Source organism: Ochotona princeps, chromosome 5 (genome assembly GCF_030435755.1).
Source record: "Ochotona princeps isolate mOchPri1 chromosome 5, mOchPri1.hap1, whole genome shotgun sequence".
In the NCBI taxonomy this organism is placed as follows: domain Eukaryota; kingdom Metazoa; phylum Chordata; class Mammalia; order Lagomorpha; family Ochotonidae; genus Ochotona; species Ochotona princeps.
The window spans coordinates 99,317,573-99,461,751 of record NC_080836.1 but is presented as its reverse complement, the minus strand read 5'-3'; the positions used below and the strand labels follow the sequence as shown (position 1 = coordinate 99,461,751).

Here is a 144,179-nt window from a genome sequence, read left to right as displayed (position 1 = left end):
TCATGGAAAAAGAGCTGGAATGCTGCATGAGCTGATCCAGTAGAGCAGCTGGGACTTGAAAAAGTTACCATGGGATATTGACAACTTCAGACAGCAGCACAACTCAACATACCACAGAAACAGACAGGCACTCTCACTTACAAATAAATATACAAGAACTTTTTAAAAGAAAAACTTTAAAGTATACTTTATTAGAGAACAAATTTAGGAATACCACAGTTACCACTGCCTGGGTACCCATGCCCCATATCACAGTGCTTAGGTTGGAGTCCTGCCTCTGCAGACCGTAGGAGGCAACGGACTTTGTCTTGAGATTTGTGCCTTGAATCCCTGCCAGCCTTGTGGAACTCACCAATGGAGTTTCAGACTCCTGGCTTTGGCACAAACCAGTGCTAACTGTGCCAGTCATTTAGACAAGGGCCAGGATGAAAGAACTCTACCTATCTTTATTCATTTTGGAAAGGCAGATTATACATAGAGGGAGAGACACAGAGAGAAATACCTTCCATGACTTGGTTCACTTCCCAAATGAGTGCAACAACTGGAGCTGAGCCAATCCAAAGCCAGCAGTCAGGAGCTTCTTCCGCGTCTCCCACACAATGCAATATCCCAAAGCTTTAATTCGTTCTCATCTTCATCTGCTTTCCCAGGCAACAGCTAGAGAGCCAGAAGGATACAAACTGGCATTCATATGGGATGCCAATGCTGGCAGGCAGAGAATGAGCCAGTTGAGGCATTTTGGTGGCCAGAGGAAAGAAGAAGCGCACCAGTGCTGCCACAAGGATGCCTCAAGGACAGAGCAGCTGAGAAACCCTACGTTTTGATGGTGAGGACACTAGGCAGAAATGGGAACACACACATTTGATTCTGCACAGACCCATGCGAACTCCCAGACTTCAAGTTGTCATGCACACACAGCTCTGATATTGTGCATGCCCACAACAGCCAGAAAGTCAAGCCAACCACTAGGAATAAGACACTCACTCAAGGAACAATACCCATGGCTATGCACAAGAGGGAAAGCAGAGTAACAAATGAGCATCACAATATTGAAGGCCATACATCAAACACACCCTTGCAAATGAGAAGGCACTCACCATTTCTGAAATACAGCCAACCTATTTGCTCCAAAATAAATCCAGATTTTCCCCCTGAGAGACCATGAAAGCAGAGAACTTCATGCTCACTGCAATTGGAGGACAGTGTGTGTGCACAGGGTACCCCTACTCTCCCACAAACCTGTCAAACCAGATGGACAACACTGGGAGCAAAGCTTCCCAGCAACAACCAAGCACCTGAGGAAGACATGGACACAGTCCTGCATGACCTGAAGGGCTCTCGTGCAACAAATGCCACAGAGGTTGTAGAGGCCAAAGAGATTGCCTGGCTTCCCAGCCTCTTCACCTGCTGACTCAAGGCATCACCTGTGCTCTCGGGCTGAAAGGGAGTGAAAGAGAAAAGTAAGGGTTAATGCTTTTTCTGCTTCTGTATCCTGCTTGGCGAGATCAGATTAAAGGTAGGGGAATGGCCATGCTGGGCTTGACAATGGGAAGAGGGCCTAAGTTTCTATCTCCTGATAAGTAAATTCCTTAGTCCGAGGAAATGAGGCTGGAGGGCCCTGAGCTGGTGCCAGACTAAGGTCATAAAATTTGTACCAAACCCAGCAAGTGTGCTGAGCTCGCAGTATAAAATGCCTGTACCCCTGGACATCGGGGCTTCTTCTCCTTGCAGAGTGGGAGCCCGTTCGCGAACGTCAATAAAATCCCTCTTGCTTTTGCAGCCTCTGACCTGGTTATTGGGAGCTTTCGGGCGGCGACTCCTGGGGCCCGTACCTGTTAAACCCCCGCGGTTTAACATTTGGGGGCTCGCCCGGGATCCGGGGGTCGTCTTTCGACGCTCTGACCAGACAGAGGGAGGTAAGTCCGGCCGGTTCATGTAGTGTGTGTGTTTGTTATATGTTGTGTTGATATTTGTAATTACTTGGTACACCGGTGAATTTGAATTTTGTATTTGAATTTTGTTTGTGCCTGGAGGACGCTCCAGGACTAGTTTGTGCCTGGAGGACGCTCCAGGACTTGTTTGGAACTGGGGAAGAGCGAGTTTATCTCATCCCTGGAGGTCGTGTGGAGGCAGGGTGCCCCTCCGACCATTTGTATTTGGAATTTGTATTTGGAATTTGTATTTGGAAGGAGAATTTGATCGCGCGATAGTCTTGTCTTTCGTTAGTTTGTTGTGTGTTTTTGTGTTGCTGCCCATTGTGTTTAGTGTTTTAAGTTTGATAATGGGACAAGCTTTAGTTACTCCCTTGAACCTCTCGATTGATCATTGGCCAGAAGTCCGGGGATAAGCCCGAAGTCTATCTGTGGAGGTAAGCAGGCGCCTTACGACACCCCTTAGTTTGATTCCTCACCCTTGGACTAAAAGTTAAGGATAGGGTTCACAATCTCTCCCTCCAGGTTAAAAGATCTTGGCAGACTTTCTGCTCTGCAGGATGGCCCACTTTCAATGTGGGCTGGCCAAAGGAAGGCTGTTATAATCCTGATATTATCCAAGCAGTTAAAAAAAGGTGTGTGAGAAGGACCGGTCCGAGTGAGAGCTGGTTTGTCTGGATTGCTTGGTGATTGCTTAGCAGTTTGTGTGACTATTGTTAAGAGTGCTTTGTAGATTATGTTGGTAGTGATGTGTGTATAAATATTCTTTTAATGATGAAATTGATTAAAGTCCACTTTTTCTAATAGCCCTGTCCTCGGCTTGAGTAAATTCTGTTTTTATTCTTAAACTGAATGTATGCGTGAGAAATCTCTCTTCTGAAAGAATATCTAGCAGAACCTGGCTGGACCAGACTCCTCCACCATTCCCTACTGGAGAGAGGTTTGACTTTGTTAACCCTTTCTAGCCGGAAAAATGTTTTCTTTCTTTCCGTTGAATTAAGGCTTGTTTGTTAAACTCAATTGAACCTTTCTTATTTACAAAGAAGTGTTATTTCTGAGATTGCCTTACAGGAAGATAACGAATTCTTAAAGGATGTGTGGTAAAATTGCTTATACTGTGTACATTTTCTGAGTATTTAACCTTTAAAGCAATAGAATTAAAATTGAGCTTTGATCTCTTGTCAAAAAAACCAGCGTTTTAACATCTTCTAAGCTATTTTTCATCTTATTAATGAGTAACCTGCTGACTAGGTTCAATAGATACTTAGGCAGCCTCCTAAGACAATAGCCAAACTGGAGTTCTTCCATTCCCTCGACTTCAACAAAACAGAAGATAAGAAGATGCTCCAGGGCTTGGAAAAGGGAGGGACATGCTTGGAGCCAGGGCTTTGAAAAGTTCGGACTTTGTCCTTGCCATTGGGATTCTCAAAAGGGAAAAGTTCTCAAATTAGCTAAAAGGAGGTAACTGCTTCTGGTTTCCAAGAGGGTTTGCATTTTAAAATGTTTTTATAGATTGGCTATATATGAAAGATGATTGAAGATTGCCTAAAACAATTGTGTTTAAAATTTAACCTGTTTTTATTTAGCAAATGTTTTGGTTTGAAGTTTTAAATGTTTCAGAATGTAGATCCAGAGAATTGGCAGATGAAGGATGGTTGCAAGCCTGAGAATGTGTTTTTGGTGAGAAGGTTATAAAAGGAGAATTATTAAAAAGAACATTGCTGTTAAAATATTTTGTCCTACAGGAGTATGGCTATCATAAGATGCAAAGGAAAAACCCATAACCCCCTTTCTCGGGATCCCCAGGCTTTAACAGGATTAATTGAGTCTATTTTGCCAACCCATCAGCCCACGTAGGATGATTGCCAGCAGCTCCCGTGGACACTACTCACTACAGAGGAGCGGCACCGAGTACTTTTGGAGGCCCGGAAGAACATTCCTGGAGCTGATGAGAACCCGACTCAACTCCCTAATGAAATAGACGCTGTGTTTCCTCTCAGTCGACCGGACTGGGACCACAACACACCTGCCGGTAGGGAGCGTCCCCGTCTTTACCGCCAGACTCTGTTAGCGGGTCTCAAGGGCGCCGGAAGGCGACCCACCAATTTGGCCAAGGTAAGGGCAGTAGTACAGGGGGCAGAGGAAACCCCTGCAGGATTTTTAAAAAGGTTAAGAAAGTTGCAAGAAGAGAGGGAGGACGAGAGAGAGAAACGGCGTGATAGAAAGGTTAAGAAAGTTGCAAGAGGAGAAGGAGGATGAGAGAGAGAAAAAAGGTGTAATCAGGAGTTAAGTTGAATCCTGGCCACCGTAGTGCATGGTAGACCAGAAACAGGGAGGCAGATCAGCAACCAGGGAGATGAAAGGTGCCCCAGTCGAGCCAAGATCAGTGTGCTTACTGCAAAGAAAAAGGACATTGGGTCCGAGAATGTCCCAAGAACTCACGGAACCCCAAGAAGATGACCTCCCCGCTGACCCTTGGAACTTTAACCGTGGGGAGGACAGCCAGTCACCTTCCTGTTAGATACGGAAGCACAGCACTCCGTGTTGACTAACACAAGAGGACCTCTCCGATCAACCCATGCCAGATGCTGAGGTAATGTGGTTCATCGATGGGGGTAGTTATGTGGTGGATGGAAAGCGATGGGCAAGGGCCGCAGTGGTGGACAATGAAAAGACTATTTGGTCAAGTGCCCTGGCACCGGGCACTTTGGCTCAGCAGGCAGAACTGATAGCCCTAACCCAGGCCCTGAAGCTCACAGAAGGGAAAAAGACTAATACACTGGTAGCCGCTATGCCTTTGCTACTGCGCATGTACATAGAGAAAAAATACTGGAGGAGAGGACTACTGACGTCGGGGGAAAAAAAAAAAGAGATAAAGAACAAAGATGAGATTAAAGGACTCTTACAAGCATTGTTTTGCCCCAAGATCCAATAGCAGAGGGGAACCAATTGGCAGACGAGGCCGCTAAACAGGCAGCTGAAGAGACTCAGACTTTAGTCGTGGTAGAGACCATTGTTCACAAGGACTTGGAAGTGCAGAGATAAGGTCGCTCTGCCTCTTAAAAATTCAAAGAAAATAGTAAAGCATCTACATCAACTTATGCATTTGAGTCGCAGAAAAGAGCTTGCCTTACTAACTAAAGGAGAGTGCCCCTTCCACATTCCCCATCTGCCTGGTTTAGTCCAAGAGACTGTAGATCTTTGCAAACCGTGCACACAGGTAAATGCAGGGAGACTCAAGCTCCACCCCCCCCCCCGGGGTGAGAACACGGGGTCATCGTCCAGGAACGTGTTGAGAAGTAGACTTCACTGAAGTTCGTCCAGGTATGTACGGTTATAAGTATCTTCTCGTTTTTGTGGACACCTTCTCTGGGTGGACGGAAGCGTACCCCTCCAAGAAAGAAACGGCACAGGTGGTAGTAAAGAAGATCTTGGAAGAAATATTCCCTCGGTTTGGACTGCCACAGGTACTTGGGTCTGACAACGGGCCGGCCTTTGTCTCCCAGATAAGTCAGATGATGGCCAGGGTTTTGGGGATTGATTGGAAATTGCATTGTGTCTATAGACCCCAGAGTTCAGGACAGGTAGAAAGAATGAATAGAAGCTTAAAAGAGACCTTGACCAAATTAGCTTTGGAGACTGGCGCTAAGGACTGGGTGCAGCTCCTACCTAAGGTGCTTTTTAGGGCCAGAAACACGCCGGCCCATCATGGACTCACTCCCTTTGAAATGCTGTATGGGAGCCCGCCTCCCGCGGCTTCCTTGTGTAGCCTTGACCCGGTCCTGTATCCTAACCCTCCCGCTTTACAGACTCATCACCAGGCGCTCCGTGTGGTGCAAGATCATATCTGGAAGCCCCTTGCGGAGGTCTATCGAGACAAAGAAGTGCCGTCTTGCCCACATCCCTTCAAGGAAGGTGACCTCGTGTATGTGAGGAGACATCAGTCAAAGACCATCCTTCTCACCACTCCCACCGCCTTGAAAGTGGACAGCATTTCCGCCTGGATTCATGCGTCGCATGTAAAGAGGGCACCGCCCCGGGATCCAACTGACTCCCCCTCCGCTGCAGAACCACTGCTTGGAGCCTGGAAAGTGCAACGTTCCCCGAGTCCACTTAAGCTAAGACTTTTAAAAGTTTAAATTTTGTTTTAATATGATGCCTGTTATTATTGTACAAACATTTTTTTATCCTGTGATACTTTGTGATTTTAAATGATAGGGCTCAGGCAGGGCTTGATAATCCCCAGACGGCACACATTCTTCTTCAGAAATACCAACCTTGTGGGTGTGCAGTAGGAGTAGGATAGTTCCGGATGGGTTATCACCAACATATAAACAAGACTGCGGGAGTGAGATAGCCTACCTTCCCATTCACAGGAATGGTGTGGAGAACGGCCAGTGGATTTGTGTTCCAAAACCTAGGCCGAGTTCCCTGGGGCCCAGTGAGGAATGCCCTCGAGAATGCAACCAAACTGCTTATAGCTCTGTACATTCTGCATGCTACTCTAGTTGCAGCATTTGTAAACTAGGGCCCAGACAGCTGCTTTATGTGGCCATTACTGGAGAATGGAAAGGGTCTTTCGGAAGTGAGTTATCACCTTTTGTGCAAATTTTATGGCTGTCTCCACACCCTTATGGACGGCATGGAATGGTCTTTTACCATACCTGTTACCTCTTCTAGGCCCCCTCACCGGACTATTAATAGTGATATCGGTCGGCCCCTGTATTTTTAATCGGCTACAGCAGTTTGTTCGGGACCGACTTTCAGTCACCCAAGCTTTAGTATTAACTCAACATTATCAAGCTTTAAAGCAACAGGAAAAGCCATACCCAATGCCTTAGTAAATTTTAAGATTAAAATTCACAAGAAGAAAATGGGGGAATGAAAGAGAAAAGTAAGGGTTAATGCTTTTTCTGCTTCTGTATCCTGCTTGGCGAGATCAGATTAAAGGTAGGGGAATGGCCATGCTGGGCTTGACAATGGGAAGAGGGCCTAAGTTTCTATCTCCTGATAAGTAAATTCCTTAGTCCGAGGAAATGAGGCTGGAGGGCCCTGAGCTGGTGCCAGACTAAGGTCATAAAATTTGTACCAAACCCAGCAAGTGTGCTGAGCTCGCAGTATAAAATGCCTGTACCCCTGGACATCGGGGCTTCTTCTCCTTGCAGAGTGGGAGCCCGTTCGCGAACGTCAATAAAATCCCTCTTGCTTTTGCAGCCTCTGACCTGGTTATTGGGAGCTTTCGGGCGGCGACTCCTGGGGCCCGTACCTGTTAAACCCCCGCGGTTTAACAGGAGCTGATAGGAACCAAGCAGGTTCTCAGCACACAAGTTCTGATGAAAGGAGGACCTCATCCTTTTTGTCTTGGGCAACGAAGGCAAAGATTATGTGAACAGATCCTGATTAGAGGAAAACCATGAGTCTCCAGTGTGCTAGGCCTGCCCCACCAACTGCTTGATACCAGAGTGTATGCTCCTGTTCTTACCTTGTATCTCTCTTCTTGCCAACAAAACACATGACACAAGGAGACTATGGAAGACAAAGACCATCTCTGGACAAGAAAGAGTCAGAAAGCATGAACACGCAAACCACAGCTGTCATCATGGCTGAACATATCAAACAAATGATTTTTTTTTAAATCTGAAGTGGGATACGAAAGATAAAATGAGATGTTCCCTTTTCATGCTGAAGCAGGTCTTACGAGCTGAGATCTGGGAAAGCTGATTGTGGTGATCTTTCTTGCCATTTTGACATGATATCTCGCCATTGTCCCAGGATCTTATGCATGGGCTCCAGTGTGCTCTGCTGTTTTTTTCTTCCCCTCTGGGGTGAGGAAGAAAGAAGCAATGGGGGAAATCAAAATAGTGCAATAGGGTAAGGACACGTTTAAACAGACAAAGAAGCATTAACCAGTGTGAATTAGAGAGGGCACATTCCACTAAATGGGAGAAGGCAGAACAGCAGCAGAGGGACACCTAGAGAATGACATACACAGGAAAGCAGCAGAGACAATGTATGGTGTTGCAGTGACTGATACCACAGAGGCATTCAGTGAGGAGCAATATGAATTACACTGAGAGCCGGAACTTTGTCAGTAACCAGGTGGGAAGAGAAGTTCACAAGGAGCTCAGGAGGTGAACCCACACAAACAACTGCTCATCCTGCAGATCTGTTTGATTTGACAAGGAGCAGAGAAAGAGCAGCAGATACCAGCAGGTGGAGTAGGTGGTGCAGGTGGATTTCACAGCCCAGTCCACCCCCTGGATTAAAATCATGCTTCATTTTGTTTAGAGAGGCAAAGCTATGGGACAGGACTGAGAATGCACTGGGTTGGGAGTGATTTCATTTCTGGCTCAATGAACTGCAACAAGTGCCATCCAACAGGTTCCACCCAAGACAGGTCTGGGGAGCCCTCAGACCTGACTGCCAGCAGATTAAGAATTCTAGTAGTGGCACATCAGACACCGTTTTGTACAGTGTGGTAAATGTGTTAGCACTGTAGACACAATAGTAAGCTGTGCATGCACTGAGCTCATGAGAACTCACTGAGCTCAGTGGATTGCATTGATTCCACAAGAAAATAATCTCAAATATGGCATTTTGTGGGTCAAAATAGGTCCATGTGGCCCTCAGACATAATGACCAACAGGTTTCGGCAAGATCTGCACTAACAACAACCTACCTATATAGGTTACCTGGTGTCTTCCTAATCCGGGAACCTGCTCCAATTGGAAGTGGGAGAAAAGTTGTGGAGACAACAGTGCAGCCTCAGCCTGGACTCACAGGAGGTGGAGTCTGGTGAGCCAGTAGCTGGAGCTATGCAGACCATGGTGGAAATCTAACATAAGAACCCAGACCTGGAACTCATTGGAGGGAGTGGCACAAGTGATTGCAAACAAAGAGCCATGTACCAACCACAATAAGGAAAATCAAGCTATAGACCTATGGGTGACACAACTTAGAAACCTATTCTAAGCAGAAGAGTCTGCTAACCAGAAGTACAATGCGCAAGACCAAAGCAGACAAAGGCACAATGAAGGCTCCCCTGAGAAAGGAACAAAAGTCTTTGCTAACCTTGGAGTTAACTGAGTAAGACATTGAGAAAAGGGGGGATACGGAATTCAAAACACCTGTTATAAAGATTCAAATCAACAATGAGAAGCACACAATACAGGAGTTTAAAGTTTTAAAGCATATGTCATGCAGAAAATGAATCAAATGAAAGCTGATATATCAGACATGAAGAATACAGTGGAGCAAACTCAAAGTCCAATGGAGAGTCTTCAAAATAGAATGAAGAAGGCAGAAGAAAGAATCTCAGGATTGGAAGATATTTCCAATGGGGAAATATCCCCATGGGGAAACAAACAGAAAACCAGAAGCAGAGCTGATTCAGGCCAAAAAAAGTATTCAGGAATTAAAAGACACTATTTAAAGGGCAAATATAGGAGTTATGGGAGTCCCAGATGGTGCAGAAAGAGAAGCTGGATTTACAAACGCATTTAATGAAATAATAAGGGAAAATTATCCTAAACTAGAGAAAGAATTGGGAAACAACATCCAGGAGGGTCACAGAACTCCCAACAGGCTTGACCAAAAGCAATCTTCACCACGACAAATGATAATCAAGCTCTCTTCAATCCAACATAAGGAAAAGACCCTTAAATGTGCACATGAAAAAAATCAACTGAAATATATAGAGGGATGCCAATTAAACTCACAGGAGACTTCTCACAGAAAACTCTATGGGCCAGAAGAGAATGGAGCAACATAATCCAAATTCTAAAAGCAAAATTTGTTGGCCCAGAATAATGTATCCAGCTAAGCTTTCCTGTGTCTTTTAAAATGAAATAAAACTCTTCCACAGTAAAAAAAAAAAAAGTTGAAAGAATATATTTCTTTCAAACCTGCCCTACAAATGATACTTAAAGATGTTCTCTTGACAGAGAAAAGAAATAGCACCCACCAAAACCAAAGTAAATGTGAAGAACGTCCCAGTAAATTAAAAGCAAAATAAATAAGTTAACAACCCATTGATAAATTGGCAGGACCAAATTACCACTCATTCATATTAACCCTGAATATATGTGGCTTCAACTGATCAATCAAATGTCATAGATTAGTAGACCGGATTGAAAAAATGAAACCCATGTATTTGTTGCCTACAGGAGTCATATCTCACCAACAAAGATCAACCAAAACTATATCTTATGCATTTTGATTTTTTTTGTTAGTTTCATCTCTTCAAAAATACTGTCTCATTGAATTCTTCACTGACTCAGACCATACAGTAGCAACATTTTCTTCAAGCCGGCTCTTGATTTTCTTTTTCATTTCTTCAGCAACACATTAGTCATTCAGTACATGTTATTTAACTTTGATGTCATGTTTAATTCCTTTTTTCCTGCTGTTGTTGATTTTGTTTTGTGGCTTTTCATTTAAAGAGATGTGCAGTAACTGTGCAATGGAAACTATCATATCCAGATATAAGGATATAATGCAGTATGCATCTGTACTTCCACATCAAAAATGGATTCCCAAAGAAACAGTTAATTCTATCTTGACAATAAGATGATGACTCTGCCATTGTTCATGCCCATAAAGATGGATCTATGAATAACATTACTACAGTAATAATACACGGGAACGTGGGGAGTGGGGGGATATAGGAAGAGGTTAAGGGAAAACCCAGGGCCTAAAGAACTGTATCATAGCAATAATTAAACAGGAAGAAGTTAAAACAAAACAAAACAAAACAAAGTAAAATAAGAAAGAAAGGACAATATCCATCCTCAAACTCCCAGGGTTCACGACTCACTCCCCACCAGAAGACAGATGACAAACATTGATGAAATGTGTTCAGTCAAAGTTGTGCATGACCCAAGAATCTCAGGAATGAGGATCCAAAGGAAACATTTTTTAATCTATTCATTAATTACATTGTATTACGTGACACAGTTTCATAGGTACTGGGATTCTCTTCACCCCTCCCCAAACCCTCCCACCATGGTGGATTCCTCCACCTTGTTGCATAACCACAGCTCAAGTTCATTTGGGATTCCCTCATTGCAAGCATATACCAGACATAGAGTTCAGCATCCTATTGTCCAGTCAAGTTCAACAGCTTCTTAGGGAGACCCCCTCTGGTCTGAAGGCAGAGCCAGCAGAGTATCATCCCGATCAATTAAAAGCTCCAACATACCATGAGCAACAATCCAGATACAATGAGGCTGGTGCAGAGTCCACTGATTGACATAGTCCATCATAGAGTCTCCCCTTGTCTAGTATTTCGCCATCAACATATAGCTGAGGTGGTTGGTTGATCTACTCCATCTTCTATCTTTTCTTGGTTAATGTTCTGATTCCTCCATTTTGATTGAAGGGATCCCCAAAGAAACTTTGAAGTGTTCCCAGATCAGGTTCCTATATGTACTAGCAAGCACAGTGCCCGCCTCAGTCCATCACCCCAATCAGCTGGTGGTTGCAACCGCTGGGTTGGTTCTATTCTCAGGCCCAACCTCCACCGGAACCAATGAGTATTGCAGTCCATCCCGGCTCTGCCCATCACACACTCGACCCTCACCTAAACCAGTGGGAAGTGTGCTGGTTGGGTGCTGCATTCCTAATAGGCACAGGCAGCCTCGCCTTGGCATTTTGTGTTGTGTACAGTTTTTATCACAACCGAACCTGGTCCGCCCCCCACCCAGCTCCAGTGCTCGGACTTGCCAGTGGATGATGCAAACTGACTCAGCCTGGTCCGCCCTCAACCCGAGCCAAATGTATGCCAGTGGGACACTTTCCATAGCCTTTTCTGGGTTGTTTACCTCCATGCTTCCTGCGCCTATTTGTAGGGTCAGTGTTCTGTCAGAGGAACTGTTCAGGTTCCTCCATCGGACCCCTCTTGGTGTCAGGTTTTGCGCATACCAGCAGGTCCATGGGCCAGTACCACTCATTCCATCTCTTGCCCCACAGGTATGTGGTAGCAGGCCCATGTGTTTCAGGCTTGAGTCACCGCCATCCCAAGGCCCCCCGGCAGGCAGCAAGGTGGCTGCCTGCTGGAGGTTTAACTCCTTAGGCCCCAGTCCCACCCCTCCGGTCTCCTCCCCCCAGCTCCAGCCACATGGCGAGCATTAGGGCAGGCCCAGACCCGCTACACAAACCTCCGGGACTCACCCAAAAAACGGTAGCTGCCCGGGCTCTGGCAAGTCTGGGAGCCGCTCACCACAGGGAGGTGGTAGCAGGCCAGTGTGTTCCAGGCTTGAGGCGCGGCCATCCCAAGGCCCCCGGCAGGCAGAAAGGTGGCGGCCTGACGGAGGTTTAACTGCTTAGGCCAGGAAACATTCCTTTTATGCAGAGGTTTGTTTAGTAAGAAATGAAAAGTGATGTAGAAATGTGACTGGACAAAAATGGTGCCATTCCTAGGAACAGTCTGTGAAGAAAAGTCTAGAAAGCCCGTCTTTCTAGGTCCTTCTCAGTCTCTGTGCAGGAAGCCTTCCTCATCAGTACTGGACAGGACCCTTCAGGGACAAGTATCCTTAAGGAAGAGAGAGAAGGAGAACATCACATCCATACCTGGCACAGGGGCAAGACCTGGCCTCCTGATCTGCCAGCCAGAAGAGGAATTTGTGCTCATTGTGGCATATGTGAGGGAGGAGTGCTAAATTGGAACGGCCTACAGGGAAGGTTTCCCAGGGGAAACCCTCACTTCTGAGGCCTCTGGTTCCTTAGGTCTAGTCCTCAGAATGCCCAAGCTCCATCCAGGTGAGGTGTTGAATATGGCCCCGGCACCCAGCACGATCACAAAAGTGTGTTCCTATTGTGTCTAAAAAAAAAACCAACATCGGTAACATTGCAAGCTTTCCAGAGTTGCTATCAATTCTTGTGATGCCCTGATGTACTCCCAAGGGAGGTGGGTGTGTACAGGGAAGCCAGGGAGCAATGGTGAACAGAGTGATCATACTCAGAGCACAGCAGCTATCAGGACATCAAGGGGTTCATCAGGCAGAGGCTCCTGAGTGTCATCAACTGCTTAGGCCCAGAGGTCACCACCTAAACACACATGCAGGAGGGCTGGGCCTCCATATGCCTGCCCAAGACACTGTCTCCATCTGCTAGTGTTGCCAGGAAAACACACACACACACTGAGAGAGTTGTAAGTCACCAACATTCTGTGCCCAGAACCCACCTGCCAAGGTGTCAGCAGTTTGGGCATTCTGAGGACTCACTCCCAGGACTCTAGACAGCATCTTTCCATCCTGGGCTGCATCTTCACATGGTCCTCGCTTGATGTAAATCTGCATCCCATCTCTTCTTCTTAGGAGGACTTCAGGCCAGTGGGATCACAGCCCAGCCTACTGACCTCATGCTAACCGAACCACCCTTGGAAGGACCCTATCTACCAAGGTCATCACATTCTGACTTCCTGTAAGTGATCTTGTCCAGATGTCAGTATTTGTGTGGAACAAGATTCAGCCCATCAGAAAAGAGCAGTAAAAGCATGGAGAGCTTAGTTGCCTCATCCTTCATTCATGTGACTTTGCTCATCACCTGTACTCAGCCCTACACACTCTTTGCTTGCTTTCCCAGTAGTCATTGCAGGTTTGCACCTCTGTTCATTTCACATTTCCATCTACTTAAAGGACAGATGAACCCTGGAGTGTGCCTACAAAACTCGGCAGCACACCTGACCCCAGAAGGCACAGTGCATGTCACAGGTGCACTGGGCTGTACATTTGGGACAGCCATCAAAGGGGACCAGGTGTCCCTGCTACAGCATTTCCTTCTTGCCCATGCCAAAATGAGGCCTGGTGACATTTAGTTGCTCCCAGGAGCTCCCCTGCTGCCTTTGGGAGCTGTCCCCCACCCTGTTGCAGGAGCAAGCCATGCCCTTGCCTGCTCTCTCCTCCCTGCCTGGTTGGTGAGGCTGCCCCTTTGGAGCTCCCTCCCTGGCTCTTGCACCTTCAATCACCTCCTCCTCTGAGACACAAGAGCACACTGGGCACTGCTTCCCTGAGCCTCTCCTGGGCCTCTTCCTGAGGACAATCCTGACTCAGCAGCACAGAACCAGGACATCCTTGAACTCTCTCTTTTAGTTCCCCGGTTCATATCCACACTGACTGCCTAGCCCTCATGCCACCCTACCTTTCGTTTCTCATCCCTTCACATGGAAACATCTCCTACAGATCTTGAAGGTGTTTGCTAAAACATCCTTCTCCAGGAGGTGCCAAAGAGCTCAGCTTCCCAACCCCACATGGAGCTCCCCAGGACCTCCACGCTGCCCTCTCCCTTTACACTGAAACACCAACAGAGCTTCATGAACCTGAAAACAACCAGCACAGTATCAGAGAGCACAGTGGGAAAGGCTGTAGAGCGGCCATGTGGTGAGGTAGTTCTCTAGTGTGTGTCAACCATCTCAGTGGTGTTCAGCTGGCTTTCATGCTAATGCTAAGCTTAGAGAACACCCAACACTGATCCTTTGGTTTGTAGTGGCCAAGAGTCCACTTAGGATCATCACCAATGACGAGCCTCAAAGGGACCTCAGCGCTTAAGGACTCAGAGTGCTTTTGGAGTCTGTACAAATAGTCACGCACCAGATTTCTGCTGCTTGGCCCTCTCAAGAGGGCAGTTTGGGGATATCTTACAATCATGGCATAATGGGCCATGTAAGAACCTGTCCCACATCCCACTCTTCTTGACCAAACAGCAGTGACTTGCTCGTCCACTACTCTGTCTGCATCTCTCTAGCTCTACTGTCTGATTCTTTGTTGATTGTCCATGTGCACTCCAGGTCACGTCTTTGAGGATGAAACTCATGTTTGCAGTCGAGACACAGTGTGACACAAGAAAGAGTAAACAAGATGACTTCTGGGGTTGATTTGTGAAATTTATTAGGTAAGCATTGCTTCACATACACAGAGACACCAATGCATGGGTAAGATGCGAGCATGCATGAAGGGAAAGAGACATTTTGAGTCCTGACATGAAGTATCTTGATTGCCTAGGTAGGCATGATTTGAACAGTAACCAACAGAAGGTTGCCCATTCCTTACTTTGAGTGGTTTAATGCAGTGCTGGCAGGATTATGAAATTCCCAGACGCATGAAAGTCCCCTGGGCAGTCATCAGTGTCAGTCATGCTTGTGACCTGCAAGTCAAGAGGAGCAGACACAAAGGAAGCTGACTCTGGAGCAGGGACCTGCCACGGCTGCCCCGGAGTCAGGAGAGCACATCTAGCAGCAGCATTGCTTCTGGCAACCACACTTCTGCTGGCAGCAGCACTTCTGCTGGCAACAGCCCTTCCCGCAGCCCTTGCCGCATGAGCCACACGAGCCACAGCCACACGAGCCACAGCCACAAGAGCTACAGGAGCGGCGGCAGCAGCACACCACGGGGGTGCTGCAGCAGCCCCCACAGCAGCCGCGGCAGCAGGGGCAGCAGTTGGAGCAGCAGCCCACCCGGTAACACCTGCAGGTGGTGCAGCTACCACAGCCACCACAGCCACCACAGCCGCCACAGCCGCCACAGCCCCCACAGCCCCCACAGCTGCCACAGCTGCCACAGCCACTGCTGCAGCCACCACAACCTCCACAACCACAGCAACCCATGGTGTCAGTAGAGAGGACTCAGGTGAAGTGAGGAGAGAGGACTCAGGAGAGGTGAGGAAGGTGTGATGCTCCTCCTGCTGGGAGAGGCCCTTATATACCAGCTCTGGGAGCATTGACCTAAGACTCTGTTACTTCCCCATGGCTGCTGATGCAAACAGCACAGCCACATCTCACATGGCCACGTGTGCACTTCCTGCTGGATCCTCTGACTTCAAGTACTTACTAAATTTAGCCTTTACTTGTCTTTTTGAGCCATCGTTTATGTGGAACTGGTATCGACCCTTTTCCTCCTGTTGCTTTTTTGGTAATTGTGAGACAAAATAGGACTAGAATTTTTACAACTGACTTCAACCATTTTTACTTATATAGCACAAAGATTTTTGTGTTTTTATATCATATGTATAACCACATAATGATGATATGTAGCTACACTAAAGTTCCCTTCATACAAAGGAGAGCATTTTGGGAATTCTATGAAGGATGTTCCTGGCATAAAGTTGCATCCTTTGCTCAGTTCCTTTATCACAAACGAGGAGCTGGAGGTCTGTATGAAGGGTGGCTTCCACATTGTCAGGTGTCACGCCAGGGCACCCTCAGGGCTGCTCAGGGTGTTGCAGCATTCCACTTGTTTGCTTCAACCTTTAAGAGAGGACACATTGGCACTGTTGCTGACTATGCCTGGGTGACACCATAACCTCCACTCCTGAGCCCTCAGGTTCATGTTGCATGGAAGTGTGGCCATCCTCCTTGTGCTTCTGCCATGTGAGAACATCTCGCTTGTCCTTCCTCCATCCGTTAGCTCCCACCAAGTGAGGAAATTGGAAAGATCCCATCGGAAGCTGACTGCTTTTAAGAAATTAAAGATATTTATATGTGTATGTATATATGTATTCATGAGAAAGACAAAGTAACAAAAAGAGAGAGAGGGAGAGACAGAGACATTTTTTTGCTCTTCATTCCCCTTTGCAATGGCCAGAACTGGGTCACATAGAAATCAGGAGCCTGGAATCCCTTCCAGGTTTCCCACATTGGGGCAGGGGACCAACTTTGTGGGCCCTGTTTCTCTGCTTTCCCAGGCCCATTAGCAGGGCCTTGGATCACATGTGGAGTAGCCAGAACTCAAATAAATGATCATCTGGGACGCTGCCACCACAGGCAGCACTTCAGCATGCCACACACCAATCAGAGGCTAGCTCCTTGATCACAGGTTCCGAAGCCTTCAGAGCAGTGGGTGAATGAATTTCTTGTTCTTTCTAAATAACCCAGTCGCAGGAGCTACGTAATAGCAGCACGCCATAAACGGAGATGGACATAATCCAACCTATGGAGTCGCCTGGCTAGAGCAGGAGGATTGGACAATTCTCTCTCCCTTCTGAGTAGGATATCATCTGTTTGTGTCCTTGCACATCGGCACACCCAGGTCTTTGGCCTTTACACTGAATGACATCACCAGCTGTCCTGGTTCTCCAGGTTGCAGTTGGCAGGCAAGAGATTTAGCTTTCACAACTATATGGGACAATTCCCATAACAGAAATCTTTTTATACAAAAACACTTCAAAACATTTGTGGGAAAAGACAATTAAATTATAAGCTTATTTTGGTGCCAAAAAAATTGGAATCCATGTATAGTTTTCTCATAAAATGTCTCTTCCATGGCTTATGAAGTTCCTTGTATCCATATATGTGTTCTGTTGGCATATGTGTATTTGTGTGTGTGTGTGTGTGTGTATAGAAAGAGAGAGAGAGAGATGTTTACATAGTCAATCAGGTTGGAAAGGATCTAGGGTTAGGGAGAAGTGGGTGTGATTATTATTTCCAAGCTTTCTATTTCTTCTTTCCATTTCAGGGAGAAGGCAGAGATAGGAGGATAGGCCATACGCAGCCTCCCAACCATCCCAGTACCCAAGTATAGGGAAGGGCCACCAGATATCAACCCAGGATCACAATAGCACATGTTCCAAAGGTTCTGCCCAAATAGATGTAATAGTTTGGAAATGCTGTTGATCTTGCCGATCTATGAATGAGAAATCCCTTCCAATGACCATTGGCCGGCACAATCAACCTTATAGTCTCCAGTAGCCCAGATATTGGCTGTCGTCGTTTGCCTGGGGTAGTTGTCTATATGTTCTGTTGTTCATTCCCCGCTGTGGTACCAGATATCCTCTTCGGGCCCCTCATGGTAGCACATGAGCTACCATGTGCTGCATGTGCATCATGGTCTGCTGACCAGCACTCCATCCTCTGCACTGAGGAGGACCAGTTTTCACAGGTGGGCTCATGGACCTGAGCCAGGTGACCTTGGCCATGCCAGAGCCCTCCTCCCCATGGATCCAGCACTTGCCACACAAGCAGGTTGTTGGTTCTCTTAATGACACATTCTCACAAACACACCCAGGGGAGTCATGTTTTGATCTGGATTTTTCACATGGATTATGTCAGGTTAATTTCCAGTTCCTACTAAAGAAATATTAAAAATGACTTGGAGTCTAGCACAGTGGCCTAGCAGCTAAAGTCCTTGCCTTGCATGCACCAGGATCCCATATGGGCACCGGCTCTAATCCGGGCAGTCCCACTTTCCATCCAACTCCCTGCCTGTGGCCTGGGAAAGCAATTGAGGACGGCCCAAAGCTTTGGGACCCTGCACCCACGTAAGGGACCTGGAAGAGACACCTGGAGTCTGGCTCCTGGCTCTGGATCGGCACAGCTGTAACTGTTGCAGCCGCTTGGGGAATGAATCATTGGAAGGAAGATTTTCCTCTCTGCCTCTTCTCCTCTCTGTATCAGTTTTTCCAATACAAAAAAAATAAATCTTTAAAAATGACTTGGGAATCCAACTACTCTCCTTTATTTTTTAAAAAATTTTATAAATTTTATTTTTTAATAATGATTACATGGTTGATCAGGGTGGGAAGGATCAAGGTTTAAGGAAAATTGGGTGAACCCATTGCTTCCAAATTTGCTATTTCTTCTATTGTTCCTGGGAGAAGGGAAGAGACAGACGGGGAAACCACTCATGACTTTCCACACATCCCAGTACCAGGGATGAGGAACCGCCACCTCATATCAACCCACAGTCTAAGTGTGTACATATTCCAAGGGTTCTCTCCAGTTGGTTGGATAGTTCTGAAATACTGCTGATTTCACTGATCCAAAGATGATGTCACCCTCCCAATGTTCATTGGCTCCATTCACCGAGATATTTTGCTATCACCGTTTGTTTGGGGTAGTTGTCCAGTTTATTCTGTTCTCCTTCTGCTACAGCACCAAATGTGCTACCATATTCTCCTTTTACAACAGGGCTTGTGTCCACTGCTCCTCCTTTTTCATTAAGTAAGACATATTCTTGCAGGCGAGTCAAAGTACCTGGGCCAGGCACCCCAAGCACTGCCAGATTCCCCATCTCCAGGGCTCACAAACCCAACATCCACCTAGTAGGCAGGCCCCAGGCCCCAGGACAGGAAACCCAAACCCCGTTGAATCCCCCACCCCTGGGGCTCATGAACATGACATCCATTCACAGGTAGCCCAAGGGCCCAGGCCACACAACCTGAGCCCTGTCAAATCCCACACCCCACCTCGAATGTGGACCTCTGGCCCCAGGTCAGGTAACCTGATCCATCCGAATCCCCCACCCTTGGGACTCACAAACACAGCACCCACCTAGTAGGTGAGCCCTGGGACCCAGGTTAGGCTACCCGAGCCCTGCCATATCCTCCTCCTCCGGGGATTCACAAAAGCAAAACCCATCTAGAAGGCAGGCGCCAGGATCTGGGCCAAGCAACCCAAACCCTACCAGTACTCCGCAGCTCAGGAACCGGGACCCCAACTGCGTAAGTGCGCCCCAGGCCTGAGTCAAGCCACTGGAGTCCTGACAGACTCCCGCCCCTGGGACTCATGTATCCGGCCCCTGCTGGGCACAGGCTGGCATGACTAGCCTCACCTCAGCATCTGCAATCTTATTGCACAGCCTGGCCTAGTCTAGTCTACGCCCTTTCCAGCTCCTGCTGGTGGGTACTGCAGCCTATCCCAGCCCAATCTGATTGCTGTCCCGGTCCTAATGTGAACTGACTGGTGTTGCGGCCTGATCTGGCTCCTCCTGCCCCTGCCCTGGTTTTCAGATCTGTCAGTGGGTGGTGTGTGCTGGTGTGTGCTGGCATAGACTGGTCTGTCCCCAGTCCTGATCCACAGGTATGCCTGCCAATACTGTAACCTGACACAGTCTGGGCTGCTCCTTGCCTTGCTTCCTGAACTCACCTGCAGAGACTACGTCCCAGTGAGTTTCCCAAGTTCCTCCATCTTTTTCAAAGCAGAAAGCCAAGAAAGAGGCATGGTGCCATGGCTGTACTGAGCCTCCCACTCTATATCTTGCCTATGCTATCCCAGCTTCAGTCACTACATCTTGAAGATGGGTCTCTGTACAAAATAGTTCACTTCCAGTTGATGCTGTTCTACGCAAAATTCTGGACTATAATCTTTCCTTGTGATTGTATGGTAGTTTTCTTCCTTATTTCAGGGTAAAGCCAGAGCAGTTAACTACATTCACTGTCAAGTGCACCATGAGCAATTCGCAATTCTTTTTCCCACACTATCACCCAATACATATTTCTTCCCAACTCTCTAATCTCCAAGATTTGCCTGTTTGTATTGAAAGGGATTCAGTTACTTCCACCTTGATGTGCCTTAATATTTGCCCATGTGTATTCCATTTGGCATATGTTGCTGAACAGCCCTGTTAGGAGGGACTGACCCAGTAAGTACTGTAAGGTCACAGTGGGGTGAATCTTGAGTGTAGGGTATATTCAGACATGTATGTAAAGAAATGTAGATGTATGCAGCTAGCAAGAGTCAGAGTTACCTACAAACTGATCTTCTTAGAGGGACTGGAAAGAATGTATTAGTTCTTTTTTTTTTTTTTTTTTAATTGTGGACACTGAGACTCATTTTTTCTTGATGTCACGAATCTTAGGTTCAGCACCATCAGATTGTTTAAAGATTTTTTTTTTTTGCATTGGAAAAGTAGGTTTACAGAGAAAAGGAAATTTAGAGAGAGATTGATCTTCTATCCTCTGGCTCACTCTCCAAATGGCTACAATGGCCGGAGCTGAGCTGATCTAAAGCCAAGAGCCAGAAGTTTCCTCTAGGTTTCCTTCACAAGTTACAGGGTCTCAAGGTTTTGAGCCATCCTCCACTGCTTTCTCAGGCCACAAGCAGGGAGCTGGATGGGAAGTAGAGCAGCCAGAACAGCAATCAGCAACCATCTGGTGCCTCTTGTAGTCAGTTTTAGCCAATTGTGTCATTGCACTGGCTAGAAAGTCCTTGCCTTGCATGCACCAGGATCCCATATGGGCACTGGTTCTAATCCCAGCAGTCCCGCTTCCCATCCAACTCTGCCTGTGGCCTGGGAAAGCAGTGGAGGACAGTCCAAAGTCTTGGGACCCTACACCTGTGTGGGAGATCCAGAAGAAGTTCCAGGCTTATAGATCAACTCAGTTCTACCTGGGTAGTTTATCAGCCGACAGAAGATCATTCTGTCTGAATCTCCTTCTCTCTGTATATCTGCCTTTCCAATAAAAATAAATGAATCTTTGTTTGTTTTTAGAATGGAGTTGGAAAAATCTGCAGATTTTTGGCAGCCACTTCTACAACACTCCTTAATGGGACTTCCCAGCACAGGACTGGGAGAGCTTGGGCAGCATGCAGCATCAGAGCTACTCCTGGAAACAGAGTTCACGTGCAGACTTTCATGGGGACCATGCTGATAAAATAGTGGAGGTTTGAGAGCTGGTGATTAGTGTGGACCATGCTTCACGACAGGAAGTAACAACGGAACCAGGACTTGCACGGGAAGGTCCAAAATAGTGATCAGTTAAAAGGTTTTTGTCAATTAACCTGCTATTTGGGATACCCACATTTTGTATCAAAGTGCCAGGGTTCAAGTCCAACTTCCATGTCAATGCAGCTTCTTGGTAATGCACAGAATACCCTGCAAGACAGCTGATGACAGCTACAATACCAGGGACCCTGCTGCCCATGTGAGCTACCCAGGTTGAGTTCCTGTGTTCCAGCTTCAACTGGTCCAACCCTTGGGGAGTGAACCAATAGATGGAAGATCTCTGTGTATGTCTCCATTTCAAATAAAATGGAATAGAGAAAGGTAAAAAGGATCATTGCAACCTCTCAGCCTATTAGAAAATGGTCCTCAATGGGCCAAAAGCAAGGTTGTGAGGCAGAAAAGAACCATGATCTGGGCATGTAATATTCTCTAAGTGAAATCGCCATAGGACAGACATCAGGGTTTTTCCGGTAAGTAGTGTTTTTCTGGATCTGCTACTTAGTAGGTTATAAACACACACCTGTTGAATACTTTGATCATGTGATTGATTCGATTATTCAGTTATGTGCCATCCATGTCTTTTCATTTTCTTGAAATCCTTTTTGTCCCAATCATTAATTGCGAGTGGGGGTATCCCTAAGAGGTGTCAATGTGCTCATAGTCATTGGCTCCCTGCTGCACAGTGTAGTGGCAGTGAATTCTCATGAAGAGGAAGCTCCATGAAAGCACATGGTGGTTCCTACCTCCTGCAGGTTCGTGGTTGAATGTCTTATACCAAAGCTATGCCATGATGGCTGAAGAAATCAGGACTGAGTCCTTCAAGGTCACCAGCAGGTCCCAGAGCACCATACTTAATCTTAATGACACGTTCCCTCAGAAAAGTGCATAGGAATCCCTATAATTACCCAACGACTAAATTAGACTCCTACACAGAGATCAAGCAATGGGATCTTTGCTTTTCTTGGAAAAATAACATCAGGCAATGATCAGTAGTTAGTCAAAGGGCATCTGCTTTTTTATTCACCTACAGATGGGTGCCAGGTTGGTTTGGCTCCATCTGGGTAAACAACAGTCCCAACCCCCCAATCAGCAAACTCATAAAACACAGGTCAGTGGGAACCCCAGGGCAACCAAATGTGTGACCCATTAATCAGCAGCATAAGTTTCTATATAAAACACTGTTTACATGCTGTTACATATAGCCCATACCAAATATGCGGAGGGTGCTGTTTAGTGCATCTATCATTTAACCTTCTGCTTGTTGTTTTAGTGTGAACGATAAACATCTAAGCAAAACCTAACCAAATCAGAAAGTTGTTAAAAGCTGTTGTCATTAGGCACAAGATAATACAGGTGACAGCAAAAAAATGTGCACTTCTGCTAAAAGAGAGGGTGATAACATGATCAGGAAATGCACGTGACAAAGCTATAGTCTAATAAGAGAAGAGTTGTGCTGAAGTAGTGACTGGTGGAGTTTCCTGTGAATATTGAGAGTAAGCAGAGAAGTGACAAGTTAATGTGTGAATGGAAATCTGGGCTTGAGTAGCTTAGAGCAGAAGATTTGAGATCCTCCTCAGCTAGTTGACCCTTAACCAAGACCTCATCTTTTTATGCTTTCATTCCGTAACAGGAACATTCCTACAAGAGCAGTAGTTGTGGAATGCAAATGCAGAAACACAGACAAAACACTAAGATGAGAGCTTCGGATATGGGAAGCACTTCATTAACGTTAGCTACTATCAGCAGTTTAAAGCGGGCACGTGTTATAAGGAAAAATTCTGTTCAGCAGCCAGAAATGAAAGAAAGCAACTTGCCTCTAGTAACAATTTTATCCAGGGGAGTTGGTGGTTAGTCAAGCTGGAAACAAAAATGCAGTCTAGTCCTGGATTTTAGACCTTGGAGAATCGGATGCTTCTTCCGTAAGTCAATAATAATTAACACGGTGACAATGATACTTTAGAGGGATATGTTGAAGTAGCTTGTAGGATACATTAAAATAGGAAACCTGGAGAAAGGCCAGTTAGGAGACTATCAGTGGAGGATTTCTCAAATGCAAGCAATTCTATCGAAAATTTTCTTCATTATTTCTTCATAATTGTTCTCACGCTCATGATCACAAGAAGGGTAATTCTTCTAAGGACGTAGAGGACAGCAGTCACACAAGCTGAATTAATGCCTCGTTACTCTTCATTGATGGGACACGAAATTGCATAGCCTGTTTACCAAACACTGCGCTGGGCACTGGCCTTGGCAGGGGACAGAGAGGTGGTCTGTAAAGGTGGCTAAAAGAGGTCACTTCATAGGCTGATAGGAAACTGAGCAGATTGTCTTAGTCCAATAGCGCAGAGTTTTATGCAAAGGGGTCAGGTAATGAGGTCTGTCACAATGCTCTACCTCTGAGAAAGACAATATCTGAGTAAATCCTGAGGAATGAGAAGGGGCCCCCTACATCAGAGATCTCAGGTGCCTCACCCAGTCACAATCTACCAAGCATCCCAAAGCCCAAAAAATATAGTCCCTTGATTGCCAAGAAAATCAAAGCTGCATTACAAGTGTCTCTTCCGTCATGCTTCAGCTTTCTACTTAGTAACAAATTGTTTGTGCTCTTATGATGTTCTAGGCACAGTTCTATTTCATAGTTCTCATTAGACTAAGTTCTTAAAATCACCTTCCAAAAGCCTTTGAATACACTTCCTTATTCAATGAAATCTCTTTTGTTCCTGCAACCATTGTTAGGATAACTTTCTTGTTTATTTACAACTCCTTAATCTTTTTTTTGAGAGAGAAAGTAAGAGAGATAACTCTCGTCTATTGGTTCACTCCCCCCAAAAAACTACAAGAGCCCAGGCCCAGGATGGAAACTGGCCAAAACAAGGAAACAAACTCCACTCAGGTCTCACGTGGATGACAGCAACCCAATTACTTGAGCTAAACCTGCTGCCTCCAGGGTCTGCATTCGCAGCAAGCTACAGTCAGAAACGGAAGCTGAGACTCAGACCCTGGTACTCAGATATGGAATGTGGGTATCTTAACCACTAGGTCAGACATCCACCCAAAGTCTTCAAGATCACCAGTGCCTATTGATAGGAATAGCAATGGAATAGCCAGTTTGTGCATAACTTCAGGGAGAATATTCATTTAGCTCTGCATAGAAATAACAGCGGTGGACTAGGCAAGGAATATTTGGATGTTTAGTACTCTACCCAGAGCCAAGGCTAAAATGAAGTGAATGAGACACCTGTTTGGAGTAAAAAATTAGGATGACACCAAAAACTCAAATGCAGAAATTCCATAATGATCAAACCATCAAAATCTTATATAAAGACAGAATTGGACTCCACACAGCCTAATTCAGCCTCCCCATCCCACACACTTCTTTCTATTTCACAAGAGTTTGCTACTGACCAGGTATTTAAAGGACACCAGAGTTCCACAAACATAAACATATCCCTCCTGCTATTAAAGATTGTGCCAGGAGAAAGGACACATGGGTGGCCAGGAATTCAAAAATCTAAGGTCTTAATTCCCACCGGTCATATTTCCAATTACATTCCCAATAAGGAATATTTTGGGAGGCTTCTGTCATGAACACTGTGCCAGAGTCTGAAAGACAAGGATGAGCAAGATATTACCCACCAACGCTGCACTCACAGACCACACAGCCTGGAACTGAAAAAGCCAACTCTGACATCAAGCAGACCAAACTGAATCCTGGCACCACCATTCAGTGCCCTTTCAATCGTAATTTCTGCTTTTTTTTTTTTTTTTGGAAACAGCAAGTGGACATACCTGCTATTAGGATTGCTGGTAGGACCAAGTGAGCTGAAGCTTGCTGCTACTGTCATTATCATCTCACTGGGTGATCTGATGGTCCACTCACCCAGCTGCCTCACCATTCTATGTGGGCTCACCCTCCACTTGTGTTGAGTCCACTCACTTAATAATCAGTTCCTTTGTTTAAGCATTGTAGTTTAGGCCCCGGTCACCAGTCACGCCTGTCCCAATCGCTATGTGACTTCTAGTCTGTTTGTCTGCTTCATGGCTCTCTTCTCTCCCATCCATTCTCCCAGGCAACCAGATTGATATTTTCCACAGAACATGGCTCCCCTCCCTCTGAATCCTCCAAAAAAGTTTTTCATGGTGTGGAAACCTATGAGTGAGTATTTCAGTGACCTGCCCTGTGCTCATGTCCCAGCCTCATCTTCCACCACGTTAACCCTCCTTCAGTCCTCCAGTCACACTGAGTTCAGGTGGCTGCAGCAGTCACACTGCCCCTGACTAAAACAGCCCTCCACAACATCTCCTGACACATGGCTTCATCTCTCAGGACTTGGCTCAAATGTCACCTACTGCTTAGAAGTCCAGGCTAGGTACTCCATCTGTACTTCCATAATGTCCTGAATACTCACAACTGTGGCATTTCTTACATCACCTAGCAGCTATTATTGATGGATTTATCTCCCCACTAGACTGTGCACAATGTAGAGCGAGGAGCCAGAGCTTGCTGCCCTCCCTATTCAGCATCTACTACAGTGCATGAACCAACTGTTGAGATTCGTTCTGGAAGCTGAATAGGCAGACATCTCAATGGAACAGAATAGGAATTGTGTGTGTGTGTGTGTGTGTGTGTGTGTGTGTGTGTGTGTGTGTGTGTAAAATATATAGAGAATATCACGCAAAGAAAGACAATCTATGTATAGTTTCTTGTTCATAAGTAATAATAGTAATACATACTATACCCTTTTTTTTTTGATGCCACAGAAACAAAGCAGGCTCTGGGAGCTCAGAGGTAAAGATTGGGGAAGTTTGATGGTAGTGGGATTTAAGCTACATCTAAATGGCCTTGAGAGTATTCAGGAGGTAAAAAATGTCTTCTGTTCAGTCTGTCGTGAGACTCAGAGTGAATAGAGCAACTTCAAGAAGCCTCTTCTGCAGACATGTGTGAAGAGAGTTACCATCCTTCCCATGTTAAGCATCAGAGGACACTTACATCCCATCAGTAACAGGTGGATGAAATACCTGTCACCTGGGCAGCACAGTGGGTGCCCCTGAACATCTTGAATCTGCAAGCTAACTAACTCCACAGGCCATCAGACAGGGGAAGGACAGCCATGTGAGGGCAGTTGTGTGTATGAACTTGGGAAGATGAAGGAAAAGAAGGAATGAAACAGCTTGGTAGCTGTGCCTTGCCACGGGGAGTCCTGAGGAATGCAGGAAGTGTGCAGAGAGCGTGTCAGAAGAACTCACCACCCGCCTCTTCTCTCTTGAATGGGCACACGAGCAGGATGCAAATGTAAAGGGAAGGTAGCCCTGCTGGTGGAGTGGGACTGAAGGGACAGCTGGGTGACCTAGGCTAGCGCACACTGTCCTCAGCTGGGGAACAGCATCCTGAGGGCGCACCTGGGAAGCTACAGCATGAAACAAGAGAGAGAAGACAGGAGCTGTGCGAGGCCAAGCCCGGCAGCAAACCACGGCCACATGGACCCCCGTAGCACTCGAGCCCCAGCCTTGGCTACAGCTTCGTGGTGGCTTCAGCAGTCCCTGGGTACCCTTGCTTTGTCGTGCATAGGAGATGGAGGCCATGCACATTCTTTCTTCCTTTGTGCACATTCCAGAAAAATTCTAGAAGGCAAAGACACTCCACTTTGGACGCACCCGCAAGAGGCCCATGGGTGAGCCCAGGACAGAGGCCCTGCAGGGCAGTACCACAGGCCATGAATCTCCAGGATGCAGGCTCTGGCCACATGGTTGGCTTCAAGAGGACGCAGGAATGTGAGAGCCAGAATTGGCCTCAGTGCAGGGGACAGAACAGGCAACTAAGGGACTGATAGAAAACAGGACGAAGCAAGATTTTAATTGTGCATCAAGTCATTTTATTAGAAAACCACAAAAAGCAAACAAAGCAACAGAAGACACTGCACATGGACAGTGATGCTGAAATCGCCAAATTCAGGCTGAAATCTTTATTACCAACAAATAAACTCTCTGGGTTCTCAATGGCTCTTACATTATCTGGTTCTTGTGTCATCCATTTGCTGGTTACATATTTGTTTCATGCTCTGCGGTTGAGGGGCATTTGTTCAGAACATGAGTAAAGGAATACCAGTCTCAGAAGCACAGATCAATAGGCCTGAGAGGCACTAGGAGGTAAGCTGAGACAGCATAGGAGAAGGGATGGACTGCACAGGACAAGTTCTTACCAGTAGGGGAGAACCTGACCACTAGCCGCTCGTAAGCCAGGCTGGCTCTCCTAGCAGCAGCATTGCTTCTGGCAACCACACTTCTGCTGGCAGCAGCACTTCTGCTGGCAACAGCCCTTCCCGCAGCCCTTGCCGCATGAGCCACACGAGCCACAGCCACAGGAGCCACAGCCACAGGAGCGATAAGAGCGGCGGCAGCAGCACACCACGGGGGTGCTGCAGCAGCCCCCACAGCAGCCGCGGCAGCAGGGGCAGCAGTTGGAGCAGCAGCCCACCCGGTAGCACCTGCAGGTGGTGCAGCTGCCACAGCCGCCACAGCCGCCACAGCCCCCACAGCCCCCACAGCCACTGCTGCAGCCACCACAACCTCCACAACCACAGCAACCCATGGTGTCAGTAGAGAGGACTCAGGTGAGGTGAGGAGAGAGGACTCAGGAGAGGTGAGGAAGGTGTGATGCCTCCTCCTGCTGGGAGAGGGCCTTATATACCAGCTCTGGGGACAGGAAAAGGGCCACATGATCACTTCCTTTTTGTTTGTTTTTTGTTTTTTATAGCAAAGCTTTAGGCTCTTGTTTTTCTTCCACTAGATGCCTTTAGTCTCATTAAGTCACCTATTTTCAGGCTAAATTTATCTCTGTCACACCTAGTAAGAGCAGTAAGCAGAGAAGCTGTAGCTATTTTCAAATACAACAAGTCTTGGAGGCCCTGAATCATACATCTGCCTGCTAAGGTTTTCTCTGCTCCCCAATAGTGTTTCAGGGAACTCACATATTTCTCTCTCTGCCCATCTCCAGGGAGAATTCCTAGCACGTGGGAACTAGAGAAACTAACAGAAAGAAGGTAGTTGCAGGGCAGATGCCTGGCTCACCTGTTCAGTCTGTTCTTGGGATAGTCACATTCCATATGGGGATGCATTGCTTCAGGCCTCAGTTCTGCATCTGCATCCAGCCTCCTCTATGTGCACGTGGAGGCAGCAGAGGAAGGCTCTAATATTTGGGGTCCTGCCACCCACATGGGAGACCCAGATTGAATTCTTGACTTCTAGCTCTTTTGGCCTGGCTCTCGCGCACACGTTTAGAACAAGCGAGCGGAGAAGAGATTTTTGTGTCTCTCTGCTTGCCGAACAAATTGAATCAATGAATGGGTTTCTGAAAGTTAGATTGCAGCACTGTCAATTCCATCATCCCACTTCAAGGCCACCGCAAGCCTCCAGAGGAGTGGCTAAGTCTGGTTGACCACCTGAGAGAACATCAACACGAGCCTCAATGAAGGGAGTGCCCAAAACTGCCCTCATCAGGAGGCCTGCAGTCCACCCAGGCATCTCCAGGACCTTCTCCTCCTCACATTTCTGCCTCATCATTCTTCCTGTATGAGTCACAACTACAGGTCTAATCTTGATGAGAAAGCTGCCCAGAAGGCAAGATCAAGTGAGGTGCCAGAGGCCCTTTTGGAAGCTCCCCCCACAGCGCCCCCCCCCCCCCCGGGGCCTGACTGCAGGGTTAGCTGAGGACCAGAAAGGATGCCAGTCTGCAGAAGGGAGTAGTCATCAGGGGCTTCCCAACATTCATTTGGTAGAACACCAGTTGTGTGGAGAAAAGGTTTAAATATATTTGGGAAATAATCAAGCTACATAAAGCCAAACAGGCTTTTGGAAACTGGGGTCTCCTCAGAGGCTCTCACCTAACACATACTCTGCCACTCCCTGAGGGAAGGGGAGTATGCCGCTCCCACCCAAACATTTGACCACTGAATTTACTTTTGATCAGTGTCCAGGTGAGAGTGCTCCTGGCACTGTCCTGTGTTCACATTTGTCCTTATTATTGTTTATTTCAGAGACACAGAGTAAACAGAGCTCTCCCATCCACTAGCTCACTCCTCCAATGCCTGCAGTGGCCAGCGCTAAGTCAGGTCAAAACCAAGAGCCAGAAACACAGTCCACATCTCACATGTGGCTGGTGGGAATTCAGTTGTTTGACCCATCAACACTGTCTTCCAGGGTCCACGTTAGCAGGAAGCTGAAACCAGGAACCAGAGGGACTAACTCCAAACACCTGGGTACTGCAATGTGGAATACAGGTCTCTTCCTTCTGCTCAGATTTGGATGGTGCTGCAACAGAAGAGAGCAAGGATGCAGCAGGGTTCTCTACTCTTCGGTCTCAGACATAGGTAAAGCCTGTGCCTGCACGACCGTCACTCCAGCTGAGCACTGAGTCAAGTCCCTTTCAAAAATAAATCATCTTTACAAAAAACTAAATTAAAATTTACAGCACTAAAATATTCTACAATAACAATACAAACCATCACCTGCCCACAGGCACATGTATTTTGGATAGAAGCAACTACATTTTCTAAAATATATTTGGTGAATACATGGGCACTATTTTACATTTTTGCACATCTTCAATTCCTAGCTTCATTAAAGGTGGGTGAATTTTATTTCTTATGCATTTAATCTGGTATGCCACACACTGGTTCATTTCCTACAGCCCCACAATAGCCAGGACTGGGTCAGGTAGAAGCCAAGAGCTAAACACAAACCTGGATCTCCCACAGGAGAGACGAGGGCTGACAAATAACCCTTCAACTGTCACCTGCTGCCTCCCAGACCACATGACAGCGTGGGGCTGGAATCCAGAGCCAGATCTGGGACTTTAGTATGGGGTGCTGGCATCCCAAGTGTAAGCTCACATACTGTGCCAAATGCGCATCCCTGTATAAACTTAAAATGCCAAGCCTTGCTTTTCAAGTTAATATCTTACAATTGTTTGCAACTTACCTTGCTTTGAAGAAGGATCCTAGCATTTTTATCCATCTACACAAATATTCATTTGGGTACTAATATAAAGACATTAGATTTTCTTCAGACTTTGGATGCTTCTGCTTTACACCGCATCCCAAAGTCTATGTGATTTTGTGTCAGCTCTATTTTCAACCCATCATTCTCTCCCAACAACATAAGACCAGCCTACCCAACTGATGACAGCCTTAGGGTAAGACCCACTACCTGCTGGACAAAACACTCCATGTCCTTCTCTTTGCTCATCCAAGGCTTTGTCATGGTATTTAGGGGCAAAGGTTCTTAGCCTTAATGGAATTGCAATGAATTTGACTTTGGGAGAGTGACTTCCGCCAATGAAGCTGCTGTATATCTCCATTTGTTTCTTCCTTCATGTTCCTTTAACATCATCTAATAATTATCTTCAGGAAGATTTGCTTGCTATCAGATTTGCACACTTTCGTTGCTTTTCCTTGGACAGGTTTATCTTATCCTTAAATTCTTCCATTTGGTTTGCGAGAAATATTCCTTGCAAAATATTGATTTTTCTTTCAAAGACCTTTATCCTTCCAGGACTTCTTATTACCTCTAATATATTGAAATGATTTCCTCAAACAAGACCTTGCACAGGTTTGATTTTTTTAAGATGTATTTAATTTTTTTATTGGAAAGGCGGATATACAGAGAAGAGAAACAAAGAGGAAGATCTTCTGTCAAATGGTTCACTCCCCAAGTGGCCACAATGGCTGGAGCTGAGCAAATCCGAAGCCATGAGACTCCTCTGGGTCTCCCACATGGGTGCAGGGTACCAAAACCTTGGGCCATCCTCAACTGCATTCCCAGGCCACAGGCAGGGATTTGGATCAGAAGAAGGGCCACCTGGATTAGAACCAGTGCCCATATGGGATCCTGGCGTGTTCAAGGCGAGGACCTTAACCGCTGTGCTACAGCACCGGGTGCAGGTTTGACTTAAAACCCGTTGAATAGACACACTAGATACTGAATTTGATTCTTAGGATGACTAAAATTACCATGCATAAGTGGGACACACACAAAGCAAGAGGCAGATAAAACCAGAATATGGAATCGTTCCACTGGAAACCTCAATGGAACCTCGAAGGAGGATGAAAAGGTTTGATCGCTGAGAGCAAACAAAAGAAATACATGGAAAAGCACAGTGTTTTCACTTCATATTTCATTTAGCTCCACTTCCATTTTTTTTTATATACAGAAATGAACTTGTGTGGAGCTGCAGGAAAAACAAAAGTGAATGCACCCAGCAGGAAGCCAAAAATGGGAAGTATGTGTCCAGCATAGAGAGTAGGCAAAACAACAACAAGGAAGTGACTGTGCCATGTGCCAACCAGAGCTGGTATATAAGGCCCTCCAGGCTAATGCAATCATCACACCTTCTTCACCTCTCCTGCATCCTCTCTCCTCACTTCACCTGAGTCCTCTCTACTGACACCATGGGTTGCTGTGGTTGTGGAGGTTGTGGTGGCTGCAGCAGTGGCTGTGGGGGCTGTGGCGGCTGTGGGGGCTGTGGCGGCTGTGGGGGCTGTGGTGGCTGTGGTAGCTGCACCACCTGCAGGTGCTACCGGGTGGGCTGCTGCTCCAACTGCTGCCCCTGCTGCCGCGGCTGCTGTGGGGGCTGCTGCAGCACCCCCGTGGTGTGCTGCTGCCGCCGCTCCTGTAGCTCCTGTGGCTGTGGCTCGTGTGGCTCATGTGGCAAGGGCTGTGGGAAGGGCTGCTGCCAGCAGAAGTGTAGTTGCCAGAAGCAATGCTGCTGCTAGATGTGCTCTCCTGACTCCGGGGCAGCCGTGGCAGGTCCCTGCTCTAGGTCAGCTTCCTTTGTGTCTGCTCTTCTTGACTTGTAGGTCACAAGCATGACTGGAACTGATGACTGCCCAGGGGACTTTCATGCGTCTGGGAATTTCATAATCCTGCCAGCACTGCATTAAACCACTCAAAGTAAGGAATGGGCAAGCTTCTGTTGGTTACTGTTCAAATCATGCCTACCTAGGCAATCAAGATACTTCATGTCAGGACTCAAAATGTCTCTTTCCCTTCATGTATGCTCGCATCTTACCCATGCATTGGTGTCTCTGTGTATGTGAAGCAATGCTTACCTAATAAATTTCACAAATCAACCCCAGAAGTCATCTTGTTTACTCTTTCTTGTGTCACACTGTGTCTCGACTGCAAACATGAGTTTCATCCTCAAAGACGTGACCTGGAGTGCACATGGACAATCAACAAAGAATCAGACAGTAGAGCTAGAGAGATGCAGACAGAGTAGTGGACGAGCAAGTCACCGCTGCTTGGTCAAGAAGAGTGGGATGTGGGACAGGTTCTTACGTGGCCCATTATGCCATAATTGTAAGATATCCCCAAACTGCCCTCTTGAGCGGGCCAAGCAGCAGAAATCTGGTGCGTGACTATTTGTACAGACTCCAAAAGCACTCTGAGTCCTTAAGCGCTGAGGTCCCTTTGAGGCTCGTCATTGGTGATGATCCTAAGTGGACTCTTGGCCACTACAAACCAAAGGATCAGTGTTGGGTGTTCTCTAAGCTTAGCATTAGCATGAAAGCCAGCTGAACACCACTGAGATGGTTGACACACACTAGAGAACTACCTCACCACATGGCCGCTCTACAGCCTTTCCCACTGTGCTCTCTGATACTGTGCTGGTTGTTTTCAGGTTCATGAAGCTCTGTTGGTGTTTCAGTGTAAAGGGAGAGGGCAGCGTGGAGGTCCTGGGGAGCTCCATGTGGGGAGCTCCATGTGGGAAGCTGAGCTCTTTGGCACCTCCTGGAGAAGGATGTTTTAGCAAACACCTTCAAGATCTGTAGGAGATGTTTCCATGTGAAGGGATGAGAAACGAAAGGTAGGGTGGCATGTGAGCTAAGCAGTCAGTGTGGATATGAACCGGGGAACTAAAAGAGAGAGTTCAAGGATGTCCTGGTCCTGTGCTGCTGAGTCAGGATGGTCCCCAGGAAGAGGCCCAGGAGAGGCTCAGGGAAGCAGTGCCCAGTGTGCTCTTGTGTCTCAGAGGAGGAGGTGATTGAAGGTGCAAGAGCCAGGGAGGGAGCTCCAAAGGGGCAGCCTCACCAACCAGGCAGGGAGGAGAGAGCAGGCAAGGGCATGGCTTGCTCCTGCAACAGGGTGGGGGACAGCTCCCAAAGGCAGCAGGGGAGCTCCTGGGAGCAGCTGAATGTCACCAGGCCTCATTTTGGCATGGGCAAGAAGGAAACCGTGTAGCAGGGACACCTGGTCCCCTTTGATGGCTGTCCCAAATGTACAGCCCAATGCACCTGTGACATGCACTGTGCCTTCTGGGGTCAGGTGTGCTGCCGAGTTGTGTAGGCACACTCCAGGGTTCATCTGTCCTTTAAGTAGATGGAAATGTGAAATGAACAGAGGTGCAAACCTGCAATGACTACTGGGAAAGCAAGCAAAGAGTGTGTAGGGCTGAGTACAGGTGATGAGCAAAGTCACATGAATGAAGGATGAGGCAACTAAGCTCTCCATGCTTTTACTGCTCTTTTCTGATGGGCTGAGTCTTGTTCCACACAAATACTGACATCTGGACAAGATCACTTGCAGGAAGTCAGAATGTGATGACCTTGGTAGATAGGGTCCTTCCAAGGGTGGTTCGGTTAGCATGAGGTCAGTAGGCTGGGCTGTGATCCCACTGGCCTGAAGTCCTCCTAAGAAGAAGAGATGGGATGCAGATATACATCAAGCGAGGACCATGTGAAGATGCAGCCCAGGATGGAAAGATGCTGTCTAGAGTCCTGGGAGTGAGTCCTCAGAATGCCCAAACTGCTGACACCTTGGCAGGTGGGTTCTGGGCACAGAATGTTGGTGACTTACAACTCTCTCAGTGTGTGTGTGTGTGTTTTCCTGGCGACACTAGCAGATGGAGACAGTGTCTTGGGCAGGCATATGGAGGCCCAGCCCTCCTGCATGTGTGTTTAGGTGGTGACCTCTGGGCCTAAGCAGTTGATGACACTCAGGAGCCTCTGCCTGATGAACTCCTTAATGTCCTGATAGCTGCTGTGCTCTGAGTAGGATCACTCTGTTCACCATTGCTCCCTGGCTTCCCTGTACACACCCACCTCCCTTGGGAGTACATCAGGGCATCACAAGAATTGATAGCAACTCTGGAAAGCTTGCAATGTTACCAATGTTGGTTTTTTTTTTAGACACAATAGGAACACACTTTTGTGATCGTGCTGGGTGCCGGGGCCATATTCAACACCTCACCTGGATGGAGCTTGGGCATTCTGAGACTAGACCTAAGGAACCAGAGGCCTCAGAAGTGAGGGTTTCCCCTGGGAAACCTTCCCTGTAGGCCGTTCCAATTTAGCACTCCTCCCTCACATATGCCACAATGAGCACAAATTCCTCTTCTGGCTGGCAGATCAGGAGGCCAGGTCTTGCCCCTGTGCCAGGTATGGATGTGATGTTCTTCTCTCTCTTCCTTAAGGATACTTGTCCCTGAAGGGTCCTATCCAGCACTGATGAGGAAGGCTTCCTGCACAGAGACTGAGAAGGACCTAGAAAGACGGGCTTTCTAGACTTTTCCTCACAGACTGTTCCTAGGAATGGCACCATTTTTGTCCAATCACATTTCTACATCACTTTTTATTTCTTACTAAATAAACCTCTCTGCATAAAAAGATGTTTCCTTTGGCTCCTCATTCCTAAGATGCTTGGGTGATGCACAACTTTGATTGAACACATTTTATCAATGTTTGTCATCTGTCCTCTGTGGTGGGAGTATGAGTCATGAACCACATGAATATGAGGAAGAATATTGTCCTTTTTTGCCTCCCAAGTAAGGGGACGAAAAAACAGCAGAGCACACTGGAGCCCATGCATGAGGTCCTGGGACAATGATGAAAAACTACCCCAGCATGGTAAGAAAGATCACCACAATCAGCTTTCCCAGATCTCAGCTCCTAGGACCTGCTCCAGGGTGAAGAGGGAACATCTCATTTTCTCTTTCGTATCCCACTTCAGATTTAAAAAAAAAAATCATTTGTTTGACATGTTCAACCATGATGACAGCTGTGGTTTGTGTGTTTGTGCTTTCTCTTTCTTGTCCAGAGATGGTCTTTGTCTTCCGTAGTCTCCTTGTGTCATGTGTTTTGTTGACAAGAAGAGAGATACAAGGTAAGAACAGGAGCATACACTCTGGTATCAAGCAGTTGGTGGGGCAGGCCTAACACACTGGAGACTCATGGTTTTCCTCTAATCAGGATTTGTTCACATAATCTTTGCCTTCGTTGTCCAAGACAAAAAGGATGAGGTCCTCCTTTCATCAGAACTTGTGTGCTGAGAACCTGCTTGGTTCCTATCAGCTCCCTTTCAGCCCGAGAGCACAGGTGATGCCTTGAGTCAGCAGGTGAAGAGGCTGGGAAGCCAGGCAATCTCTTTGGCCTCTACAACCTCTGTGGCATTTGTTGCACGAGAGCCCTTCAGGTCATGCAGGACTGTGTCCATGTCTTCCTCAGGTGCTTGGTTGTTGCTGGGAAGCTTTGCTCCCAGTGTTGTCCATCTGGTTTGACAGGTTTGTGGGAGAGTAGGGGTACCCTGTGCACACACACTGTCCTCCAATTGCAGTGAGCATGAAGTTCTCTGCTTTCATGGTCTTTCAGGGGGAAAATCTGGATTTATTTTGGAGCAAATAGGTTGGCTGTATTTCAGAAATGGTGAGTGCCTTCTCATTTGCAAGGGTGTGTTTGATGTTTGGCCTTCAATATTGTGATGCTCATTTGTTACTCTGCTTTCCCTCTTGTGCACAGCCATGGGTATTGTTCCTTGAGTGAGTGTCTTATTCCTAGTGGTTGGCTTGACTTTCTGGCTGTTGTGGGCATGCACAATATCAGAGCTGTGTGTGCATGACAACTTGAAGTCTGGGAGTTCGCATGGGTCTGTGCAGAATCAAATGTGTGTGTTCCCATTTCTGCCTAGTGTCCTCACCATCAAAACGTAGGGTTTCTCAGCTGCTCTGTCCTTGAGGCATCCTTGTGGCAGCACTGGTGCGCTTCTTCTTTCCTCTGGCCACCAAAATGCCTCAACTGGCTCATTCTCTGCCTGCCAGCATTGGCATCCCATATGAATGCCAGTTTGTATCCTTCTGGCTCTCTAGCTGTTGCCTGGGAAAGCAGATGAAGATGAGAATGAATTAAAGCTTTGGGATATTGCATTGTGTGGGAGACGCGTAAGAAGCTCCTGACTGCTGGCTTTGGATTGGCTCAGCTCCAGTTGGTGCACTCATTTGGGAAGTGAACCAAGTCATGGAAGGTATTTCTCTCTGTGTCTCTCCCTCTATCTATAATCTGCCTTTCCAAAATGTAAAGATAGGTAGAGTTCTTTCATCCTGGCCCTTGTCTAAATGACTGGCACAGTTAGCACTGGTTTGTGCCAAAGCCAGGAGTCTGAAACTCCATTGGTGAGTTCCACAAGGCTGGCAGGCAGGACTCCAACCTAAGCACTGTGATATGGGGCATGGGTACCCAGGCAGTGGTAACTGTGGTATTCCTAAATTGTTCTCTAATAAAGTATATTTTAAAGGTTTTCTTTAAAAAAAAAAAAATTCTTGTATACTTATTTGTAAGTGAGAGTGCCTGTCTGTTTCTGTGGTAGTTGAGTTGTACTGCTGTCTGAAGTTGTCAATATCCCATGGTAACTTTTTCAAGTCCCAGCTGCTCTACTGGATCAGCTCATGCAGCATTCCAACTCTTTTTCCATGACAGTTAAGGAACCTGCCTAGGAGAAAATAATTCTATGCCTGGACTCATCCTTCATGAGAAATATAAAATTGCTGTGCCCTGACAGAATGGATATTTTACAAATTCTTTGTCATGGAGAAGAAACATGAGTGAGAATGGTTCACGAAGAGTTGTAAAAATATTAGTTGTTTATTTATCTTGTAATCATCAAAAAAGCAACAGGAGGAAAAGAGTTGCTACCAGTTCCATATAAATGATCGCTGGAAAAGTCAAGTAAAGGCTAAATTTAGTAAGTACTTGAAGTCAGAGGATCCAGCAGGAAGTGCACACGTGGCCATGTGAGATGTGGCTGTGCTGTTTGCATCAGCAGCCATGGGGAAGTAACAGAGTCTAGGTCAATGCTCCCAGAACTGGTATATAAGGCCCTCTCCCAGCAGGAGGAGCATCACACCTTCCTCACCTCTCCTGAGTCCTCTCTCCTCATCTCACCTGAGTCCTCTCTACTGACACCATGGGTTGCTGTGGTTGTGGAGGTTGTGGTGGCTGCAGCAGTGGCTGTGGGGGCTGTGGTGGCTGTGGCAGCTGTGGGGGCTGTGGCAGCTGTGGCTGTGGTGGCTGTGGTAGCTGTACCACCTGCAGGTGCTACCGGGTGGGCTGCTGCTCCAACTGCTGCCCCTGCTGCCGCGGCTGCTGTGGGGGCTGCTGCAGCACCCCCGTGGTGTGCTGCTGCCGCCGCTCCTGTAGCTCCTGTGGCTGTGGCTCGTGTGGCTGTGGCTCGTGTGGCTCATGCGGCAAGGGCTGCGGGAAGGGCTGTTGCCAGCAGAAGTGCTGCTGCCAGCAGAAGTGTGGTTGCCAAAAGCAATGCTGCTGCTAGGAGAGCTGGCCTGACTGTGGTAGTGTTTGCTGCGATGTCATTTGCCCTTCATTAGTAAGCTTTGTCCCCTGACTCCCAGCTGATTTTCCTTTGACCTGCAAGTCACTCACATGCAATCAAGGTCTATGGATTTGACCCTCTCCTCTGTCACAAGTTATACCCGCTAATTCTAAATACTGATCGTGCTTTATGTGAAAAATCAGAACTCTGAAGACAAGGGACCGTGCAGCTATTGGACTATTTTTCTGGGTCTTGCAGCTCCCATAGTTCTTTTTCTGTGCTGTACCTTGTGTGTCATTTCCACTGTCTTCTTATATCTAGCACTTCTCCTGGCTTAAAATTAAATGTACAAAAGAATGTGCCATCAGTTTGTGAATGAAGAACTGTTTTTGTTGCTGCAGTGGTTGATTCTAGTTTTATTTACTGTCTTTTGTCTTGCTATGAAAAGACCATTTGTACTCAACAAATTCATTTAAACTAAATAAACTGTTGTTGGGTAAAATTGCTCCTATTGTTGGATTGGTTTATTTTTTTATTATTAATTATTTTGCATTATGTGACAGTTTCATAGGCTCTGGGAATCTCCCCACACCTCCCCCTTCCCCTCCCCTCCCCCCTGGTAGATTCCTCCACCTTGATGTAGTATTACAGTTCAAATTCAATCAAGATTCTTTCCTTGCAAACATATACCAAGCATAGAGTCCAGCTACTTATTGTCCAGATGGGTTGAACGGTTTCTTGGGGAGACCATTTCTGGTCTGAAGTTAGAGCTGGTAGAATATCATCACAGTCAATTAAGAGTCCCAATATAACATCAACAGCAATTTGCAATATTATGGAATTGACATGGTTTTGAGTAACCAGTATGTTAAAAAAAAAAAAAAAAAGCAAGTCCTAACCACAACCTATGATTAGCTCATTGACATTTCAATTTTAGTTTATATACAGGACCGGCTGCTATATACCTTAAAATGGCTATAAGGTACCATTCAGCTGTCTCGTGTCTATTTCCTTTTAGTATTTAGCCATTTGTTGTGTTGAAGTATAATTTTGTTTATTTTTACAGCCAAGGTCAGGTTGCAATGTATCATAAACCTAATGCCCAGGGCAGAAACAGTGCTTCCATTGGAGCAGGTTTCCCATGGCTCCTCACTTATCAAAGTTCAATTTTGTCCTGTGATGACACTGATTTCTTTGGAGTCAATGGAGGTGACAGTCTTCACTCCAAAAATGCCTACATCTTACTTGCACTTTATAGATGACTGCAGGAAAATTGGCAGGCGTTTTACCCCAAATCAGTACACACTTGAAAAGGACAATTTTAACACAGATATAATATTGTATCCAACCTGCCAACAATCTTTCCTTTAATTCCAATTGGAAATATATGGGCTTGCTCATTAAAAAAATTAAAAACTTTATCCCAGAGGTGGGTTTTCAAGATGTCGTGGCCAGGTCAAGCTAGCAGATGCTTGTTCTTTGGACTCCATGCCAGGTGGGCTCAGTGTCCAGTGCAACGAGCAACACCAAGGCCTACACCTAAGGCTGAGGCCCCAGTTTCTTCACTTTTCCTCTCAGATCAACATTAGAAATGATGATAAAAGTGTAACTTTATAATTGCCAGTTCCCAAGAGTGATTCTCCACCTTATTCTGACATGAACAAACAAAGCATAACATGACCAAGGACCTCTCATTCTATTCATATCCCTTCCTGTGCAAAAAGGTGAAGTCAGAAACATGGGAATAAAGACTGAAGTGGCTCTTAGCCAAGCCAAAGCAAGAGCATGAGAAGAGCATGGGATTCTCTTGGTTAAGACCCAGGCAGCTGCTCTTCGTATGTAACTACGAGACTACAGTCAACCACAGGGAGAAGAGAATCCATACACTTACACAACTCAATGTCTACCCTTAGTAGATTTATGCAATGGAAGAAATTAATCTGATTTTGTGATATATCGTACATCTGTAGAAACAATCGTCTACTTTTAGTCTACTTTCAGTCACTTTGCTACACTTATTTTTTTTCACAATGATAATGTTCATACTTTTTATTATTTAGAAAATAAGTTATATTTCTCCATCATTTAAACAAAGAACAGGCCTGAGTCTCATGCCTTCTGCACAGCTTTTACCATCAGAGGAAGTTCTCTGGGGAAGACAGAAAGGGGACACTCAGAAATGCCAACTTAGCAGCCTGCATACATCTCCCAAGTCTTCAGCACAATGAATTCCTTCCCTGCGATCTTCCTGGACTGTGATTGGCAGGATTCACTCTGGAATTACACTGCGATAGAACTTACAGAACTTGATGTTCTGGTTGCTGGATGCTTTCTTAAATACACTATGGGGAAACAACTTTATTCATCAAACGAGGAAAGTACAGAGCTACTGCCTTCATGTTTTGTTGAGAGAAAAACCAGGTCTTAAATAAATGGCACAGAAAATAATTTTATAGTTCAGAAAAAAAGCAGACAGTGTTTTCACCAAAAGTGTTCTACAGGTGATCCCAAGTCACAGAAAAGACATTCTATTAGTATCCTGAAAATAACACTGACAACACTCAGAACATAGCTGGCCTTTTACCTCACAGACAGCAACCATGGCTTCCAAGGAACCGGTTCCAACCTTCCCTTCATTCACTTTATGCTTTTCTATACAAGTGTCCTTTTCCCAAGTGGGCTAGAGACTCCTTCATTTAAAAGACCTTGAGTTTATCTAATGGCATCTATACGCAGGCTCATATAAAAATGTAGTAAATTGCAACAAATACATTGGCATCACAGGAAAACAAGCTTTGGGGTTGGAAGTGAACACAGTAGCAGTGCTATCACCAAAGAGGGAAACATCACCAGCATCAAACACCCAAGTCCGTAGGCATCCCTTGAGATCCAGGTCAGACCTCCATCTCTCTTCAACTGTCAACTGACATCTAGAGATAACATAAGGAGACTACAGTCAACCTCAGGGAGAAGAGAACCCATACACTTACACAACTCAATGTCCACCCTTAGTAGATTTATGCAATGGAAGAAATTAATCTGATTTTGTGATATATCGTACATCTGTAGAAACAATGGTCTAATTTTAGATGGCAGAGCATCTTGAAAAGGCAAGACAAAAGGGTGAGCCCTTTTCTTTTAAAGAAAGACAAAATGCAACTATCTGTGCCATGGACTGTTGGTCCAACCCAGTGCCCTGGTACCCTAGGAATTAAAGTCTCCACATGAACTACTGAAATCTCCCTGCCTTCATTTTCCTCTTGCCCACTTGAGAGTGAAAAGCCACATTTAGGGGTGAGCTCAACGAACTGTAAATCTGAAGACAATCTTCTGCATTGATTAGTAATGACTTGATTAATTTGTAAAATTCCAAGAAGTCCAGTATCTTTTAGCGTTACAAAGTGTGAAGAATAAGCTACATTTGTAGCTCTAAAAGTCAGGTCACTTGGAGGAACAGCATGAACTGCACGTTGGAGCTTGTAAGAAATGCCAATGTCAGACTCCAGGAATGGGGTTGGCCACCTGTGCTTACAAGCTCTATTGGTGGCTGATTCACGCTCAAGCTTGACCAAGTTTGGATTTTATAAACATAAGGAAGAAAGTTATCTTGCATCTTAGACCCTTCAATTATAAAGAGCACCTAGTACACTGTTTCTATGCCATTTAAAAAAAATTATACACCTGAAAGATAAAGTTAGAGAGTGGGAGACAAGGATACATGTATGGAGAGAGAGGAGAGAGAGAGAGAGAGATCTTTCATCCCCTGGTTCACTTCCCAAATGGCCACAGTGCCAGGGACTGGGCAAGCTGAGGACAGGAGCCAGGAATTCCATCCGGATTTTCCACATTAGTGCAAGTTCTTGCACCATTTCCTGCTGCTCTCCCAGACACGTTAGTAGGGCGGAGGATTGGAAATGGAGCAGCTAGAACCTGAAAAACTTAACTTGTACTACTATTTTGCATTATTCACCCACTTTATTACACTTACTTTGCCTGCAGTTTTCTTTTTTTCACACCTTTTTTAGGCCTCTAAGCCGATGAAGCTAATTATTCTAAAAGTAGTCTCTTTTATTTTAAAGGCTAAACCGTCTGCTATATTTACGTAATCATAACCCCAAATATGGTGTTTCCTAAGAATAATCTTCTATTTCTGAACACGCATATCTCAACACGCATGAAATTTACATATGAACAAACAATAAGTCAGCTCTCGTTTACTGAGCTGCAACGCCCAGCTGGGAGCCAGGAACTGGACAGCCTTTCCCGATGATGGCCAAGGCCGCAGTAAGAAACGTAATCACCGTGTTTAAGTTCCCAGATGCTGGTGCCTGTGCATCCCTCCTCCCCTCGGTGATCAGGCTTGCCACTCTGCAAGGACTTAGCCTGTCATTGGTTCTTTGACAAGAGAGTAAAGTAAAAAAAGAGAAAGCCTGGCTTTACTGCAAGTCCTTTTAGCATTTCCCAACAAAAAAATAGGAGGGAAATAAGCTTAGACAAAGACATTTTTAACAAAGTTTTCTTAAGTCAGATACCCAGTACCAAATGCACCCAAAAAGGGGAAAATGGGTAATACGGGAGTGTGACCACCTGACCAACTCTAGAAACTTCCATTTTCGCCAACACCAAAGAAACCCAGTCAACTCCCCAGGCTCCCAGGAGCACAGACAGCAAGCACCTGCCCAGATTAGGGTTCTAGAAAAGCAGAATTCAATCCTGTTGGGGTAATCACAATTCTTGGGCTAGAAATTCTCTTGGTACCATCTCTCACCTGAGGACAAGTGGAGAATTCAATGAACAACAACAACAAAAGAAAAACTGCATACTAACAACACGGAAACAAGTTCAAAACGGTACCATTTATCATTTCTCCCCTCCAAAAATGATGAATAATTACCTAAATCCTGAAACTTCTAAAATGCAGATGAAGAAAAACTAAGAGCTACATAATACACACATTGTTCACATCCACGCATCAGCTGCCTACACACAGGCAGACACTGACCCTCTGTGACATGGGTCCAGTGCACCAGAAAGGCTGATTGTAGACACAGAGAGGCTTGCTACGAAGACCTGTGTGGACCTGTAATAGCTGAAGAGATTTTAAAAAAATAATAAGTAGAATAAAATGTAGAAGACTCCCTTCACCTGGCTACCAGATGATTGTACACAAAGAAGAGTACTTCAAGAGGTTCGTGGTGAAACGAAATTACAAGAGTTTTCCTGTGGTACAGAATTCTATGTATATAGCTGTTTTGCAATGAATAGTGGTTCCTGCAGGTTAGGGTGGTAGGATGGATCTTTGTGATGGGATAATTGTTTTGACTGCGGTGGGGGCTGTCACTCAAACACACGTGTGACAGAATTGCATTAAAATATACACAAATGAGTGTGTATAAAAGTGGTGAAATAGTCAGTAGAAAGTCAGTTTCTCCCTTCTGCTACTGGACTACAGCTGTGCAAGAAGTTACCAATGGGAGAAACACAGAGAAGGGTGAAGAGGATCCTTCTGGATTATTTCCTAAAACTATGGATCTATAATATTTCAACATAAAGAGTTTTTTAAAACACACAGCAAGCATGTCTGCATTAATCTGGCCTCTGGACTAAGGGAGCTGTCTAATGTCCCTCTCCTCGCTGCTAAGGAACTGTTACGAGTCCTCTGTCCGGACTGTCCCCCTGATCATTTATACAGGTGAGTCCCTGTCCTCTTTCACAAATACCCCCCCCCCTCTTCCTCTTCTTCCTCTTCTTTCTCTAATGAGAGTTGCATCTGCTCTGCCCATTTGTTGTTCAACGCCATGTTCCTGGATCTTAAAAGGTACTAGGAACATACTGAATTCCCATTGAATGAATACAGGAAACCCTGGGGCCTTCTCTAGGCAGCCCTCAATCCAATTATTCAGTTACTCCTCTCTGGTGCTGCAGGACCTTGTTACATGATCAACTTAGTTTATATGCCAGTTTATTGTATCTTGACATTCTTGAAGGCATAAACCATGCTTTTGTTTTGAATTTTCAGATCCTGAGTACATGGCATCAACTAATATTCCATGAGTATCTTTGCTGTCTTTCTAGATGATTTCAGAAGCTCATGTTACTAAGAATTCATTCAAAGCCATTTATAAGGGCCTGGCACGGTAGCACAATAGCTAAAGTCCTCACCTTGCAGGCACCAGGATCCAAGATCGGCGCTGGTTCATATCCTGGCTGCTCCACTTCCCATGCAGCTCCCTACCTGAGGCCTGGGAAAGCAGGAGAGCATAGCCCAAAGCCTTGTGACCTGCACCTGCATGGGAACTAGAAGAGGCTCCAGGCTCCTAGCTTGGGATCAGCTCAACTTCGGCCATTGTGGCCACTTGGGGAGTGAACCAGCAGACAGAAGATCCTTCTCTGTCTGTTCTCTCTGTATATCTGCCCTTTCAGTAAAAATAAATAAATGTTTTTTTAAAAGCCATTACGAAACCAGCAATAACATGTATTGGACTATGTCTACATGAGGCCCACACGTCAGACAGGGAAGTCCTGACACTTTCACTGGAGTCTGCAATTCAGCTGTGTAAGTCACCTTGTGGCAGTGACATGCTGACCAGGAAGCTCACAAACCAAAGTACTAAAGCTGCAAATACACAAACGTGTCTTCTGAAAGTACTTGGCATTGCAACCTTGAAAAAAGCACAGGCCCATCTAAAACATCAGAGTGAGGAAATCCTCACAGCCAAAGGGTCAATTGTGTCCAAGTCAATGACTTCCCAAAGGAACAGCCAAGTGATCTCTGGGATCTATCAAAATTTCACGTTAACAGAGCAAGTGATAAACACTTGAAGGAAAAAGTTATCTTGAAATTATACATTTCCTTTATTAGTCATTGCTATTGTAAAATGATAAAAAGTATATATATATATATATAAGTATATATATAAGTATATATATATATAAAAAGTATATATATATATATAAAGTATATATATGAAAGGAGGCCAGCATTGTGGTACAGTGAGCTAAGCCACTGCCTGCAATGCTGGCATCACATATCAGAGTGCTGGTTTGAGTCCATGCTACCCCATTTCAATCCAGCTCACAGCTAAAGTGCCTGGGGAAGACAGCAGAAGATAGCCCAAGTACTTGGGCCCCTGCGACCCAGGACAAGACCAGGATGGAATTCTTGGCTCCTGGTTTCAGCCTGGCCAGACCTGACTGCTACAGCCATCGGAAGAGTGAACCAGTGAATATAATCTTCCTCTTTCTTGCACCCCTATCTCATTTCTGTCTCTTTCTCTTTGCTATTTTGCATTTCAAATAAATAAATAAATCTTCAAAACAAAGAAAATCATACTGATGCTGTTAAAAACATTAAAGTGCCTCCCTAATTCATGTAGTTTTGTTATTGAAACTTTCATTGCTCATTGTAAAAAAAGAAATACATATAGTGGAGTAAAACAATCACAACAAAGCAAAGACAGACAAACAGGCCAAACAGTTGCTGAAAGGAAAGAAATCTTTACGAGTATGGACACTTAGTAACACCTTTTGGCTTTCAGCTAGCTTTGCATCCAGAGAGAAGCTTGCCTCCTCCCCAGCGCTGCATGCTGCGCTAGCCCACAATGGCCGTACCGCTGTACCAGCCCCAGGAGGCAGCTCAGGCTTGAGCAGGAACAAAGCAAGAGCAAAGAGTCACACCTCTTTCCTGGGACCTCAGGTCTTCAAAATAGCTTTTGACTATTCTTTTCTGAGCCCTGACACACGATAAAGAATTAGAAACTAAGGGCCATTGAAGAACACATGAAACAGGTGCCTGGGCAACACTGCCAACGCAGCAGGTAGGACGAAAATTTCCATCAAACCTATCTCGATGGGATGTCGGTCTGAGTACTTTTACTTGGAAATAACCAGCCCTGTAATTGTTCATAACACTGTGTATACTGTGTGGGAGGCTGTAATTGCCACTGGCAGCTCTGGGAAGTCATTTGAAAACTTATGTCAGAAAAGAGCCATGATGGTCTTGTAAGACTGATAGATGAAGTTGGATCAGAAAGATCAGAGGGGTAGATGGTGTTCTGTAGGGAGACCCAATAGGTCATTGCAGAGATCATATAAAACAAAGCCTTGAGAGCAAGGGACCTATCTCATCATTTGTCCCTTTCTTTCTACAGGAGAAGGAACCTTGGAACAAGGTGGTTGTGGGGAGACTGGCCTAGTACACATCACTGTGCAGCTATCTTCTTGTCAGTAGTCATTGGACCTCTGGCAGCCTCCATTTATTTCCTGCAAACACTGCAAATGCTGGAGGTCAGACTCTCCCATTGTGGGCATTGTGGGCACTGTGGCACAATGGGTTAAGCCACCAGCTGTGGCATCAGTATCACATATGAGCTCCGGTTCAAGTTTTAGTTGCTTCACATCTGATCCAAATTCCTGCTGATGAGTTTGAGAAATGAACTGAAAACGGACCAGTCCCTGGGTCTTAGCACTGACAGAGACCACCAAGCCTGGCCAAGCCTGTCTCAGCCATGACCATGGCAGTCATATCAGATTATGAGCCAGGGGATGGCATATCTCTCTGTAACTCTTAACTCTGCCTTTCACATAATTCTTTTGAAAACATTCAAAAATTATTTCAATTATTCTAGAAAATCATCCATTCTAACTAAAAAGCATTCCCTGGGAATATGTTCATCAAAGGGATTACTTATTTGTCCAAGGGGATATAAATTGTTCTTTTTAACTGACTGGATTGAAGGTTTAATTTTTGTTACCTTTATACATACATTTAATGGAGTTATTTCAATTAAATTTGCTTTCATGGTCAGTGGTTAAACAGATAATGCCAGAATTGTATAAGCATATAAACCCAAATATTTTTCTAATGTTTACCTATTTTCATCCACTTTAAAAGGCAGCGCAAGAGATGCATGAGTGGATGGAAAGACATGGAAAACAGCTGAGAGAGACTTCAGCTAGGCAGAAGAGGGAGAGAGACTTGAGCAGGGCAAAATCCTCAAACTCCATCAGGATCTTCGACATAGATAACAGGAAACCGAGCATCCATGCCACCACCCACCGGCCCCCAGGATGCATTAGCAGGAAGGTGGTGGATGTAGGGGTTGCGCTCAGCCCTTGGTTTTTGTAATACTGCTATGAGCAAGTTTTTCAGATTAGGTACATTTTTATTCCTCTCAGGTACATGTCTGCAATGGAATAGCTGGGTTCTCTGGTAGTTTCCAGGGAAGAGTCCAACTGATCTACAAGGCAAATGCATTATTTTACATCTCCACCTACAATGCGTGGGATCTCCACCTCGCCACATCCAAAATTTGTAGTTATCTTCTTGACAGTAACCATTCCAGTAGGTATACTGTATTTTGCCATGATTTCGCTCTTTATCTACATGCCCGTAGTCACTAGTGGTGTTGCACATTTTTCCATGTGCCATTTGGATATTTGAATATCTCTTTAAAGAAATATCTATTCTGAAATGCTAAGTTTTGCTGAATTTATTGAATTTTTTTTGCCATTTTATTGTTGTTTTAAGTCCTCGCCTTGAACATGCTGGGATCCCATATGGGCGCCAGTTCTAATCCCAGCGGCTCCACTTCCCATCCAGCTCCCTACTTGTGGCCTGGGAAAGCAGTCGAGGATGACCCAAAGCATTGGGACCCTGCACCCATGTGGGAGACCTGGCAGAGGTTCCAGGTTCCCAGCTTCAGTTCGGCGCAACACCGGCCGTTGCGGCTCACTTGGGGAGTGAATCATTGGATAGAGGATCTTCCTCTCTGTCTCTCCTCCTCTCTGTATATCTGACTTTGTAATAAAAATAAACAAGTCTTAAAAAAAAAGAATTTATTCCTATAAAGGTATAAAAAAATAGTAAACATTATGATTTATGTACATGCTTAATGCTAATAATATTTAGGCTTATTATTTGCATAATTTATAAACCAAAATTTTGGAAATCAGACTCTATCTGCAGTTACCATAAGAAGTGTTAAAATCTCTACCAACTCTTAAATGGAAACTAACAAAAAAGTGCCAAATAAATTTAGATTTTTCTTATAAAAGAATACATAGCTTCTCAACAGCAGTGACATTTTGCCACTTGCTCTTTCCTTAGCGGACTGGCCCGCTGGCTTTTTCCAGTGATGATCAGCCCATGCTCTAACTTGAGATGGTGCCTCCTCTTCATCCACAGTACTGGAGCCTCCATCATGGTTATTCTCATTGAGAACTTGCATCAATATCCCTCATCGCACTGTAATTCATAGCACAATCTAATCCCAATTTTCCTTCTGGGCTTCTGGAAAGGCACTGTATTTTATCTACTGTTAAATGCCAGTACCTCACTTGATTCCTGGCTCACAGTACATATTTGACATTTGTGCTGATGAAGATAAAAATGTGTTGAGGTAATAAATCCTTTGAAGGCTGTTACAACAGCAACATGAGTGCTTGACATATGCCTGTCCCAGCAGTAGGCAGAGCAATTCAAAATAATTGGCACAGATTTATCACCGTGGAACAGCTCACTGCCTCCTAGAGGAGCAAGTGAATAAGTGATTATAAATAGCCTGCTGTTCCAAAGCAGCAGCACGCATGAAGTACATTAGAAATACGGCTGAAATTATTAAAACTACATTTGAAATGAGCACAGGATGGGGAATGTAGGCTACTGTAGCCATTAAGGAAGTCTGTAAGGACTGTGCTAAGATAACCGAAAACTGACCCACCTGTATGACCCACCTACCCTACTCCTGGGACTATATCCAAAGGATGTGAAACCTGAATATGAGAAAACGATCTGCAACCCTGTATTTATAGCAGCCCAACGCATAATTGTGGAGACACAGAAAAACCCTGATGCCAACAGAAAGAATGTGGAAAGAAACTGGTACATTTCCTGCATGGAATACTACTCAGCCATTAAAAAGAGTTAAATTCTACCATTTGTAATGTAATGATTGCAATTGGAGACCAATATGCTCTGTGAAATAAGCCAATGCCAAAAGACAAACACCATATGCTCTAAGGCAACGTTCATGCAAAACAGAAAACAGATATATACATGTCTATTTTCATATATTCTCATTCATGAACTCTACAATGGATATTAGCATATTGGGAAGGCACGATACATTGCAGTATGCTTCTCTACCCCCAAATGAAAAGAGGATTCCCAATGAAATTGTTAAACACACCTCGACAATAGGATACTAGACTATCTACCATGGTCTATACCTACAATACCATAATACACTTAAATAGTACAATGTTGAACTTGTAACTGTTGCTGAAGGTCTATACTACTGTATTAATAGTATATTATACTGTATTGTAATAGTATAATAACGTTGGGGAAGACACTTGCAGAGGGAGATGAGGAGGGAAGTAAGGGAGGTAGTGTGGGGAATCCCTACATCTACAAAATGATCATGGAAAATCACAATTTTAAGCAATGTGGATAGGATGGGCTGACATTAAGGTAGGATGGGTTTACCTGCCACCTGTCATGCCAGTATCCCACATGAGTTCCAGCTGCCGTCCAGGCTGTTCTACTCTGGATGCACGTCTCTGCTGATATGCCTGGGAAAGCAGGTGATAGCCTCTGCTAGTCGGGAGACCACATAAAAGTGAAGGTTCCTGGTTTTGATCTGGCTATAACCTTGGAAGTTGCAGCCATTTAGAGTGAACCAGCAAATGGAAGATCAGTTTCTCTCTCTGCTTCTTCTTGTCTCTACAACTCTTTCAACTCAACAATCAATCTTTACAAAAGGAGCAGAGAGAGATATTTAATACTTACACAATAGTTCAGAAATGTGCTAAGAACATGCACAGGTAAACCCAAAGAGAATAAGCAAATTAACATTTGGAAAAATAGCCAACTTCTTTAGAGATTCAGTAACCATAACTGATTTTTCTTATAATATACATGACTGCTAAAAAACTTGCATGTGATAAGGATCAGAGAAAATGAGCATTCATTTCCTAATGGTGGGAGTCCAAGTTTAGTAAAATGCCTTTTAGCACAACGTGAAACAATGAAGAACCTTAAAAAGACTTCACGAGTAACACTGGCGCATTCACATTAGTTTGTTTACATCAAACAGTGGGTCACCTGTACTCACTCCTGGCTCGAGCTCCCGACTCCTCTTCCCTCTTAGTGCAGACCAGGGGAGAGAGTGGTGACAATTACAGTAACTGAGTCCCGTTCACTCTGAAAAGGCGTTTCTGCTTTTGTTTTGACTGCAATTAGCCTTCTTTTCCTTTCTCATTCGGACCACAATTTCACTTACTTTTTGGAAAATTATTTCTCTGAAAACACATTGGTTTGTCCCTCAAATATGGAAAAATTTACTCTATCTTGATATAAATACTTCTATGGTATTTAAAACATAATTTAAGGGGTTACTGGGATTTAAAAAATGGTAATAACACAAGTCAGCGCATTTTTGATAGATGGTTTATAAATTGTCAGTGGCCAGAAAACAGTATAATCAGAATTTATTAAATTTTCTATAAATAATAAAAATGATTTTATACAAGAAAGAAGACATGACCACACTCCCCAATATTAGGTTAGTCACTATAACCAGGGATCTCAATATGAGAGTGGAACTAGTTTTTTTAATATATGCAAAAATCAGAAGATTTGGGGCTTTTTCCCTCAAATCTTTAGGGTATAGAAGAATTCTATGAAACTTGTTTAATTTAATCAAAGGCAACTGTTAAAAAGTCATAACAATGGGTATTAGTGGGACTGTAGAGATATTAAACTTTTACATCAAATAGTTTCAACTGGGGAGATTAGTCACTTTCGTGTTTAACTGCTTCAATCTTTAACTGCTGCTTTTTAAAAAAGATTTATTTTTTATTGTAAAGTTGGTAGTGTCATAAGACAAAACAAACATAATTGTTTTCAAAATAAATGTAATAAATTTTAAATTATTGATTTAAAATTTAATATTCCAGAAATGTATTTTCCTGTAAGTTGATGTAATTTTTTGACACTGTCAAAAGACTGTTTTAAACAAGTCAATAAAGTAATTTCACTATTTTATGGTTTTACTCTCACTGTAGTTTATATTTGTGATGAAATTATATTAAACTTTGTTATATTTAAAAAATAAATTAAAAAAATAAAGTAACTGAGTCCCTTGCACCGTCGTGGGATACACAGTTGTAAACCTAGCTCCCGGACCCAGCCCCACCCCAGCCCCGGCCACTGCACGCATTTGGGGAATGAAGCAATACTTCGAGATTTTTCATCTCTATCTGTCCTTCTGAAGCAACTTCTGTCACTTTCACTTTCAAATACACCAATCTTTTTAAAAGATTGATTTATTTTTATTGGAAAGTCAGATACATAGAGAGGAGAGACAGAAAGATCTTCCATCCGCTAATTCACTCTCCTAGCGGCCGCAATGGCCAGAGCTGAGTCGATCTGAAGCCAGGAGCCTGGAGCTTCTTCTGGTCTCCCACACGGGTGCAGGGTCCCAAGGCTTTGGGCCATCCTTGACTGCTTACCCAGACCTTAAGAAGGGAGCTGGATAGCAAGTGGAGCAGTCGGGACGCGATGCAGTGCCCACATGGGATCCCGGCACGTACTGGGCCCTATCCATCTTTTTTTTCTGAAAGGCAAATTTACAGAGAAAAGACAAACTCTTCCAACTGCAGGCTCACTCCCCAAATGGCTGCAACTGTCGGAACTGAGCCGATGCGAAGCCAGTAGTCAGCAGTTTCTTCCGGCCTCCCATGTGGTTTTAGGGACCCCTGAACTTGAACCATCTTTCACTGCTTTCCCAGCCACACGCAGAAAGCCAGAATGGAAGCAGAGCAGATGGGACAAGAATCGCCGCACACATGGGAGGCCGGTGGCACAGGTGGAGGGTTAGCTTACTGTGCCATGGCCCTGGCCTCCTTTCCAGATTATTAACATCTTACATCAGTATGGTAGCATGGTGCTATTGCTGCAATTCATGAATCAATACTGACACAGCATCAGTCACTAAGTTGAAATTGGGGTTCACTCTGTTGTACAGTTTCTACGGACTCTGACAGAAGTATAGCATCCTGTACGTATCACTATAACCAGAGTGAATAGTTTCACAGCCTGTCATCCTTCTCCAGCTCCACAGTCCCTAGCCAACACTGATCTTCTCATTATTGGGATAGTCTTGAATTTTTCAGAATACTGCACACCTGGAATCACTCAGTATACGGCCTCTGGGGACGGCCTCTTTCATTTAACAGCATGGATTTAGGGCTATTCCACATTTTATTGAGGCCTGACAGTTTACCTCTTTTACTGCTCAATAACACATCCCACTGTATGAATACACACCACCGCTTGTTTGTCCACTAGCCCACTGAAGAGTAGCATCATTGTTTGTTTCTGCTAACTATGAATAAAGCTGCTGTAAACATCCATGCAAATAAACACGTGCATGCTTTTCTGTGAACATCACGATACAAACCAGCTCCCATGTGGGATACCGGCGCATGCGAGGTGCGTGAGGACTTCAGCCGCTAGGCTTCCGTGCCAGACCCATACATCAATCTTTAAAACATTTAACATTACATGTATTAACACAAACTAGAAGCAAACCAAGAGTAATGTTAAATAAATTACTGCATACCCATTAAACTTTTTCCCAATATTTAATGACATTATACATGACTAAAATGTGTATGTAATCATGCCCATTATTTCAACTTTATGACCAGTAAACTATAGACAAGTCAAAATTTACCCACTCACATTTGCCTCATTATCATTATATAGAGCAGAAGCCAGCAACATTTTTCTGAAAAGGGACATTTTAGGTCTGTAGGTCCTAAGCCTGTCTCAACTACACAATTCGCATTATAGGTCAAGAGTACTGCAGAAGTAAATGAAAAACGGAAGCAACTGAATTTCAGGAAAACCTCATTTACCAAGACAGATAGCTAGCCAGATCTAGCCAGCCGGTAACCTAGTTTACTGATCTGTGATCAAACACTCTTGATTTTATACTAAAACATACAACAATCTGTCTTCTGATTTTACAAGACTTGGGGAAAACAGAGACACGAAAGCTATTTTCATGTGTACATGAAATGAGTCATTAATTCCTTTAGGACAGAACATCTCTGTTTCTTTCTTCTTTATATGTATTGCTTGTCCATTGTCAGAAGGCAATGGACAAGCAATACATTTTCAAAAACAAATGCTGACGACTTTGCTACTATTCTGAAGAATCTTCTGTGAACGCAGAATGAACTCACAGTTCCTAAAGACGTCACACTTATTTGAGGCCTGTCCAAATCAATGCAACAGGCAATCGTGGCTCTTCAACATACCACCATGCTGCCAGCTATTCTAGGAAATCCCGGCTTTCATACCTGCTGCTTCCTCCCACAGATGGCTGCTTTCTGCCACGCTGGCAGTTAACAGTCAAAGTGCTTCTCCAGGACCTGAGTAGGCCTGGATGGCATCTGGCTTCCTGTTTGCCCACAAAGGCAGTACGTCCTGCTAACAAGGAGAAAACTGGTTCCTCTGGGCCTATTCCTCCCCGCCCACGCACGCAGCCCCAGACCTGCCGCTTTCCGCCCCTTCACTAGAACAGCAATCCTGTCCCTCTTAAATCCACACTTTCAACTGTCTTTTTACTTGTCCTTTACTTTTTCTTATAGCTCAAGAGATTTTGGCACTACTACTGTCTGAGCTTTTGGCTAAAGCTTCAGTCTTCACCTCAAAATTCCACAAAAAACGTATGCTACCCAAGCAACAAGACTTCCTGTCTGCTCGCACTCAGAACTCATAGTTCTTAAAGTTTCAAAACCATTTTTTAACCAAACTCACAATGCAAACACAAAGGGAAAGATCTATATAACACTTGCGTAGAAAAGTGTTCTCTGAGCACACTCCGCTAGAAATTCAAGAGGGACAGATCTGACTCCAAAGAAATAAAACTTTCACACATGAAAACAAAACCACCACCACCACATACTTAGTAGTGTTTTTCTTCAGTACACAGATCTACAAACCAACTTGTAAGACGAGCATACTAGGAAACAGACTTAAAGACTTAAAGACTTAAAGCTAATTCATAAAAGACAAAGATGATCACCTCACTAGTAATCCAAGAAACATAAAACACCCTTGACCTATCCAATGGGTGCAATTTTAAAAGCAACCAATGATATGAACATTGTAAATAAACAAACACTCTCAAAATGTGTGGGAACTCTAAGCTAGGGAAAGTAGATGTAACACCAGACTATAAATTCAACGACAGTGTTCTGCATAGCATTGGGCCCAGGAACATCCACAACAGACTGGTTCAGAACACTGCGGTTGGACAAGGATGTCAGGCAGCATACAAATAACCTACCCTGCACGCCTGCTTCTCCAGCCAGGTTTCCTGGCACACAGGCTAACTCGTCCTGAGCTGTGTTCTTTCAAGGATACTACTTTATGTGTATTAGTCCAGACAGCTCTCCCAGAGCCCATGCCCTGCCCTGGACCTGCACGTAAGCCCACAATACACACCCGGCACCCAGATGACCAATTTCTTCAAGGCACTGTGGCAGCAGTCCTGAGAACCTGCTGCGAGCTGAGTTCAAAGCTCAGTTCCATGTTTCAGAAAGGAAACCATCATGTCCAAACTTATTTTGCTGGTAAAATAGATATCACACCTGCATTATCAGGTTGTGATTATAACAGGGGATGATTTAAAAATAAGCAAAATGGTACCAAATTGCCCAGTATTAAATGCAAATTACCATGACAACATCATGCAGCTGTGATTTCTATCACAACATGCAATTTGCAAACATCACCTTGGAAAGTCAAAATTATTTTACATTAGGGCCTGGCGGCGTGGCCTAGCAGCTAAAGTCCTCGCCTTGAACGCCCCGGGATCCCATATGGGCGCCGGTTCTAATCCCGGCAGCTCCACTTCCCATCCAGCTCCCTGCTTGTGGCCTGGGAAAGCAGGAGAGGACGGCCCAAAGCTTTGGGACCCTGCACCCGCGTGGGAGACCCGGAAGAGGTTCCTGGTTCCCGGCTTCAGATCGGCACGCACCGACACGTTGCAGCTCACTTGGGGAGTGAATCATCGGACAGAAGATCTTCCTCTCTGTCTCTCCTCCTCTCTGTATATCTGACTTTGTGATACAATAAATAAATCTTTTAAAAAATTATTTTACATTAATATTTCATTATAGGATAAAAGTCATAGAAGTTACAGGCTCATGCACAAATTCATACATTCCTTAGAAGTTCCCACAGTTTAAAGTGTTGGCGCTCTTTTCTGGAAGGTTTGACAATTTATTAAGAACCCAATATATTCATTAACTACAATAACAAGGCTGAAACTGTGCTGTTCCAACATCATATTATGATTTATGTATTCTGATTCTATAGTATTTGTCATACAATTATGGAAATGCAGTCTGAATTATTTTCAATAGTCATAATGTTTAATATGCTCCAAGGATTTCAAAAAATATTTAGGTCTTTAAAACTGAAGATAGACTGAGAAACATAACTGTGAAGACAACACCAATTCAAGGAAGAGAGATTCCATGTGTAACACAGACACAATGCAAAGAAAAGGGGTATCATCACTTCTGATGATAGGGGGCAGGGTAAAAGGTCAACACAACCACAGGACCCACCTACTCTGTTCCCTCTATAATTGTTAAAATAACCAACTACAAGGAACCTTAATAGCTATCTATGTTGTAAATTCCCTGTTACAGGTAAAGGTTTTTGAATCCAGGGAGTTATTACAGCATACCAGGCTAAGCCAGCACCTGGAATACCAGCTCGTGCTCAGGTATCTAGGAGGGCAGAGCACGGCCTGAGTGCTTGGGCCCCTGCCACCCTCAGGGACCGGGTTGGATCTGAAGGCTCCTTGCGTCAGCCTGCCGAGCCCTACCCACTGCAGCCATTCGGGGGCTGGGCCAGCACATCCCTGCTGCCAAGTGTATCACCTCCAAAAAGAAATAAAGGTTCTTGAGGCTAAAAGCATTACTAGCAGTGAAAATCCTATTTTGTGTCTCAGTAATTCACAACGAAATGAGAGTTGGTAAACAGAAATTTAAATTTAATGAAACTTTAAAAAAATTTATAAATGAAAAGAAGCAATGAGGAAAGCATGGGGAAAATTAACCTCACCACTAATTACACTATTTCATATCCTTTTTATTTATTTCAACTTCTAGAGCTTGGAGTAAGAGTGTAGAACATGTCCTTTGCATCTTGATAAAACAATTAAGGAAATCCTTTAAGTAGTATCTAGTTGAATGGACATGAATTCCTATAAACCAATATTGTAATTTACAAAATTTATACTAGTATCTAATCCAAATAGTTACATATGTTGAGGCCTCAACATTCATTGTGGAAATGACAAATGGCCATGAAGACTACAACACAATGATACAGCAGTCTTTAGGATATTTATTGCTTCATCAACTCCACTACAAAAAAGCATGACCTCCCTCAAATCATGTTCCAAAAGATATATAACACTGCTGATGTTGAAAAACTTTTTAAATTTTTAAAATTATCAATTGAAAGAAATCGAGAGGGGGATTCTCAATTGACTGGTTCACTCTGCCAATGGTGCCAACAGCTCGAGCTTCTGCAGGCTTCAGGTAGAGCAGCTGGAACGCCAACTGCTACCCAAATGGGATGCTAAGTGTAGACAGAGGATTCACCACACACCAAGAGGCCAGCACTTCTTAACAATTAGCAATCCTTGCCAAACACAAGGATTCGTTATAGTAAGTCCACATAGTAAAATACAAGGTGAATATATTAAGAAAAAAGTTACAAAATATTAAGTACATTATGTAAGTTTTGAAAATTACATAGTAAGCCACAACTTACAAAATACCTACACAGGACAATTTACTTATGTTTCTATAAGATTCTTTAAAATGAAAATATCTCCACAAAAAGTTTCAAGTTTGGAAGAAAAATATTATGTGGGAAAAGTACAATACTAACAATTGGCTATAATCATGATGCATAATTCTATGTGGGCAAGCAGCAAATCAATGAACACAGTGGAACAGAAGGCCAAGTCGGACCATTCACAGTAAGAATTCCAGCTGTACTTCTGCTTTCTAGTGGTCAGACATACAGCATCCCATGAGCGCTGGCTCAAATCCCAGCTGTCCGCTTCCAATCCAATTTCCTGTTGATGTGCCTGGAAAAGCAGTGAACAGCCCTACAACCAGGAAAAGGCTCCAGGCTCCTGCCTGGACCAGTCCAGGTTCAGTCATTGCAGCCATTTGGGGAATGAATCAAAGATCTGTCTCTCCTCCTGTCTGTAAATCTACCTTTCAAAAAAAATCCTCTGTACTTATAAGATCTAAGACCACTGAAAACAGGAGTATCAGAGTAGGGATATACAGATGAATTGGAAAATACAATAGGATTCTCTTCTTCACACTTACTAAATAGCTGCGTAACAGTGGTCAAGTGCAGTTTCCCTGCTAACAAATACTGCCTTAAATGGTGTGTCCATTAAATAATCAGGCATGCAGTAAACCCACAGAAGCACTTCATGTATAATCTGTTTAAAAAATGCATAATTTCAAGGCTGGCACAGTGAGCCAGTCCTTGCCCATGACACCAGCAGCCCATTCGGGCATTAGTTTGTGTCCCAGCTGCTCCACTTCTGGGAAGGGTGGTGGAGCACCACCCAAGTCCTTGGGCAACCTGCAACCACGTAGGAGACCTGGAGGCACCTGGCCTGGGATCCGCTCAGCCTGGCCTATGTGGTTATTTGGTGAGTGAGCCAGTGAACAGAAAATTGAAAATCTGTCATTGTAAATCTCCCTTCCAAATAAAAGAAAAACATTTAAGTTTAATCCCAACTCTAAGGCTGATTACTATCTAAACGTATCCTTCAAACAAATGGTGAGAACCTCACTCTACATTTGGAAGAGATTTTGAAGTTGGGGGCATTAGAACCATCTAAACTACCTAAAACCAATTAAAGGCAGAACTTGATTTAAATACAAGACACTTGACCCTGATTCAGCACCTATGTGGTGACAAAGCAAAAATCATTAACATACTATAAAAGCAAAATATAGGGAGCCAGTGCTGCAGTTTAGCAAGCTAAGCCACCATCTGCAGCAGTGAGTATATCGGTGCCGGTTCCAATCCCAGCTGTACCACTTCCAACTCAGCTCCATCACTGGTGTACCTGGGAACAAGGCAAAGGATGGTCCAGCTGCTTGTACGACTGGCACAGTGCTGGCTGTTGTATCATTTAAGGAACCAGCCAGGGGAAGAATTACCTCTCTTTGGCTCATGTTCTCTAAATCTGGCTTTCAAAAAAGAAAACTACTGAAATGATTTTTTTTTCATTCAAGAGTGGAACATTAGTTTCTTTCTTGTCTTATCCCAGTCTGAATCTAGGGTGGTGAAGACACTAAAAACACAACAAATTTTCTTTTAGGTTCTGGGTTTGATATGTAACCAATAATAGATACTAAAGAGAAATATGGTAAAGGTGTGGGAAACTGGGGCATTTCACCTTTGACCTTTCCAATTGTTACAGGCTACAGGTAGGTAAGATTTCATTACAATGTTATTTTCAAACTAAATCACATCAACATGTATTTCAAGAGAAAAGATCATAGCTTAGGGGAGAAAAAAAATAGACTATGTCACAAGTAACATAATGTCCTTTTCTTTAAAACTGCAAATAGTTGGTCATGCAAATTTCAAAAAAAAAAAAGGGGGGGTGACAAAAGCAGTTACTAATGTAGTCAATGGATGAAAAAATGCTTATCATGAAGGTAGTTGAGTGGCCTGCTCTGCAGAAATACGCAATGTGGATCACTGCAGAATTATTTCAACATCCTAAATAGCCTGTTATATACATTCTGTGAAGGAGACAGGCTTTTCCCAAATGGCATATAAATACAGAAACCTTTAATCTGAAAGAAAAAAAATCTTCCAACAGATTTCACACATTTTTAGCCAGGTTTATCGTTAGTAATGGATACTGAAATCAGTGAACAAGCATTTATCCAATAACTAAAACCACCTCTAGACTCAGACTGGATTTAAGTGGCCCTGCTAAAAGGGCCATTCCTAATCTTTCAAGAAGTAGTTCTTCTTACGTATTGGGGTATTTCTCAACAGTAAACCCAATGCTTGACTAACAGTAAACACACGTTTGGAAACTTAACTCCAATATTTGAAGATTCAGGAATAGAACTTCGAGTCATTACACAAACGTTACCGAAACAAAAGAAGCTAATTTTGAGGAAATAATGAACAAGTGTGTGTGCCAAAATAGTTACCACAGTTAATTTGTATTTTCTATTCTTAAAAGTTGTACTCTAAACTGAAGTGGATAAGGAAAGGCACAATATCAACAAATTCGGGAGAAAAAAGCAGTGCCAAGCCTGTTAGAAACCAGTGGAGTCATGCACAGAAGACAGAAGGTGCGAAACAGATGTCAGCTTGCAGTACTTCAATGAACTGACTGAATGCCTTCACAGTTCAAAGAAAAAGAAAGGAGTTTTCAAATATCTTTAGTCAATTTGAGGGATTTTTTTCTTAAGTGGAGAATTTCTTAAAAGGAAGCACAAGATCATAAACAGTTGGTGACCCTCAAAATACAATGCCTATTTCATTGAAAGCTTCCAGTAAGACACTCAGGTAATCTTCATATGTGTGTTTTAAACATTTTAACAATGTTTGCAGTTTAAAAGTCTGAGAATTAATTGTCTTTCAAAGAGACATCCATATAATGGAGTCCTGGAGACATATAAACAGTGAGTTTGAGCTGGATTACTACAAAAAAAGCAACCAAACAAAGGAGAACACCAGGGAGTCTATGGAGATAACTAAAGTAAATGACACCCACACCAGAATGCAGGACACCGTGCTACCGGCCTCAGTGCGGGAACAGTCGCAGGAGACATACTTCATCATGCCCTACACATACTGCATAACTTTTAAAATTTTAAAAACCAGGAACATGTATTGTTTGTATAACACAAAAATCTTCAAAGTCTTAAAAACCTGATTGTACCCAAAACATCCTATGCAACACTGTGCAGAACTAGTTGACAATCCTTTGCTGCCTCTAGTTAAAGTAACTTAGTCAAAACCACAAGACTCGGGCACTTGCTTCCTCTGTCATCTGCACAAGGTGAGGGAAAACTTGGCAAATCTAGAATTCACACGTAATTTTGAAAACAATATTTGAAATTCATGGGAACAAAAGACAATGGGTATTTTAATGACCAGTTAAAATATTTACACAGGATGATATGCTCTTTTTACGAAACCCTGAGTAATATTCCATTAAATCTCATGGTCCAATCTGTGAGACAGATTTTTTAAAATACATTTAAATGTAAATGAATTCTGATTACTGGTATAAGACAATCAGTTATGGATACAAGTTTTTAGGTATACATTCTAGGCAAAAGCTTTCACTTGAAAATATTACCGAACATTCACACTTTACCTTAACTAAATCCAAAACAAGAATGAGAAATAAGCGTAAGAAAAGCTTCCACGGCCTTGAAAGGATTTGAAAGACGCGAAAGTACCAGGCAGGTGACCACAATGAGTGCATGGCCACTTTAAACAGCTGTATCCAAACTTTAACACTTGGAAACACTGTGCTGGTCAAATGAAACAGAACTGCAGACAAAATGGTACATAAGCTGTGAGTGTACAGTGCTTACGGTGATAACAACTGAACTTTCAAAATCCAAGATTCACAATACTTGAATCATTCAAGATTAACTTCTTAGTGCCAGCATACCACTAGAAAACAATTATTGACCAAATGTTTATGGAATCATTCAATTTTTCAGGGAGTTCTAACAAACAAACAACACCAACAAAGATTCCTCAACTCTTGAATACAATCATTAAATCACCAATAAATTAAAGCAATTAATGTTAGCGCTCTGTGCTGGAGACAGTTTGCAAAGGTGTGGGAGAGTTGCTGGTAGTTCTCTTTCAAATTGCATTTGATGATATCAGATTGGTAAAATCAACCATCAATACCAAGAGCATTTGCATCACAAATAAATGTGAAAAAGAAAACACTACCAAAACCAACCAAACACCTTTTCATTCGATAGAGCTGTCTGGTATACCAGCACAACATTGAGCTACATACTACCATACACTCTTCCGCCGAAATACAACCCCCTGCTCCCCAGCACACATGCCAGCACACAAGCACACACACACACCAAAAAAATACCCTTAATTAAGGATGAATTCAATAGACTATGTTAATATCAATTTCAACATCTTTTTTTATAAGTTTCAGACGGTACAGGACACACATACCAATAAAGGTAAAATATGTCCCAGAACAGAAGTCACTGTGAGATATTAGATGTGTTTGCCTTTCCAAATGGATTCCACCAGCTATTATAACTCACTTCCAAAGATTAAAACCACAGAACAGGTTGCAATGATTCATATTATAAAAAAGAAATAAATGACTAAGACTTTTCTAAGTATATGCAAACTTTCTTGAACTTCAAAAGATTGAAAAAAAATCTACTCACAAAAACATGTTATAGTATGTTAATGCAAAAAATTGGCTCCCTAGATCCAAATCTGTCACACTAGCTCAACTTATGTATACCTTGGTATTTACAGTATGAATTACAACACAGAGGGTTTTATGACAGAGTAAGAAAAGCACTTAGCAAGCTTTCAATGATACAAATGAAAGGGGCTTCAGAAACCATATCCCATAATTTCACAGGAAGTGTTACTCTGATTAAGCAAAGTCTAAGTTTGCAATTTCAATTTTCCAACCAAACAAGGTTCAGAAATGAGTAGAAACATACAAGCTTAAAGTAAGGTGGTTTGGGAAGTGCGGTCGATAGGTCAAACTACCCTCATAATACGAAGATACAGTGTGCCCCCTCCTCTCCTGATCTCAGAAGTGCACAACGGAGTTTCCTAGTGCCTATCAGCTGTCTACTACACAGAGAGGAACGCAGAAGCAGCATGAGAATCTGCTCTGATCAAGCCGTGCAGCAGAAAGATGTACAAAACTTACTTTATATCAAAGGTTATCTATGTCAACAAGTAATGGATTCATTACTATTATATTTAAATGAATAAACATGCTTTTAAAACATACCAATATTAACTTCGAATATAATGAGATACAAGTTTCTTAAATAAAAACTCTTTGTGATCTTCTCAATTTTTAAGAGTTATGGTCCTGAGGCGAAAATTCTTCAGAATTATTGGTACAGAAGCAGCCATTTCATCCTCTTCCTTTCTGTGAATGTGCAGGTACCATACTAGAGAAGTGTGTGCTGGGAATGGCGGAATAGCACAGGTAAAGCATTAATGCGTTTTTCAAATGTATAAAACGGACTATTGTAACAAAAAAGTGCATTTTTTATAAATATCAAGTAGAATATGCCTTTACTGTAATACAAAAAAAAAAAAAGTTTGCTGTTCTAAAACACCAATTTTTTTCCTGAAGAAAGAACAGAACAAAGGATCGGATTCAATCGGTAAATCAGGAAATTTTGATATCAGCTTTGTCTGTTTCCAGTTTTCTGATTAGTACTCAACACAGTTCTGCTGATCTATATAAAACTAGAAAACTGCAGGTATTTACACCAAATAGAAGCTGGGTTTTCTTAGCAAACAGTAAGGGTCATGAGAAAATTCACCTTAAAAATGAAGCTGTTCTTAAACCAAACAATTTTATTGTGTAAGAACTCGTTTAACGTCAGTAAGAGCCCCCATCTAATTAAAGACCTCAAATTCACTCAGAAAAAAAGGCTTTAAAATTATTTTGGTAACAACTGTTTAATGTACTTATTAGAAGGAAAGATTGGTAGGTTATTTGGTAATGACCTACATTTATATAAGTTTGTACATAGGAATCAACTGGGACCTGATACAACCTAAACAGAAATTTAAATACAGTAAGTTTTCCATATATCAAAAGGGCTAAGAGCTTTTAAAAATGTAGAGAGATTTCAAGTCTGCAACACACACCTGGAACTGTGCATCTTCCATTTAATTTTACAGACAGACAGACACTGCATGGGCAGATAGTTCCCAGTTATCTTATCCAAATGCTTCAGATCAACCATGTTTTCAGTGAGATATGCACTGAACAGCAATGTTTTAACAAGTCTAAAACACTACACAGATTTAAAAATATTGCAACAACTTATGTAGTCATCACTGAAAAAGGCATTCAACATGAATAAAATATGAGAAAACTGATGTTCACATTTAATACCAAAGCTTTGAAAAAACTTTTAATCATTTTCAGATAAACTTTTCAAACATGTAGTACATATTTGTGTATGCAGTTGCTCCAGGTCCTGATGACAGTCATAATGACAACTATCTGATAACATAATACAGTGACGTCCTATGGGCTGCGTAGGCTGGGCCTACACTAACACCAGTCTTGGTCACTGTATGTTTTTTCGGAGTTTTTTCAGTTTCTGTCATTTCAAGCCATCACTTCTGAACTATGCAGATGCTAGGGCTGAGAAATAGAAATTATTAAAGTCTCATATAAAACAAAGGCATAAGCTCTAACACAGAAACTTTTTGATTTACATGGATTGCACAGAGGCATTTTAAAAAACACCATTCCAAATTTCTTAGTTGTGTTCATTTTGATGATACAGCCAGATTATCCCTGGATGAAGGAAGCATTACTGTACATAAAAATATTTAAACAAGTTCAATTGAATATTAACAAAACAATACAACTACACACTTAGTTTCATTGCATTTGAAAGATATTCCATAACTTTCAGGTAACCCTGGCTTCCAGCTGCATTCCACCCCCCAAAACAAACACCAACAGATATCCTAGAGAGCATCAGTTTGTCCAGAAAAGAGGAAGAAAAAAACCAAAAAAACTGAGGTGCAATCATGTCACAGTTAATGCATGTCTGCTTCCAATACATTCAAAGACATTTTAAAAAAATCAATAGTTAAAATAGGCCTTTTTGCAGTCTGAGAATTCAAGATACTTAAAATTTTGTAATTACACATACATGCAAATTCTTCATATATACAAATGTCAAAAAAATTTAACAAGTTGCAAAGAAATTAGAAGGATTGTGGTGAATCTGACAGGCTACATTTAAATGCTTTACCACTAACACATTCCTGAATATAGCAGTCATAGTCGTTTAATAAATTTTCTACATGGCCTTTTTATAAAAAGTTAGTCATTATCAGTACTTAAGAATTCAAGATGTTCTCAATTCACTCCTCTTATTTAAGGCCACTTTGGTAAAGGCATTGCAGCAAGAACACAAAAACAATAGCATCTTTTCTATTATTTATTTTTTTCACCTGCAAACTGTAGCAAAACATGATGAGCTTTAATATGCAGACAGGAATCCCTCTACATTTTTAAAGAATTTAGGCATGTATAAATAGAAGAGCTCTTTAGAAAGGAAAAATTCGAGAATGAATAAAACCTTCCAATTTTTGACTTTGTAACTTTTCAGTAGCAATGGTTAAAATGATTTTAGGTCATCCATTCCAAGATATATGACAGCACCTTAAAAGTGGCTGATCCATTTCCCCAGTAACGTTTCTCACATAATGTGTTAAAGTTACAAATACTGATATGCACAAATAGCTAATTTCTAAGAAAAATATGTACAGTACTGCAGCATAATGAATGTGGTATCTGCAATAACTTAACATTAGCCAATTTTTAATATACATGATACCGCGGCCTTTTTCTGCCAATTCACAGATTAAGAGTGTTACTGGAGCCCTCTGTTTTGCACATATTACCTGGTGTTTAATACACAATGCAGGCTTTTAAAGACTTCTCTTGTGTTTAAAGCTAATATCAGTGAAACAAGACAACAGTGCAAGAGGCGGAGAGATGAAATGTGACCACACAGAAGTCCGTTCCAGTAAAGTGTCTATATAAGGCTATAAGAAAGGATTGGTTGATGAGCTTCCTGTCGGAAATTGTCCTGTTGGCGCACCAGTCTAAAGGAAAACATAAGATAAATACATAATTTTAATTAACTTGGAGTCACCCTTGTTAGAGGCAGCAATATTGACCCATCACTGGCAACAAACTACACCTGCCCGTGCTCTTTCCTGCCCATTATTTCATGTCACTCTTATGACAGTTCTCATTGAAACAAGATCTGCTTAAGATTCCTTTCGCAGACTGTACAAGAAATCCTTCAGTTTCTCATAAAGACAGCAGACAAGTTTCATATTATAAAATTAGCTTATCGCCAGGCCCGGCACAGTAGCCTAGCAGCAAAAGTCCTCGCCTTGCATGTGTTGGGATCCCACATGGGCACTGGTTCTAATCCTGGCAGCCCCGCTTCCCATCCAGCTTCCTGCTTGTGGCCTGGGAAAGCAATTGAGGACAGCCCAAAGCCTTGGGAGCCTGCACCTGCATGGGAGATCCAGAAGAGGATCCTGGCTTTGAATCAGCTTAGCTCCGGCTGTTGCAGCCACTTGGGAAGTGAATCAATGGACGGAAGATCTTCCTCTCTGTCTCTCCTCCTTTCTGTATATCTGACTTTGCAATAATAACAAATAAATCTTTTTAAAAATTGCTTATTGTCAATGCTTTGATGTACAACTCTTTTAAAAGTCAGAAAAGGGTCACACATAATGGCCTTGTTTCAATTTCAATAATCATGATGTCAGACTCTGTGACATAAAACAGTAAGAATATTTAGATGCTTTTTTTTATCTGAAAATCAGATCCAAAAACTTAAAAGTATTAAAAATAAAATTTTACTTACCATAAATGGATTACTAGATACTGCAGCAGCTGCAACTTGACCAAAAGGAGTTACCACTGGCTTTGTCTGTCCAAAAGCTGCAAAACCTGAACCTTGTAAAGACAGAACCATCAATTACACCCTCATCTGCAAGAGACAATCAGACCGCACAGAGCCTCATGACCTTTCAGAGAAACTCCAGGGCAGAGAACGCCAGGGTTAGACTGGCAGCTCTCACGCCCTTGCAGCTATCGCAGACAAGCTGCCTGTGGTCTTAACAGAGCTTTCATTCAGCGCTTCAGAAATAACGAATTCCAACTAGTCAGTTATGTGATCACTGACATTCAAAGCATTTAATCAAATCATGGGTTTGGGACTATCTGGAAACAAAGGTTTCCATGTGAATATCACAGCACTTCTTAGGCAGTTTTATCATTTTTTTTTTAATCACATATGACTCATCCATGGACCACATTCCCAAAGATTTTTATAACTACTGACTTTGAAGATAAAAGCACTTCATTGTAAGAACAATCAACTTCTTAATAAAAGAAATGGGTAAAACAAAAACAGAACAAACAAGTCCTCTCACTTTGACCTAAAAATGAACTCCAACTATAATACAAAATTATCTTACTCATGCAAACACACACAAAAACATATTCTCCTAACACTCATTAACTAACATTGCAGTATTCTTTGGTATGATTTTTACTAAACATATGTAATGATCCATAAGGGATACCCAAAGTGGACGAAGAGCTCTGATGTTAACATCTTTCTTACCATTAGGCTGCTGAGAAAAAGCTGTCTGTTGAGGGAAAGTTGCTTGGGCTGGGAAGGCTGGCTGCTGGAAACTGCCACTAAAGCTGGTGGGGAGACTGTAGGGAGCAGGTGTGCCAAAGCCCGCAGGCATGCTCATGGATGCAGTGCCAAAGGTCGCGGCTTACAGGAGAAAGAAAGGTTGATCAGATATGTGCAAGCTTGTTTCTTTCTCATGCTCAACACTGTAGAACAGATATCACTTACCTTCAAAAATCATGAAATGTACCTTTAAAAACATTTGAAATTCCAAAAGAATGTGCTAGAACTATATAGATTATCTATGAAAATTTATTATCCTGAAACTCTATGTCCACAAATTAGTAAAACTCTGACTTTTAAATTCAAGAACATTTCTCACACATAATTTTAAGTTCTACAGAGCAGTCTGCTCCTCAAAGCCGATCACTGTGAAATTCACATATATATCTCAGCACACAATCTGTTTTGTACACACACAAAACACACATATATATAGTGCTCCTGGAAAAAAAAAATTAGAACGTTTCTACAAAATACTTCGAAACTAACAAGACCTAACGGAAGTTACAGGGCTAAAGGTAGACCACCCATGATCTGTAACACCTTTAAACTTGCAGCCATCAAGAAAGTAAACCAACTCCAAAAGCAAAGTACGGACTCTTCCTTTGCTGCGAGGCAAAGGAAGGCAGCTTTAGCAAAGGGTTGAAAGAAGGTTGGGTTGCTGTTAAAGCACAGCAATCAATACAAAATGTACAAGGACTGCAAGCATCAACATTCTTGACAGAGTAAATGGGCACTGCGTAGAAAGAACACTATCTACTCCCTTGGCCTGCATGTCTCACTGTCATTACGTGGTAGGCACAACAGGCTGATATAGAGCTGTGTGAATCACTGACATACACTTGGTGTGCTACTCTTATTAACCTTAGCAACTGCTTATGAACTTATTCACAGTACAATAAAACTATTATTCCCTGCCTAAAAATACAAAAAAAATTTAAAAATCAAGATAAATAAATAAAGACATAATCGTAAAACTCTATCTTCTAGAAACAATGTCAAATGAGTAAAGAAAAAAGTCATGTTTAAAAATAGACTTTTGGGGCGTGGCATGCTAGCCTACCAGCAAGTCCTTGCCTTGCACGCGCAGGTGTCCCAAATGAGCGTGTTCTATCCCAATGGCCCCGTTTCCCATCCAGCTCCCTGTCTGTGGCCTGGGAAAGCAGTCAACAACAGCTCAAAGCCTTGGGACCCCTCACCCATACGTGGGAGACCCGGAAGAGCTCCTGGCTCCTGGTTTCGGATGGGCTCAGCTCTGGTCGTTGCAGCCACTTGGGGAGTGAATCACTGGATGGAAGATCTTCCTATCTGTCTCTCGTCTTCTCTGCATATCTGATTTTTCAATGAAAATAAAATAAAGCGTCAAAAAATGGACTCTTGGTAGTTACAACCAAATATTTTTATCATCACACTGTAGCTCACTAAATTCTCTGAGCCTAAGAACCTTATCAACTGACTTCTGACTCAAGGCACAATGAATACTGCAAATGTTACACAAAATTGTTTTTTTCAAACTAAAAAACAAGTTCAAAATAGCCTTCTTAGTTGTAAGGTAACAATGTAACTTTTTTCAATGAACCTAACTAGAATATAAAAGTTTTAAACATCATTTTTATATTTCATGAGGAAAAGAGGAAAAACAGGTTACTGGTAAACACATGAATTAAAGGGTGATGAAAACACTGCGAGAGAAACAGGAGGTCTGTATGACACACAGCAATGCACTGACGTGATGCTGACAACCACCTTCTAAGCTCTAAAAAGCAAACTGGATACAGCGAAGCAATACCGAACTCCATGGAATAACGTGGTCAAATGGTTTTGGTACATCAAAAATGTCTCCTCCATTTACTAGGAATTGAAACTAAGAATCGAACAGCTACCAATATTCAAATATGACCATGGAGTTAAGCAATAATGCTTTCTATTCAGCATTAACCATAAACTGATAGAAAAGATTTTCACGTATCTTTAAATACAATGTAATCCCAATGCCAAACGTTCATGCCCACTCCATTTTCAAACATGGGAAAAACTGAATTCCACATGCAGGGATCCAGAACACTAGCAGAAGCTTCCACAAGCGGGTAGACACACTGCCACACAGAGCTAAGGCACTAGCTGTGCCACCTACCAAAGTGAGCGTGAGGGAACACTTGAGAATGCATTGCTCCAGAAAGGCCTTATGGAAAGGCATAAAGAGACCAACGTCATTAACTTACGGATAACTATTTTCAAAAGTAAATTTATTTTGTTAAAGAGTTTCATTTACCAAGTGGATAGCACAATACATCAAACACATTAACAAAATGAGCCTTATAATAACTATATTCATGACAACATAATATTTATACTGTAAAAGGCGAGATTGGAATGATAATGTCAAAGATATTGGTGAAATTCATTTTTAAAGATAAGTGCTGACACTTGTTTCACGTGGAGAAACAAGTATGAGCAAGATCTGCACTCCTGATGAGCGGCACACAAGACGCTGTTCATTCAGAAAATACAGCCTTAAGTTCTGGAGAACAGTCATAACAATTCAGAAAACCAGAAATACATAGAGATAATTCAAATAAACTGGGCAGTATGAGTAAATCTGATCTGTCTCCTGCTTTCTCTGAAATCTGATTTAAAAATTTTTTTGTATACACATACACACTAAGAGAGCTAAGGAGGAAAAAGGCACCTGTCACAACCCGGACCTTCCAGGTGAGGACGGAGGTCACAAAAGGGGAACAGATAATCCACTAGGGTTGTCAGATAAGAAAGCCCTTTCTGCCCACCCCACTTTTTTTTTTAGGATTTATTTATTTTATCTGAAAGGCACATTTTAGGGACAGAAGGAGAGACAGGGAAACCTTCCAGCTGTTTGACCATGCCCCAAACCATACAGGCTTTTTAAGGATCTCCCACAGGGGTGCAGGAGCCCAAGGACTTAAACTATAATCTGCTGCTTCCCCAGCCATAAGCTGTATAGGAAGTGGAGCAGCCGAGACTAGAACTGGTGACTTTATGGAATGCTAATGCTGCAAGGCAGAGGATTAGCCTGCTGCGCCACTGTGGTGGATTACTCAACAACTTGAAGTAGGACTGTTTGCAAAAAACTATTTCCATGCATTTTAAATTAATTATTTTTTCAGCAAAACTTTTGGAGACAGATGATTAAGAGATCTGAATTAATCCTGAGTCTGTTTCTGGCTGCACAATATTATTTAATGACTATGAAGCCTCAATCCCATCATCTGCAAACTAAAGTGAAAATATAAAATCTTGCTTCTCCCCAATTTTACCCTTTCAAGAACACTTTTTCCCTGGCTTTGTCCCTCAGTCCCCTTGAGGGATAGCAAAGGGACAAAATCAGAATATCACTTCCCAACCCCTCTGAGTTGCTGTCATGACAAAAGCAAAGAGTAGGAGAAGGCAGCTGCCGGTCACAGCCTTAAGACAAGGAACCAGACCAGGTTAGGTGACTGAGTTCCACTCCGCCCCTAGACTCGCTCCTCGCCTCCCTGAGCTAGTGCTCAGAACTGCAACCACCATCAGTGTTCTGGTCCTTCCTCCCGTGCAGCTGTACAGTCCCCTCCTGTCACTGTGGCAGGAGGCCCTTCTCACTCTCATAAAGACACCTAGCTTTGCACAATGAGAAAAAAAATAACTAACAATGGTTTAAAGTGAAAAGTTAACATTCAACAATGTATTTTTTCCTTGCTAACTTAAGCAGATTTTTCATATGGTATTAGACATTTAACAAAAGACTGAAAGGGAAGAGTTATGAGAAACAAATTTATTTTTATATCCTCACACATTAACTACTGCTGTCCTGAGATCATTTCAGAGGCTCTGAGAAGTCCTGCAATAATAGCCCTGCTTCTATTTTCCACAGGTATTTAGGCAGAGTGTGAACCAACAACGTTTGAATCAAGAATAACTGATAACTAACATTGAGCTCAGTCTGTCAAGATGCCCTGAAGCTTTGAACCCAGACGGCTAGAGTTTCAACAACTTCTGAAGTATAATTAAACAGAGATGCACACCAATCCCCGTCGTCTAAAATATAGGAGCTGTACATGCGCCAGTCAGCACTCCAGGTGCTGCCCAAACACTGCTGCCACCCCAGCCAGCACTCACTGAACTACTTCTCTTCCTACAGATCACTACTTCAGCTCTTAAAAACCATCAGGGAAAACCCATCGGAGGCTGGGTGCTGGAGCCTCGTGGCTAAAGTCCTCGCCTTGCACGCAGCAGGATCCCACATGGTCGCCAGATCATGTTCCGGCAGTCCTGCTTCCCTTCCAGCTCCCTGCTTGTGGCCTGGGAAAGCAGTCATGGATGGCCCAAGGTCTTGGGACCGTGCACCCATGTGAGAGACCCAGAAGAAGTTCTTGGCTTCAGTTCAGCGCAGCTCCAGCCGTTGTGACCACTTGGGGAGTGAATCATCTGACAGAGTATCTTCCTCTGCCTCTCCTCCTCTCCGTAAATCTGACTTTCCAATAAAAACAAAATAAATCTTGAAAAAAAAAACATTGCATATCATAGCATAGTTTGATAGCAAGATTTGATGTCTGGGTCAGCGTGGAGGCATAAAGGGTAAAGCCACTAATGGCAGTGCCAAAGTTCCAGATAGGTACTAGTTGAGACCTGGATGCTCCAACTGCCATCCAGCACCCTGCCTGAGAAGACAGTAAAGGATGGTCCAAAGCCTAGGGACCCCACACACAGGTGGGAGACCCAGAAGGAGCTGGTGGTGCTGAACTGCCCAAGCTCCAGCCACTGTGGCCATTTAAGGAATGGAGCAGCAGATGCAAGATCTTTGTCTTTTCTCCTCTCTGTAAATCTAGCTTTCCAATAAAAATGAATAAATCTTTTAAAAAGAGTGAAATACATAGTAGGCAACTTCAATTATATTCAGCACTATGTAATTCTCAGCCTTAAAAGTTATTGCCAAATGTAATCTCATATTAACATTCATAACAAAGATTACTAAAGGAAAAATATCAAAAATATCAAAATATCAAAGTTTTATTTTCCAACGTCAATAGAACATTCATGTTTAAAAGATGTTTAGAACATTCATGTTTATTTTTAGTCAACTGAATAATAAAAATGGTTCATGTCATAAATTTAAAATGCCCGATAATGAAAAAAATGTATCTTGAAATTTGTGGGAGTAATACTTACCTCTTTAATAAACTCTGCTTTTTCTAACATAAAAGTTGATTTATACCATCTGAATACTGTACATTTTAAGTGATTTTGTCTGTTTAAATGAATTCTATATAAACCCAACTCTATTTGTGGGCAAAGTTTTCCCCGCTGCTGGTTCAACCACCAAATGCCAGCAACAGCCAGGCCTGGGCAAGGTCCCAGCCAGGAACCAGGAACCGAACTCAGGCATTCTGACACGGTGCACGGGTGTCATTAACAGCCAGGCCAAGTGCTCATTGTTTAAAAGGCCCTTCTACTCTAAGCAAACAGCCCCTAAATAGCCTCCAAGGTACAGTCAAGAGAGAAAAATAATATGATTTATAAAATATACACAATGAAATATGCATCTATCAAAACAACCCTGCTAGCCAGAGAATACCATTCACATTGTACAAGTGCAACAGTAAGACTCAAAGAAGTTAAATTACCACAATTAATCTCAGTCAATATATATTTCAAATATTCATGCTTCGCTTGTTACATGTACAAGCATCAACAGTCTTATAATAAAACATTTTTAATACCCACCAAATGTTAGTGCATTTTCCTCATTCTTCCCCAATTCGTTAAAATAAACTACAAAAACTCTCCTTTGGATAATCTCACCATAATAAATAAAAATTTGAACAGCAGTCTGGCTGGCTGTCATTAATACACACGCACCTGACCTTCTTAAGCCTCGTTTGTTCCAACTATCACACACACGGAGACATTTATTAAGGTGATATAAGGACCAGGTGTGACACGACACACTGTACGAACTGACTCCATTAACATAACATGCTGAGACAGGAAATACTACGTATACACCACATCCAAAAACAGAAAACATCAAAACCAGAAATGTAATGCAATTACTGGTTGAGTAACCATGAATTTAATTATTAAATCAAAGCACAACATAAATTTAGAATTGACCCTGATTAAGCATATCTGAATTAAAACAATCTTTTAAAAATTGTGCTGTAAAACTCCACAACATATTTTAATAATTACAGTCCAAACTCCTAACTTCACAATTCTTGTCAATGACGAAGGGATTTACTAATAAAGCGCAGTAGTTTCACTGCACTGCTGCCGAATACTCCCTTATGACATCATAGTCCACACACGCTAGAACCGGAGCTTAGGCTTCTGTGCTAAAGTTAGTGGGATAGATACACAAAATCCAAGTTTGCAAATCCTAGTTTTAATGAATACACAGCCATGCCACACATACTTGCTGGTATTCCAAGGTATAGTAAACAGCTTTGGTATTCAAGGTAGCAAGAAACGATTAAAAAGGTACAATATGAGGAAGATGTGACTGGTCTATAACATAAACCCAAAGGAAAAAAGGGACCAAAAACAAGTAGGGGGGAGGTGATAGAAGAAATTACAAAAAAGAAAACAAAGAAAGATCATACCCAAAACTGGATCAAGTATCCTACAAATCATTTTATTAACACTCTGAAAGAGATGCATGAGGGAAAAGGCCTAAGCTATCAAGATATTATTAGATTTCACTAAAAGGAAAGGACATGGAAGTAAAGACAGACAATGGGAGGTAGGAAGAGAGGTGAGGAGAGAGAGAAGGATTCGGCAAGGTCCATCAGCAGGCACTAGGTTATAACTAGGCAGAAATAAGGAATTCTGGCATGCTACCGCACAGCAGAGTAACAAGAGGTAATGCATTCTATATTTCTCTATTAGAAAAACTAAAGAAACTGTAAGACAAGAGTTACAACCAGTAATTGTGAAAGCAGACCAGTTCACACCCATGCGAAATCATATGTGTGGTTCTAATGGAGAAGTTGTCATCTCCATATCTGTACTGCCCTATCTGAAAGATCAAAGATTTGACTGTGGAAGTAAATGAGAGGTAATTCAAAGTCCCTCTTAGCTGTGAAATTCCACGATTTTACCAACTTTCCACTAGTATCAGCCTTACACAAACTCTTCCATCCATCTCCGTTCACTTTAAGACAGAGGTCCCGTTCCTGGTTTCTCACATGGTACTCTGCAACGCCTTCCCCAGGACTCCCTGTCCCTGTTTCATTCTTACCTGTTGCTCCTCTGGCGTTGGTCTGAAATGGATTTGTAGAAGATGCCACAGAGGGACCAGCAGCAGCAACAAATGGATTTGTGGAAGGCGTAGCTTTAAAAAATTATAAAATACAATGTAAAACCCTGATACACCTGGTATCCAAGTTTTAAAATACTTATTCAATATATTTATGAAGAAGAAAATTTGAATCTTCAGATAACAAAGTTACTTGAATGTTTTCTATTACTCCCACCCCAAATGCTATACAACACATACAGACAGTGTGTATTAAACCCAGTGCATGCACCAGAAGCACCTACCTCCAAATGGAGCAGGCACGCTGGAAGAAGCTGGCTGTGTCTGTGCAGAAGCACCCACTGGCACTGTTCCAAACACACTGCTGAAAAGATATGTTCAGAGTCAAATGTAAGAGAGAAAAAAAAATAGACTCGGCATTGGCACTACTGTGTAACTGATCAAGCTTCTGCCTTGGCGCTGGCATCCGCTATGTTCCACCCCTCGCTGTCCCACTTCCGATCCAGCCTCCTGAATGTGTCCTGGGAAAGCAATGCAAGATGGCCCAAGTCCTGGGATGCCCTATATCTACATGGGAGACGGTGACACAAGTCTGAATCCAGGCTTCAGATGGGCTCAAGTCCAGCCACTGCAGTCATTGGGGGAGTGAACCAGTGGACAGACAATGTCTCTCTTTCTGTAACTCTGCCTTTCAAATTACAAAAAAAAATGTAAAACAAACAAAAAAAACTTGTAATCTCTCTACAGGTTAGCTGTGAATCATGAAACAATAATATGCATTATGGTAGTCGGTAAACTGAAGTCTCAGGACATGTTAATATTTTCTCTCTAATTACCAATGCCTGATTAATAAGCAAACTGTGAGTGCTGAATTTTTCAATCAGAAATTAAAACTGAAAAAAATTGGTTTTAAATGTTTTATTCACTTAATAAAGCCATTAGGTGGTAACACAAGCAGCACTTGGGAGATAGCTATACTTTCAAATCCAAAAGGACTTAGAGAGCAGTAGAATTGTTTTATGGTTTTCCAGATTCTTTTAGCAGCTAACTGACAGAAGAGATTAAGTCATAACTTTTGGCTGAAGTGCATTAAGGAAATATGGCCTTACAAACAAAGAAATAGCTGAACAATAGAGAATCATTTTTTATTAGCCTTTTCAGGTACTGGTGAACATAGCCTTTGATATCATGCTGATAACAATAACAGTCATTTCCAAATGGTTAGTTGTTCTGGAAATTGAAACCAGACCAATGAACAGCTTACCCCATTCACACTTACAACGCTTTAACCTTCTTTTCATTTATTTGATATGCAGAGTAACAAAGAAGAGGATAAAAGTCTTCCCTCTGCTGTTCCACTCTCCAAATTCCAGGCTAGGCCAAGTCCAAATAAGGAGCTGGAACTCCAAGTGTCTCTAATGAATGGTAGGGACCAAGTCACCTGCTGCCCCCCAGGGTATGTGTCAGCACCAGGCGTGACAGGGAGAGGACGGACCCGAAACGCAGCACACCAGTGTGGGGTGTGGGTATCCCCAAACAGCATGCTGTTTCACTACAACATTAGCCCCTCACTGCACTTTAAATTAGGTTTATGAACTTTATATTGCACATTGGTCATTCAGAAAATAGTTGTTTCAGGAGTTATGCCAACTTGCCAAATTTTTACCTACTTACGTGAAATTAAAAGCCACGGCCTTTAATGTAAAAAACCATATCATCAGAATATCAATAGCAAACTGTCAAGTTCAAGGTGGAACCCGTACATTTTCCAGAATTGTTTGACAGCATTATTTTTATCAGTCATTTCCTTTAAGGCAACAGATTTAAGAAGTTCATTTTTTCCTTAAAGATTTATTTATTTTCACTGGAAAGTCAGAGTTACATAGAGAAGGAGAGGCAGTAAGTGGTTCAGTGCCTGAGTGGCTGCAACAGCTGGAACTGAGCCAATCCAAAGCCAGGAGAGAAGAGCTTTTACCAGGCCTCCCATGTGAGTGCAGGGTCCCAAGGCTATGGGTCATTCTCCACTGCCTTCTTGGGCCATAAATACGGAGCTGGATGGGAAGGGAAGCAGCCAGGACATGAACCAGCACTTGGAGGTGGAGGATCAGGCAGTTGAACCATTGTACTGACCCTTTCAACAAATTCATTTTTGAGAAAAATGACAAACACACTTGAATAATCAGTTCTTTTAAAAATACTATATGTCTATTTGAAAAGTTGCTTTCACAAAGAGGAGAGACAGAAATCTCCTATTTGCCAGCTCACTCCCCAAATGGCTGTATAGCCGGAGCTGAGCCTGTCTAAAGCCAGGAGCCAGTGTCTTCTTCCGCATCTCTCATGTGGATGCAGGATCCCTAGGCTGTGAGCCATCCTTCCTTTGCTGCTTTCCCTGGCTACACGCAAAGGGCTGCATCAGAACTGGAACAGCTGGGACATGAACCAGCACCCATATGGGATGCCAGCACCACAGGCCGAGGCTTTGCCTCACCATGCTGGCACCAAAATAACCAATTTTGAATTATTAAATCTTTAACCTTAAATGAGCATGATTTTTGCACTTAAACAACAGACATCAAGTAGTTATGCACACTGAAGCATGTGATTATCTTGAAGAAAATTATTTGTGTAGTTGTTTGTATTATGTGGTTATTTTGTGGAACACTATTTTTTTTTTGAAACTGTTAACTGACAGACTAACTGGCTCTTAGGTCTTAGTACTTTCCAGGTTGTTATCTCAAAATTAAGTCTGTACAACTTGTGAAGAGCTGTCCATTTTAAGATAGCTATACATACCCTTCGAATTACATTTTAACGTTCAACAATGAAAACAGCGCAACCTCTGTTTGCATTAAGTATAAATTGTGATGGCTCACTGTTGTTTTTGAAAGGATTTCTTTGAAAGGCAGAGGAGCAGAGCGGGAGAGGCAGAGGGACAAAGATACGAGTCTCATATCCACTAGTTCACCGCCCACGTGGCTGCTCCAGCCCAGGCCAGGCTGAAGACAGCTGTCAGAGCATCCTCTGGGTCTCCCACGATGGTGAAGGGCCCAAGCACTTCGACCATCCTCTGCCACTTGCCCAGGATCTGATCAGAAGTAGAACATCCAGAACTCAAACTGCTGCCCCCACGGGACACCTACATGCCCATTGAACACTAAGTTTATAAGCAAATTCCCTCAACTTTCCTCAAATTTTGAAAACTATTCAACAACTTAAAAGTTTTATGCTCAAATAATTATTTAACACCCTAAGATGAGAAAAAAAAAAAAAAGAAAGAAAAGAAAAACACAACAGTAGAAAATAAAAAGACAAGATACCTGCTAGCATTACTTGTGGAAGTGTATGCATTACTGGAGGTGGCCGCAGAGCTGAAAACACTGTCGAGCTCTGCCAGGGCTGCATACTTGTCTGAAGACGCACTAGGCTGACTGGGCACTGAGACCACAGCTCCAACCGGAGCCTGACTTGTGCTCCCAAAACCACTTCCCTGGTCACCACCTGGAAACGAACAGAGAAGAGAGCGGAATATAAACTTAAATGAATAGAGATACACGTAAAACTGATGTGTAGTTAAAATAATTCAATGGATGAGACCGCCTGAATCTTAGTCTAATAACTCAAATAAAACTGTTTAAGATTATTAGCTGTTCTACATACCTCTAGGGTAGATAGAACACTGTTTCAATTAACAGCTAAGACTGTGACCAATAACATACCAAAGTAATCCAAAACACGAGATCTCACTCAAGTCAACATATAAATCCAAAAATACTGGATGCAACGTGAATAACACATTAGTACCATTTTCCCAGTTCTCAAAAATAACTATCAGCATTTCCAGGTATTGTACACGAAGCACTGTTCTAAACACCCGACATATATAAACAGAATGCAGCCACATGACTTCAGTCTCACTGTGCAGACACAAGGCTGCAGAACGCAGTCTACATCAGATGCCTGATGCAAGCCACTGCCTTCTGTACTGAGATACATTACAGACCTGAAAACCAAAACTGAGTATAAAATGGTTTTAGAAAAACGTACTACGAAATATATAGTAGAGAATATTTCAAAATGAATATATAAGAAGTATCAAATTAACCTAGTTAGCTGTAGTGATGGTCTTTAGCCTCCCCTATGGCGATTAAAAACAGGCTTTCTAGGAAAAAACCAATTTCCTCAATTATATTTTTTAAATTGTTTTTTAAAAAATTAGTTTATGTCATCAATTCTGAATCACAAATTGAGGGCATCGTTTAATATAAAAGTATGTGTTGTTTTGTTTAAAGGGTGGTACCTTGACCAGCACTGAAGATGTTGTCTAAATTAGCAAGGGCCGCGTATTTGTCTGCTGTCGGCAAACCAGCTTTGTGTGCTGAAACTTTACTAACAGCTGAAGCTGTCTGGTGACTCTGCGAGGTGTTGAAGGTTCCAAAATCAGCACTGGAGGATTTGGGGAAGTTATCAAAATGAGCAAAATTAGCATTTACTGATCCAGCACTTCCACCTGTAACAGAATAAACAAAACACTTGAAATTTCTAGACTTTTCCCAATACCTTTTGGTAGATGATACGATCATTCTTCTTAAAGTAAGGGCTCAATAAAAACTGAACATTTTCTATAATCATACACTGAATCTTATAATCACATATATTATTAAAATCAAAGACTGGTAAACAGCATTTAAATTTATTCACCTACACAGACTTCTTCTCATTTCCAAACTAGAATTTTAAAGGCCTGGGTAACATGTAAAAGAACATGACTCTGGATTTAATTCTCTACTATGAAGAATGTAATTCACAGAGGAGTAACACATGCTATGTCCAGATTCAGTTACTTTACAGAACAGCCAGCTATATGCAATTACTACAATGTTCACCAATGCTTTCTGTAAAGACTCTACAATTAAGATGTAAAATATCTTGCTAGTGGAATTCAACCATTTTTAGCTTTGTGGTAACATGTTTCAAACAAATGTTTAAGGTTTATTATTTTGATCCAGCATTTAAAAGACAGATGTGAAGTTTTAACACTTTTTTAAAGAGCTACAATTTATTTCTATCTAGTAATTTAATGGGAATATAATACCATAATTTTTGGTATTGCCATAGGATACCACATAGTTCAAGGCATATAAATCATAGTATAGAATAAAGCAATTTTGACTTTGTAAAGCAAAATTCACCTAAAGGACATTATGGTGTTTCTCCTACTATTCTGTTTCCTAGAGACCTCCTAAAGTACTAAAAAAAGACTAAAGTCAGTATTTCTTCACTGTTCTTGATTTCTTACACTTGAGGTATGAGTTCTCTATTCCTAAACCTCAGTATAAGCAATCAAACTAGGAAAAGAGCGGATGTTTGATCAAATCTATTAAAACATCTGCATCATTATGGTGCCAACCCTGGAGGCAGTAGGTAATATCTTAAACAGCTGGGCTACTGGCACCTACATGACAAGCCTGCACTAAGGTTCCAGATGCCAGCTCCAGTCTTGGCCACTGTGGGCATCTGGGGACTGATTTTTGGAGTGGGAGTTGTCTCTAAGCCTCTAAAACTTGAAGAAAAAAAAAAAGGTATGAATATATATTTTAAAATGTCAGCAAAGTACAGATATTATAAAAGCAGAAGAAGCAAACTATCACTTAGTATCTTAGATATCCTAAATAAAACAGACATAAAATTTCTTAACCAAATTAAGTTCTGGTTGTTTCAACTGAAACCAAGAAACATGTGCTAACATTCAAAACATAATGTTGTACTACAAGCAGCCAAAGTACGTATTAAACTTTCTAAATTTATGCAATTTAATTTCAAATAATTAAAAACTGTATTGACTACTTATTGCATAATATTCTGCTTTCTGATTTCTAAAAGAGATGGCAAATCAAATCATTAGAATGTTAAACAACTGTTACAAACACTCACAAAATACAACATACAATATACAGATCAGTAAAAGAGCCTATTTGACAGTAAGACTTACTGTGGGTAGCCTGGAGAGGAAAAGCGGAAGTGAATTCACCAAAACTGCAGCTAGATGAAAGCATTCTAAACGCTGGACAGCCAGACAGTATGTAAATGACGAAAATTAAGGAAAAAAAAAAGAAAATTGAAAGAAAAAACTTTCAGACATATGTACACAGAGTTAAAAGTTGAAGGAAAAGTAATCAAGCAAAGATCTAAATAAGGTAGTTTATGGAAGAGTAGTCACAGCAAGTCCAATTTCTGCACAGAAAAGTATTTCCTCATTTGATTAAGGGATTATTAAATCATCTAGCTTTGATTCATTACATTTAAAACTTTTTCTGGAACTAATTGTCCTGAAAATTTACATTTTCAGTTCCATGCAAGCAACTTGTTCCACTGATTCAGAGACTAACAGCCTACATGAGTGCCTTCCACCAGCCCAAAGAACTCTCCTTTGGCACTTTACTGCCCCTGTGCAAGAAGATTCCTGTGCAGGAAAAGGAGGAAAGACCACTGACGTGTCGGATCAGATAACATGACAAGGAGCTTAGGAAAACAAAGGAACATACAAAAAAAAAAAAAAAAAGCAGGTTTCCCCAGAGCTTTTTAAGAAACAACTACTTCAAACTCACAAAATTTCAGTTTAGAGTGTTTTCCAAGCGACACCTAAAGTATTCTGTTCTTTAAAAGAAACATTTAAGCATGATGCTGGAGAAGCTCTACCTGTAGTTTGGGGCTGAAAAGCAGAATGACTTGCTGTGGGGAAACCTCCAAAATTACTCGAACCACTAGACTGTCCAAAAGCATCAAAGTTTGCAAAATCTGCATTTGCAGAATTCTGAGCTGTAAATGGTAAGGAACAACATATGTTAATGACTATGAAACTACAAATGAAAATACATGACAAATGAATTTAAGATTTCTTATGGAAAGTGTCTACAAATCACAACTCATTTTAAAGAAAATTCACTTAGACACCAGTCCCTAAACCCTGCCGGTACTGACCTCAAATACAATTTACTGAAGGGCACCCAAAAATTTCCAAACACAATCTATGAATTCTGAGTGATCTAAAGAATGGTACTATAAAAATGTTTCTATTAACAAAGAAAACTGAATGGGCCTGGCACAATGGCCTAGTGGCAAAAGTCCTTGCCTTGCACACACTGGGATCTCACATGGGCACCAGTTCATATTCCAGCTGATCCACTTCCCCTCCAGCTCCCTGCTTGTGGTCTGGGAAAGCAGCTGAGGACGCCCCAAAGCCTTGGGAGCCTGCACCTGCGTAGGAGACCCAGAAGAAGCTCCTGGCTCCTGTGGCCACTTGGGGAACGAATCAGCAGATGGAAGATCTCTCCATCTGTATCTCCTTATCTCTGTATATCTGCCTTTCCAATAAAAACAAATATTTCTTTTAAATGTTTAAAAATTTAAAAAAAAACTGAAAGCATGAAATGTGAGTTAGAGAAAGCAATCTAAAAACTTCACGTACTTAAAATGATAACTAGCCATGTGAATCTGAATAAGTGTCTGAAGCAATGATGCAGACATATCGCAATCAGTTTACAAGAACCTTATATCAAAGGCATATAAAGGTGGACAAAAAGCCTAGTTGTATAATGAAGGGCATCATCAAAAATACTAAAGAAATTTGCATGCTAATAATTTTAAATTAGCAATCTGTAATTTTAATCTTATAATAAAATTTAGGAACCAATAAAAACTAGTAGATACTGTAGCAAAGTTGTACTTATATTTGGTGGAAAAACAGGTTTTGTTTCTCAACTAGTCCTTAATTGAGGCCTCAAATTTCCAGACTTCCTCAAAACTTTTTTCAAATTTTAAACAAGAAAAACAATTTAAGAATTGTTATAAACCAAAACAAACGGTAAGAAATGGTGTATACGGGAAAGAAAATGCTAAGAGGCAGAACGTAAAGCACATCAAACAACACAGAAAGTTTAAATATCATGAACACAGTAAAACGCAGCTAATCTACATCGTTTGCAGGTAATTCCACTTCCAGGAAGTTTCTGTAGAGAAATTATCTTATGAGGCCAGTACCATGGCTCAAAAGACCAATAGTCCACTTGCAAGTGTGAGCATCCTATATGAGTGCAAGTTTGTGTCCCTTCTATTCCACTCCTGATCCAAATCCCTGCTAATGGTCTAGGAAGGCAGCAGAGGCTGGCCCAATTACTTGGGACCCTGTACTATGAAGGAGACCAGGAAGGAGCTCCTGGCTCCACTGGCTTAGCTATGCCTGCTGCAGCCATTGGGGAACTGATCAGTGGAAAAAGATTTCCCTTTCACCACTCTCTGTAACTTCACCTTTCAAATAAAAATAAATACACCTTGACACAATCTTGCACAGGCTACTGGACGCTCCACTTCCATCCAGCTCCCTGTTTATCACCTGGGAAAGCAGTGGAAGATGGCCCAAGTCCTTGGAATCCTGTTCCTGTGTGAGAGATTCAAAAGAAACTCCTGGCTGCAGATCAGCTCAACTCCGGCCTTTGTGCTCATCTGGGGATTGGGCCAGTAGATGCAATATCTTTATCCCAGTATTTCCTTTCCTCTGTTAATCAGCCTTTCAATTAAAAATAAATAATCCGTAAAAAATATTTTGCAGGCTCCAAGTTCCCGGATCCCATTTGGATGCTGGTCTGTGTTCCAGCTGCTCCACTTCCCATCCAGCTTCCTGGTTATGACCATGGAAGGCGGTGGAGAATGGTCCAACGCCTTGAGACCCAGCATCTGAATGGGAGATCAGGAGATGGCTTATGGCTCCTGTCTTCAGATCATCTCAGCTTTGACTGCTGCAGTCATTTGGGGAGTGAACCAGTGGATGGAAGATCTTTCTATTTCTCCTTCTGTCAATCTGCCTTTCCAATTAAAATTAAATAAATCTTTTAAAAATATGCATTTTGCAAATGAGCATGCTTACACCTAAACACTAAACTGTTTTCTAAAATGGTAAAAACAAATACAGAAAATCAAATGTTTACCAAAAACACATCCCATAAACAGCAAACATACCATGGAATAAAGGGCCGACATGGAAAAAATCATGTAAAATCACACATAATCCCATTAAAACATAATACCAAGGTAAATAAAACAAGCCAGTTAATAAACTTCAAATAGCTTTCATCTGTCAATTTTGTTACATCAAACACGGCACTTCCCAGAAGTGAATTTCAAATCAATACCATTCTCTTCTTATCTGTCAAGACTCCGTCAAGCTTTTGAAATGAACGCATGTTCTATTTATAAACAAATCAAAGGAGTTACTAAATAAAGATTCTTTGACTAAGAAAGCAACATTTATCTAGAAGGGAAAGCATAGATCATTTCATATTAACCACTGTTCTTATTTGAATCTGAACGGATGTGACAGTAAGGAAGCAACTATATCTAAACTATACTACTTCCCTTTACAAGTTGTCTTTGCCACTCCACTCTTTTGTTCTAGTATGTGGGTTCCTATCATTCTCAAAAAAATGTGTATCACAAAAAAAATGTGTATTAGACACAAATAACAAATATACCAAATTTGCTGTACTAAACATCTTTTCATTTCATCTTTCCATGAACTTTCGAAGTACGCTTTTCTTTTGGTGTAGCACACTAAGCCTCTGCCTGCAAGCACCAGAATCCCTTGTGGGTACTGGTCTGTGTCCAAGGTACTCCACTGCATACACCAGCAACCCATGTGGGCACTGGTCCATGTCCTAGGTACTTCACTGCATGCTCATCCCTGGGAAAGTGGCAGAGGATGGCTCAATTGCTTGGGATCCTGAACCCAGGAGAGACTCAGAGGAAGTTTCTGGCTCCTGGCTAAGGATCAGCTCAACCGTGCCCACTGTGGCCACTGTGGCCATTTGCGGGGTGAATCAGTGGATGAAAGATCTCTCTCTACCCCTGTATCTCTCCTTCTCTCTATAAACCTGTCTTTCAAATAAAAATAAATAAATCTTTAAAAAGGTAAACATCATTCTTTCTGGATACCTTTCATTCAAAAATTCAATAATTTCCAGAAAAGAAAACTAGTGAAAGATAAATGTTGAAAATTACTTAAAATACATTCTGGAAAATAGCTACACACACAAAAAATTTTTTTTAACATTTTATTATTATCATCACTTTATGATACAGTTCCATAGGCTCCTGGCATTTCCCTTATCCCCTGCCCAATTCCCTCCCCCCACCTAGATCCTCTATATCATTATTAACATAAAGTTCTTCATACACAGAGTCATATGTCCATCATTGCGGGCATGGACAATGGCAGAAAGTCCAGCATCCCACTGTCAAGATATACTGACAATGACAAATGACATTTCATTAGAAGTCCATCTTTGTCTGGAACAGAAATGCATACTGCATTGTGTCCTCACATCTGGATATGTTAGTCTCCATTTCACAGCTACTGTACATCCCCTTAAATGAAAAGTCCATACAAAATCAACAATAGAAAGAACAACAGAAATTTACAATGCCATGAAGTTAAATGACATGTTACTAGATATGACAGTCTCCATTACACAGCTACTATATACATCCCCGTCAATAAAAAGCCACAAAACAAAATCAACATCAGGGGGAAAAAAGAAATTAACAACACCAAGAAGTTAAATAACATGCTACTGAATGACTAACGTGTAGCTGAAGAAATGAAAATCAAGAACCTTCTTGCAGAAAATGATGCTACTCTATGATCTATGAGTCATTGAATGATTTAGTCATAAGAAAGTGTTTTGAAGAGATGAAACTAACAGGAAACAACAAAACCCATGCGATATAGTTTCCGCTGATCTTTGTTGAGGTGTGTCTCTTCTAGACAATAAATAGATGGGTTTTGTGTTTTTAATTCAGCCTATTAATCTATGACATTTGGCTGACCTTAAACCATTTACATTCAGAGTTTAATATGCATGGGTGATACTTTGGTCCTGTCATTTTAGGAATGGGTTGTTCACTGGTTTAGTCTTCTGTTGTCATTTTACTGGGATGTTCTTCCCATTTGCCTTTGGTTTTGTTTGGTGCTATTCCTCTTCTCTGTCAAGAGAACATCTTGGAAGTATACTTTGTAGGGCAGGTTTGGAAGAGGCAAATTCTTTTTAACTTTTCTTTACTGTGGAGGAATTTTATTTCATTTTCAAAGACAAAAGAAAGCTTTGCTGGATATGTTATCCTAGGCCGACAACTTTTTTCTTTTAGAATCTGGAATATGTCACTCCATTCTCTTCTTGCCTGCAGTTTCCTGTGAGAGATCTCCTGTGAGTTTAATTGGCATTCCTTTATATGTCAACTAATTTTTTTCACGTGCACATTTAAGGATCTTTTCCTTATGTTCAATTGAAGAGAGTTTGATGATCATGTGTCTTGGTGAAGATCGCTTTTGATCAAGCCTGTTGGGAGTTCTGTGCCCCTCCTGGATCTTGTTTCCCAGTTCTTTCTCCAGATTAGGGAAATTTTCCTTTATTATTTCATTAAATACATTTGCAAACTCAGCTTCTCTTTCTGCACCTTCTGGGACTCCCATAACTCTTATATTTGGCCTCTTAATAGTGTCTTTCAATTCTTGAATACTTCTTTTGGCCTGATTCAGCTCTGCTTCCAGCTCTTTGTTTGTTTCCCCCTGTTGACAGGAAATATCTGCCAATTCTGAGATTCTTTCTTCTGCTTGCTTCATTCTATTTTGGAGACTCTCCACTCTACTTTTAATTTGCTCTACTGTGTTCTTAATTTCTGATGTATCAGCCTTGATTTGCTTTATTGCTCCCTTAAATTCTTGGAACTCTTGCATGTGCTTCTGATTGTTGATCAGAAGCTTTAAAATGAGTTTTATGGATTCTGTGTGCCCCATTTTCTCAATGTCTTCCTCAGTTAACTCTGAGGTTGGCATAGGGTTTTGCTCCTTTGCAGGGGAGTTTTCAGTAATATTCATTGTGCCTTTATTTATCTCTTCTTTTGCTCTTGGTCATTGTACTTCTGGTTAGCAGAGTGTTCTCCTTGGGGCAGGTTTCTAAGCTTTGTCATCCAGAGATCTACAATACGATTTTACCTATTGCAGTTGGTACACAACTCTTTGCTTGCAGCCACTTGTGCCACAACCTCCAGCAAGTTCCAGGTCTGGGTTCTTATGTTAGATTTCCACTGTGGTCTCCACAGCCCCAGCTCCTGGCTCACCACTCTCCACCTCCTGTGATACTGTGCTGAGGCTGCACTGTTGTCTCTGCAACCTTTCTCCCACTTTCGGTTGGAGCAGGTCTCAGGATTAGAGAGACACCAGGCGTCCTATATAGTTAGGTTGTGGGTGGCGCTGACCTTGTCGGAACCTGTTGGACGTTAGGTCTGGGTGCCACATGGACCTATTTTGACCTGTTTGATGCCACCGCTGGTATTATTTTCCTGCAGGATCAGTGCAATCCACAGAACTCAGTGAGTTCTCACAAGTTCAGCACATGCGCAGTTCTAAAGCTATTGCCACAGTGTGCAAAATGGCACCTGCAGTCCTAAAGCTATTGCCACAGTGTGCAAAATGGCACCTGACGTACCACTACTAGAGTTCTTGATCTGCTGACCATCAGGTCTGAGGTCTACCCAGACCTGTCTTGGGTGGAACCTGTAGAATGCCACGTTGCTGCAGCTCACTGAGTCACAAATGATTTCACTCCCAGCTCAGTGTATGCTCAGTCCTTTCCCTTGCCTTTGCCTCCTTACACAAAATGACGCCCAATTCAGCTCTAGGGGGCTGACTGGGCTGTGAAATCCACCCTGTTCTTGCACTGTCCGTCTGGGATCTGCTGCTCTGTCTCTGCTCCTAGTCAAATCAAACAGACCAGCAGGACAGACAGTTCTTTGTCTGGGTTCACCTCCCAAGCTCCCAGTGAAAGTCCCTTCCCACCTGGTTGCTGGTGGAGTTCAGATCGCTGTTAGCTGAATGCGGCTGGAGTATCAGTCACTGCAACACCACACCATTGTGTCCGCTGCTTTCCTGTGTCTGTCAGTCTCCAGGTAGCCCTCTGCTGTTGTTCTGTCCTTTCCTATTTCCTGGAATATGTCCTCTCTGCTTCATCCAGATTGAATGTTTTTCTGTCTGTTTAAACGTATCCTTATCCTATGCCACTATCTTGATTCTCTAAGTTACAATGAATGTAATACAAAATGTGATAAAAAAAAAATATAGATACCATGTAATGCTGCTAAGAATACAGTGAGCAAGTCAGTTCATTGAAAAGGGATTGTGGGTTAACAATCGGGAGATTTCATCCTTACTGCATAGCCTTTATAGCACCTCACTGACTTCCTATCAGCTTTTTCACTATCAATTGTTGTTGCATAATTTCTAAGATAAAAGAAATAAGCTCTTTACAATACTTCACATACTAGACTGAAAAGTCTAGTAAAGACAAAGTTCTACCACAAATACATATAACTAGACAGTGCAAAAACAGAAAACACGCAGGAAGTTCCACTTTACTGTGCACTATATTCCAAAAGGCATGTTTTTCTTTTTTGAACAGTTTATTCATTCATTTAAATATTCACTTATTTTTATTTGAAAGGCAGATTTTATAGAGAGGAGAGACAAAGGAATCTTCCATGCACTCGTTCGCTCCCCAGATGCTCCCCAAGGGCTAATTACCGCCAACAGCCAGGAGGCTATCCCAGGTCTCCCCTAGGCCGAGGGTCCCAAGGACTTGGCCATCCTCAGCACTTCCTCAGGTGACAAGCAGGGAACAGGATCAGAAGTGGCATAGCCAGGAATCAAAACAGATCCAACATGGGATGCTGGCACTGCAGCCTGAGGATAAGCTGGCTGAGCCACCATGCCAGCACTTAGAGCAAATCAGGTCAGAGGCTGGAATTTGTGGCTCAGGTAAAGCTGCTGCTGGGACAAGCATCCCACCCTGGTGACAGTCTGGGTCTCCGGTAAACTACTTGTAATCCAGCTCTCTTCTTTTTTTGTTTTTTTAAAGATTTATTTTTATTACAAAGTCAGATATTCAGAGAGGAGGAGAGACAGAGAGGAAGATCTTCCGTCCGATGATTCATTCCCCAAGTGAGCCGCAACAGGCCAGTGCGCGCCGATCCGAAGCCGGGAACCAGGAACCTCTTCCAGGTCTCCCACGCGGATGCAGTGTCCCAATGCATTGGGCAGTCCTCGACTGCTTTCTTAGTCCACAAACAGGGAGCTGGATGGGAAGTGCAGCCGCCAGGATTAGAACTGGCGCCCATATGGGATCCCGGGGCGTTCAAGGCGAGGACTTTAGCCGCTAGGCCACGCCACCGGGCCCAATCCAGCTCTCTTCTAATGGCCTGGCAAAAGGAGCAGAGGAGAGCCCACGTGTTTGCACCCCTGTAACCAAGTGGGAGGCCCCGCAGAGGCGCCTGGCTTCAGCATGCTCAGCACTGACGGCTACAGCCACTTGCATAGGGAACAAGCAGGTAGAAGACCTCTGTGTCGGCCTTCCCTACTCTCATTACAAAGAAGAGAGAACACAGAACGGGTTCACGCACACGATTTCCTGTTACTCAAACCCACTTTTAAATCATATTTTCTTGGTGTTTTCCACACAGAATCTCAAACACTTTAATTAAACACATTCGGTGAAAACAGGGGCTTCAGAATTTTTTTTTATCAGTTTTCATTACTAGTTACTGAATATAATCACTATCTCCAAGGACTGTTGTAAACAGAATTAAGGATTTGCAAAATTTAATTTATTAGTGCTTAATTTAAACACAAATAAACCTATTAATTCAAAAAGGACTATCTTGGCATTCAAGTAAATTCTACATACTTTACGGAATTTAATCTAACCCATTTTCAGATACCTCTGTTAATATCTGAAGATTGTAAGAATAAAAATGACAGTGTAATTCCTTTGTTAAACACAGGCATACACATACACCTCAAGGTCTATATTACATGCACATATATATATATATACATATACATACATGTCTATGTTGGGGGAAAGAAATGAGAGACAGAAAAGAATGCATTAAGCCTTCCAGGTGAGTTATCACATCTGAACTTTACTACTTAGGTTAACAAAACTAATTTATAGGGCCCAGCGCCGTAGCCTAGCGGCTAAAGTCCTCGCCTTTAACGTCCCGGGATCCCATATGAGCGCCGGTTCTAATCCCACAGCTCCAATTCCCGTTGAGCTCCCTGCTTGTGGCCTGGGAAAGCTAAGTAGAGGACAGCCCAAAGCCGTGGGACCCTGCATCTGTGTGAGAGACCTGGAGGAGGTTCCTGGTTCCCGGCTTCGGATTGGCACAGCACCAGCCGTTGTGGTCACTTGGGGAGTGAATCATCAGACAGAGGCTCTTCTTCTCTGTCTCTCCTCCTCTCTGTATATCTAACTTTGCAATAAAAATAAATAAATCTTTAAAAAAAACTAATTTATACAAAATGAAGAAACGCTAAATAATTTGCTTAAGCTTATTCAGATAAGTGACAATGTCATCACCTGAAGCTGGGTCATTCCAACTGAAAACTTCATGCTATTTTTCAGACATATCAGACTGCTGTTAAATAGACAAATATATACTTTAAAAATCAATTTTAAAAAGTTACTGAGATCACTTCTGATAAAGCTCCCCCTAAGGGCTTCTAAAAGTAGCTTCCAACGACTCATGTGGGAAGACCCCGAGGAAACTCAATTACTGGCATTGAGGTGGCCTGGCCCTGGTTGCTGCAGCCACTTGGGGAGTGAACCACAGGATGGAAGATCTCTGTCTCTCCCTGTCCATCTTTATAAAATAAACTACTCTGTCAAAGTAGTTCCACAAGGTTTGTATGTTCATTAACAAAATAAAACTCCATAATTTCTAATTCCTGGTGAAACACATTGAACGTTTTGCAAGCAACATGTTGTTAAGCATGAGATTGGGTGGGGAGGAAATCCAAAGACTGTATTGTAAGAGTTTTACCAAGAGTTATGTCTTTGGTAGCCAGTCTAAGGCTGTTTCTATTCCACAGATGACGAAACAAAAATAAAGTGAGATAAAACAAATATGTAATAGAAGAAGTAATGATGACGCTAAAGGAACATGGGCATAGAGGGGCACCACCATGTATAGGTTAAGGATGAAACAATTTTTTCTCTTGAACTGGAAAGAACAAAGCATGCCACATGGATGCTCACCCCTGTGGAACAATCATCTGTTGGCATGCACAAGATCTCTGGCTGCACCAGGCCTGGTTGGGGAACAAGGGGACGCCCCAGCTGGGCTGGGGTTGCCACTGGTGAGTGCGAGAGTCGGAACGGCAGCAGTAGGCTGGGCTGGACATGGCTACAGTCTCCCTCAGAATGGGTGTGCACTGGGTCTGGGGAGTGCCAGGCTGGGTCAGACTCTGGCATCCACTGGTACTCGTGAGAGCCAGGGTGGGTGTAGAACAGGCTGGGCTAAGTTTCGACTCCTGTTGAACCAAGTGAGAGCTGTGTCTCGGTGCGGACCAGGTGTGGCTGGGATGCAGCACTCAACAGTGAGAACCAGAATGGGTGTGGGCCTATTAGGTAAGGACACTGTCCTACCTAGAGAGGAGGCAGACAAAGTTAGCCTGAACCAAGGACCCACTGGTGTGCACAACAACTGCCACTGGCAGGACAGCCGAAAGAGGAGCTGGGCAAACTCTTGTCAGGATGCAGTCCTTGCAGATGAGCGCAAGAACCAAGGCAAAAGGATGAGCCCAGAGCAGGCCAGAGCAGGCCAGAGCAGGCCAGAGCGGGCCAGGCTCAACTACCCGGCAGCATACATGTGGGTCAGGTCAGGGGGGCGGGCCTGTTCCAGCCCTGGCCATTACAACCAGCTGGGCTGGAACCTGAGGACAGCAGTGCTGTCTCTCCTCTCTCTCTGCTGCTGCTGCATTCAAATAAAAAAATAAATCTTAAGAAACAAAAACTGCCACAGACTAAGCTAAGCCTTTAATTAAAAAAAAATTAGCAGTTCACATAACTGATTAGGGTGGGGAGGGATGAGGTGTGGAGGAACTGGGTTAGCTAAATGTTTCAGTTCTTTTTGCTTCTTTTTATTCCTCCTGTATATTTGGGGGACAGGGGCACGTGGACAGGGGACAGACCGTTCCTTGCTGTCAAACTACATCAGTGCCCAGGGAGGGTGGCGAGATAATCATTTGATGTCACCTTAGAGATCCCAATATGAGGAAGAATGCTCCAAGGTATGGCTGAAGCGGTCTTGATAGCTCTGAGACGTCATCAGCATCTTTGCACCCAGCTGAGAAAATGTGTTTAGGGTCCATTGTCTGACTGGGGCTACTTTGGTGTATCCACCAATCTAAACACTTGCTGTAAAGTCTGGCCTGGAGAGCTGAGGCTAAAAAAGGTTTTAAGACAAATTATTTCAGAAGGAATACAATTTTTGCATAATGGACCCAGGCCTTAAACACCAATAGCAAACATTGAAAAAAAACTTACACACACACAATCTAAAATTTTCCTCCTATTAAACCCAATGGAGTAACCCCCAGTCACCCTCTCCACCAATACATACACAACAAAGATCTATAACTGACTGAGTTATCTAAATCCACCACCAGTTAAAAAAAATGCCGAAGGGAAGAATTTCTTACAGGGCACAAAAGTGATACAAACTATCAATTTCGACAAGACAATCTGCAGAGGAAGAGACGGAAGAAGCTGCAGACAAGTATTCTACTTTTCTGATGAAAGAAATCTTATCCATATCTCACAGTAACGATGCTCTTACGTGACCAAAAGCACCACAGTTTGCTACATATTAAGTTTCAACAGTTATATATGACCATTTACTCTCAACTGAACATGTTCATTGATATTTAAATTCAATAAAGTATGGATGTTTGCTGGGGTTTTGTAAACATCCTGGGCAAAAGGTGCCAGGAAAAACACTTACCTGCATGACTATTGAAATGTGCAAAGTTAGCAAAATTGGCGGTAGCTGCTGACTGAGGGGCTGGGGCAGCAAAGATGTCTGATCCAAGGTCACTCAAAAGGTCAAACTGCTTCTTTTCTTGTTGCTGTCCTTGAGAGCGGCCTACAACTGGAGACTATAAGCCATATATTAGATACATAATTTTACATGAAACTAGCTCCAATTTGACAACCTTAAAGCATATATGGAAGTTACAGTATGCTGACTTAATTCCTCTCTCCATTTTTATACTATGAAAGTAAGAGTTACTATATGCGCTAGAATGCATTATTTGATGGAGTAGGGCTTAACCCACACCACAAACCTTAAAACCATTCTTAACACCAGCAGTTGTGATGAGTAACCAATGTTAGTGTTCCATCAACTACACTGAAGTGCACAAGCACAAACTGCAGGCACCAACTAACGAAAAAAGCCAGTCTTCAGTGTTTTAGAATATGATGCAAAGCCACTTTAGTTTCAACGACATGCTTCATAATCAAACATGTAGGAAAACCCCCTTGCTTAACCCTTCCTGTGTTAAGCTTCTATGTCACAGAAGCTATTAACTCATATTCACCAGATTCATGCTTTACTAATTTTGTACATTGTAAACAGCAATAGCAACATACTGCCTTGACAAAACCGCAAAGAAATTCATCAGTGGTAAAAGCAAAATTACATTCTACTTAACTAATAATGCTTGAATTATTACAAACCATCAGTACACAATGCTACTGGCATTCTGAAAGAATGCTTAAGGAATTCTCAAACCCTTGGTGATCAAGAAGAGGTCTCCACGAAGACTCACACCACCCACCTGACTAGGTGTGCCCTTATTTAAGTGCAGTGCTGGTGCAGAGTCTCCGAGGAGCGACTTGAGCGGTTTGACCTCCGGTGTGCTGCTGGTGCTGCTAGCAGAGGAGCCGGAAATAGACGCATGAACGGATGCCACCACTTTGGCTTGTTCTGGCGGGACATACCTGAAACGTGTGAAAATTACAACAGGTTGCTAACTAAGAAAAATGTAAATCTGACACTTAAAATGATAAGCTAATTAGATCTCTATAAGATGGCTTCAACATTTTAATCTTATTTGAAAATTGTTTCACTTAGGATTGATAGTTTAAAGCTATGCCTAACTGAAATACTCACATCAAGCCTAATGAAGAGTAAACACAGAACTTATTTCAATTATTTATCATTTTAAGATAACACAAATCACTTTTTAAAAACAGAAAACCTACAATGAACAACCATAACTATTTAAGACTATAAATTACAAAAACTAAAATGTCTTTATAGATCATTAAACAATTGTAGAAACATGAACAGGTAGATTAAACATTTATTCTATTTCAGTTAACAGGATAAACATAAAGGTCTATTATAAATCTGCAAGTTCAATAACCCATTTTAAACAGAGAAGTCCAACAGACAAGGCAATGCAAAGGAATGCAGCTATCTATAATCACAGTGTGATTCACCTTTCAGCTGATTGTAAACGCTACCAACTTTCCGCAGCCGACTACCAGCTAGACAATCACCAACATGCTCTGTGCCCCGGAAGTACTGCTCTCAGAAATCTACCTTTCGGATTGAAGTGCACATATGAACAGGCATGTATAATGTCAACAGAGCACTTTACATAATAATAATAAAACTGGGAAACAAACCACTTAGCAGGAAGAAAATATTTAATTCATGCTACTAACCTCAAAATGCTTTACAAAATCATATCACTTTAACATGAAAAGATGTCTGAAAACCTTCATATTTATCAGGCTTGGATATCAGTCACATAAATATGGGATGTGAAAAGAGTAAAGGAAGTGTAGTATGAATACACACCTAAATGTCAACAGCAATGCTAACCCAAGTGCTAGAATTCAAATGTGGGCTTTGGCAATGACCCACCTCCTGCACCTCAGACCCAAGAACGTGAAGGAAACTGGAAAACAGTAATTTAGGAGCACCAATTTCAGAGTTCAATTACAGTTCCACATCTCAAAGACTATGAGAAAGTTATATTGTTTTACATGTTGTTGTTGTTGTTATTATTATTATTGCTGGAGATATGATTGCTATGAGCTTGAAACCACCTCACATTTTTAAAGCACTTACAACAGTTAATGGAATAGGTGCTAGCATAAGTGTAAACTATTATTAAATCAAGCAATAACTACAAAAAAATAAAACTACTTTAAGCAAAAGGGAGAGAAGAAACATGAGCTAGAAAATTTTGAAAGCCAGTCAAAAGACCAATTTCCAATCCCTTTGCAAAACGAGTGCCTACGGTACCCAACAAATGCAGTATTATTTCTGCTATATTTGAAAGTGCCTACATCTTTTTTTTAAGCTCTTCTAATTTTCTAGACTATGTTATTGGTAGGCAGATGCACTGTGTCCACATCTACAAGTCTGGACTTCTTACTTGATGTTTACCCTCATCTATCCCACCACTCCACGTGCGGGAAGAAAAAAATAATATGAATTACAATTATTTGAGATTTATTTTCAGTCATTTAAGGCGACAGTTTGGAAGAACATTGTAAGACCTCAGCTAAACCCTAACTATGTTAACCTTAGTTGATGAAAGTAAGACTGATGACATGTATAAAAATTAGAGTTCTGCAGGAAGTCTTAATTAAGGTGACTAACTATTAAAAATGAAAATGATAAAAACAGTGAGATCTTCCATTTTAAAACATTATTTCCACCACATTTCAAATATCACACTATATTCTAATACTTTCTCATTTCCTGAACTAAAATTTTCTTGTTCTCTTTTTAATCTGAAGCCCTACCTAATATATCTAGTACAGCTGAACAGAGTCCTGGCCAATCCAGACATAAATAGTGTCTATTTTAGAGAACAGTTCGAACAAAGCCACAGCCCAGCGTCCCTCAGGACAATGGGCTCCGAAGGGCTTTCTTTCTGGGTTAAAACACCATTTCCCCAGGGAAATAAGCAGCAGGCACTGCCCCATTAACTTTTTTGTGACCCCCCTCTACCTTAACCTACCAAGAAAAATAATAATCATTAATAAAGCCTCCAAGGAACTGTATTAGCCACATTACTGAGTCTTAAATCGTGCCCATATAGTGAACAATGATGAAATCTGGGTAATTCACTGCAGGCCCTGCTAGGCTGGGAGGCACATACCATTAACAAGTACAACCCATCAGAGCTTCTTCTTAATTTAGTATCACTGCATTAAAAAAAAAAAAAAAAAAAAAAAAAAGGAACATATACTCTTCACCAGGTAGTAAACTGACTTCTTGGGTGGAAAGCAAGGAATATTATGACATTGTGCAAGATGCAATCAAGTGATCTTTAAAAAGTTTAGAGAACTGAAGAGGTCTTGGGAAGCTTCTGAAAAGGATGGGAGACCTGCCAATAATGAGCTCAAAGCAAATGGAGGTCTGCCTCCTCCCGGCTCCATTCGAGCTAACCACGTCCTACCTAGGTTCCTGCCTTTCATTTCCTGCTTTATAGTCTACTTTCTTTCCCGTATCATGTCAATCATGTCAGCTCAGCCTCACCCGTAATCAATGCAATTAGGGGAGCCTAAATTCTAAACAACAAATAAAACATTATTCACTCACCATCTTTTCTTTTCATATTTTTCTTGTAGAAACTCTTTCACTTTTTGTGGATCCCTGAAGTCTGGAATTGCTGAAGATCTATCATCAAATAATCCTAGCCAAATCTGTTTACAGACCTTGGGAAAGAATATAAAGGAAAAAAAACTGTTAAATTCATCTTCACCTACTGAACTTTTTAAGGGGAAAAGCTAACTCATTTAGTAATTTTACCAGCATTGCGTTCAATCAGGTTATTTCTTAAGAAATGAAGAGGGGGAGAATCAAGATGGCGGAATAGAGTAAGGACACGTTTAAACAGACAGAAAAACATTCAATCTGGATGAAGCAGAGAGGACATATTCCAGGAAATAGGAAAGGACAGAACAACAGCAGAGGGCTACCTGGAGACTGACAGACACAGGAAAGCAGCGGACACAATGGTGTGGTGTTGCAGTGACTGATACTCCAGCCGCATTCAGCTAACAGCGATCTGAACTCCACCAGCAACCAGGTGGGAAGGGACTTTCACTGGGAGCTTGGGAGGTGAACCCAGACAAAGAACTGTCTGTCCTGCTGGTCTGTTTGATTTGACTAGGAGCAGAGACAGAGCAGCAGATCCCAGACGGACAGTGCAAGAACAGGGTGGATTTCACAGCCCAGTCAGCCCCCTAGAGCTGAATTGGGCGCCATTTTGTGTAAGGAGGCAAAGGCAAGGGAAAGGACTGAGCATACACTGAGCTGGGAGTGAAATCATTTGTGACTCAGTGAGCTGCAGCAACGTGGCATTCTACAGGTTCCACCCAAGACAGGTCTGGGTAGACCTCAGACCTGATGGTCAGCAGATCAAGAACTCTAGTAGTGGTACGTCAGGTGCCATTTTGCACACTGTGGCAATAGCTTTAGGACTGCAGGTGCCATTTTGCACACTGTGGCAATAGCTTTAGAACTGCGCATGTGCTGAACTTGTGAGAACTCACTGAGTTCTGTGGATTGCACTGATCCTGCAGGAAAATAATACCAGCGGTGGCATCAAACAGGTCAAAATAGGTCCATGTGGCACCCAGACCTAACGTCCAACAGGTTCCGACAAGGTCAGCGCCACCCACAACCTAACTATATAGGACGCCTGGTGTCTCTCTAATCCTGAGACCTGCTCCAACCGAAAGTGGGAGAAAGGTTGCAGAGACAACAGTGCAGCCTCAGCACAGTATCACAGGAGGTGGAGAGTGGTGAGCCAGGAGCTGGGGCTGTGGAGACCACAGTGGAAATCTAACATAAGAACCCAGACCTGGAACTTGCTGGAGGTTGTGGCACAAGTGGCTGCAAGCAAAGAGTTGTGTACCAACTGCAATAGGTAAAATCGTATTGTAGATCTCTGGATGACAAAGCTTAGAAACCTGCCCCAAGGAGAACACTCTGCTAACCAGAAGTACAATGACCAAGAGCAAAAGAAGAGATAAATAAAGGCACAATGAATATTACTGAAAACTCCCCTGCAAAGGAGCAAAACCCTATGCCAACCTCAGAGTTAACTGAGGAAGACATTGAGAAAATGGGGCACACAGAATCCATAAAACTCATTTTAAAGCTTCTGATCAACAATCAGAAGCACATGCAAGAGTTCCAAGAATTTAAGGGAGCAATAAAGCAAATCAAGGCTGATACATCAGAAATTAAGAACACAGTAGAGCAAATTAAAAGTAGAGTGGAGAGTCTCCAAAATAGAATGAAGCAAGCAGAAGAAAGAATCTCAGAATTGGCAGATATTTCCTGTCAACAGGGGGAAACAAACAAAGAGCTGGAAGCAGAGCTGAATCAGGCCAAAAGAAGTATTCAAGAATTGAAAGACACTATTAAGAGGCCAAATATAAGAGTTATGGGAGTCCCAGAAGGTGCAGAAAGAGAAGCTGAGTTTGCAAATGTATTTAATGAAATAATAAAGGAAAATTTCCCTAATCTGGAGAAAGAACTGGGAAACAAGATCCAGGAGGGGCACAGAACTCCCAACAGGCTTGATCAAAAGCGATCTTCACCAAGACACATGATCATCAAACTCTCTTCAATTGAACATAAGGAAAAGATCCTTAAATGTGCACGTGAAAAAAATTAGTTGACATATAAAGGAATGCCAATTAAACTCACAGGAGATCTCTCACAGGAAACTGCAGGCAAGAAGAGAATGGAGTGACATATTCCAGATTCTAAAAGAAAAAAGTTGTCGGCCTAGGATAACATATCCAGCAAAGCTTTCTTTTGTCTTTGAAAATGAAATAAAATTCCTCCACAGTAAAGAAAAGTTAAAAAGAATTTGCCTCTTCCAAACCTGCCCTACAAAGTATACTTCCAAGATGTTCTCTTGACAGAGAAGAGGAATAGCACCAAACAAAACCAAAGGCAAATGGGAAGAACATCCCAGTAAAATGACAACAGAAGACTAAACCAGTGAACAACCCATTCCTAAAATGACAGGACCAAAGTATCACCCATGCATATTAAACTCTGAATGTAAATGGTTTAAGGTCAGCCAAATGTCATAGATTAATAGGCTGAATTAAAAACACAAAACCCATCTATTTATTGTCTAGAAGAGACACACCTCAACAAAGATCAGCGGAAACTATATCGCATGGGTTTTGTTGTTTCCTGTTAGTTTCATCTCTTCAAAACACTTTCTTATGACTAAATCATTCAATGACTCATAGATCATAGAGTAGCATCATTTTCTGCAAGAAGGTTCTTGATTTTCATTTCTTCAGCTACACGTTAGTCATTCAGTAGCATGTTATTTAACTTCTTGGTGTTGTTAATTTCTTTTTTCCCCCTGATGTTGATTTTGTTTTGTGGCTTTTTATTGACGGGGATGTATATAGTAGCTGTGTAATGGAGACTGTCATATCTAGTAACATGTCATTTAACTTCATGGCATTGTAAATTTCTGTTGTTCTTTCTATTGTTGATTTTGTATGGACTTTTCATTTAAGGGGATGTACAGTAGCTGTGAAATGGAGACTAACATATCCAGATGTGAGGACACAATGCAGTATGCATTTCTGTTCCAGACAAAGATGGACTTCTAATGAAATGTCATTTGTCATTGTCAGTATATCTTGACAGTGGGATGCTGGACTTTCTGCCATTGTCCATGCCCGCAATGATGGACATATGACTCTGTGTATGAAGAACTTTATGTTAATAATGATATAGAGGATCTAGGTGGGGGGAGGGAATTGGGCAGGGGATAAGGGAAATGCCAGGAGCCTATGGAACTGTATCATAAAATGATAATAACAATAATAATAAAATGTTAAAAAAAAACAGAAATGAAGAGGGGCTTGTGCAATGGCTCAACTTTCTGATCCTCCACCTGCAAGCGCCAACCTCTCATATGGGCGCTGGTTTTTGTCCTGGCTGTTTCACTTTCCTTCCAGTTCCCTGTTTGGGCCTGGGAAAGCAGTCGAGGATGACCCAAAGCCCTGGTTCCCTGAACCAGTGTGGGAGACCTGGAAGAGGCCCCTGCCTCCTGGCTTTGCATTGACTCAGCTCCCATTTGGAGAGTGAACCAGTGGAGGGAAGATCTTTCTGTTTCTCTCTGTAAAATCTGCATTGTCAATAAAAATAAATAAATTTTAAAACAAAAAGAGATAAATTAAGAAGCTAAACTTACTTTATCACTGCGGAATGAATTAAAACTTATTACCAGAATCACAGGGGCTTGAATAGTCAAAGAGAATCTGTGAGGAGCAAGAGGTGTTTTCCACTTGACATGATCATAACGTATAAACCATTAGTAAATCAAAAAACTGGTATAAAACTGAGCTCCTCAGCCACAAACACAAAAGACTGGACCAGTAGTGATTTTATAAACCATTTTAACAAGTTTAACTATCAACCATTAAGAACAAAAAGCAAAAATTGTTGTTAAAGTACAATAAACAAATATACGAAAGGTAAAAACAAGGCACTACAACTCTAACTTTTCAGCTCCCTCCTATGCCTTCTGTCCAACGCACACAAAGCGAGAATCTGAGCAACTAATATTTAGAAAAGCAATACAAAACCTGGGGCAAAAAGAAGAAAAAAGTGATAAAGAGGATGCCAATAAAATTAAAAACTAAATTATTCAAAGAATTAAAAAAAAAAATAAATTGAAAAGGCAGGCTACTAACTCATATAAAGCATTTGCATAATTAAAAACACCTTTCAAAAACTTAAATATTTTCAACATATCAGAAGAATGTGAAACAACTTCAATTCAAAATATTTAAAAAAAAAAAAAAAAAAAAACTCCTACAGGGCCCAGTGCGATGGTGTAGTGGTTAAGGTCCTCGCCCTGCCTGCACCACGATCCCATATGGGCGCTGGTTCTAATTCTAGCGGCCCTGCTTCCCATCCAGCTCGCTGCCTGTGGCCTGGGAAAGCAGTCGAGGACGGCCCAAAGCCTTGGGACCCTGCACCCATGCGGGAGACCCGGAGGAGGCTCCTGGCTTCAGATTGGCTCAGCTCCAGCTGTTGCAGCTGCTTGGGGAGTGAATCATTGGACAGAAGATTTTCCTCTCTGTATAGCCTCCTTTCCAATAAAAATAAAATAAACCTTTAAAAAAAAAAACTCCTACAGTTTAATTATTAAGAGTTAAATACATTTTTAAAAGAAGCGGAAATGATTTGAACAGAAATTTAAGATACACAGATGCCAAATAGGCACCCAACATCACTAGTCATGCAGAATATGAAAATTCAAACAGCACTGAGAGGCCAGGACATCCACATCCACAGAGCACCGGAAAGACACAGCCTAACCAGATTATGTGTTTGTGAGAATGTAAAACGGAATCGCTATGAAAAACACCTGCCAGTTTTCAAAAAAAACAAACAAACAAAAAACAAACACAACTAGCACACACCCAATGATTCCACTTCCACCACATGCTTACAGAAAGCTGTACACAATACTTAAAACAGCTTACTTGGCAATAGCCAAATTGGAAATAATCTTAATATCCATAAATAGGAAAATACACACATTTTGGATAGCAAAAATGGGAAGCAATAAAAGGAACAAATTAGTGACAAAGAAAGAGTATGAAAAAACTCAAGATGAGCACAGCAACTGATACCATATGCTTTAATTCACTTGAACTTCATCTGCAGCCAAAAACACAACAAAGCAGATTAGCAGATTCATCACAAGCAGCAGAAGGGAACTTGAAAAATGGTGGAAACATGCTACTACACACGTCACAACTCACAGAACTGTACATTGCTATAAATTATTATAATCAATTAATCATTCCTCAGTAAAGCTCTAAAACACAAGTTCCCAGGTTTCCAAAACTGTATTAATTTAAATAACCATTTATGCCATGTGAAAAGAATATAGTATCTAGTTTCAAAAAAGGCATGACAAACATCTCATTAATCAAAGGTAAAACACCTTACCTAATCACTGCACTGGGTAAGGGAGGAATAAGCAAAATGAGGAAGAATAGGAAAAAGGATTCACTCTTTTTTTCCCCTCTCCTATCCTGCCCTCAAGCATGTTTCAAAACATTACTTGCGATTCCCTCCTAAACAGGCATTCCAAAGTCACTCAAGTAGTAAGAGCTGATACAAGTGAACATCATCACATCACCAACACGTTTCAGTTTCAAAGGCTGAGATTTAGAGATCAGGCTGGATCAGGTAATCTACTACCGTAGGAACTCTGTAAACCTTACACCAGGGGAGCAAGGGGCACAGCAGTAAAGGTACCTTTGGGAACATCCACATTCCATTAGGAGAGCCTGGGTCCAAGCCTTCATGCTGCTCTGTCTCTTGGTCATGCAAACCCCAGAAGGCAACAAGTGATAACCCCAGTACCACCGTCACCGTCGTGGAGACAGACTCAGTGCTGGCTTCCGCCTCCTCAGGCCAAGCTGGAAGGGGGCTCTGTCCTGTCTCAACCTTTCCCACATATGGAAAATAAACATTACAGTAATATTCTGTATTACTATATATCACCCTATATTCTAATATTCTCTCATTTAATATTCTCCTGAACTAATAAACATGCAAAACCCCCTAAATGAGAAAACAAAAGACATTATAGTCATTTGCCCTAAGTCAATTATTAACTAAAATTAACAGAATTAGTTTAAGATAATCGGTAACACTTAATCTTTACATTCTAAAACTCCTACAGCTATTATATATGATTTTTAAAACACAAAAGGATGGTCTTAGCGGGGAATCTAAGCTAAGTTAAGAAAAAAACGAAAACCTAATGAGGGTGAAGGAAAAAACAGAGGTTTAACAGAAAAGAGGAACAGAGGTCTTGACAGCTGCTCCAGAATGACTGGAACGGCCTGAAGGTCAGAGCCTGGCACAGGGCTCAAGCTGAAGCATCCCATGAGTGCTGGCTTGAGTCACAGCTGCTCCAACTCAAACCCAGTTCCCTGGTACTGCACCTGGAAAGCAGAGGTTGATACGGGAGACCTGGATGGAGCTCCTGGTTCCTGACAGCAGTTTGGCATTGTGGCTACTTGTAACCCTTTAAAATCAAATAAATCTTATTATTTTTTTAAGATTTATTTTTATTAGAGAGAAGGAAGGACAGAGAGGGGAAGATCTTCCAACTGCTGGTTACTCTCCCAAATGGCCACAATGGCCAAAGTGAACTAATATGAAGCCACAAGCTTTTTCTAGGTCTCGCATGTGGGTGCAGGGTCCTAAGGACTGGGCCAAGCTCCACTGTTTTCCTAGGCCATAGGCAGGGAACAGGATGGAGAGTGGAACAAGTGGGACACAAACTGGCACCCATATGGGATGCTGGGGCTGAAGGTGGAGGAGTAGCCTACTAAGCCACAAGACTGGTCCCAAAATAAATCTTCTGAAAAGAAAAAGAACAAAAAATGAGCTTGGAAGACAGCATCAGTTGGGGAGTTGGGGATGTCGGAGAAAGTGAGTTTTGATACAGAAATCTAAGGTGATACATGAATAAAATAATGACTGCAATGAGAACTCACAGAACTGTGTGCACTATCCATGTAGAAACTAAGATTTCACGTGATTAACACTAGTGCAAACGGCATTAAATAATGTGCTAAAATCCAAAATGAACAAGGGACTGACTGGTATGACTCCAACCAGAAAACACATCAAGTAATAAAATGTATTCACAGGATGAGGAGGAAGGACAGAGTAGGAGACTAGAAAGAGTGTGGAGCAATCAAGCATTGAAGGCCAAGGGCTGAACAAATGGATACAGACTAGTGTGATGGTGTCTTTGGAGGAAGTAATCAGCAGTTCTAAGCACAGACTAATGTGGTGGCTATAGTGGTTACAAGTCTGGACTGGAAAATCAGACTGCCTAAGTTTGAATTCCAACTGTAAACCACCTGAAACAGGTAAGCTACTTCATTTTTCTTCATCTGTAAAATGCAAATAATGCGTTTGGTACTGAGAACAGGAATATACAGTAAGCTTTAAATAGTGCTAACATTAGCTATGGTCTTGTAAGCGATTTGCAGTGGTAGATTATGGAGTAATGAAATTAAGTAAAAACTGCAGAGATCTGCCTTCAAAACAAAGGTGATCCCAGGCCCAGTGCAGTGGCATGGCACATGACATCCTCCGCCTGCTAGCCAGCATCCCATGAGCTCCAGTTTGTGACCTGGCTGCTCTACTTTTAATCCAGCTAACTGCTTACAGCCTGAGAAGGCAGCAAGTGACGGTCCAGTCCTTAGGACCCTGTACCCATATAGGATATCCAGAAGAAGCTCCTGGCTTTGGATCAACTCAGCTTTGGTTGTTGCAGCCATTTAGGGGAGTAAACCAGCAGATGGAAGATCTTTCCTTCTCTTTATAACTCTGAGTTAAATATAAAAACAAATATGTCTGAAACGAGAAAAAAGAACAGAGAAAAGAAGACAAAAGAAAAGAAAAGAGAAAAGAAACAAAAGATGGTCCTGATAGAGTAAGCTCCCACTTCTGGCACTCTGTAGTACCTATTACAGGAGAGCCTTTATACTGGAATCATTGAGCATGTTTCATTTAGGACTTTCTTATACTTTAAACACTTTTTCCTAAATTATTTCAATTTTATGATACAATTCCATAGGATTTGCCTTGTCCTCTCCCAAAATTCCTCCTCCCACACTGATTTCCCCTATATTATTACAACAGTATAGTCCTTCATAAACAGTCCTAAGTCCATCATTCTGCTATTTAAGTGGATCCTGACATTGAGGGTATGAACAATTGCAGAGTTCAGCATCCTATTGTCAAGACATATTGAACAGTTTCATCAGGAGTCCACCCTAGATTTGGAAGTAGAGATGTACACTGTACCACATCCTTACATCTGAATATGATATAGTCTGCTACAGTTACTACACATTCCCTTAAATGAAAGGCCATAAAACAAAATCAGCAACAGGAAGAAAGTTCTGAAGTTAAATAACAACTCTACTGAATGAGCAATGTGCAGTTGAAGAAATGAAAAAGAACGTCACAAATCTTCTTGGAGAAAATGATGCCACTGTATGACCTATGAGCCAATTAAGAATTCAGCAACAGAAACTGTTCTGAAAAAATGAAAATAAAAACATCAAAACCCACGAGTTGCAGGAAAAATTGTACTGAAAGTGCTATTGATCTTATATTTTGCATGGAGAGAGAATATATGATATCTGTCCTTCTGGGATTGACTTCTATCACTGAGTAAAATGATCTCTAATTAGGACCATTTGGTTGCAAATGGTAGAATTTCATTCCATGGAGATGTATCACAGTTTCTTTATCCATTGCTCTTTTGACGGACATCTGGGTTGTTTCCATGTCTTTGCTACTATAGATTGTGCTGTTGTAAATATAGGATTACAGATTCCTTTCTCATATGCAGATCTCATTTCCTTTAATATATTTCCAGCACTGGGATAACTGGGTCATATAGCAGGTCTATTTTCAGTTCTCTTAAAATTTATTTTTTTAATATTTATCTATTTATTTATTTATTATCATTTTATGATACAGTTCCATAGGCTCCTGGCATTTCCCTTATCCCCTCCCCAGTTCCCCACCCCCCACCTAGTTCCTCTATATCATTACTAAAGTATAGTTCTTCATACATAGTCATATGTCCATTATTGTGGGCATGGACAATGGCAGAGAGTCCAGCATCCTACTGTCAAGACACACTAAACAGTTTCATTGTAAGTCCATCTTTGTCTGGAAGTAGAGATGCATACTGCATTGTATCCCTTTATCTGAAATGCAGAGCTACAGAGAGAAAAGGAGAGAGAAAGAAAAAGAGCTGCTCCTGATTCCTAACTTCAGCTTGGCCAAGCCCTGGCCCCACCTGCTGACTCACTCCTCAAACAGGTACAGCAGCCATAGCTGGGCAGGTCTTCAACCACAGGCTAGCAGCTTCCTCCAGGTCTCCTACTTGGGGGCAGGGACTACTTCTGCTTTCACAGGCACATTATGGAGCTGGATTGGAAGCAGAATAGCCAGGATTTGAACTAGTGCCTACACGGGATTCCAGTACCACAAATGGAGGCTTATCCTACTGTGCCATGGTGCCAGCCCTCATTCAAAACTCTTGTATTAGCCATAAAGCTTAAACCAAAGAACTGTGCCACAGCCAGTGTTCAACTAACAACTGTGTAATTCACAAAACTGGATCTTGTAGAAAATTAAAAATTAAATCACAGTAACCAACAGAATAAACTTATAAAGTTACCAAAGTAATATTTTCCTTACTCTAGCACCAATAAATGACTTGTTCCGAATTCAGACAATCTCCAAGCCCATCTACATACACATCCCCCTGGAATTCAGACACCGTTTTTGCCCCCACTCTCCTTCACAGAGATGGAGGAAGGGTGACTCTCTCCTCCTGCACATAAGCACACACAGAAAGTACAGAAATGACGAGAGCTAAAGAGCTGATAGCCTACCCACCTTTCAGAAGCAGAAAGATTATACACAGGTTGCTAATTACATAGAGATCTACACAAAATTTAGGCACTCAAAGAAGAAACAAAGCAGAGAAAGTTAACAATCAGAAAAACATTTCAAATATGTCATGACTCGGGTTAAATATGGATTATCAAGGACATTATTAACATTTCCTACATTCATCCAGCCTGTACTGACACAACTATGCTAACAGCCAGGAGCTGAAAGGTATTTCTCACGGAGAACAACTTATAAACTGAATGGCATGTGGAGAATCACAAATACTATGCATATGTCTTCTGCAAGAGACTGCATTCTCTTACATTTACATCCATCTTGTTTGGATGTGATGGTGCCATACTTAAGTCCATGACTGCTTGTATGTCAGGGACCAGCACACTTCTTTCTGGTAAAGATGAAATCATAAAAATTATGTTTTTGCATTTATATACATCTTTTTAGTAACCGTATGTTATATAACTGAACAGCTAAAACAACTCACACACAAGCTATATGTGACCACTTGAGATACACAAGTACATTTATCAATCACTCACATTAACAGAGGGGAGAGACTCAGACTTACTTGATCTCAAATTCAATTCACTTTTTCCTAGTTTTTTTTTTATTTATTCACCAATTACCTTATAATGACTCATTAAAAATCAAAATTTTCATTATGGTCCACTAGGCCCAACAGAACCTAAACTCAACTCTCCATACTTATCTTTTATCATTACTCTAGCCAGGCTGTGGCTTCAGAAACTGTTCACTGACCATTCAATCCAAAAGGACAAAACTGGGGTAAGTCCTTGCACAGTACAGTGGGCCCTTGCATCAGACTCGGAAAGCTGGCTAGGAGTTCCTGTGCTAGCCCTAGAGACTACCAGAGAGTTCAAATCCTGGCTATTAGTATCCAGCTAATGCTATGCAAGTAGCAGATTCCTGGGTCCCTGGCTCCGGCCTCAGCCCACTCCAGCCAATCCCCAATCACTACTGCTATGTATGCACTTAGTAAGCAATGGCAGGTTTTTCCTATCTCTTTCCAGGACACTGCTTTTCAAACAAATCTTTTTGAAAAGACATTATTTTTCATTTAATTCAGATACAGTGTGCAATTCGTTATTTTTATAACCTGTCACAATTTCTAATGCAAATTTGATGCAGGAAACTTCTCTATTTTTGTGCTCAGCATACTAGATGTAAAGTGGGCACTTAACATTTGGGACAGCAATAAAACCAACCTCTTTAGTTTGGAAATAGGTACTATAAAAATTATATTTCCTTCTGTTGCAAATGAAAAACACACACTGACCTAGAATATTTGGTTCTCTAACTTATTTAAGCAAAAAAAAAAAAATTAAAAATGAAGCATACTGGGCCCGGCAGCATGGCCTAGCAGCTAAAGTCCTCAGCTTGCACACGCCAGGATCCCATATGGGCACTGGTTTAATCTCGGCAGCCCCACTTCCCCTCAAGCTCCCTGCTTGTGGCCTGGAAAAGCAGTCGAGGACGGCCCAATGCTTTGGGATCCTGCACCCGTGTGGGAGACCTGGAGAAAGTTCCTGGCGCCTGGCTCCAGATCGGCACAGCACTGGCCGTTGCAGTCACTTTGGGGAGTGAATCATCGGACAGAAGATCTTCCTCTCTATCTCTCCTCTGTATATCTGACTTTGTACTAAAAATAAATAAATCTTAAAAAAAAAAAGTTGTGGCAAAAGACCACACAGGTATTAAACATTTGTCTTCTAAAGAACCAATTTGCATAGAAACAAAAATGTCAAAACAGGGATTAGATTAAAAAATCAAACGAATAGAGCAAATATTCAGAACACTAAAGGATAATTAAATGTGCTGTTTTTCCAATTCTTTTTTTAAAGATTTCATTTTTATTGGAAAGGCAGATATACAAAGAAGAGAGACACAGAGGAAGGTCTTCTGTCCGATGATTCCCTCCCCAAGTGGCTGCAACAGCTGGAGCTGAGCCGATCCAAAGTCAGGAACCAGGACCCTCTTCCAGGTCTGCCATGCAGGTGCAGTGTCCCAAGGCTTTGGACCGTCCTCTACTGAGATCCCCACACATGTTAGGCAAGGACTTTAGCCACTAGGCTACTGTGCCAAAGCCCCTTCTTCCAATCCTTGTTATAACAGAGACCAAGAGCTCCAATTCAACATATTTACTGTGAAGACTTAGTAAAAGGCGGTATACACGACACACAGCCTTCCACAGCTAACTATAAAACATATACAATACCTGCAGACAGGTTGAAAAAACCCAAATCCAATTAAATAGCCTAGATGACAAGTTCACAGGACCGGGACACACACAGCAACGCTTCGTGAAAACAAAACCCTCATGGGATACAAGGCGCCCAGAGAAAGCTACCTAGAAGCCACAGCAGTGGGAGCTTTGCTTTCTCAACTATCAGCAGTTCCAACACAATTTATCATTTTTGCTTTCAGAGTCATGCCCTTACTGTTGTCAGTATTTGCTTATTTTTACTTCTTTACTAACCCACAAAAGGCCCAGGACATGCTACCCTTTCAGTTCAACTGATTCTTCACCACAGGTCAGCCTCTATATGTCTTAATTCAACTTCTTACAAAAGGGGATCTGATCCCCTGAGTATGGAACTCTGCATTAAACGGGGAAAAAAAACTTTATATATTTCTTCTATAAAAGGCAGGCAGATCTGATTAAGCTTTGATTCCCAGCCCTGCCTAGTGGCTGCTTAGCTATCAAATCCCTGTCCCATCAGCTCTCTGTATGTACCGCTCATTTCCCAGGGCAGGAAGCCTTGCAGCTTTCCTCCTTCAGCAAGGAACATAAGCCGAGTAAGCACTACCCACCCTGTCCCAAATGCAGTTACAAATTTCCTATCAGTGCAATTATAGTAGCATTTTGACCTCCCTTACTTTCTGAATTTAGAAGTCATATATAAGTCAAACAGCATGACAACTACCCATTGACAGCACTGTTTCTGAGTTGTTGTATTTGCTATGAGTTTCAGTAGTTTTCATTCTTCTACCTAGTTAAAATTATCAATTTTTCTTCCATTGTTTATTTTTTCTTATTTTAAATAAGAATTTGTCTTTAAGATTGATTTTCTTTGTATTTGAAAGTCAGATTTACAGAGAGGAGAGTCATAGAGAAACATCTTCCTTCTGCTGATTGACTCCCCAAGTGGCTGCACTGGTCGGAACTGAGCCAATCCAATGCCAGGAGCCAGGCGCTTCTTCTGGGTCTCCCACGTGGGTGCAGGGTCCCAAGCCTTTGGCCCGTCCTTTATTGCTTTCCCTGCTGCAAGCAGGGAGCTGGAAGGGAACTGGAGCAACCAGGATATGAACCTGTGCCCACATGAGATCCTGGAGCACGCAAGGCAAGGACTTTAGCCACTAGGCCAGTGCACCGGGCTGATTTGACAAAATTATTTAAAAAAAAATCAAGAGAGGAAGACAATTACTCCCTCTTCAACACTATGTGTATTGAATTCAAACTATAATACAATTTCTTTAAATCATATATGATCTCCTTAGTCACTAAGCTATTGTACCAGTCCTAAGGAACATTATTAAAACCCAAACCTTAGGCCTGGCATAATGGCTCAATAACTAAAATCCTCCCCTGGTACTCACCGGGATCCCATATGGGAGCTTGTTATCCTGGCGGCTCCACTTCCCATCCAGCTCCCTGCTTGTGGCCTGGGAAAGCAGCCGAGGATGGCCCAAAGCTTTGGCACCCTATATTCACATGGGATACCCAGAAGCAGTTCCTGGCTCCTGGCTTTGGATCGACTCAGCTCCAACCACTGTGGCCATGTGGGGATTGAAGCAGCAGACAGGTGTTTCTATTCCTCCTTCTCTTTGGAAATCTGCCTTTCCAATAAATATAAATCTTAATAAAATAAAATAAAATCCAATTCCCAAAATAGCGATGGGGAATATGAGGTCTGTGGCCTCATATGGATGGTGAAATAATCTGATCTGTCCCTGTTGGTCAGTCCTTGCCAGGGCAACAACAGGTGGGAATCAAAATCCAACAATTCCATAGCCTTTGGTATAACCATGCTGTTTTTCTGTAACTTGCTGGTCCTCTCCCAAAACTCTTGACATTGGGCTTAGTGCACAATTTTCTTCGACAATAAATAGGATGCTCAGTATTTTAGCATCAAACTACTTAAGATTGAACTAAATCACACATGCAGGTGTTTATACACACCAGTTGACCACATAAATGGAGAAAAATTCAAAGCATGTGGCTTGACACTCTGCAAGTCATCCCTCATCTATGAGGCTTGCCTACTCCATTCAGCAACATCCTCCACAGTGACTAACCAAACACAGCCCTCCACACACGAAAATCCCCAGTGGAAGGAGAAGATCCAAAACACCCACCTGAGTCAACAGACTTTCTGAATCATTCATCAGGTAAGTACTACATGTTAATCAACTGTACCAACGGAGCCATAATGAAACACTCTTCTTAAATCATGAACTCATCCATGAGTGAGATGTGTAACAGTGCTACTTCAGTTCTAAATTTATATGATTGAGTATGTTTCTTTTCAAAATGATTTAAAAAGATAACACTCAGAAACACATTATCTATTCTGAAAATAAACCTAAGTTCTGTATACTAGGCCCTACATATGCTACATTCAACATTTAAATAAGCTAATAAAAGAATGATCGTATGTGAATGGTTACAAAGATTTAACAACCATTCTTTACTTTTTAATACCAATACTCAGCAACTACACATCCCTTAAGCTTTTAAGGACACAGACACTAGTTATACTGAAAAGAATCAAGACGCCTAGTCCACTGTTTTGATTCTAAGATAGCCTCAGGTACCATGATGGAGTACACTGACTTTTCCTAACCCATATTTACAAGGTGGTACATTTCTTAGAAATCTATTGTAAAGTCTCCTTTTTGTTGTGTGCTATGTCTGTTCCAGCTCTATAATGTCTTTCCTGCCAGCTTAAGTCCTAGCTACCCTCAAAACTCCGCAAATGCTGTCTCTATCAATGAGATCTTCCCAATCCTCTATGTTCCTTCAACCGACTGAGTCCTTCCACCATTACTGTGTAACTTCTTGCTCTTATTATTTATCTAACACTGTGGTCTAGCAACCTGCATGCCTTTTTTTGGCCTTCAAACTCTTGAATCCATTACATTCATTTTACATTTTATTTATCTGAAAGGCAGAATTACAGAACAAAAGCAGGACAGAGATCTTTTTACCTCTGGTTCGCTTCCAAAAGGCTACACAAGGCTGGGGCGGGGCCACATAGAAGCCAGGAGACAGCACCTTCACCCAGGTCCTGAGCCATTCCCACGACTTTCCCAGGTGCTCTAGCAAGCAGCTGGATTGAAAGTGTAGTAGCCAATAGCCACATAAGATCCTGGCAATGTCAGCAGTAGCTTAGTCAGTTACATAACACAAACCCATCACAGAGTAAAAGAGGGAGAAAGAAAGAGGGAAGGATCCTCCTCCATCGAGATGACCTAAGGCCAGGGCTAGGCCAAGGTGAGCCAGGACCATGGAGCCTCAAGCAAGGGTCCAAACACTCAGGCCATTCTCCATTGCTTTTTCCAGGCCACTAGCAGAGAGCTGAACCAGAAGCCGAGGAGCCAGGCTCAAACCAGCACCCATGTGGGATGGCAGCTTGCAGGTGGTAGTCTTACCAGCTACGTTGTATCACTGGTCCCTACATTCACTTCTAATGTTTATACTTGCTTCAACTATTTGATAGTGAATTTCCTAAAATCCATATTTGTTTTCATACAAGCTAAGTCTACTTTGACATAAAGTACGCCTTCAGAAATCCTGCAAGTTCTGTAACAATAAAGATGAATCCTAAGAACTTTCTGCTAGCTGAATTATACCATTCACAGAACACATCTATTGCATGACTACACTTATGTGAGATACCAAAGATAGTTCAAACTACAGAGAGTAGAACAGCTGATGTCAGGGGCCAAAACTAAAAACTGTTATTCAACGGGTAGAAAGTTTCAGGTAAGGGGCATGTTACGGTATAGCAAATAAAGCCACTGCCTGTAGCACCAGCATCCCATGTGGGTGCTGGTTACAGTTTGAGCTTCTCCCACTCAAATTCAGTTCTATCAATGTGCCCAGGAAAGCAGCAGAAGATGGCCTGGGTCCTTAGGCCTCTGCCCCCACGCGAGACACACCTGCTGGTCCAGGTCAGCCTGGCTCCAGCCATTGCAACTATTTTGGAAGTGACCCAGCAGATACACAATCTTGATCTCTCTTTCTCCAACTCCCTTTCAAATAAATCAGTTTTTTTTTTTAAAGTAAAATAAAAAGTTCCAATTATATTAGAAACATTCTAGGTATTTACTATTCAACACTACATCTATAGCCAATAAACTACATTTAAACACATTATGCTATATCATTTATTAAGAGGCTATTTTTCACCTTGTGTATTCTTAACACAATTAAAAATACGGTCCTGGGGCAGGCATATGGAGCAGCTCCAGTTCGGCTCCCTGCTAACACACCCGGGAAAGCGGCTAATCACTGCAGCTCCTGCCGTTTGCGAGACCCACATGCAGTCAGCTAGAGCCTGGCACGGCCTTGGCACTTGAGGGTTAGGCCAGAGGATGCAGGATTTCTCTCTCTCCCTCATTGTCATCTGCTTTCAAATAAATCAACCTTTTTCTTAAATCTAAACAAATAAATAACAGGCTTTTTGTGAGTTTTTTTTTAAGAAATGGAGATCTTTTTTTAAAGATATATTTCTATTAGAAAGGCAGATTAACAGAGAGGAGAGACAGAGAGAAAGATCACCCATCCACTGGCTCACTCCGCAAGTGATGCAGTAGTTGGAGCTGGGCTCAACCGAAGCCAGGAATCAGGAGCTTCTTTCTAGGTCTGCCACACTAGTGCAGGCTCCCAAGGCTTTGGGCCCTCCTTTGCTGCTTTCCCAGGCCACCAGCAGGGAGCTGGAGGGGAAGCGGGGCTGCCAGGACAGAAACTGGCACTCACATGGGATGCTGCACTTGGAGGAGGAAGATGAGTCAATTGAGCCATTGCGCCAGCCCCAATAAGCCTTTCTTAAAAGTTAAAAATTCAGTCTTGTTATTTTTGAGCCGGTCTCCAGCTCATTCACAGCTCCTGACTCCTGGCTTTGGGTCAGTTCAGCTCCAGCCTTTGTAGCCATTTGGGGAGTGAACCAGTGGATGGAAGACATTTCTGTCTCTCCTTCTGTCAATCTGTCTTTGCAACAACAATAAATTACATCACTAGTCATAGTACCAGCACAACACGGAACTACAACAGGAGGACCAGAAGCGCAGTCCCCACAACATTAGGTTTCCCCTCAGAACCACCAGGCCTCTACATACATTAACCAGTACATAAACTCCCAAAGTTGAACATGTAATAAAAAGGGAAGCTTACAGGAAAACTGGTCACACTAGAGCTCACTTAGCTTAATATAGCATCAAAGTGATTTTTCCTCTTCCTTTTTGCCTTTTTTTCAAAGCAAAGATTAACCTTCATCTCACTAGGCCATCTTCACTAGATGGTCTCCAAAAATGCCTTTTCCATTTAACCTCGATGAGCTTTAAGCAAAAGATTCACCTAAGGTCTAAGATAAAGTATTTATGCAGTAGACATTAGCTCCTGTGGGATATCACCCCTGGATCCCTGCCTGCTTGGCCTATGTGGGGGGTCATAGGCACATGGCACACTGTGTCCCGGGGGGAGCTTCCTGACAATGGTTTCGGCTTACCGAGACCTCAACCTGACCTGTTTGCTAGTCATACAGGCAAGAATGGTGGGCTGCACCCCAGTCTCTTTTCTCTGTCCATGGATGAGCTGTGCTGGGACTTCCCTGATAAGCAACTCTGAAAAGTCAAGTGCAACACGCAGCCTACCAAGCCAGCCACACGTGACAAAGGTGACCTGAGACACACCTTCAAGCCTATGCATTGTATGTGACCCATGGCCTACCTGCCAGCGTGTGTGTTGTACATGACCTGTGACGTGACAGGAGGGTCCAGAGAGATAGACAAGCTTTCCAGCCAATTACAGTTGTCATTACTGGGTGGGAGGACTGTCAAGAAACATCCTTCTGCCTTCCCCTTTCTTAGTCTATATAAACTTGCTCTATATAAGCTTGTGCATGCTTTACAATAAACAAACATGCTCAACCAGACTGTCTCCGGTGGTTCTTTCTGCTGCTGAACACTGTCACTTCACCCTGCAGTGGTGTCAAGGGCCTGCTGGTCAGGAAACCCCCCAAGAAATTTCAGCACACTGTTAAATATGAACACTTCAACATTACCAAATACAGAATACCCAAAAAAACTTTCTAGGCAATGCTATTTACCATTTACAACCAACCATTAATCTTTTAAAACAGTTGAAAACAGTACAAGCACTTACTTCATTTCCATGTTTTTGTAGAAATTCAATTTCCTGTTGTGTAAATGTTGTCATGGAGATAGATTTCACCCTATGCGGTGGATTTAACCCTCGCCTAAAAAATAAAATATTTGACAGAATTTACTACTACACATTTTTAAAAATGGCAAACCTAATAATTTTAAAACATTTAGCAGTTAAGCTCAGAGCATTACTTTTACCCCATAAAAGTAGCTAATTATTTTAAGTTATTAACCTTTGTAACATGGTTAGATTCACCCTAATTTAAAGATAAATTCAATTAGCTATCTACATGAGACCATGTACTATATTTATGGGCTTCTGGAAAATAAATATTATTTTAATGTACTTGTGATGGAAGGAAAGGGAAGCTTTAGAGTAAACTTTATAAACATAATATTTATACATGTCCATGTTTCTTAAAACAACTGTGTAAATGTTAGAGCTATACAAAGATTCTTATCAAATAGCCACTACTTGTAAATAAATTTTAGATTAATTTATGCCTTTATGAAAATTAACAACAGAAAAGCAGATAATCACTCTGAATAAAGTCCCATCCTACCACATTAAGTAAGGATTCACAATAAATACCATTTTCAAGTAAGTATTCAAGTAGAAACCACTGGGGCATGGAAAAGAAATTCAAGAAACCATTGTAGTATAAAGAAAACCAAGAAATAGGTAAACACAAAGATTAAGTTTAAGATCCTTTAATACCCAAAAGACATTTCTGTATGTTTGGCCTTAAGGATTTTATCTTGATGACATTTAACTTTGCAGCTAAAAACCTAAATAAAAATGTAGTCAAAGGGGGCTGGCGGCTAAAGTCCTCGCCTTGGACACGCCGGGATCCCATATGGGCACCGGTTCTGGTCTCAGCAGCTCCACTTCCCATCCAGCTCCCTGCTTGTGGCCTGGAAAAGCAGTCAAGGACGACCCAAGGCTTTGGGACCCTGCACCCGCGTGGCAGACCTGGAAGAGGTTCCTGGGTCCCGGCTCCAGATCGGCGCAGCACCGGCCGTTGCGGCTCTCGTGGGGAGTGAATCATTGGATGGAAGATCGTCCTCTCTGTCTCTCCTCCTCTCTGTATATCTGACTTTGTAATAAAAATAAATAAATCTTTAAAAAAAAATGTAGTCAAAGAGTAAGAACCACTGACATCATGTCCACCTGTCCAAAATCAGTCTTCCACCAAGAATAAGCGTTAAATTATCAACAAAGTAACAGTAACCTACACAACATGTCATAAACTGCCTTGAAGTCATGTCCTCTTAGAAACACCGTATCTGAATTCTAGCTTCTACAGCATATCAGTAGCATTTTCCAAAATCTGCCAGTTAAATCTATTACCCATACAAATCAAATGAAAGCTTTAATAATAACCAAATGAATGGACCAAACGTCTTTCAAATGTATTCTGGGAAATTTTTGAGTAATTAAGTATGCCACAGTAATATTTTAAATTCAATAATCATTTTAGCCAAAACTAAGAAAAATTCAGGATGAACAACTCCTCAACTTTATTATTCTGCTTCCTCTCTTCCTTCCAACTGTCAGATGAATGGCACACCTTTCAGACCATGATCTGAATTAAGCCAACTTTGAGGGACCAAAAGCGATCTTCACAACACATGATCATCAAGCTATCTTCAGGCAAATATAAGGAAAAGATCCTTAAATGTGCACATGAAAAAAATCAATGGACATACAGAGGAATGGCAACCACTCACAGCTGACCTCTCCCAGGAAACTACAGGCCAGAAGAGAAAGGAGCGACATATTCCAGATTCTAAAAGCAAAAAATTGTCAGCCCAAAATAACATAACCAGCAAAGCTTTTCTTTGTCTTTGAAAATTAAATAAAATTCTTCCATAGTAAAGAAAAGTTAAAAGAATATGCCTCTTCCAAAACTGCCCTACAAAGGATATTTAAATGTTCTCTCGAAAGAGAAGAGGAATAGCACCCACCAAAACCAGAGGCAAATGTGAAGAACATCCCAATAAAATAACAACAGGACGAAATCAAATAATGAACAACCCACTGCTAAAATGACAAGACCAAATTACCAACTATTCATATTAATGCAGAATGTAAATGACTTAAAACCATCAAACATCACAGATTAGTAGACCAGATTAAAAAACAAAACCCATCTATATGCTGTCTACAGGAAAACATCTCAGCAACAAAGATACGTGGAAACTATATCATGAATTTTGTTTGATGTTCTGGTTTTTATTTTCATTTCTTCAAAACAATTTTTTTCTCATTTTAAATTATTCACTGTCTCATAGTTATACAGCAGCATCATTTTCTTCAAGAAGCTTCTTGATTTTCTTTTCTTCAGCAACATGCAAATCACTCAGTAGCATGTTATTTAACTTCATGGCATTGTAAATTTCTATTTTTCTTCCTGTTGATTTTGTATTATGGCTTTTCATTTAAGAGGATGTATAGTAACTGTGTAATAGACTATCACATCCAGATGTGAGGATACACTGCAGAATATTTCTGTATTTCCAGATCAAAGATGGACTCCCACTGAAACTGTTTACTATCTTGACAATAGGATGCTGGACTCTGCCATTGTGCATGCCTGCAATGATGGCCTGATGACTGTTTATCAGGAACTATACTATTGTCATAAAAGAGGGGAAATCAGAAGGGAAGGGAAGGAAAGGATTTAGTGAGAGAGTAAGGGAAACCCAGAGCCTATGGAACTGTATCATAAAATAATAACAATAATAATTTTAAAAATGGGGGTGGGGGAAGTCAGTCCTTAGACTCCTGCAATCATGTACAAAACCCAGAGAGTGTTTCATACTCCTGGCTTCCTCGGGGCCCAGCTCAGCCACTGCGGTCACCTGGGGAGTGAACCAGAAGATGAAGACACTACTCTCTCTCTACCTTTCAATTAAACACATAAATCTTGGGGGAAGAAGGTGAGTCAACAAATCAGTCGAGGAGCAGATCTGATGAAGCTGGATGGAAAAAAAATCAAGAAATTGGAAAGTAAAAATAAGAAATAACTCAGAAGGCAATACAGACATGCAGGAAAACAGAAAAAAAAGATACTCAGGTTTAAAAACAAATAATAAATGGTCTTTCAAGAGAGAAAATCAGAAAGTGGCAACATCTGAAGAGAAAATGGCAGATATTATTCAGATGCCATAAAAGGCATGATCTACAGATAAACACCAAAAAAATCTTAACAATCTTAAGACAAAGGAAAAATATTTTGACTTTTCCGAAGAATTCATTAATACAAGGAATATATATAATCTTCAAATAGTAAGAGAAAAAAAATCACTATACTTTCAGAGAAGCTATCTCTGAAGTTTTAAAATCAAAATAATGTTATCTTTCAAATTAAGAAAAACAAGTAAGGGACAGGCTTTTGTCCGAGCAGTTAAGCATCCACTTGGGACACCTGCTTCCACACTGTACTGGCTGCTCCAGCCCTGGCTGTCCTGAGAAGAGAGTGCTGGAGGACAGCAGAGCTTGGGTCCCTGCCAGCCGCAGGGCAGCCCCAGATGGAGACCCAGACTGCTCACTCCAACCCAGCCCTGGCTGTTAGGATCATCTGTGCAGTGGACTAGCAGATGGAAAATCTCTCTCTCCTTGTCTCTCCCTTTTTTTTCTCTCTTCCTCTTTCCCTCCCTCACTGCCTCTCATAAAACTTCAAAAACAGACAAATGATAACATAAGGATCTAGACCACATGAGTCTATCACTAAAAAAAGTTATAAACTTAAAAAAAGACCACCCCCAAAAATCTTAAGATGCAAAGAGCAAATGAGTAAACACAAAGGCAATGCTGAACATTACCTGTTTACTAATAACCAATTTGTAGAGGGAAATGAAAAAAATTAACATTGTGCCCACAATAATACTTAGAACACTGATCTATTTCAGGGATAGATACTTGGTTTTTTTGTTTTTTTAAGATTTATTTATTTTTTATTACAAAGTCAGATATACAGAGAGGAGAACAAACAGAGAGGAAGATCTTTCGTCCGATGATTCACTCCCCAAATGACCGCAACAGCTGGTGCTGAGCCAATCCGAAGCCAGGAATCAGGTCTCCCACGCAGATGCAGGATAACAAGGCTTTGAGCCATCCTCGGCTGCTTTCCCAAGGCACAAGCAGGGAGCTGGATGGGAAGCGGAGCTGCCGGGATTAGAACCGGTGCCCATATGGGATCCCAGAGCATTTAAGGCGAGGACTTAAGCCGCTGGGGCCCAGGGATAGATACTTGTTCTCCTGGGGAAGACAAAGCTGTCCACACACTACAGTGCTGGGTTCAACGCCCTAACTCCAAATTTCAGCTTCCTGCTTCTCATTCGGGTGAGTTCCCACCACCACGTGCAGGAACTGGATTGAGTTCGCAGCTCCTCCACTTGGCATCCCTACCCACCGCTGCTGTTTCAAGTATTTGGGAAATCCAGTGGCAGACAGAAATTCTTTCTCAAAGAAAACTTAAAAGGATATACTTGTTAACCCTACCACATCTGTACAATAAGACCAAATGTAAATTTCAAACTTTTAACAATTACTTAAAATTTTAATTTAGAAAATTAAACATCTTTATGAAAATGTATCTAGCAATCCCTCCCTATGTATTTTACCCATATGAAATAAGAACTTTTATTTGCCAAAAACTTGTACACAAATATTGACAGTAACTATACTTATATGCATCAGAAGCTAGAGGCAACCCAAAGCTCCCACAAATCCCAGAAGGGGTAACTAAGCAAAAGAACACTGCTTGGTGACAATGTGGAACAAACTGCTCAAGTAGCCAATTACTAACTTGGATCAACCTGAACAGCATGACACTGCCATGATGCCAGCACCTGCCATTCTCACAAACACAAAGCCTGCAGTGCTGCAGAACACAGGAGCAGGTGTCAAGGACTGAAGTAAAATAAGAACTAAGAGGTTTTGTGGTGATGAAAGGCAGAGCAAATGAGTAAATAAGAGAATAAGCAACAAAGAGTGCAGTGCAAGGGCTGCCACCTGCTGCTCCGCGCCAGCACAGGCAGGGCCAGGTCAAAGCCAGGGGTTTTGAGCCCTGTCCAGGCCTCGGCCAGCGGCGACAGTTGAAGCCCTTGGGCCATCAGATACTGCCCCAGGGCTGCATGGGCAGAAAGCTGGACCAGGAGCAGAGGTGCCAAAGCTTGCATCAGCAGCCTGTTCATTCCAACACCTGTCCCCCACATTCTGCTGTTAGTCGAAGTTACTTCTTAAAATTCATTGACCTGTAGACCCTTGTATGCTAACTCAACAAAGAATCCACTGCAGTTTTGCGATCACAATTTTTACACTAATTAAGTTTCTTATTTGCAGATCATTTTCTTCACTTACCAATCTGGCCACGTAAATGAATGAAACCTTTGACTGAGTGAGACTGAAATATTTATGGGTAAGGTGTTTTCCTGGAGGCTGCTGCCACTTCTCTTTATTACTAAACTCAGCCTGTCTGCTATGTAAATTCAGCATTTACAGAACATATTAGGGATATTACATACAATTATTATATGAAAACACTGGCAAGTACACTACACCATTCTTAAACGGGGCCAATACTGAACTGCATCATTTTAAACAGCCAAATCTGATGTGCCACTCATTCTAAACCCTAAAACACACAGTAAGTCTCCAGTTCTGTGCAAAAAGATTATTTGACTCACTAAAAAAACTGCAGTATTAATATTTTGAAAGCACATTTGCCAATTAGCTGGTTCCAAGTCATGAAGTATACTGGCACAACCTAATATGTTTTAGCTGCATAATTCACAGACAAATCCCTATGAATTCAGTTTCAGTGAGCAGTCCCCAGGAACGCCTGTAACCAGACGGCATGACGCACTGGTACATCCAGCAGTGTGCTGCTCTTAACGACACCTCAATCTTGCAAAAAGCCTTCTGCTCAAGTAACAATCTGTGCAGGGTGACTAAGAAAACTCCGTTGCTTTTATAAAAATTATTATTATTTATTTGAAAGAGTTACAGAGACGGACAGAAAAATCCTCCATCCACTGGATCACTCCCCAAGTGGCCCCAGTGACCAGGACAGAGCCAAGCTGAAGCCACCAGCTTCATCCAAGTCGCCCACTTGGGCAGCAGGGTCCACCTTCTGCTGTAAAGCAAATGAAGCATCCAATACTCAAACTTGTGCCCATGTGGGATGCTGCTATTGCAGTCGGTGGCTTAACTCTTTACGCCACTACACCAGCCCAAAAGCTTAGTTTTATTAAATGTCTTTCCTTGCTGGGGAAGAAGCTGACTGAAATATTTTAATAGGCTGTAGAAATTTATGTAGTTGCCAATACTGGCAGAAAGAAACAGCTAATTTGTCCATTTCGATTTTATGTTTATTTACTGAAAATAAATTCTTAATATAAAAATATACATTTAAAACCTATAACAAATAGAAGATGCCTTTTAACAGCTGGGCTGGGACCCAAAGAGCCAGCACACTGGGCTCCCTGGGCCAGCCTGTAGCACCCACTGTGGGGAAAGCACCACCAATGGCTTTTGGTGTCAGTAGGCAGCATGTCTTTCTTTTCATCTCATGATGGCGTCAGACACATCAAGATCTCTGATCTCAGGGACCCACAGGTGTGTGGTCTGTTCCTGGTGCACATGTTGCATGATGAGACCATCTATGTTCTGACTGCTATGCTAAGAAGTCAACAACATCTCAGAGTAATGATGAAGATGCAGGTGACATACTCATTGGCACTGAGTGAAGTTCCCCAGCATGCGAAAGAAATCCATCAGATGAGATAAGAAGAGCTCCGAGTCTAGGACAGGTAAGCCCTACATCCCTAACCAGCAGCAAGCAACTGCAGAACATGTGATGAACCTGCACCCTTGCACTGAGTCAAAAATGTCTACTAAAGGGGAAAGTGAGATGGGACAGGCAGGTAACCAAAGATCAAGAGCCAGAAGTCACAGTCCCCTGCAATCTGTAATTCCCACACACCTGTCAATCAATGACCCATCCGCTAGGACTTACTGCCCCTCTCAAGGATACAGGGTGGCATCATGAAAACACTCCACTTCCCAAGACGATGTAAAGACTGAAAACGCAGAGGGATGCTTCCCACAGAGTGGAAGACAAGAACATTCTTCCCTCTACCACCCACCCCCTCCTCTCTACCACAGAACATGCCGAAGGGTACCAGTGACTGCCTTACCTTTCAAAACACATTAAAAAAACATCTTTTTTTTTTAAAGATTTACTCAGTTTATTACAAAGTCAGATATACAGAGAGGAGGAGAGACAGAGAGGAAGATCTTCAGTCCGATGATTCACTCCCCAAGAGAGCCGCAAAGGCCGGTGCTGTGCCGATCCGAAGCCGGGAATCTGGAACCTCTTCTGGGTCTCCCACGTGGGTGCAGGGTCCCAATGCATTGGGCAGTCCTCAACTGCTTTCCCAGGCCACAAGCAGGGAGCTGGATGGGAAGTGGAGCTGCCGGGATTAGAACCGGCGCCCATATGGGATCCCGGGGCGTTCAAGGTGAGGACTATAGCCACTAGGCCATGCCGCCAGGCCCCAAAAAATTCTTTTTTAAATATTAGCGACTGCGACTGGCGCCGTAGCCGAGCAGCTCAAGTCTTCGCCTTGAACGCGCCAGGATCCCGCTTCCCAACCGACTCCCTGCTTGTGGCCTGGGAAAGCAGCCAAGGACGGCCCAAACCTTGAGATCCTATCCCCATGTGGAGGACCTGGAGGAGGTTCCTGGTTCCTGGCTTCACATTAGCTCAGCTCCGGCCATTGCGTTCACTTGGGGAGTGAATCATTGGACGAAAGACGTTCCTCTGTCTCTCCTCCTCTCTGTATATTTGATATTGCAATAAAAAGAAATGCATCTTTAAAAAAATAGCAGGGACTAAAAAATCATGGATAATCCCCAAGGACAGGTGGGAGAACAGGCTAAAAAGAGTAACAGGAATGGCATCAGATTTCTCAAGCTAAAAATAAAGGTTTGGAAACAATTTCCTAGAGTGTTTTCAGCTTTGTGAATTTTAACAAACCAGCCATTTTTAAAATGGGAACAGAATTAAGACCATCCATTTAATGCTCAAAAAATGGCCTCCTGCCCAATTTAGTTGAGAGGCTACTAAAGATGCAGAGATCCTAGAGATAGAGTCCATCCAACACAGAATGGGAACAAAAGAATGAGAGAAAAAGCAGAATGAAGGCAGAGGCAAATTTTATGTTTAATATTTTCTGTAGTTTATTTCTTCAGAATTCCAGAGGAGGAAGGAATGAGGGCGAGAGAGGCCTTCCACTGGCTAGTTCACTCCCTAAATGGCTACCAAAGCAGGGTCTGACTCGGGCCGATTTGGGGGACAGCAGACCCTGATAGCATTCTTCCCTTGGGAGGCCCTGTACTACACCAGAGCTGCTTGTCGTGGTCGCTGTCCTGTCCACTTCTTCCTGGGCTAGGTTCTGCAGCTGCATGTTGTCACTGGCTTCTAAATGTTACTAGATACCAGGTCCAGTGTGACAGCCTAGTGGCTAAAGCCCTTGCCTTGCATCCGCTAGGATACCATATGGGTGCAGGTTCGTGTCTGAGATGCTCCACTTCCCATCCAGCTCATTGCTTGTGGCCTGAGAGAGCAGTCAAGTACGGTCAAGGTCCTTGGGACCCTACACCTGCATGGGAGACCCAGAAGGGGCTCTGGGCTCTGGTTTCAGACTGTCTCAGCTCCAGCAGCTGTGACCACTCAGGCAATGAATCAGTGGATGGAAGATCTTTCACCCCCTATCTCCTGCTCTATGTATATCTGTCTTTCCAATAAAAATAAAAAATCTTTTTAAAAAGTGTAACTAAACACCATAGCAATTATTAAGACTCAAATTTGTCCAAAAGTCAACTCAGGTCAGCTGCTTTTTATCATGTATTTTTAAAATCAAACAAAGCAACTAAGCAAATGAGACAATGATAAACTTAGAGGAGGAGAGCCCTTATGGATGAGCACGGTGGGAGCGGTGTTAAGAAGACAGATACACATCATTCTCCATCTACGCTTAAAACCTCAATAAAAGCCAAAACTGGTTTTGAAAAAGCAATATTCTAAGTGTGTTAATTAGAAACATTTGGGTAACTATAGGACAGAACTACAAAAAGTGCTCAGAGTTTAGGCCGACATTGTCACACATTAAGCCTTCTTTTAAGAGGCCAGCATCCCACATGGGTGCCAGTTTGGGACCTAGATAACCCAACTCCTTGCTAATGTATCTGGAAAAGCAGTGGAAGATGGCCCAATCACTTGGGCCTCTGTACCCACATGGGAAACCCAGAAGAACCTGTGGGGTCCTGGCTTTGGCATCGCCCAGCCCGTTACTATGGCCACCTGAGGCATGAACCAGCAGATGAAAGAGCTTTCTCTTTCAGCCTCTCCTCCACTATCTGTACCTTTGTCTTTAAAAAAGAGTTCAGAGTTGATTTTTAGGTAATCATAAGTTGGGTTAACCTGTAACTGCTGTTTGTCATAGCCTTTACCTTAAACTATGTGTATAGTATTTCTCTGATAATTAACATTGAAACCAAAGGGGCCCAGCGTGGTAACTAATGGCTGAAATCCTCATCTTGCACGCGCCAGGATCCCATGTGGGCGCAGGTTCGTATCCCAGCCGCTCCACTTCCCCTCCAGCTTTCTGCTTGTGGCCTGGGAAAGTAGTAGCGGACGGCCCAAAGCCTTGGGACCCTGCAACCCATGTGGGAGACCTGAAGAAGCCCCTTGCTCCTGGTTTTAGATCCAGTTCTTGCGGCCACTTGGGGTGTGAACCAATGGATGGAAGATCCTTCTCTCCTCTCTGTAAATCTGACTTTCCAATAAATACAAATAAATCAAAAAATGAAATAAAATAAAATAAAATAACTGAAACAGTTCTTCCTCTTAAAAATTAAACATACAGGTTTAAGTGACGAAAACGCATTTCTACAAATCTTGCAGAATTTGTTATTTTTTTAATGATACAATTCCATAGGCTCTGGGATTTCCCTTACCCTCTCCCAGGCTGCCTCCCCCAACACCGATTTCCTCTATATTATTACAACAGTATATTCCTTCATAAACAGTAATAAGTCCATCATTCTGCTATTTAAGTGTATCCTGATATTGCAGGTACAGACAGTCCAGCATAAAATATGGTCAAGATATTTTGTATCCTCACATCTTCATATGATAGTCTATATTATATAGTTACTATACATCCCCTTAAATGAAAAGCCATAAAACAAAATCAAAAACAGGAAAAGTTAAAAAACTTACAATGCCATGAAGTAACAGGCTACTGAATGACCAGTGTGTCACTGAAGAAATTAAAAAGAAAATCAAAAGCCTTCTTGAAGTTGATGCTACTATACGACCTGTGAATCAGTGAAAAATTTAGTAATTTTGTAGAAATGAAAATAAAAACAAAAATATCAAAACCCATGAATTGTAGCAAAAACAGCTATGAAAGGGCTATTGATCATGTATTTGACGAAGGTTGCCTTATATCAGAGAGAACATACGATATTTGACCTTTCGGCATTGTCTTCTTTCATTGAGCATAATGCTCTCCATCGGGACCATTTTGGTTGCCGATGGTAGAATTCCAATCTCCTGAATGGCTGAGTAGTATTCCACGGGAGTAGATGTACTGCTGTTTCTTACCCACTCTTCTTTGGACCAGCATCTGGGTTCTTTCCATGTCTTTGCTATTTTCTTTACTGCACATAAGTAATTTTTGTTTATCTTTACTGGAAAGGCAGATACACAGAGAGAAGGTCTTCCTCCTGCTGGTTCACTCTCCAAATGGTCAAAATGGCCAGAGCATAACTGAAGCTGGGAGCCAGGAGCTTCTTCTAGGTCTCTCATGCAGATGCAGGGTCCCAGGGTCCTGGACCATCCTCTACTGCTTTCCCAGGCCTCAAGCAGGGAGCTTGATGGGAAGCAGGGGTGCTGGGACACGAAACGGCACCCATTTGGGATTCTGGCAAGCGCAAGGCAAGGCCTTTAGTCACTAGGCTACTGTGCCTAGCCCCATAAGTAATCTCTTTAAAGAAAAACCCACTGAAATCTGTGAGCCCAAGGACAGGGGTCCAGCAGAACCTGGGTCACCTGGCCTGGGTCCTTGGGCTTGCCTGCATGGCAGGTGCCTAGTCCTTGATCCCCAAGGGTAGAGGGAGATGGGGGAGCCACAGGCCCACCTGCACAGTGGGTGCTGGGTCCATGGATCCTGGGGGCAGAAGTCATGTGAGGCCTGTGTCGGGCAGTCTGGAGCACCAATAGAGCTGGAGGAAGTTCACTAGCCGCCTGGTGGTGCACTTGTGGGGACTTGGTGTGTGGGCTTACAGGGGGCCAGAGGGATGGCACAGGTGGGCATATGTGGGGAGACGTGGGGTTTCACATCCAGTATTGACGGTCTCACCATGAAGTCCCCATGTCAGAACTGAGCCTCCTCAGTGGAAGAGACGAAGCAGCCAACAGCAGGCCCTGATGCACACGGAGGACACAGCAACCCACTTGGACCTGCAGAGGACATCTGGTACCATAGCAGAGGAAGGACAGACAAACTGGACAACTACCACGCCCAAACAATGAAAACAAAAATCTGGGTGAATGAAGACTCTAGAGTCAACTACACCAGCCAATGGACATTGGAAGGATTTTCTCATCTTTGGATCAGCAAGACTGACAGCATTTCAGAACTCCCAAAACTACCTGAACAGAACCCTCCAAACAAGCTCTACATCTGGACCCTGGGATGACATCACATGGCTGTCCCCCACCCTCAGGTACTGGGCAGGTTGGGAGGCTAGGTGTGGCTTCTCCCCTTATCTCCCCCATTCCCCCCAGATACAGGAAGATACAGAAAATCTGAAAAACATGCTGAGTTCCGGACACGCAGACAACCTGCAACACATCCTCCAGGCACCTGCACTTTGTTAATGGGCCTTCCTATGCAGCAGGTGCAAAAGCAAGGTGTAATTATGACCAATGCGCCTAAAAAACACATTCATGCTATCAATAAAAAAGATTAACATCTCTTGGAACAATTTTTAAGTTACCATTTCCCATATTTCAAACAATCCAAGTTTCCATCCCCATCATAAAGTTAATGAATTTCATTCCAATCCTCTTCAATCAAGTGCCTTCGGGGCATGAGCTGCCAAGGTGTGAGGCCGTAACAGACATCACAGGGAACCTGCTGCTAATACTACGACTTATTTTCTGTACGTATACATATGCTTTACATATGTGTATTGGAGGACTCAAGCCATGCTTCCCATGATAGAGCTTCGACTATTTAAACCGAGGAAAACATGGCAAGGATAACGCTATCCCGCACTTCGTATCTCCTCACTGATCTGAGAGTCACGCATGCTGTAGAAGAATGAAGTTGGCCTAGGAAAGCTGCCCGCTTTCTGAAGAATGCTACTTGAGCAGACGCAGGATTTCCTAAAGAAGCAATGGTTTTTAAATTCAGATCCAGAAGTCAGCAAGTTCCATAAAACAATATTTTTAATTTCTTTCACTAACAGTTAATTGCAATAAGTCCAGAAAATTATATTTTACCTATTTTACAGCAAATCACCAAAGCATTACAATCACAACTGTGCCAAAAATCGCAGAAAAATGAGTAAAACAAAGTGTGAGAACATATGTGGAAACAACGCCACCGCGTGAACGTCATGTTGCTGTCGCCAAGCCCCAGTGCTGAGGAGGTGCCCTGGTGGAGACGCTCACAGAACAGCAGAGAACATTCTGACCACAGTGCTGAGGAAACTACGCTGCCGCCCCTCTGAAAAGCCTACAGTTTGCACACCACACAAGGCACAGTTACCACAAGGCAAACCTCTCCTACTTCTTCCAACTGAGTTTTGCTGATCAAAAGTCTGACACGGTGCTTGATAAGATACTTGGTACAGCAGTGGGTAGGCAGATAACTGAATATTTTACAAAATAATGCATGAGAATTGCTTCCATATAAAATGAATCAAAATTGAATCACTAGGAAAGGTTGTCACGTAACACTGGAGAACTATATAAGACTGAAAAATGAGGTAAAAATCCAGAACAATTCTGCATTCAAACTGCCTTACAGTCAAGGAGCAGGCAGTCAGTGCAGTAGCAGCAGCAGAACGGCGTGGGACACCTGCAACCCAGAGTGCCCCCCAGGAGGCAGCAGCAAAGCTGTGTGGGACACCTGCATCCCAGAGTGCCCCCCCAGCTACCTCTCCCTCTCTCTCTCTCTCTCTCTCTCTCTCTCTCTCTCTCTCTCTTGTGTGTGTCTGCCTCTTTTTTTCAAATTGGCCCAGCCCCAGATGTTGTGACCAGCAGATGAAAGATCTCGCTCTGTCTGCCACTGCCAACCCCCCTGCCTTTCAACAAACATAAACACCTCGTTCAAAAAAGTTAAAATGCTGAAAATCATAAACAGCAGTGTCTGGGTTATATATCAAAAGACAAATTATCTAAGCAGTGGATACATATTCAAAACACATTCATGCAATGCTAAACAAAAGCACTGACAAGTTCTATTTGTTACAAAGTTAAAAACTTTATAGAAACTTGTGGGACAGTATTGTGTGCTAGGAACTAAGTCACTGCCTGCAACACCAGCAGTTCGAGTCCTGGCTGCTTCATTTCCAATAGGCCACCCTGCTAATGCACTGAGAACATGTTTTGGCAGTGGGGACTGGCGTGCACTGGCCTCTGCCACCTGCGTGGGATGCCTGGATGGTGCTGTCAGCTTCTGGTCCAGACTGGGCCAGTCCCAGCAGCTGCACTAGGAAGAGAGAGCAGAAGACGGGTCCAAGTCTGTTCAAAAGCCCCATAATCGGCCCTGTTAAGATGGGAAAGCTTCACAGTACTTCTAAGAAGGCAACAGTTGGGGCTCTGCACAATGGCTCAACTGGCTAATCCTCTGCCAGCATCCCATACAGACACGAGTTCATGTCCCACTGCTCCACTTCCCATCCAGCTCCCCGCTAATGTGCCTGGGAAGGCAGAGAATGACAGCTCTAGGCATTGGCCCCTGCACGCCTGTGGTCCTGGGTGAAACCCCTGGCTCCCCGTTTCAGACGGCGCCAGCCCCAACTGCTACAGCCACTTGGGGAACAAAGCAATGGATGGAAGATCTCTTTCTCCCTTCTCTCTAACTCTGCTTTAAAATAAATAAATACATTTTTAAAAATACATATCACTTATGTGATCCCACAATACACTGAATGGATATTGCAAAAGAGCTCTCTGGAAAGGGCATTTGGTTATAATCCATCTCAAGTTAATAACTGTGTAACAACATTTTCTTTCATCTGTTCAGTTTTTAACTTAAAGAATTAAAATTCTTGGCTACTCACCATGATAGTCCAAATAAAGAGCAGAGTTACTATTTGATCATATTTCTCCACCAGAAAATTCAAGCTTAAAAGTATTGTCTACATAAAGTAATCGGTATTAGAAAGAGAATATTTTTCTATTGCATCTAAACCCTCAATGAAAAAATTCATGAATCATTTTTTAAAACAAGCAATCTTTTATTATAATGTTAACCACAACAAATAATTTGGTGTGACATACACCTCAAAATCGACCCCAGTCCTTGAACATCAAGGTGCTAGCTCACTGTCGGCTCTAACCGGAGTGCTTGGATTAGCTGTTCATAATTTTAAGCACTTTTACAGATACAAGACAGCACCAACCTGATGCATCAGGATGCCCCCCTTCAATAACAATGAGCTTCCAACAGCCTAAATCTAAAATCTATTTAAAGGGTTTAGATTTATTTATTTTTAAAGTAAAGGCAGATACACAGAGAAGAGGAGAGACAGAGAGAAACATCTTGGGTCAGCTGGTTCACTCCCCAAGTGGCCACAATGGGTTCGAGCAGAGCTCATCAGAAGCCAGGAGCCTCTTCCGGGTCTCCCACATGGGGCAGGAGCTTTGGGCTTTCCCAGGCCACAAGCAGGGAGCTGGAAGAACAGGGGAGCTGCTAGGACAGGGACCAGTGCTTAAATGGGATCCCAGCACATGCAAGGCAAGGATTTAGTCACTAGGCTGCTGCACGTGGGCCCGTTTTAAGGTTTTATAACCTAACCTCACTTTAGTTGTTTGCTGAATGAGCACAGGTGTGAATCTATCGACTACAACAGTGAAAACATACATATGTGCGTATACCTATTTCAAATACTTACGCATTACAGTACTTTATGTTCAGGACATCTTAAGTGTGCCTTAAAACTTAAATACACTTAAAATTGTATTATTTTCTTGTTTCACTTCATTTTCTGCCTCATTCACAGAAAGCACGAGCCAGACACCTCCCAGGTCCTGCCACCTGGCCAGGTGGCCTGTGTCTGCTGACAAATGTCAAAGGAACCTTTGGGGCTGTATTGGCACAGCCTGAGCCGACCCCCGGCATCCTTTAGTTAAATGTGTGAGCATCCTGAGACACACCTCAACGCGGGATAAACCCAGAGAATACAAACCTCACAGCATTTATCTGCACACCTCAAGGCATCATGGAAAACACGACAGGAACCTAACTAACCATAAGTGTTTGTCAAAGAAGTGATACTTGGGAGAACTGGGGATGCCTGAGAGCCCAACTGGAAAAAAAAAAAAAAAGTTCTGCATTTTTTCTGCATTTTCAACTCTCTGAGAAACCAGCCTCCTGCACCCCGTGTATGTTGTCTGCTTATTCATCTTAAGAGTCCAAGCTCTGGACACTACTAACTACCACTTCACAACAGCTTAACTTTAAATCCAAGACAATCAGCACCGAAAAGCACCTTCTCGGTTCTCCAATCACCCGCCAACTTGCCAGATGAAACTCCCGACGGCAACCACATTCTCATCTAAACAAAGGGCAAACACGGACCATCCCAGTAACCGGAGACGGTCAGCCGCTGTGTCCTGAGTCCTAGCCCTAAGCCCGGGCTGGGCACGGCGGGGACGCGGGCGCTTTCCCGCAGTTACAACCCCGCGCCCGCCGCTCCTTCTGACTTCCAGCCAAACTTCCCCCGAACTCAAGGCTCTCTCAGGACCCGAAGAGGAAAAGAAAAAAAAAAAAAAAACAAAAAACAAAACCCGCACAGCCTATCTCCTCTGCGCCTCCGCCCACGCCCCGGAATTAATCCTCTCCTGCTCGTCCCCTGGGGATTCACATCTCTGCCATCGGGATCCTTCCATCCCCCCTCCCTGTTACTACTCCTAAACGCCGGCTTTCTCCCAGTTACCAGGATACTCAGCCCGAGGAGGGAGATTGTGGACAACAAAAGCGCAGACGGCAGAGCCCCCTGCAGCTCCCGTCCCACCCCCGTCCACCCCTGTCCGCGGCGCCCAGCAGGTGCCTCGCCGCGGGCCCGCCGCGCCCAGGCCGTACAACGGGGCCCCCGCACGACCCTCCTCGTCCCCGGGCGCCACGGCCGGACGCCCAAACCCGGAGAGCAGCGAGATGAGCTCGGACGCCGGCCCCACCCTGCCCACGGCGGGGCCTGGACCCTCGGCCGCTGCCCGCGCCCCCCGGCCGCCCCCCGGCCCGGCACTCACAGGCTGCCCGAGCAGGAGGTGCACACGAAGGAGCCGACCGTCATGTTCACGTAGGTGGGGCCCCGCTGGTCGCAGTCGAAGCACTTGCGGTTGTGCGGGAGGCCCGTCATGTCCCGCAGCATCTTGAGGTGCTTCTCCTCCTGCTTCCGCTTCGCGCTGGCCGCCATGGCCGCGGCGCCCGAGGGAGGGAGGCCGGCGAGGGCCGGGAAGCGGGCGGCGCTGCGCCGGGGGGCCCGCGCTTCCCCCACGGGCCGCCCTGGCCGCCCTGGCCGCCGCCCTGCGCCCGCCCGCCTCGGCTCGGCTCGACGGCGCTGGACGCGGCGCGGACGCGGCGGAGCGCGAGCTCACGGGCCGCACCGACCCGCCGGCCCGGGACAACCGCCGCCGCCACCTTCCCGACTCGGCCGGGGAAGGGAAGGCGAGCGCGGGGGGAAGGCAAGAGGAGGCCCGCCCCGGGCGGCGAGTGGCCAACTGTCGGCCTGCGCCCTCTGCTGGCCGGGAGGAGTCACTGCGGCCGCGCCGAGGCCTGGCTCCGGGCGGGCCCCCGGGGGCCTGAGGAGAAACATGGCCGAGCGTTTTTCCGCATTTGAGTAATTTCCATAGCTTTTCTGGTTTGGGGCACTAAAATTTACTTTTCATCCCCATTGTTCATGAACTTTTTGAGGCCCTTTCATAATGTGCTAGGCGTTTTACATGGGTCATCCTGCGCCCTCACGGCCCCGTCGCGTTTCGCCTTCTGTTCTGGGGAGAATTCCACGTGGCTCATCCAGGCCTCAGAAGCACTCCAGCGTTCAGCCCAACCTCCTTCCTCCATCTTCCTTTACTCAGCCAAACACAGCCGACTCCTTCCTGCCTCCTGTACTCTCCACCTCGGGATAACACCAGCTCGCCGCAGTGGGGACATTTTGCTGTGGGGGTTGCCCTGTGCGTTAGGTGCGCACAGCGTTTGCCCGCCCCAGGCCAACAGTGTCTTCCCACAGAGGTAACTAAAATTCCCCGAAGACATGGCCACAAATGGAAAAGGGACTGGCGGAAGTGAAGGAGTCACCTGCGTTGAGAAGCCCGCTGCATCCCTGCGCCGGGACTTCCGGTCAGTCACAGGTGCGTGCTTTCTGCCACACTGTCCCAGACGGACCAGGGGCACCTGCAGCGTGCCTTCCCTTAAGTCATTCTGCAGCCAACTGGCTGTCTTCTCTTTCCCTCGTGCCTCTCATTTGCGTTGTCTGGGCTCTCGCTCTGAGGTTCCAACCTGGCCCCTGCATTTTCTGCGCCACTGCATCCCATACCCCTCCCAGAGCTGCAGACAGGGTGCTCCGTGGTTTTTGGAGTAAATGCAGGAAGTAGCCTGACCTTCATTGCAACCCTGGAGAGGCAGGCACGGTGGCCACTTCCACTTTACCAAACAAAGGAATGCAGAAATCTGTCTCCCAAATGGATTCGGGGAGACCCTGAGCTGAGGGTCCAGAACCATCCTGCTGGCAAAGGGGAAGGCTGGAGTCGAATCTGGAGTTCCTTGTTGGTGAGCCAGCCTCCAGATCTCCTGTGAAAGCCACTGGATAAATATTCATATTAATACTACCAATAATAATTAGTTTTTAATATTAAAACAACAGGGGTCAGTGGGCTGCAAATGGATTTGTACAAATTTCTTAAAATTTATTTTCATTTGATTTGAAAAAGAGATCTCCCATGTGCTGGTTTGTTCAGCTCGTTCTCCCGATGTACAGGGCAGTCAAGGCATGACCAGGTCAATGCCAGAGACCCGGTGGGTAGGTCTCCCGGGTGGGCAACAGGAGCTCAAGGCCTTGGGTGGTCAGCTGCTGCCCACCAGGGTGTGGCCCAGAGGGAGCCAGGTGGCACAGAGCCAGACCCTGAGTGAGGCACACAGGTGTGGAGTCCGACGCCCCAGCTCTGTCACAACACTACACGCTGACACTAGTCAGCGGATTTAGAAAAAAAACCTTTTCCTATTATGCCAAATTTCAAACTACCTCAATGCCCTGGCTCGCTTTGAACCACAGTAAGTTCACGCTTAGAACTGCTTAGTCAACACTCCAGCCCATCCCTGCGTTACCTCCACACACACTCCCTCACCCCAGCCCATCCCTGCATTATACACACACACACACTCCCTCACCCAGCCCATCCCTGCATTATACACACACACTCCCACACCCCAGCCCATCCCTGCGTTATACACACACACTCCCTCACCCCAGCCCATCCCTGCATTATACACACACACACACACACTCCACACCCCAGCCCATCCCTGCATTATACACACACACTCCCTCACCCCAGCCCATCCCTGCATTATACACACACACACACTCCCACACCCCAGCCCATCCCTGCATTATACACACACACACACTCCCACACCCCAGCCCATCCCTGCATTATACACACACACACACTCCCACACCCCAGCCCATCCCTGCATTATACACACACACACACTCCACACCCCAGCCCATCCCTGCATTATACACACACACACACACACTCCCACACCCCAGCCCATCCCTGCATTATACACACACACACACTCCCACACCCCAGCCCATCCCTGCATTATACACACACACACACTCCCACACCCCAGCCCATCCCTGCATTATACACACACACACACTCCCACACCCCAGCCCATCCCTGCATTATACACACACACACACACACACTCCCACACCCCAGCCCATCCCTGCATTATACACACACACACACTCCCACACCCCAGCCCATCCCTGCATTATACACACACACACACACACTCCCACACCCCAGCCCATCCCTGCATTATACACACACACACACACACTCCCACACCCCAGCCCATCCCTGCATTATACACACACACACACTCCCTCACCCCAGCCCATCCCTGCATTATACACACACACACACACACTCCTATTACATTACGTACCACTCACCAGCAAATGCCAATATTTCGGTTTGAACTGCTCAAAAACTCAGAAGTTTTTGAAGCTATCAATACCATTAGCATATTTTAAGAAGTTAACAATCAACGACTACCCCCAAGGTTCAGTGTTTGCGTTTGTTTTCCGATGTTTAGGCCGACCTCTGTGCTTGGTGCGCGTCCCCACCCTGCAGGACCGTGCGCGTCCCCACCCTGCAGGACCGTGCGCGTCCCCACCCTGCAGGACCGTGCGCGTCCCCACCCTGCAGGACCGTGCGCTCCTCCAGCCTCCTCACAGCTCCCCTGCTCTCCTTGCTTCTCTTGTGGACCATTTGTATCGGAACTTGGGCACTTTTGCCCAGGTTCTCACAGTCTGTTTTTCAACATGCTCCTCTGTCCTCGCTTGTTTGTAAAAATTGGTGGTTGAGTCCAGTTCACTTGATTTGAGCTCAGTGTTTGGAAGGGAGTCAAATGTGTCTCCCTCAGGCTTGTCCATCAGGAGGCACGTAATGGGCTGTGAGGGTGTATCTTTGCAGGACGTCAGCAGCCCTAAATGACTACAGTCTCGATTTACTCACTCATTAAGGCTGACAGAAAAGCCCTCCCATTCCATCATTATTTCTTCACATTTGTCAACTGAAAGATTCCTGTTTTTAAAGATGCATTGATTTGAGGTGGGTGCTGTGGCATAGTGGGTTAAGCCACTACCTGCAGCACCTATTCCAACATAGGCATGAGTTCGAGTTCCATCTGTTCCACTTCTCCTCATCCAGCTTCCTGTTAACGCACCTAGGAAAGCGGCAGAGAATGGCCCACGTGCCTGGGCCCCTGCACCTAAATGGGAGACCCAAAGGAAACTCCTGGCGCCTTGATTCAGCATGCCCCAGCCCCAGCCCCTGCTCCTGCTGCAGCCATTGTGGTCACTTGGGAGTGGAACAGCAGATGTAAGATCTTTCTGTCTCTGCCTCTCTCTGCCTTTCAATAAATAAAACAAATCTTAAAAATTCAGACATACATATATGGATTTATTTACTAGAAAGGCAGAGTCTTGGGGTGCGAGGGGTGGCCTGAGATCCTCATGGAGTGATTTACTGCTTGGATGACCTCCATAGCAAGGATGAGGCCAGGCTGCAGCCTGGAGCCTGGGACTCCATCTGGGTCTCCCTCATGGGTTGCAGGGCTGCAAATCCTTGGGCTGTCATCACCTGCTCCTTCCCCCGGCACGTGAACAGGAAGCTGGATCGGAAGCGGAGCAGCCAGAACTTGAACCAGCATTCCAGTATGGAATGTCAGGTGGAAGCTTAATGCGCTGTACCACCACACCGGCCTCTGAAATATTGCCATAAGAGAAAACCTCCCTTCAGCCCGTATTTAGGACAGTTCATGTCAGGAAGCGAGAAGTAATGCTTGTTTCATTTCCTTGGTTTGCAAATGTACAAAATATACTTTTTCATGTTAGATTTTACTAGTAACCAATATTTTTTTAACGTTATCGAAAACTCAGGTATTTAAATATATTTGTTGTGTTTCACATCCTCAACGCTCACATTAACTCATCATTGACTGGCAGGAGCCTGCTAAGGTTGATTCGTTGTGAGCACTTGGAGAAGGCCCCTGACTTAAGCTCAGTGCAAGCAAAGCGTGGGCCGTTTAAGGATTGAGTGCACTCGGGGCTGGTAGTGTGGCCTGTCAGGTAAAGCTGTTCCCTGGAACACCTGCATCTCATATGGGCACTGGTTCAAGTCCCAGCTTCTCCACTGCTCGGCTAGAGATTGTGGGAAAAGCAAATTCTTGGGCCCCTGCCACCCGCACGGCACATCTAGATGGAGCTCTTGGGGCCTGGCCCGTCTCTGGCCATTGCAGCCATCTGAGAGTGAGCCAGCAGATGGAAGATCTCTGTAACTCTTTCAAGTAAATAAATTTGAACAAAAGGAGAGCAGTGTAATGTCTCTGATGAAAACACAAAGTGTGCTTTCCAGCAGTCACATTATTGCCACACGTTGTTTTGTACTGCCAAACTAATCGGCCATACTTTTTTTTTTTAAACATCTACAAATATGTATTTGGAAAACGTTCAGCATGTAATCTTTTTTTTATTTTTTTTATTTTTTTTATTGTATTGTTGTTGACAATCTTTACATAGTTAATTGCGGTTAAAAAAAAAAGGTTCAGGGGGTATAGGAAAGTGGGTAATACAATTACGTCCATATTGTTTCCATCATGTATCTGAGGTAAAGGGGGATATTGAGGGAGAAGCCCCACCCGGTTTCCCGCCCACCCCAAGTCCCGGATGTGGGGCATGCTCTGAGATATTTGCTCAAGTGGTTTTATTAGTTCTCCAGTTATGAATCGCTGCCAGTTTCGCTCGATGAGGTCGTCCACTGATTGATATGGTCCATCATAAAGTCTCCGTTTGCCCAGTATTTCGCTGCCAACATATAGCTGAGATGAATGACTGACCTGTTCTGTCTTCTGTCTTTTCTTGGTTAGAGTTCTGAGTCCAGCAGTTCGATTGGGGAGATCTCCAAAGAAACCTTGAGGTATTCCCAGACCAGATTCTTGTATGTTCTAGCAAGCACAGGGCCCGGCACAGTCCATCACGTAATCGGCCATACTTATAGGGTGCAGTGTGACCATCGGGTTCAGCTTCACAGTATGCCGCAACCAGCAAGTGGGTCAGCCCGACATCCGCCTTCCGCGTGCCCTTGCGCATAGCAGGTGGTTCTCCCGGGGTTCCTCCTCCGCGCGTGCTTGCGCACAGCAGCAGCGCACTGATCCACTAACGCACTTAGGACGCACACAGTGATGCATCCGGGGTGTGTGTTTGCAGCGCACTCTCCTCAGCTGGTTGTTCTCGGGCAGTTCCTCTCTCCGGCATAGGTTGACAGGGTTCCAGAGTCATGTCAGCCGCACCTTGCACAAACAGCTAAAGAAGGGGCTGAGTGTTTATTGTGCTTCTGTTGCTTTGGAAAGGCGGGAAGAGCTATTTCCGCATTACGCGTCCATAGGAAGGTGAGTTGGAGTGAAGCGGGAGGTGTTGTCTTCAGGTGAAACGGGGGTCCTTTGGGCCTACTGAGGTGTTGGGGCTTCTTTTTATTAGCATAGATGATCTCAAAGTGGATTTCTGTCTTTAAAACTCCCAGAGAGAGTTTGCTGTATATCTAGTGAGACTATGTGTTTAGTGTTCTTAACCCCCACGACCACGTGGAAGGGGATATTATTAACCTTCTTTTACAGATGAGAAAGCAGAGGCTTCTGGAAGGTTGGCTTACCTGAGGCCATGCTGGAAGTGAGGCCGGAATTCGGCTGCCAGCTGTCTTGGTCTGCTCTAGAGTCTGGCGACCGACCCTACTGGTTGGATTTACAAAGCACAAGTTGCCTCAGAAAATGCTAGAAGCACTGCAGCCGAGGGAGCTTTTCCAACTGCAGGACGATCCAGGCATCTCCTCCCTGAAAGCTAGCAGTGTTCCCTTTGCTTTTAGGAAGAAAAGAACAGGGAAAGCCGGGAAGCGTCCTCCTTCCTGCCCTCCCTCCTTCACCTGGTTCTCTCCCGTGCTGCCCCAGCACACTAGCCCATCTCTACCACTCTGCTCCATCCCCAGTTCTGCCTGGATTTTGAAAAATATTTTCTCTCCCCACCACAGGGCTTCTGCACATACTGTTTTTAAATTCCATAACAGGATTTCCATCTTTGCCTCTTTGCCTCTTAAGTTCAGTGGAGCAGTTGTTTCTCAGCAAGCCTTCCCTGACCTGCCTCACTTTGTCCCATGCGCTTCCCCCTGCATAGTCCTGGCTGCCGTAGCTCTGTGCTTCGCTTGGTGGATTATCATTAGGGTCGTCCTTCCCCTTGTGCACTGCAGGCTTCATCCAGGAAGGGACCTGCTCTGCGCTTGCTCACTATTATTGCTCCAGCACTTAGTACTTAAGAATCTTAATAAATGCTAGTTGAGTGACTATTAGAGCATAGCAACAGGGAGCCCATGAATCAAGCTCTTCTGGTCTGACGCAGTGTCTTTGACATTTTGTTTGTTTTTGCTGTTTTGGCTTTCAGAATGACTTCCGTTCTGTCAAAGCTATAGCAGTTATGCTTAAGACGCTTACAATTCTGAAATCCAGTTGCCAGGAATGAGCATCTAAAACCTCCCTGGATGTCAACTGACTTGCTGAAAAGGCCTTTTGCCTGTCTTATCACCAGGGGTGAGTCAGGGAAAATGTCCTGAGCCAACGCTGGTGTTGGGCGAGGCCCTGAGGCCTGTGGAGTAAGGAGTCAGCAGCACTGCCAGATCATCCCAGCTCGCCCCACCCTCCACGCCTGTGGGCGAGTCCCCAAGACGAGGCCCTCTGTGTGGCTTGAGAGCAAAGCAGGGCATGCGATAACGCGCTGCAGGGCAGGGCATCATCCCTCGGAATAGCTGAGCGACAAGAGGGGGTTCCCCAAAACGGAGAGATCAGAAACCACCTCTGAGTGACTTGGGGCCCACCGACAGAACACACAGGCATATGTCGGGCTGGTCCTTGCCACCCACAGGCTATCCTGAGCTCATTTTTTTTTTTCTTTAAAGTTTTGTTTTTCTTTGACAGGCACAGTGATGGAAAGAGACAAATTTTCCATGCTCTAGCTCATATTCGGGAGAAGCTGAAGCAGCCAAGCGAGGGCCAGATGAAGCCTGGAAGCAAGAGCTCAGTCCAGATCAGCCACGTGGGTGACAGGGACCCAAGAGCTTGGATGGCCGCCCGCTGGCTCCCAGAGTGCACACAAGCTGGAAACCACGCTAGTGCACGGGGGACACACACCAGATCTCTCTTTTTTAAAAGATCTTCCATCTACTGGCTCACTCCCCCAAATGACTATAGGGTACAAAATGGAGCTGTCTGGAGCCAGGAGCTTCACCCAGGTGTGCCCACATAGGTGGCAGAGGCTCGTGCATTTGGGCTGTCCTCTGCTGCCTTCCTAGATGCATTAGCAGAAACTGGATCAGAAGTGGAGCAGCTGGGATTTGAACCAGTGCCCATATAGGATGTTGGCATGGATGGTGACAGCTTTGCCCACTACGTTGCAACAGCAGCCTTTATTTTGCAAGCATGTTGACTGCTGTGCCACGGGCCCATCCCTGAGTTCACAATAGTTAAGCAGTCCTTGACTTGTCTTGTGAACACCATAGTGCCACGTTTCCTTTGTTTGCTTGTACATTAAGTTGAGGGGTTCTGTTTGAATTTCTTTTCGCGTTCCATATTCTGGGAGAAAAAAGTGCAATAGCCATGATCCTTCTCTGATGCCAGCTGCCTTCTTCTCCAGACCCCAAAACACCCAACTGTCAATTTCCCTGGCCCCATACCTTGGAGCATAGAGCTTCTGAAGGGGTCCTGTCCTCCCTCAAGTTCCAGGTTCCGGCTGGGACACTGGCCCTCCTTTTCCTCTGGCCCTGTGATGCCTGAAGCTACTGGTAGTTCCAGACAGGAGCCACCCTAGCAAGAAGCACTTTGGATGCAGGAAAACAGTAGGCATGGCTTTTCCATTTTGATTAACATTCTTTCCTCCTTGTGGCATGACTTGTTCTGGCTTTGGGCCAAGAAGCTAACACTGATTTTTTTTTTTTTCTTAATGGCCTGTGTGAGCAATGCACAAACCAAGTCATGCTGTCCCCATTAGCTCTCCCAGGCCCCAGTGGGTTTCCCAAAGTGAACAACAACAGGACCCCAGATATAAAGCAATGTGGAATCAGGTGCAACTCTGTTATTTTTTTCCTTATTTTCTCTTGATAGTGCCTTCCTTTAACTGTGGTTTGATATATATTTTTTAAACATTGCTTCCTAGCTTGCTTTTTAATTTGCAAGAAGTAGCAAGTCAAAAAAAAAAAAAAAAAAAAGAGGGGGAACCCACAGAGACTAAGCAGTTAGTTCTTACTTCCTGGAAACTGTGTCATTTCCGGGTACAAAGTACAGAGCAAGCCCAGGCAGCAGAAACCGGATACCTACACTGCCTGTGTCCCTTCACACCAGTGTCGCAGCCCAGACAGGTGTCACCTTCCTCCTCCCTAGAGGTGCCAGGAGCAACAGCAGTGGCAGGCATGCTTTCCCACTCCCCGTGCTGTTAAAGAGTTCCTTTGCTTCTGTGTCCATTCGTTTTCTGCTGTCATCTGTGAGCTTTGTAATAAGCCACTAAATTTTCTCTGTTTAGAGAGCAAGGACCAGACCATAACCTTCTGTGTCCTGGACTTTTCCTGGCCATAGAGATGCCCCATCAATTGTGCCTGATGATTGGCTGACCCAATCTCTGACAATTCTGGGCACCCAAAGTCATTACAGCCTAACTTGGGTTATTCACTTGCCAGAAGAGCATTTTCTAGATTTGAGAGGAAAATCAGAAGAAGCTTTCAGCCTTTCCTTCCTCCAGCCTCTCACTCACTCACTGAGTGAACATTTACTGAGCACCTGCTTGCTGTCTGCCAGGCTTTGCGCCATGCACAGCCTTGGCTTTTCCTAGAAGTTTGTGCCCCCATGAGGGGAAGAACAGGCATTTTAATGTTATGGACCATGGGGTTCTGGGTGTTTGAAGGGAAAATGAGGCAGGGTTGGGTCCCATAATGCTGAAGGGGGGACTATTCATGGGCCAAGCAGAAATCACAAGTAGAATGGCCTGATGCTCAGGGAGACCCTAGAGACACACAACCTCCCTTCCTTGGTAGTTATACCAGAGGCAGGAATGCTGGGCTGTCCTGATTGTCTGTAGGGAACTTGAATCATAATGTGCAAAACGCAAGGGAGAGAGAGAAGGCCTCCGGGCCTGCCACGAGAAGGGAATGCAGGGTAAGAAATGCTCCATTCGCCTTGTCAATGGAACGTTGTTCTTGCCTGTTAGTGAAAAGAGAAAGGAGATCTTCCCTTCTGGTTCAGCGCAAAGAAAGGGGCCCCTGTCAGGGCAGAATCCCACTCTAGCTACCAGAAAAAGAACACCCATGGGGTCTGGCTGAGCCCGCAGGAAGGGAAAATGAACCATCCCCATCAGCCATCCAGTTGGCCAGGGTCTGGCGGAGGTGCTTTAAAAGCAAGCAAGTCTCTTGTGAAAACCTCATCTCTTTCCTTGTGTATTGCTTACCAGATGCCAGCCAACAGGAAATGGCTTGTTAGAGGACATGGGGTGAACTGAATACAAAGGAACCAACTCCCTGGAGGCCAGCTGGGTCAGGTTGTCATCACACAGCAGCCCTTGAGGAGGGAAGCATGGGTGTAGGACTTGGCTAGTGAGATGCCAATCACGATGACTACCAGTGCCACGTACTCAGCCCCTTCTGCACCTGTTCATCCTCACTGCAGCCTGTGTAGGTCACTTCTGTTGCACTCACTTTGAAGAGGAAGCAAACAGGGCCCCTGTGGTCAGGGCCTGCAGTCATAGCACTGACCTTTGAATGCCAGTGGTTCACCTACATCAGGGTCAGGGGCCACAAGTCAGCCTTGTGTGCTGCATGGTCCTATCGCTGTTGGTCAGCCCGGCCTGGCCGTACGAGAGCCCAACGAGCTGGGAGGCAGGTGTCGCTTCCCAGGGCTTGAGCTGGCCTTGGAGAGGTGAATACGCCAGGATGGAGGAGGCGTGTGTCGTCAGAGGTCCCTGCTTCATTTGATGCCACACCACTCCCATGCTTTCAGACTGTGCCATTTGAAGGCCTGTTTCCACCCAAGAGGTTAATCAGATGAGGGAAATCACCTGGGAAATTACCCACAGCAACCCCCACAGTGAAAAGCCCCCAAGCACTCATGTAGCCAGAGGGCCGATCGTTCTAGAGCAAAGGAGTGGGTGTTGCAGAAGTGGGGAAACCCCCCCCAGCACGTTTACAGCCACAAGCTAGTCCTGTAGCCATTTGAACCAGCCAGCAAGATGCTCTACAGCATCATGGTTAGTCATCCTCACAGCCCTCAGGCTGCTGATTCGGAAGCCTCCAGTGAGTATTGAATGAAAAAAAAATATTAGACTCAGGATAGCAGCATGGTCAGCATTGTGAATGTTTCAGCCACAGTCTGTGGTTCTCTCTCCCTTCAGGGCAGGTTCCAGGAAGGTACCGCTTGCCAGAAGCTTCTGTGAAGGACTTCCCATATGCTGCTACCCCCTGACCGAGTCAGCATCCTGATTGGGCGTGATCGTCTGTGGTCTGCGTGGTCGGACAGGCACATAGCGCTGTGCACAAACAGCTGTCTTTTCCTCAGGCCAAGCAGGTACGGGTGTTCTCAGAGCATGCCTGGCTAGGTCCAGTCCTACCTCCAAGCACTTCTCAGCTTGGACACACTGTGCTTTCTTTGGGAGCACAGGGACGTGTGTGTGTTCGGAAGGCGATGTCATAGTTTTCTGACTTCTCCATGCATCCACACGTGACAAGAGCAGAATGCTATGAGAACAGCTTCTGAGCTCCCAGGGAGCTTGAGCAAGGAGCTCCATCGCCTTGTGCCTCAGTTCCCTCGCCTGTAAAATGTGGGTCAAAAGATCCCCTCCCCCATGAGTTTGCTATCAGAATCAAGTGACCTAATGTACAGAAAACACTTGAAGCAGTTTTTAGCAGGTGGCAGGCGGTCTGGAAGCATTAGCAATCATTGCGTGGCTGCCTCTTCCCCTCAGCCATCTTCTCTAAGATCACCTCACAAAAATAAGTGAGAAATTGTAGATGTTAGCATGAACTAATACTGCTTTTCATACGTTAATATGTGTCACATGCCATAGATCTCTACAACATTAATTCAAAAAGCCTGTTGATAAAAGGAATTAACAGACAAGGCTATTTTGACACCAGCAAAATCATATGTATGTTCGTATATAGGATGAGTCTTCAAAAATCTCCTGGGAGACACCCATGTGAAATAACTGTGCATGGGCTCAAAACATGTTTGTACAAAACAGACTGATGTGTTCATTCCCTGTTCCACAAACTGAAGTGCCCCAATGTGCCTGTGTGCATGACGGCTTCTGATGGCTACACATCCTGTTTGCTTCATTTTGTTTCTTCATACTTTAATGCGTGCATACATCTTTTAACTTTTTTTATTGCAAAGTCAGGTATACAGAGAGGAGCAGAGACAGAGAGGAAGATCATCCATCTGTTGATTCACTTCCCAAGTGGCCGCAACGGCCGGAGCTACGCCAATGCAAAGCCAGGATCCCGGAGCGTCTTCCAGGTCTCCCACGTGGGTGCAGGGTCCCAAGGCTTTGGGTCATCCTTGAATGCCTTCCTAGACCACGAGCAGGGAGCTGGATGGGAAGTGGAGCAGCCATGATTATAACCGTGCCCATGTGGGATCCTGGTGCGTGCAAAGTGAGGACTTTAGCTGCTGAGCTACATTGCTGGGCCTGTGTGTATACGTCTTCACTAAAAAATCTGAAACAATGCAACCCAGTGGGTTGAAGTATCCCCCCAAACCTCACACTCTCCAGGAGCCTCAGGACATGATTGTATTTGGAAATAAGATCTTTGAAGAGTTAATTAGTTGGAAATCTTGTGGTGAAATTACCCCGTCTTCAATAATCCAATAATTTAGTGATATCCTTGTACGAAGAGGAGGGGAGGAAGGGTATGTGATGATGGGAGTGAAAATTGAAGTTTCCAAAAGTCTAAGAACACTGAAAGTCACCAGGAACTGGACGGGGTGAGGAAGGAGTCCTCTCGAGAGCATGGCGGAGGGTCCGGGGTGGGAGCCTTGCCTTTAGAGCTCCGAGAGCGCAGTGAGTTGTTTTCAGCAGCGTTGTTTTTCATGTCCTTGCGGCAGCCTTGGCAGCTTGACGCAGAGGTGGAAGCAGGTACGGTGTCCACGCACACCCCGCCCGCGGCCCCTCCCCCAGGGCAGTGGCACATCGTTGCTTTCTCTGCCTTCTCTCTGGGCTCTTGCATGAACACCCAGCATGCTCCTTGTAGCTGCCAACAGCCACAGTTGATGAACATGATAATCTATTGTCCTTGCAGACTGGAAGCTGGGGGCCACGGACGGCCAGGACAAGACTGACTGCTACTACAGCTCTCCCCAGGAGACCCAGGGATTGTCTCTCTGAAGTAAGGGCATTAAAAAGACAAGGAACTGCCCAGAAAAATGTCTCTCATTTCAAAACTCACAGGCTTCCAAGGTAATTCTACTGAACTTACTGCTTCTTATGGGAATCACATTTTTGATTCATGTTAGGCATCTTCTATTCTTAAAAATATATATATATATATTTACTTATCTGAAAGGTAGAGTTACAGAGAGATGTGGAGAATCAGTCTTCCATGTCGGGGTTCACTCCCCAAGCGACTGTAGTGGCCAGGGCTTTGCCAGGCCCGTGCCAGGAACCTGGGGTTTCTCCCAGGTCTCCCACATGAGTGGCCGAGGCCCAGGCCTGCGGATTATCTTCTAACTGCTTTCCCAGGTGCATTAGCAGGGAGCTGGATCAGAAGCAGAGCAGCTGCAGATTCAAACCAGCAGCCACATGGGCTGACAGCATCGCAGAGCTCCAGCCTGCTGCACCAGAATGCTGGCCCGCAAGGCATCTTCAGCAGATCTAATTCTTATAAGCAGCAGAAGTTAACTTACAAAGAGCGTTTTGCCCTGTCTTCCAGCTGTGATGTGACACATGATTATCAAGTACGTGAAAGGGGATCTTCACACACAATGCTTTGGATTAAAAGAATATTAGAAATTGTCTAAGCCAATGACTTTAAAAGAGAGAGATCTAGCATTAACTGATGCAGTTCCCAAGTGGCCAACAACAACCCAGCCTGGGCCAGGAACTCCTGGATCTCCCACATTGATTACAGGGGCTCCAGAACACAGGCCATGAGCTGCAGCCTTTCCTGGTGCATTAGCAGGATCCTGGGTTGCCATGGAGCAGCCACTGGCACTTAGACACGTGATCCCTGTATCCCAAGTGGTGGGTTAACCCACTGGGCCACAATACTCTGCCCCTCCAAAACATCAGCACCTAACAACCCAGCTGTACAGTGAAGCATACATTATCATTGCATGCTG

At 43.4% G+C, this 144,179-nt stretch overlaps 5 protein-coding genes across 8 annotated transcripts; 2 read left to right on the top strand and 3 right to left on the bottom strand.

The window, feature by feature from the left end:
- Positions 1-15,137: 15,137 nt before the first annotated feature.
- Positions 15,138-15,694, bottom strand: LOC131480326 (small cysteine and glycine repeat-containing protein 5-like). The gene has a single exon (XM_058664262.1). It carries the CDS (start codon positions 15,529-15,531, stop codon positions 15,157-15,159), a length of 375 nt encoding a protein of 124 aa, XP_058520245.1. The 5' UTR covers positions 15,532-15,694; the 3' UTR covers positions 15,138-15,156.
- Positions 15,695-27,552: 11,858 nt separating this feature from the next.
- Positions 27,553-27,953, bottom strand: LOC131480325 (small cysteine and glycine repeat-containing protein 7-like). Its single transcript, XM_058664261.1, has one exon. It carries the CDS (start codon positions 27,951-27,953, stop codon positions 27,615-27,617), a length of 339 nt encoding a protein of 112 aa, XP_058520244.1. The 3' UTR covers positions 27,553-27,614.
- Positions 27,954-31,809: 3,856 nt separating this feature from the next.
- Positions 31,810-32,133, top strand: LOC131480330 (small cysteine and glycine repeat-containing protein 9-like). The gene has a single exon (XM_058664278.1). The coding sequence runs from the start codon at positions 31,810-31,812 to the stop codon at positions 32,131-32,133; it is 324 nt and encodes a 107-aa protein (XP_058520261.1).
- Positions 32,134-37,594: 5,461 nt separating this feature from the next.
- On the top strand, positions 37,595-37,957 carry LOC131480331 (small cysteine and glycine repeat-containing protein 7-like). The gene has a single exon (XM_058664280.1). It carries the CDS (start codon positions 37,595-37,597, stop codon positions 37,955-37,957), a length of 363 nt encoding a protein of 120 aa, XP_058520263.1.
- A 25,260-nt stretch (positions 37,958-63,217) lies between these two features.
- Positions 63,218-130,771, bottom strand: AGFG1 (ArfGAP with FG repeats 1). Of its 4 annotated transcripts, none has more exons than XM_004576750.3 (14): positions 130,274-130,771; positions 113,707-113,800; positions 95,367-95,482; positions 92,578-92,740; positions 91,740-91,893; positions 80,550-80,669; positions 79,843-79,914; positions 78,151-78,360; positions 77,171-77,351; positions 74,138-74,217; positions 73,836-73,928; positions 66,506-66,664; positions 65,741-65,826; positions 63,218-64,961 (listed from the first exon to the last, which is right to left on the bottom strand). In XM_004576750.3, the coding sequence occupies exons 1-14, from the start codon at positions 130,438-130,440 to the stop codon at positions 64,902-64,904; spliced, it is 1,755 nt and encodes a 584-aa protein (XP_004576807.2). In that variant the 5' UTR covers positions 130,441-130,771; the 3' UTR covers positions 63,218-64,901. The 4 variants fall into 4 exon arrangements, with proteins under 4 accessions (XP_004576807.2, XP_058521066.1, XP_004576809.2 ...); XM_058665083.1 differs by having other exon boundaries at positions 65,741-65,832; positions 130,274-130,768; XM_004576752.3 differs by lacking the exon at positions 79,843-79,914 and having other exon boundaries at positions 130,274-130,765.
- Between the last annotated feature and the right edge of the window lie 13,408 nt (positions 130,772-144,179).

Bases quoted from the DNA above. Each gene is read 5' to 3' on its own strand.
- LOC131480326 (XM_058664262.1), bottom strand. From the start codon at position 15,531: ATGGGTTGCTGTGGTTGTGGAGGTTGTGGTGGCTGCAGCAGTGGCTGT.
- LOC131480331 (XM_058664280.1), top strand. From the start codon at position 37,595: ATGGGTTGCTGTGGTTGTGGAGGTTGTGGTGGCTGCAGCAGTGGCTGT.
- LOC131480330 (XM_058664278.1), top strand. From the start codon at position 31,810: ATGGGTTGCTGTGGTTGTGGAGGTTGTGGTGGCTGCAGCAGTGGCTGT.
- AGFG1 (XM_058665083.1), bottom strand. From the start codon at position 130,440: ATGGCGGCCAGCGCGAAGCGGAAGCAGGAGGAGAAGCACCTCAAGATG. The intron at 92,741-95,366 runs GTGAGTGAATAA...CACACGTTTCAG, and splicing joins AAATATGAAAAGAAAAGATG to GTATGTCCCGCCAGAACAAG. The intron at 91,894-92,577 runs GTGGGTGGTGTG...TATGGCTTATAG, and splicing joins ATAAGGGCACACCTAGTCAG to TCTCCAGTTGTAGGCCGCTC.
- LOC131480325 (XM_058664261.1), bottom strand. From the start codon at position 27,953: ATGGGTTGCTGTGGTTGTGGAGGTTGTGGTGGCTGCAGCAGTGGCTGT.